Source organism: Scomber scombrus, chromosome 4 (genome assembly GCF_963691925.1).
Source record: "Scomber scombrus chromosome 4, fScoSco1.1, whole genome shotgun sequence".
Taxonomy (NCBI): domain Eukaryota; kingdom Metazoa; phylum Chordata; class Actinopteri; order Scombriformes; family Scombridae; genus Scomber; species Scomber scombrus.
This window is the reverse complement of record NC_084973.1, coordinates 17,831,021-17,975,199: the sequence shown is the minus strand read 5'-3', so window position 1 is coordinate 17,975,199 and position 144,179 is coordinate 17,831,021. Positions and strand designations below refer to the sequence as shown.

Sequence of the window (144,179 nt, the reverse complement as noted above, 5' to 3'; positions counted from 1 at the left end):
GTTTTTTCTCATTCTAATCAATTAAATGGTAAGAAAGTGTTTTATTGCAGATATTGCAACTTTGTCAAATTGTTGCACATGAGATAGAAGGTAAATAGGATCATGTATTAATACAGATGAGATCAGAGAAGATTTGAAAGGAAATTCACATCTACTCTTGTTACAGGGAGTGGACATCAAATTGAGGAGGAGAATCTGCACAGTCATAACACTAATACAATCTTTATTTTTACTGCTATGCTCGTGAAAAAGGCTAAATGTGCTGAAACATAAGAAAAACAAGTTTTCCCCTGAATTAATCTCCAAGCATACTATTAAGTTGTTAATTTTAAATTTCAAAGAACACATGAGGACAATGTTCAACCATTTCACTTTCATCAGTATTAAAATAGTGCAGTACCAATGTCATCCATGAAGCAAAGACACAGGTGACACTCATTTAAGGTAAATAACATCACACCTCACAGGCCACTCAGTTGGCAGCCAATCTAGTTTTATAATTTCAAGAAAAAGTGTAGAGACTGGCACACTTAAAAATGTGTGCACAGTCTACCAAATGTTCAAATGTCCATGAAAACACATTATGTATTTCAACTATTTCTTTGTGTCTCTTTTGCTCTTTTCTCACACATCAGAAGGGATTCAATGTCAGTGAGCTGGGGAAGTTTGTTTTCCTGTGTGGTAAACTGCTTCAGAGCCCAGTCTGCTACAGTTACAAAGTGTCTAGACTTCCTCTGTCTCTTCCGTTACTCGCTCTCTTTCTCTGCCCACTCACTCTCTCTCTCTCTGGTTCTCCTTAGAGTTCAGCTCTCATCCTCTTACCCATGTTTTTAGCATCTGCTCTGCTACGCCCCCGCCATCCCCACACCTGCTGGCACCATCGCTCCCCTCCCTCTCCACGTCCAGACAACGAGCCACCGGGACCCCGTCCAGGGTGGCCTCATTCAGATCAGTGAGAAATGGTGTTTGAAAAGCCATCGTCTCCCATCGTACTCATTGAACAACAGTTACGAGTGCGCTGAGATCCCTGGGTTTGAAGTCTGTATCATTTGATCCATGGGAAACCCATGTGCACAATGATGCCGGCAAACAATGTGGCCACAGTTCTGTTTGTCCCCAGAGGGCCACTGTAGACTACAGATCTTATAACCTGTCCTGGATACATCACCCCCCTGAGACTGGACCACTCCCATCTACAACGACTGGCCTGGTAGAACAACATGGGCCAGCTAGAGTTACACACAGTCAGTGGTGCTGAGATCGAGGGCATGGCTTGTGTGTGTTTGTGTTTACCATATGTGTGTGTTTGTGTGTGTGTATGAGAGTTTGCCCAGGCCTTTTAAAGTAAACCTGTAGGTTGCTGATGACATCATGTACTGTAGTTACACAGTAGCAGCTAAAATGAAGTGATCAAATTGACTCATTTCCTTCACTGTCTAAACAGAAAACTGCCTAAACCCCATCTCGCTAAATGTTTATGTAATTTGATGAGGGATGGCAACAGCAAGCAACCACTGCATCCCCTTTTTGGGAGGCTAAAATAAATCATGAAGCCCAGTTTCTATACTTTAATGTCTTTCTGTCTTTAATATCTTTTCTGACTCTCTTCTTTGATCCTTTTACATTAAATCCCAGTAGAACGTGTGATACCATTAAAGACACATGGCTCCAATGGTCAACAATTAATTAACACATTCTTACATCAGAAAGGAAAAACATAAAGCCATTTTGTTCCACATTCCTCCTGTAATCTGTTTAACAGAGCTGAGACCAGATTACTCTGCCAAGTATTCAAGAGAACCACAGCAGTGACCTAAACCCACCGATCCTCATGCAAGGAGTTTTTTGATGGCAGGAACAGTGAGAAAAGATAATGTAGTAAAACGTGTGAGAAACTTTAAGTAAAACTGATTTTGTAAAATAAAAAAAATAAAAAATTGTGTCATTTCATTTCTGTGACTTATCCATTTTGTGATGGTTAATGGGATCAATGGATAAATAAATTGGGAGGATATTGCAATGGTTTACCCATAACCACAACATGCTTAACTCCAATCCAACCCCTAATCTTAACCAAAAACAAAGTTATAACCTCCTTGTGGGGACCAGACTTTTTTCCCCAAATGTGAAATAAGTCCCAATAACGTGTTATTGATATTGATATTAGTCCCCTCAATGTGTTTAATACAAGTACACACAAACACACAACTAAGGCAACACATTTTCCACCCAGCATCCATGGCAATGTGTCACATTCACCTGTTTCTCTGTTGTTTCTGTAAGATTTACGGCAGGATCCCTGATTTACCTTTTTTTCCTTTCTTCAGTTTTACAAATTCTGCTCCTCAGCCAACCCCATCAGCCAATCCCTTTACTTTGTCTGCCGAAGACAAAGGAGTCTGTTGTCTGTTGTTGCTTGTTGGGATAGCTGTGTGACGGATGCCATATGGGTCGCTGCGGTGAGGGTGAAGAATGGGTCCTGATTTAAAGCTTTCCAGATGAGCTGAGGTTTAATGATGGAAAAGGCTGGGTATTGGCCTGTGAGATTGGGGGCAGATACACAATGTTCAATCCTTGCAATATTTTTCCTGGAAATGGTCTGTGTTTATTAGAAATAGGAAAATCTGTTTTATTATAGGAATTGTAAAAGAATGATCAGAGACTCGTGGTAAAACACTGACATTTTCACATTAGATATTTCAGACACACTCACAAAGACCAGTGTCCTCTCCTGACTAAACAGGTTAAAGATAGAAAAAATTAGTGAAGGTAATTAACTACTTTCATGTGATTTAGATTGCTTTGAGGGAAAAGAAATGCCTCCTTGGTTTAAATGTTTGTGCAAGAAACATCTTCCTGTTACTTACTGAAGAAATCATAAATGAAAATAGATTCGCAAATAATTTTTCAGTTTTAATCGTAGCAACAAGACTTTTGTTTGAAATACTGAGGCTAGAATATTCACTTGAACATAGGCAGCATCAAGTGTCAATTCAATGAGCAGCAGCAGAGGAAATCTGCATGGAATTCCAGCTAAATAAAAGACATTTAGGAAGTAAAAAGTTTATTTATTTTCATAAATGGACTACACTTAAGCACTTTCCACTCATTTGTAGGATGAAGTGCCTAACAGTACCTCTCACTTACTTAGCTTCAGTGTCTTGCTCAAGGATACTTGAGGAGGGGGGATCTAAGCACCAGTCTTGACAGTAATGGATGATCGGACCTATAATCAAATTATAGACAAATTCGATGATGATACGTTTTTTTGAAGCAGCATGTTTAAATATGTGTTCTTCAACTTCAGCACTATGTTTGCTAATAAAGCATTTTAAACATATAATAATGACTGGAGTCCAATGTAATGGAAAGAGTCTTAGGGAAGGACTGTGGATTTCCAGCCTCATTTAATCAGTGTCTCTTTGTCTAAATAAAAATGTCATAGCAGTAGTGAGGATTAGTAGTCCGATTTGCAGCCCTGACAAGACAGCCACCGGTAATGATAGCCGATGTGCGCACTAATGAGCCAGTGACTCAGACAAAGCCAGTCACAACCTCAGGCTGAAGTGTTGAGAGGAGCTGTTCAGTGTTTCTGAGGCCCGGGGGATGACAAAGGAAGATCATAACACAGTACAGATTCTTTTCCCTGCAATTCAGCCTCTTAATTGCCCGTTTGTTCAACCCTAATGATGGTTATCTAAAGCCTCTCAGAGGAACAATGATTTCACCAACAACTCAGTGCTTCTTATTGCTCTTCCATGAAATTATAAATAATTATTACATCACAAAAGTTGCAGGCTTATAGGCTGCTTGCAAACATCTTGATCTTCTGAGTGTTTATACATGTTTGTTCAGACTCACAGTGCTTGTGTAAATTTAGCATATGATCCAGTACCCCATTTTTTAGACCAAATATCACTTTGGAAAAATCCCTTTTATCTTCACTTTATTTAGGGTATTTCTTTGATCAAATGTCCTTTCGCTGGTCAGTTGTCTTATCTTCCATTTACCATTTATATCTGTACTAGACAGCTACAACAGTATAATTTAATAAAGCTATGACACTGACAAGTCAAGTGGAATTATAAATACCATTAAGATTGAATTTGTAAGACACAAGAAAGTTATGAGGCCAGTAGTTTTGGCCATGTAGTTTCATGATTTAAAGGGACAAAAATAATAATTAAACTTATTTTTCCTCTAAACTTGCTCCATCTGAATATTTGCCTTGGACAAATTGGTTGCAGTTATTTGGTTTGTAGCAATCAAAGTGGCCAAAGATTAATTTGAAACATTATGTCACAGTCCCGCCTCCATGATGATTGTCTCTCTCTCTCTCTCTCTCTCTCTCTCTCTCTCTCTCTCTCTCTCTCTCTCTCTCTCTCTCTCTCTCTCTCTCTCTCTCTCTCTCTCTCTCTCTCTCTCTCTCTCTCTCTCTCTCTCTCTCTCCCTCTCTGATGGCTATCTCCTCTATCCAATCCCCAATCATCAGATCCTGCACAGCTCTGGCTCATTCTGCAATTACCTCCAGCCCATATATACTCCACTCTGTCAGCCAGTTGCTGCTGGATTGTGTGCCATTCTGGGTTTGTTGCGCTACGCTGTCTTCCCTGAAATGGTGTCATGCTTGTGCCAGAAACTGTCTGTTGCCTGCCAGCCTTTAAGACTGTTTTCTCTCTGTTGCCAGTTTGCCTACCGTCTGTTAACCTGCATGTCAACGCCTGTTAGCCAGCTCGACCTTCTTGGATTTCCTCAGTAACATCTAAGCCTCTAGCCAGCCATACCCCATCCTCTGCAAGACTGAAGCCACCAAGCCACTCACCTTTTCCCCCACAATAATTCTGTGGTTTGCAACTAACTTTTTGCCTCTCGTGGTCTGCATTTGGGTCCTAAAGCCAAACCTGACATTCATTTTTCAAACTGGACTGACACACTTACTTTATAAATGTTTTTGTTTAGATATACCATTTAGCATTGCTACCAACAGTTTATCACTTCAAAAAGGGAAGAAACTGTTTATAGCTGTCCCAATGTCATGAAATAAGCTGCAGCACCAACCTCCTAAGCTCAGTAAATTCAAACTATCTGGACGTATACTTAAAATACTCGGTATAGGGGAAAATATTCAACTGTACAGTGGCCAGGAAGTGCATAACAACATTACAAAGTGTGAAATACTTTTACAAAGCTTGAGACAAATTTACGTTTTGGATGGCTTAATTTGCATTGCAATTGGTTCATTCATGAGTGTTGTATAAATTACGCCACCAGGTAATGCTGTAGAGTCAGTAAGAAACGAGTTGTGAAAGCCTCGAGAGAAGATGTTTCGGGACTCGTAAAAGTGTTTCACCACTTGTAAACTTGTTTTCTAAAATGTAAATGTTTTTGTTCTTGGTAAAAGTGTTTTGCTCTTGTAATTTTGTTGTATGATATGTAAAAATGACCTTGACTGAACTGTCCCTTTAAACTGTATGCCAATATGTTCAAAACCCTCAATAAAATCTCTATTATTTAAAAAAAAACATTCTTCTGCTTTTTAGAGGGAACATGCCAGAGTCTGGTGTTATATGATTACACCAAGGTCATATAAAGTAGGTATTATTGACATTGGACATAAATCTGTTTACAAAGTGATGTTGTGGGGACAAAAAGTCACTTTTATGTAAATCATTAATTTTAGGGGCGAAGACCTGGTTTAAGGTGGTGAAGGTAAGTTGCCAAGTTTAGGGTTATGTTAAGGTTAGAGTAAGGGTTAAATTCAGGCATGTGGTGGTAAGAAGATAAGATAAGATAAGAAGTACTTTATTAATCCCTTGGAGGGGAAATTGAATGTCACCTTCTCACAAAAACAGTCAACATACAGCAAGGAAACATACAGACTCAGGCAGTACAAGTTAAGTAAATCAACATCACTCAAACAATCCAACAATCCACAACACATGGTTATGGTTATATAAATCTCAATGCAAAGTTAATGTAATGTCCTCTCCTCTGAGGTGTCTCTCTCACTTTCTCTGTGTGTGTGTGTGTGTGTGTGTGTGTGTGTGTGTGTGTGTGTGTGTGTGTGTGTGTGTGTGTGTGTGTGTGTGTGTGTGTGTGTGTGTGTGTGTATGTGTGGACCGACTGCTGAAACATTTCACAGCAAACAACTCTGCCAAACATGGATTCCCCTGGAATGAGTCAGAAAGGATGCCTTCAACCCTGCCGCTCTCACTTAACTCTCTAACCCACTTATTTTCCAGACGCATTCACCCACATTAACACACACCTCCACGCTCACCCTCAGCGTTAATCACACCGCACATGCCAAACTGTGAATTCCTGCATTTTGCTGCCAGAATACCTCCTGGTCATCAGCCTGCTTGTGTTTGTATAATCCTCCCTGGAAATGTTTTGACTTTAAACCACTGACTAGGTAGTCGTTATGTCTTTATCGTGTAACTAACTGTTAAAGTAGCAACAGAAGTCAGCTCATTAAATGCCAAACCCCTTCAAACTTGAAACATGTGTCAGTGTTTGCACAGTTTTTTTTTCTTTATAGCCAAAAGTGTGTAGAGCACCAGTTGCACAACTGGCAATGGGTAAATATTTACTCACTCTGTTTAGCTTAACAACCTGAAGACTCCACAGTGTTTCATGAAAAAAAGATGACCAAGTGGACTTTGTGTAGCTTAAATGTGTAATCATCTACTAAAATTCAGCAAAAGAAGCCTAACAGAGACTGATTGATGGATACAGCTCTGAATCTCATCCACTGCCATATTTCTTTGATGGATGGATGACTTTTATTTCTCTGTTGACTCACACTCCACAGGAATCTCCAATCAGGCTGAACTTATCAAGCGTGAAAAACCATTTGAAAGGAAGGCTGAGAGGGACAGAAGAAAACAAGAAGGTCCTTTCTCTTTTTCCTGCTTGGAAAGTTCATTATTCCTCAAGCTCCCCTCTGTCTGAAAAGCAGCCCCCTACTCCTCTACCTTACTTTTTCCTTTTTTTAGTCCACGCCTCGCCTCCTCACAAGCCAACACTGTGAGTGCCTAACACTAGTTTTTCTTTTACTATAGCGCCGCCTCCATTCTCTCACTGGGTCTTTTATTCCCTCATCCCCGCCTTTGCTCCCTCCTTTCCTTTCCTCTCTCCTCCCCCTCTCCTCTTTCTCCTGTCGCTCTCTTCATTTCTGGTTGCTCAAACCAACCAGCTCAAAGCCAAAGAGCTACTCTGTCCCTCTCACACTGACCGAGCTTTAAACAAGAATTATTCCCCTGAACAACTGAGAAATTACAGAGGAAGTTGCTCAAGCCTAAGGTACAGGAACTTCTTTTTTAAATTATTATTTTTTTTTTTTAGCATTTTACCATTGAATATGTCTACAAATGCATTTTACAATTTGATCAGTAACTGTATTTTTGTGTGTCTGTATGTGAACAACTCAACCTATAAATCAGTATCAGCATAGACCCAAACTCTACACGTGTGTTGTAGTTTCTCATGTTTACGTATGAGGAAATCATTCATGCTTTCATAGATATGGGTGCAACGTATGTGTTCTTCACTCAGAAATGAATTTTGAGTATTTTCTTGGTTTTATATTGCATTTTTGGGAGTTTGCAATGTTCCACTGACATTACATTTTCTACATATGAAAGAGCACATGTCTTTTGATGATTTTGTATCCCTTTTAATACCAGTTTGTGTGCACAGGATATGTGGTGGGAGGTTATGAGTGACTATACAGTGTAGAACAGTAGTGCACTACGTACTCTACAAAATTGCTAAAATAACAAATTTGATATCTGACCCATTTCTGGACTGAAGTGTGACAGACTGTTTAGCAACACATTTTACTAATGCTTTCAATATGACCTTTCCTCAAATCAGGTAACTGTTAAACCTCAAACCAAAGGAGAACAGGTGTAACAGACAGAGGGGAGAGCGACAGGTAACAAGTGAATCACCTTTCCGGTGTTCAGATCAGTGCAGTTCAAGTTTCTAGGTGTTTATAACAGATCTGAAGATTTCTGCGGCAGCCATGACTCAGAGCAATGGGGAGAACCCTCAGAGGACCCGGAGTGGTCTCCACCAGATCCGGGCTGGCATCCAGTCCCGGTCGCTACTGGCCAAGAAAAGAGTGGAAAACATCACAAAGAGTGATGTGAAAGCATTCTTCATAAGAAATGCCTTTGTGATATTTACCGTTGCTGCTGTCATTATTGGTGAGTGGAAATGTGTTTTTTTTATGTTTAATTGACTCAGTTTCAGATTGTGGAATCTTTTCATCTTTCAGGATTTAGTTGATTTAAAATGTGACATTATATGACCTCCTCGCCTTTCCTCTCCATCTATCACCCCTTTACCCCTCCTCTGTTCAAATTTGTAAAGAAGAAGGTTCCAGATTCACATTGACGAAACAATCCATCAATCTGGTGTGACCAACTCTCCTCTGGCAGAGCGGAAGAAGGAAAAGAATAGAAACAAACTCACCGGATGAGAGAATAGAGGAAGGTCAGATGGACTTACCAGACTGGCCTTTATTTGACCCTGCAGCTGACCCTTGCCATTAACCTGTGAATCTTACGCAGTAGGAAGTGAACCAGGCCCACCCACTGCCAGCACATCTGCAGCCCTGGTAGAATTACACAGTGCCATGACAGACTCAGTTGATTGATTGTTAAACTCAGGATATACTTTACTTCAGGTTGTCGGGTCAGCCACCTGGGCCTCTTGTTGAATGAGTGCTGCAGTGGAGAAAATCAGGTTTCAAAAATGGATAAATGAATGCAGGATAGTGGCAGTTGCACAATCTTTGCAACTGGTGTTTCAAAGGAAATGGTTAATATGTATCCTCCCCTCCTGCCAAAATGCCAGCAGGTTTTATTCTCAGAAATGATCCCATATTCAAATACTTTCACCTTTAACAGTATTGTCCCATTGCCAATGAGTTCACTGTGTTTTAAATAACTGAAAACAAGTAATTAAAACGTGTTTCAACTTTCAGGTGTTATTTTTGGACCCTGAAACAAATCAGTATTACTATGGTTTTGATACTCATTTTATTCAACTATACACATCAAATCTGGGACTCTTTTAACGCCTGTTCTTGTTGACATCAAAAAATGTATTTTTTTAAATCAAATTTTGAATTTTCTTCCATGTCTGATCTTTGCATCAGGTATAATCCTGGGATTTGCCTTGCGACCTTACAAAATGTCTTATCGCGAAGTGAAGTTCTTCTCTTTTCCCGGAGAGCTGCTGATGAGAATGCTTCAGATGCTGGTGCTGCCCCTGCTGATTTCCAGTCTCATCACAGGTATGAGCATCAACACATTTTTGTATCATGGCAGCAAAATGTACAGCCTAGCATTCATTAATTTAGTTCATTCACCTCCTATTATTTTATTATTTTTCATATGATACATTTGAACAGTCAGACTGCAAGATATTGGTATTTTACAAATGAGGCATATACAGGTTTTTACTGTGTCTTAACTTTTTCTGTCACTAACACCAGATATATGAATTAAATTAAATAATTTACTATTTGACAATTTTGTACACACCTGAGGTTTATGCATAATCCTCCCACATGATTGTGACAATATTACAGTGACTAAAGCGTTCATCAGCTATTTTTAGTTTAAACGTGCCTCAGATTCCTAAAATAAGCCTGCACAGCTTAGACATTTGCAATTCTAGTCTGTGTGATGTTTTCATCTAAATTTGCATCAAACAACTTAGTCATTACACAACACGACTGTACCTATCCCCTGATATCACAACCCTCCCCAAACTTTAGGATTTGGTTGAAATAACTGCTGCTGTATCTTCAAATACTGTGTTTAGTCTGAAGTGAAAGTACAGCACAGAATTAGTTTGCACACATCAAAAAGGTTTGATCACCGTCTGTCTCTGTGTATATATATATATATACAGTATGTACATGTTTTTCTCACGTTTTTCAGTTAATACATGTTTTCTGTCTACAATGCTCATAGCAGTAACAGTGTTGTATGTTGTTTTGTGGCTCCACTGACCACCATGTGCCCTCTGAGTGGCAGTGTTTTTTCAGCCGATGCTGTTTGTTGGTTTTGGGTCCTGTGGTGGACGGAGCTAGGATGACCTCACGAAAGAGCGAGAACGACAGAAAGAGAGAGAGAGAGAGAGAGAGAGAGAGAGAGAGAGAGAGAGAGAGAGAGAGAGAGAGAGAGAGAGAGAGAGAGAGAGAGAGAGAGAGAGAGAGAGAGAGAGAGAGAGAGAGAGAGAGAGAGAGAGAGAGAGAGATATTTTCTGGACGGACCAGTCTCAGCAGTCACATGCTTGACCCATGTTGTAATGGCCTTGATCTCGATACAACATAACCAACGATGTCTTTATTGAATAAGCAATTCAGAGTTAGTGGACTAGATTACGTTGTGGTATTTAGGCCTGTGTGCCAGAAAAACATACACACATGACACTGATGTTTTCACTCCTAATCCAGGGATGTAGTGAGTCCATTCGTCACTGGCGATATGGTTATTAAATCCATTCAGATATACAGTGATGCTTTCTTCCAGAGGCAATGGCCAGTGGCTTTTTATTGAGCAGAACCAATACTTGTTTTGGAAGTATAAGTATACGTAAGTATAGGTAGACTTATGACACATGAGAGTTTCCAAAAACACTGATCCGCAGTAGTGAGTGACTAATGTAGGATGGACATAATGTGGCCAAATGTCCAGTCACAGAGCAGTGATTGACAGAGCGAGGGGCCAGTCTCCTGGAGGGATGGCACGGACCGATAATGTACGATAATAACCTGCTTTGTGTTGCAGCAGGGCGTAACATTGTCACATGACGCAGCTACAACATGTGGAAACCAACAAAGAGTGCTGTTCTGTAGTCATCAGGCACACAGCTTGTGTATCGTGTGTGTTTTTCCGTATTCAAATTTGGTCTCTAATGTTTTCAGCTATCATTATACAAAAAAAGATTACTACATTTCTGAAAATAACATACTTTACAACGGTAGCTTATTTTGTTTTTTTTCACCCTCCATTGAACTTTAAACTTGCTTGAGTTTAGGTCATTTGTCACAGTGACTGTCACATTTCTATGTGTTTATGTTTCATTGCATACTGATAAGGTTGTAAGTCAAAATTCATTTAGAAAGTCTACACTTGATCACTGCTCAACAATAACATACCTTATATTTATGTGACTTTGTGTACGATGGCACAGTTTTGAAAAGATTTTATTGGCATCAGCCAGAAAGGTAGCAGGCTGCTAACTAGATCAATGAATAACAGCAAATAGACAGAACGTTCAACCATAGTGAATGCCGAACAAGCCGTTAAATCCAAAAAACTCGACCCCCTGGATTCTAAAATGTTATTTCAGAATGCAGATAAGATCAAATTGGATGTTTTGTATTCTCTGCATACCCACTTGTTCACACAGTATAATATTTAAGGATACTGCCACGGTCCTCACCATGATCACTTCAAACACAACTTATGTTTGCCACAAAATCCATATTTATTTCAGGTTTTTTCGTTGTGATAGCTGAGAGTCCACCATAAAGTATTTATAGAGCTCAGAAGAGGCTGGACACAGGGCGAGGGGATATGGGCAATAAAAAGAGGAAAAGAAGATTATTACAGAGGAGTATGCTGGAGGGGAAGTTTGAAGGGCAAGGAGCCAAGGGGAAGACTAGGAGTAAAGAAAGGAGAAAAATGGAGAGGAGGATGAAGGAGGGTATTACATTAAATAGCTGAACAGATGTTTGGTTTGCTAAGTGTAATAGTAACAGCAATAGTATTAAAATAATGAAGAAATTATCCAATAAAGTTCACTCATGGATTCCATATTTTACATATAATATGTCAAATGTATGTGCATCTCTTTCTTTTTTTAAGTGTAACTAAATAGTTTTTTATTGGAGGTCCAGGGAGCACTCATTATTTAATTTAGTTGTAATCATTGATGTATCTTGTTGTATATTAAATATAAAACTTCACTAAAACATGTCAATGTCTCTTATCAAGTATAATAGGTAAATCTGGCAGTGTAAAAACACCATCTCATTAAATCGAGTAGAGTACAAAAGTTTCACACAAATGGAAACATTCAAGTGAAGTATATGTATAATAAAACTCTACTGTACAGTAGCCTACCTCTGTGTATGTTAATAGTTTGACCAGTTTTAACTATATCTTAAAATTAAGCAAATGAAAAGGTTAGCAGCTGTCCACTTGGATTTGGTTTTTAATGACATGTTTTTTCTGGGATCATATAGCTAACAAAATGAAACATTGCTAAAATTTCAGTGCTAAAATTTCTTTCATCTCATGAGCATATATGTTGTTTTATATGAGCAAAGTTAGCTCATCATTTCCAACACTGTTGATTCATAATAGACTACACTAATGATGAAGACAAACACTAACATTACATAGTGATTTTCCATATTGTAATTTTGCTATTTTGGTCTATTCTGTACACACAACATCTACTGCATGTCTGTCCCTACTGGAGATATGACTTCACTTAACATCTGGCACATTAAAAGGAAATGGATTTGGAGAATATTTAAGGATCAGAAATTCAGTGGTTTCTGTATCAAGAAAGAATTTGTTGCTGTGTTTTATTGCTAATGTCTTATTGCAGGTTGCATCCATGTTTCATTTGTAGCATTATACAAACGTACATGCTGCACATTCAAGTTCATTTAGTTATAATAAAATTGATTTTACCAAGATGACCATAGGTTGAATCTATGTGTCGCTGTTATATTGTAACTATTGAAGAGCTGAGGAGTTTTGGCTTGAAAAGTGAATAAAGTGACTAAAGTAATAAATTGATTGTAAAAATAGCTGGCAGTTAACTGTTTAATCAATTATCGATCAACTATTAAACTCATGTTGTAATGATATTTTTCGAGCAAGACTTCAGATAAAGTCTTGCTAGAACTGCAAATCTCATTTCTGCCCAGCAATAGTGGATGTTAATTGCCCTCCGGACAGACCTCTTGCAGTTCATGTCCTGAGCTTCAACTCTCCCCCCCTGAAGTAGGCCTACTTTTGTATTTGATGAACATTCCCCATATGTGAAAGAAAGTCATTCTCCTTGCTCTCTTTTCAGCGGATGGAATTGGTGGGGCTGTGTCCTTTGTTGCCTGGACAACAGGTCGGGGATCATTGTGTGCGTGTGGGGCTGACAAAGTCAACAAGTTTTCCCAGGGCCGTCAGAAAAGGAATAGGAGGACAGCAGAAAAAAGGGGGATGGTGAGGGGGAAAAGGGTGGCAATGAAAGAGGATTGCAGCAATAAGATCAGCGTGCAAGAAAAAAGAGACGGAGTAGGGAAGATGTGGGGGTTGGAGTGGAGGAAGAGCAAGGAAGGTGGGGGGCTGGGGGTGCCCTGAAACGAGAGGTGGTGATGGAGGGGTGGTGGGGAGAGGAGGTGAAGAATTTCGGAGAAGAGAATGAAGGGAGGGAAGGATGAAGAGGGGACAAAGAGGATAAAAAAGATTTGGATGAAAGCCCAAATCCTAGGCATGTTGAAACAAGAGGAACAGAGAGGGCCAAAGCAGGGGCAGTAGGTACACCCACGGACACAATCTAGCACACATACATGCACACACACACTTTAGTATACACAGTGACACATATAAAAGGAACATAAACATTCACACGAATCTTGCTTCGCCTTGTACTGCTCTGAATGAAGATAATAATAGGTCCTGACACTTTGAAAATACAACACCACTGCCATGCCTATTCATACAGCTAGTCTGCTTCCAAAATACAGTCCACAGAATAGCCATATTTCTTTTACCACCATTATTCGCACAAAGTCTGTTTAATGCTATTAGGGCTGTGGATGATGGTTTAGCCCAGTGGCTCCGTGACTCCATCAAAGTTTTTTCTGGCACGCATAAAACTGCATAAAGCAGAGTTTTTTCTCCACAGTAGTTTGTCAATTCCCTGCCATCATTGTTAAAACTACTTCTTAAGCAACCTTAAATCAAGTCGTGGTTTTCAATAGGCCTATAAAATTGATGGTAGGATATAATTTGATAGTATCCAACCTTTCTTTTAGGAATGCAAATGTTGCCAGACATAGACGGGAAGCAGAGTATTTATCTGAAATTTGATCACCAGCTGTTCAATATTATGCTGCTTCTGTATAAAACATTGCTCAATGTTGTATCTCAGCTACAGTCCATTCTATGCTTTGGCCATGGCTTGATGCCTCGTAGTACATGTGATTTTTTTACTCTGAATTCAAACATCTTTGCTAAATCTTTTTCTCCCAGACACAAATAGTCAGTTGAGGTCAGGCTTTTTATCTGCAACTGACATCTATGTCTGTGTTCACAATAAACTTGCATTACAAGTAGACAAGTAGAGACATACAGCACTGTTTTATTATCAAATAAAGAATTTGAAACCAAATGATCACAGTTTTCTCTGTAATTTAGTTCATGTGAATATACAATATGTAAACAGATGTTCTGTATTTGATCATCCCCTGGGTGCTTTACAGTAGGTGTGTTCTCTACCAGTAAAGGTCATAGTCAGTTTGTGTTTCTTACCACTCTTTGTTCCCATAGATAGTTAGTCAGATAATCTGGATGGATGTATTCCACCTATAATTACAGCACCTTTTCCCAGGCTAACTGTAGACTCACAGGGACAGACATTATTAATACATGTATGCAGCTCTGAGGTCATGGGACAGCATGACCACAGATGATAGGGATGTTTTTCTTCCAAATGCAGAAACAACAACAAAGATAGGAATATTCAGGGTTTTTTATTTACTTAATTCTAAGATTTATACACTCTATTTGAACATGCACAGACTCTCTTGATACTATTACATGTGCATTTAATAGTTGTTTTCTTATTTTGTGTTTGGGTAATTTAAGTTTCTAGTTACTTAAACCAAATGTGTAATTGTGAAGGAGATGTATGTAATTAATATAAAATAATGAAATGCTTGAATCTACACTATTGATGAATTCATTCATTAATCAACTAATCAATCCATATACAAGGAGCTGCTACATGCACTACTGTTGCACTGTGCTCCACCTAAAGGTAGTGATTGAAACTCCAATAGCACATCTCATTCTGTGCAGCATTCTTCTCTCCTCATTCACTGTTATTCATGCTTCTGATAATATGAGCTAGAGATCAAGTACCAGTGGATAATTGACACTAAAGACACTTATTTTAAACACATTATGGAGGATAAACTGTGCAACACTGGCATACAATAAAATATATATTTCCCTTTCAGGTATGGCTGCTCTAGACAGCCGTGCATCTGGTAAAATGGGTATGAGGGCGGTAGTCTACTACACCACCACAACTGTGATTGCTGTGTTCATTGGGATCGTCATGGTGCTCATTATTCACCCTGGAAAAGGATCAAAGGATGAGTTTACCAAGCAGCAGAAGATAGAGCAGATAAGCCCGGCTGATGCATTTCTCGACCTCATCAGGTACCTACACACACTACTTCAACAACCAAACATAAACTTTCAAGATTTCCTATGATCTCCCCATTTAAATCTATAATAGTCACACAGATGGAGGTGTTGATAAAAAGACACATTTATTGAATGAAGGATTTTTTTGTATTTCGTTTTGGATGAGGTGCATTCATTTGTAAGTAATTTGTTCATCCTAATAACACTATACTGTTTTGCAGAAACATGTTCCCTCCTAACCTTGTGGAGGCTTGCACTAAACAGGTAACTCTCCCTCTACATTCTTACCCTCTCCTTCCTTATCCTGCCCAGTTATCTGTATGTTTAATTTTTTCCCATTAATTCTCTCCCTTTAGAATGTCCTCATCAGAACCTGAGTGTTCATTTATTGTGCGTACTTTTGGAGCTTCTTCAGCACTGGGTTGCTTTATTTTTTCCATATAATAAAATACTATTTCAGCAGAGATCCCCATTACAATGGAAGCTAATTGTATAGTACTATTAGCAATGACAATTCTTGTGCAACTGTTTAGGAAAAGCGGAAAGAAACATTCTAGAAATATTCTTTTTTTCAGATGGTTTTGTTTTGGATACCTAAAAGGGATTAAATCATTCTAAGCTGCCTATGCTTACACCTACAGCCTTACTTGTGAGCTGAAGCCCTAAACCATTTTCTCTTCTTCATTCCAACACAATCTATACTTTGAGGAAAGATGCTGGCAGGGTTGTAAGATTTGCACTAGATGAACAGCTGCAGTTTTTAAACAGCTAGTTTATTGAGCGTATGTAAATTGTTTACCTTTTCCTTTTTCAGACATGCAAATGTCAGCCTAACATGATATATTCACCATCATAGTTTAGCATGCCAGCATAGTATTAATTAATAATGATTTCAAATAAAAATCCTGATAGGGACACCATATTTCCTGGCAATCCTTCTAAAATTTCTCGAGCGATTTCACTCAAAACCACAAATGTGAAATATGAAACAGAGGAAAAGTCATAGGATCACCAACGTCATTAGAGTTAATCCTCTGGATAATGTGAAAAACAAATTCACAGCAAGCCATCAAAAGATTGATATTGAGATATTACTGTGGCCCAGACTGACATTGCCACCCAGAAACCAGATTTTAATTGCTGTTTAACCCATTCTTTTTACCTTTTAAAAAACAGTTCAAGACACAGTATGCCAAGAGAGTAGTCCAAGTGACGATGACAGTGAATGATACAATATTCACAGTCAATGGCAGCCAGGCGATATCCCGGGAGGAGATGATCCCAGTGCCGGGGAAAGTGGATGGAGTCAACGCTCTCGGTCTGGTGGTGTTTTCCATGTGCTTTGGTCTGATCATCGGTAGCATGAGGGAACAGGGGCAGCCCCTCAAGGACTTTTTCGACTGTCTCAATGAAGCCATCATGAGGCTGGTTGCCATAATCATGTGGTAAGTTCAAACATTGGATGATAGATGAATTATTGGATTTTGCAAAACATAAATAAAGTAACACCTACTAATCCTCAGGTATGCCCCTATCGGTATCTTGTTCCTAATTGCTGGTAAGATTGTGGAGATGGACGACATCACAACCATGGGTGGCCAGCTGGGCATGTACACAGTGACAGTCATCTGTGGCCTGCTCATCCATGCCCTCTTCGTCCTTCCAACACTCTACTTTGCCGTCACCAGGAAAAACCCCTTTGTCTTCATTGCAGGGATTTTACAGGCACTCATCACTGCCCTGGGAACATCCTCTAGGTATGTGATTGTACTTAGTGTAACGCAGCACCGTTCAAGCACACTTGAAATCTGAAGGACCTTCTTGTTCTAAAAGTACTTAAGGTTTTGCCCAATAATGATTTATGTTATGGTATAATGGTCATTTCTTGCATTTTAAAGTCATTGTTGGCTTGCAGTGAATTGTTTTAGGCTTTGGTATTCAGTTAGCCTCCCAGAATGCTACAGATAATCAGGGTCAGTAGTTTCATAACATTTATCACCCTAATTGACTGGTCACTATTAAAATAGTCAGAGCCACTTACTTCTCCTTTCTCTGTCTTTCTGCCACCCTCCCTCTTCCTTTATCCACTCTCAGTTCTGCCACTTTGCCCATCACTTTTAAATGCCTTGAGGAAAACAACAAGGTGGACAAGCGTGTGACCCGTTTTGTACTCCCTGTAGGTGCCACCATAAACATGGATGGCACAGCCCTGTACGAAGCCCTGGCAGCCATCTTTATTGCTCAGGTTAATGACTATGACCTTAACTTCGGACAGATTCTCACCATCAGGTATGTAATTTACAGAATGCTTGAAAATCTACTTTTGCTCTTTAAGTATTCATTAACTGTTTTTAATGACTTAAATGCACCTAAAATGATCTGATTCAGTAAACCTGGTCTGCTCTTTGAGTTGGATCATTTTTGTATATACAGGACATTACATTTGCTTTCATTAAATCACAGGTTCCAGCTTCATGGCGATCAACCAACCAACAGTTCAGCTGTTTTAAATAGTTGTGAAATAGTATTTCAGCCAAGGGAATGATTTGTTGAGCCTATCCAATACTATTACTGAGGAATGGTTGAAAGTTCAATTCTAGGACAAATCTGTCTTTTTTTTACTGTAAGAAATCATTTTTTGGACTATTCATATGTCTCTCTCTGTCTGTTTTTCACTTATATCCACTAGTATCACAGCCACAGCAGCCAGCATTGGAGCAGCTGGAATCCCTCAGGCAGGACTGGTTACCATGGTGATAGTGCTAACCTCTGTAGGCCTGCCCACTGATGACATCACACTTATCATTGCAGTTGATTGGTTCCTGTAAGTATTGGCTATATGTATGGTGTCAAGCTCATTTTGAATTCCCCCCCCCCCCCTAGTAGAACCAGTTAACTTATGAGCAGCACTCAAATGGGAAAATGTTAAGAGGAACAAAGAGGTTTTTGTCCTTAGGAAAAAGAAAAGTGTGTGTGTGTGTGTGTGTGTGTGGGTGTGTTTTCAATCAATTTCCATCCCGGAGGATTTTAAGGAGTTAAGGGATCACATTGATCTGCTGTATACTCCCGAGTGGATTACAGGACAGCTTCCAAAGACACTCCCCTGCACATTCCATGTCCCTCAATCCATCTGGTTTTCATTCAGTCGGCATCCAATCGAAGTGAAGCCCAGCTTCCTTCTATCTACTGGCTGTGTTTCACGTAGTTTGAAGTTTGCCTGGAGCAATTACAACTGTGCCTCCAGTTTTGGCATGATATTTTTTATGTACACAAAGATTTAATTTGCAATCTCCTCAGTGGCAATGTTGAATATTTAGTAATCATGTCTTTCTTTCTCTGCTTCCCCTCAGGGACCGATTGCGCACCACAACTAATGTCCTAGGAGACTCCATCGGTGCAGGTATAGTGGAGCACCTGTCTCGCCACGAGTTGAAGAATAAAGACCCAGAGGTGGGCAACTCGGTGGTGGAGGAGGCAGACAAGAAGCCTTATCAGCTCATCTGCCAGGAGAATGAGTATGAGAACGAGAGGCCTGCTGACAGCGAGACCAAGATGTAGTTTCATGAATTCTTATGAAAAACTTTACATTGAACCATTTTTCTGTTCTAAACTCTACTTTATTTCTCCATGTCAAAACCTTCTCACAAAATTGGAGGTCTCACCTGATCACATACAGCTAGAATAAATTTCACTATGAGCCAAGATGAGTTCCAGCAAAGTGTATGGTCTGATGTGGGTTTTCATGACACCAAGTAGAGAAAAACGATTCACTCTTGCATTGTTTTTCTAAGGGTTTGTGCTATGAAGTTTCCTACATGTGTCCACCACAGGGTGGCAGCTGTTTACTATATAGAATGAACTACTCTAGAGCCTGGTGGTTTGTGGCCTGCAAGCCATATCCAACTCCTCTCAGAACTATCGTGACTAATCTCAGCCACTAGAGGCCAGTATCAGTGCAAGTCTTAACACTGCAGCAGATTTACAGCCCAAAACTTGCACAGACTTTTTTCTGGCTTTAAAGTTGTTTTTATTTTTGTTTCTGTGGTGTTGTATGTGAAAAGAGGTCATTGAAGTGTGAGTGAAAATCTGTGGACTGATGTGAAAAGTGTTGGATATCATGCATATACACTGTGACCAGGCCAATTTAATTGGGGGAAAAGGGCTGTCTATTTACACATTACTGTACAGACATTAATGGCTTTAATTTCTATGATTTTGGTATTTTTGTACAGGTATAAATTTAATTAATCATGCCATTTATTAACTACATTGAGGTAAACATGTTTTCCTCATCCTAATTGTCCAAATCATTCTGCTATTGTTAGGCAAAAGAAGCTTTTAGAATACCATGGCAACTGTAATTGCGCCTGCCTTACCAGTCTTAATGGGTGAGGCAATCTTTTTTTCCCCTTTTTTTGTCCAGTCATTACAATCACTAGGACTGACGAACCAAAATCACTCAACCATGTTCTTACCTGTAAGTTTGCTTAGCAGAGATTTTGAACAGTAATCAATTAAGAATATTAAGCAATTATATTTTGACCAAAAAAAGAAGCACCAAAAATATGATCTTATTATTTGTAAGATTGAATGACATACAATTGGATCATACCCACCCATTACCGAACAAACTGATAACACACCAAGTGATGCAGTGATGATTAACAGAAAAATAGTAAGATAGTGTATTTCTAATAAATGGTCATTGTGTCACTCAGTGCCTCGAAAAAAACAAGCTCCTACCACAGAGTAGACCCTGTAACCTGGCTGTGGAATTCCAAATTATCTAGTTAGTGTGGAATATCTACTTTATATTAAATTAGTGAAATTGTAGTAGTAATTGTAATCAGTAGATTGGATATATTATTTTCTAAATGAGCTAGGCTACACTCAAGTCCTGAATATTTCCATGCGTAATGAGATCCAGTGCTTATTTCACGTGGTTTAATGTGGATGATTGCTGTAAAGTCATGGATTAAATTTCCACTCCCCAGCTTTTGCTTTGTTAGTTTGGATTTGTAAGTGCTGCTTTGTAGTTAAACTACTTCATTATATATAACAAATGCAACATTTACATAGAAATTGTATAGAAGATTATTATGAATATAATGTACTTGTATAGAGAAATGTAGATAAAAGTGTACATTAATTGTAGATTTCAAATGATAAAAGGTTACTTGAGAACTGTGTATGTAAAGATGCTGTAGCCCAGCTCCTGTCAAACCTCATGACCAAACTAACAATCCCTTATTTTCCTTTTATGAATGCAAAACTGGATGATTTAAAGGATCAAATGATTTCTTTTACAGACTTGAGGAAATGTAATAGTTTGTTTACAAATGCTGGTGTCTCTCCTCTCATGTGAGTGCAGACACACACACACACACACACACACACACACACACACACACACACACACACACACACTCACACACACACACACACACACGCACACACGCACGCACACACACACACACACACACACACACACACACACACACACACACACACAAACACACACCGAATAGTTTGTCTTGCATGGATTTAAAAAAATAAAAACAATAAAATCAGTGGTGTGTGGTGTTGTATCATTTTATAAAGAACATCTGAAAGACAAAATATGTAATCTGTGATTTTTAAACTGAGCCTTGATATTTGAATGAGATGACTACAAGTTTTTTAAATCCTTGCTTATCTGGCACATACCTGTTTTTGTAATGCAAAGATACAGAACAGATTAGTATGTGTAAGTGCAGGCTGTATCTTGCTTGAAGTCATGTTAGTGGTCATTTGAGCTGCAAAAGTCCAGCTTCATTCAGAGTATTGCCACCTCACTCTAACAACCTTTTCTAAAAGTTACTTGAGACGATTTGAAATGATGTATAATCCTCACATTTATCAAACGCTATTGCTGGCATCATGCGATCAAACAGTGATTTGATCTCCTATCAAAGTGAAACAGGTTGCAAACAAAACATTTCTTTGCAAAGAAGTCTGTAAATTTGGCCGCCAATGTCTAATCAAACAACTATGTCCTATTTTACACATAAGCATAATTACTGTATCTTGGTGTTGGCACATCTGAAGATATTTCATTAACTTACATGTAAATGCATATCCTTTACTTCTATTTTAAATACAAATGATTGCTTTGCCATCTGAGATATAAAAATAGCTTTGATGTAAAAGTATAAACCATAAGAAGTAGGCTACTTGATTTGATATGAACCCAGCCAGACAAGACCCAGATGCAAACACATAGTGCTTGAAACTTATAAGTGCATTTATTCAAGTGCTGACCTTCAGTATAGTATTGAGCTACTTGTAGGATACTTAACATATTTCCATTAAGGCTATTTTCATACTTTTACACCACTGCATTTTAGAAGGAAATATTGTACTTTTATGTAATTATGTTTTTTTCTTCTCTTACACACTGGAGGAAATAGAATAGTTAATTTGTTTACAGAAGCTGGTGTCTCCCTTGACAAGATAATTTCTCTCATGACTTTGCATGCAAGTGTGCATGCACACACATGCACATACACTTGTATCTCGTATGGATTTTTAAAAATAAAAACAATCAAATCAGTGATGTGTATTTATTATTTATAAAGAACATCTGAAAGACAGAATATGTAATCTGTGTAATCTTAAACTGAGCCTTGATATTTGAATAAGATGACTAAAGGCATTTTAAATCCTTGCTTATCTGGCACCTGTTTTTGTAATGCAAAATATATAAATTTTTAAATATCCTATATGGGGTCATAAGTGCATATTTGAAGTGTATACAAAAACAATATGTGTTGATTTAAAGGGATAGATATGTGTAGTAGCTCCTTGGCCTGTTCATCATCAGTAATTTTAATAATGATTCATTTATACGCGGGGTTGGGAAGGTTACTTTGGAAATAGGTTACAGATTACTAGTTATACCATTTGAAATGTAATAAAAAAATTAACTATTTCAATTACTTAGTCAAAGTAATGTAACTTATTACATTTGATTACATTTGAAATGTTCTAATGAACGTTTTAAACTGTTATGGTAAGTGTACCCATTGGGGCTGATTTCAGGTATTTTTCATGGATACTGACATGATTTATAAGGGAGATCATTTCTTATAAACCAAGATTTACTTTTCATTTTAAAATGTACTCATTAGTTCATGTAGATTTTGAAATATAAAATAAAGATGTTATATCATAATTTTAAAGGTCTGACTTTAGATGTAACCCCTTTTGTAATAATCATTTTCATAAGTAACTGTAAATTAATAACATGCAACTAGTTACTACCCAACACTGTTTATACGTGTAAAATATGTAAGACTTCACAGTTGACTGTACAGTAAATGGGCCAGAGACGTTATCGTTGTGTTACAGCGTCCTCTAGCGGCTTGCATGTGAAATGTTGCATGGCATTTTGTTTGGCGCCGATGGAGGGAGTCACTCCTGAGATCTTTGGTCAGTCAGACGGCAGAACTTCCGGTCGGCATTTTGTTCTACGAGAGGAGAGTCTCTTGATCATCGCAACAATCGTCATATTTCTCATTTACGGTCGAAATTGGCTGCATTGATTGTTTATGTCAGCGCAGACCGACTGAGACTCCGAAGAACGACTGTTTCCCCGTAAATGTGCGCTGAAACATTCACCCTTGAGTGACGGAAGAAGAACGAATCAGTCCGACCCGGATTATTGTTGATAGCTAGCAGCTAGCTCAGCAGCTAGCTGGCAAACCAGTCGAGTTCCTTCTGGAGGAGCAGCGAGAGAAGAAAGGGGGAGCTAGAGATACGGACACGGACACAACCGAGCTAAAACATTCCCCTCCCTTTGGGCGCAACATCCCGAAGGTAAATATATCTACCTATCTATCTTTATTAAGCAAACTTTTAAAAGTGCGATTATTAACAAAAACAGTAATGAATACTCTGCTGCGGGACCACCTACGGCGTTGTTAATCGGTGACCGGGAGGTAACGGAAAGCTAGTGGACTAGCCAGCCGAGCTAGCTAGGTGTGTTTTCGCTCCGCCGAGGCGCTCGGCCTCAACTGGATGTCATTTGTCGAGCCCGAGGATTGGGCCGTTGTACTCCACATCTACTCACTCAAACTCACCACCCTTTTCCTGAGCTCAGGGGGGGGGGGGGCAATTGGCTAACATTCATTAACCCCGGCTAGTGCTTCCTCGTATGATGTGCATTGCCTTCCCTTTTATTTGAGCTGGTAGCAGCGTTAGAAGCTAACTGACAACACTTAGAGCTAGTTAGCATAACTAGCTAGCTATTAAAACACGACTATTGTTGATAGCGACCGAGCTGTGTAGTGATCTTAGCTGCTATCGTAAATGGTAACACTTAACTTCGCTGTTAGCTTGGAGGACCCAGGCAGGCAACTTCTCGGCAGTAGTGTTTTTTTATCGCAAGTATTTAGCGGGCTGGAGCTGGCGTTTTAGCTAACTACTATAAACAGATAAATTGATGCTAACGTCAACTGTGCGTTAGCTAGCTGGTAGTTTATGATTATTTTGTGTTGTTTGTCTCCTTAGTGTTGTGTTTTGGTTTGCTGGAGCAGCGCTAATGTGGGCTTTTTGACTCTTATGCTGCTTTGAAATGTTTGGACTTGGAGTGCGGACTGTGCAGAAAGCTACGTTATCTCTGCAATAGTTACTTTAGCTGTTACTATTACAGATTAGTGGACTTGTTGATGTTGCAAAGGGGGAATCGTTTGATATTTATTGCTTCCCAGCCGCGACTATAGCAGTTTGGTTGCTTTCTGCAGTTAGCCAGCTTGCAGAAAGCGCACTGTGGCTGTTTGCTACTGGAGGATGCAGCCCCCCACTACTGCCGCCACCATCACAGTGCATCTGTTCCTTTGTGCTGCCTCCTGCCTGTCAGTCTTACAGCTGTCAGCCTAGCCCCTGCGCTCTGAAGGGAGAGCCTCGTAAACTGAGCATGCTAAGCTTTATAGCAGCGAGCTAATGTGTAATGTTTACAAAAAAGTTCATCTGTTGATTGTGAGTAACAGTGATGTCGTGCACACTGTTTTCCTCAATGATTGGCTTGCACTCAGGCGTGGAGGGAACTTTGTGTTAACAGATTTACATGCCATCAGTGCTGTGCTGAAGTTGCTGAAAATGTTGCATTTCCTCAATAGAGGGTTTCATATTTGGTTAACAGAGCTGCGTGCTAATGCATTTAACAATGACGGGTCATTATAAACATTAAGTGCATGTTTGACAGTGGATGTTGTGATGCTCTGTGCATGTCCTACCAACGTTACTTATTCCTGTATTTGTCCCTAAGAAGTGTAATAAGCAAATTGCACCTTACAAAGTCTGATGCAGCGCCATGTTCTCTTTCAACAGATTGTAGGAGTAGGACTTTTTATCTGAAATGTCAGTGAGTCCACCCGAGACTGCACAAAATTCTTCAAAAAGGTATGTGTGACAGAAAACAGTGGCCATGCAAATGGTTTGAATCATTGAACATTTCACAACATTGACTTGTTATGATTAACAGTAAATAATGCCTGTTTACTTATTAATTGTGAAAGTACATCAATTATAATTTTGTGTTGAGGTGAACATTGCGGACAACAAAAGGTCACTGTAGTGGCCACCTCTCCACTTGATGTAGCAACCAGGTTTATTTGTGAAGCGTGGGCCGTGTCTAGATATTCTGAAACTTGCAGCTGGCTTTTCGCTGTGTTTTTCTTTGACCCACTGTACAGTCTTGCATGAGAGGTCAAGGACATCTAACCAAAAGAGGGATTTAAGACAAATTAAGAGCAACACAGAGTCATCATTTGTGCATCACTATCATAATAAGCTGTGAGACCTGTGGTTTGTAATGATGATGAGGGGTTGACTTCTGTGGTAGTAATACAAGATGTACATTAGTTCATGGATATTCAGCCACTGGAGAATTAGAGAGAAAATAGTGGTTAAATATATTGTTAAATGTTGGTATGTACCCTCACATGGTGTAGTATTAATTACGAGAGCCAATCAGAACATCACAGCCTTATTTACTGGAGTACATTATCTCCAGGACTGTAGTATTCAAAACATTTTGTTCATGTTAATATCGTGCTGTTGTGTTTACAACTGTGTGATAATATATCCTCCATGCAGCGGTTTGCATTTTTGGGCAGCCACCAAGATGTATATTTTGTATTTGGTATCAGTGTAAATTTAGGTGTATCAAAAATCATAAGCATTCAAAGCTTTTACTATCAATATGCTGGACTCTGATAATTCATTGTTAGTTTGCCATGGCTCGCAGTGTGTAGTAACACTGTAATAGCAGCAGGATGGTCATATAGTGTGTGACCTTGTTCTCTAACCAGAAGGCCTCGTTCAGTCCTCTGTTCATTTATATCTGTGAACAGCACAAGTAAGACACCCAGCATCGACCCATGTCAATGCCAAAGTATTGGATGAAGTTATGGATCAGTAACATATAACACTACAATACAAATATTCTAGAAGTACGAATAGAAAGGCTGATTTCCCGCTTTAATACACAGCAAAGAACACAGCAACTTATCTTGATTGACAAGATCTGAGAAGATGCATGATTTGCTGCTTACACATGATGCAGCAGGCACCATGACACCAAGCCAGGCACCATATTCAGCAATGTTGTTTAATTCATTGTGCATTTAATTCTGTTGTTTTTGATAAATTCAAATAAGATGGATGATTTTATCATTTGGACTTGTGTTAATTTCTTCATCTCCCCTCTTTTCTATTTCTCTTTCTATTTAACTCCCTTGTTAATCTCTGCTTTGTCGCCCCCACTAACTGGCCGGTCTTTTTTCACCCTTCTTCTGTCCATCACTCATGTTATTTTTCTTGTTTCTCTCCCCCATCATCATCTCCTTCTCTCCAAGGTGTCAGGAGATGTGAGGACGGGTGTCGTCCATCGACCCCCGATCTACCTGTGTATCAACACACTCCCCCACCCTCACCTTCAGCATGAATGGGGATATGCCTCATGTTCCCATCACCACTCTCGCTGGGATCGCTAGCCTCACAGACTGTGAGTGACAGGCAGCCACGTTCCACACACACACACACACACACACTGTCACAGTTTTTGTTCTGCCTCTTCAAGTGTAAAATGCCAAGCTTAAATATTCTGTCTGAACAGATGTAAATTTGCAATTGTGTCTCTTGCCTTGTCTACCTTCCTCTCCTTATTTTTCTACCACTGCATACTCTTTATTCCTCACGTTTGTCTTCTACCTTTTTGTCTCTTTTTCATCCTTATTTCTTTACCTCACCACCTCTGTCCTCTCCATCATCTCTCTTTCTTCTTGTCTCAGTGTTGAACCAGCTGCCCCTCCCTTCCCCTCTCCCGGCCACCACCACTAAGAGCCTCCTGTATAATGGGAGGATAGCAGAGGAAGTTACCTGCCTACTTGGCTGTCGGGATGAGAATTTGGCCTCCCAGCTAGCCCATGGTCTCAACCAGGTCTCCACAGAGCACATGTGAGTGTATACATGAGATTGTTTACAAAATTGTGTCTAGGTCCTTGACAGATAAAAAGGTCCTCTCTGAGGATTTGAGGCCTTTTAGTGATAGATCATAGGGTCGTGCATTACTTTGCTTTAAAAATGATTGGTAATAATTGAATGGACGCCACTGTTGACTTGTGGAAATTGAGTGATGTTTAATTTTAGTTTAGCTTTTTGGATGTTTAATTCAAAGAGATGTATATTTTATGAGACAGGGACATGACGTAACACTGATAGCAGAATAAACGTTAGTGCTTAACGTATTGGCAAAATTGCTTGCCAAGAACTGTTTGTTAAATCATAATAAAACAATGTCTTAAAAGCCATTAAGGGCACAAAATAAAATCAACTCCAGTTTAGTGTATTTGTAGAAGTGGTGAGTAATGAGGCAGTTTTATCCTCATGTCATTTTATATTGTGGTATTGAAATGTTGACATAAATCCACTGAAATAAATGACCAACAAATCAATGCAAGTCATTACATTGATGCAAACATCCTGTAAATCCAATTTTCGCATGAAGCAGTTCTGCTTATTGATTTGAAAAATTGCCCATAAAGGCCTCATACAGCAAAACATTTTGAGGGTATAGCTTCTCTGTACATTGACAAAACATCTACAGGTTGATCAATGTCTTTCTTCTCATGTTATACCATATATGATTTAAAATCTCCCAACCTTACATTGTAAGCTACAAACCTGTGAAGTCAATCATGGTTTAATATATAAATACAATTTTATAATGTGACTGAAAAAATTGTTTGTGTGTGTTTCCAGAGAGTTGAAGGACAACCTGGGTAGCGATGAGCCAGAGGGAGATGCACCACTGCTGCTGCAGACCATGCTGGCCAGGAACCCTGGCATCTTCAGGGAGAAAAGTATGGAAATATCTACCTGTGCACATTATAATATGAAGACATATGACCATAAAGACGAGCTTCATTTTATTGTTGTTGTTATGTTTATTAGTAAAACATAATATATTTTCTTACTTGTTGACCTGCTGTGTTGGTGTGCATAAAGATTTCAATTTTTGTTTTCCCACCCAATTTTTTAAGCAGATGTCATGCAGCAGCCAATGGTACAACAGTACAAGATCACCCAAAATTCCATGCATAGCCCGGCCCAGTCTGCAAACTTCCAGCCGACGGCAATTTCTCCCAATCCATCAAGGTGAGTCAGGCTGGATAATTGAGCTGACTAATGTATCATGGTGTTAAAAACAGCAACTGACCACTTAATTGTTGTTAACATGTTTTTTGCATTCGTATTTTCCAGTTGCATCATAATATTTTGTAATACAACCACAATTACTCCACAGTATAATGTATAATTAAGTTATTGATGGATAATACAAATATATTGTCTGTGTGCTGAATAATGGTACTTATTCTACTGTTAACCATCCTACATCATTCTACTTGCTTGCTTACTTTGTCCTTCCCTGTTCACCGCCCCCAGCCGCTTTGTGGCTCCGCAGACTGGTTCCAGTAGTCGTTATATGGGCCAGCAGAATAGTCCAGTGCCTAGCCCTTACACTCCACAAAGCCCTGCCACTGGTTACATACAGCAGTATCCCCACCAACAACCACCCAGCTACAACCAACACCAACAGATACAACAAGGTTAGTGTGTGTGTGTGTGTGTTGCATATTCATGTGCATGCATGTAGGGACACCAAGGTTTTGTTGAATATAGATAAGTGCTTCCATGTCTCTGTGTGTGCGCACATCCATCTGAATGATTCATTGCAAGACATCAGCGCAGTTTCGGTCTTGTGTATGTGGTTCACATGCTAGCAGTGTAGTATTAGACAATTGGAAATATATAAAATTTGAATTTGTTTTTATTTCACATTTTTAAGTCACAAATAAAATCAAACATTCCAGGGAATGTTTTAGCAGATTTGTTTTGAATATGATATGTCGGGTTCTTAACTTAAGCTGGTGATAGTTTGCTGGTACAGTTTTGCTGTCTGACATGACAGTAATCTATAGCAGATGTTATCAGCTTTAAGTTAACTGTGATGATTTGGAGATTCGTTGGCAATAACTAAATAGCTTTGTCTTGTAAATGCAGTCTGATGCAAGTTTTATACTTAGGATTTGCTGTTGTGGTTTTGTTATATAACTCAGTTCCTTCATTGTTAAGCCAAAGTTTCCCTTTTCACATTTCTTTTTCAGTATATTTTACTATTTAGAATATATAGTAAAAATAATCTTTGCCATGGATCCTTGCAAAAATTTGTGTTATTTATGTTATGTGTTTATGTAAATATCAGCCTGGGTTTTGGCTTGGAAATGAATACACCCTGAACATGAATAAAATTTGCATTTGATAGCTGCACAATTAATTTTATAACAGGTTTTACAATAACTGTTCCCATAATGAAAGGTAATTGTTTGCAATAGTGTTGCCTTTAAAGTGCTTACACTGATGCATTAAATTACTTCCACTTCACAAGAAAACTATTTGACCAATAACAGGAGGAACAGGTTTATTTCAAGCAGTGATATAACAAATGTCTGCTTCCCAGCAATCTTGCAAACACGTTTTCTTCACATATGCAACCTGCAAGTTTAGTGTATATTTGTGTGTATGGTGACAGAATTTTGTGAATGAGTTACCATTTTCCTGGGTCACTTGAAACCACTCTGATTCCTGCAAACACTGTAACTCCACTTAAGCAATTAAACCAAAACAGTAAAGAAATACTTGTTCATTTTATGAGCATTTATTGGGTTTTTCTTTGTTATTTTTTTGTGTAATAATCAACAACTCACTATTAGATGATGAAATGAAATGACTCCTTCTCTTTCTTCTATCTCAAAGTGTCTGTAGCCAGTCCCATGGTTCCAGGCAGCATAAGAAATATCCATGAGGGCAAAGTATCGGGGCAGATGGCCAATGCTGCCAACCATCACTCAGACAGACATGGCACAGAGGACTACCTGAACATTGTGCACCGACTGGGCAATGAGGTAGAAATGAATGAATAAATTCATTGTAAAGTACTACCCAACCAAGGCAAAAATGTATGAATGAACAGCAAAGCCAAGGTGTTTAATAATGATATTTTTAAAAAGGGGACCTTCAATTTGCCAGAAGTTTAGAAGATTTATATATTATATATACTAAATATGCATATGTCATGCAATTGACTGAATTGACTTTACTGCAACAGATAAAAAATTCAGGCTCAAGATTTTATAAAAATGTCTCTTTAGTCATATCTTATGACTAAAGAGTAATTTCATATGATACTTTTCTAAGCAGTAGTTTTGTTAACCAACCAGGCACTGGTCGCTGAATGACACCTGTCGATCCACATATTTAGCCAATGGTGAATGTGTGTTTGCATTTGCGTCGGTCATTTCTTATTTTTTTCATAGCTTTATATTAAATGGGTTCGGTTTCTGAATTGACTCTGGTTTTGATGTGGAATCTTGATAGTTAATGTCTGTTTTGTCCTGACCGACAGTCCAAAACCCACATTTATCGTGTTTAATGCCATTGAATACTGTATAGAAACCAGAAAATATTCACAGAGAATTTTGACTTTTTTTTTCTTTAAAAAAAAAAAGATCCAAAAAATGAACTGATTAATTTAATAGATGGCAACTACCAATTAATCGACTAACTGTTGCAGCTCTGAAGTGCTAAGCAATGTGATCATCTCAGTAAGATAGGTGACATCTGGACATAGATCAGTTTGCTATTTTTGCAGCAAAAATGTGGCTAAAAGTTTAATGTGAAGCTAATTCCATGTTGGCTTATATCGATCTTGTCTGTGTATTATCCAGGAGGGTGACTCCACCATGAGGAATCCTCCTTTTCCTTTGAGGTCTCCACAGTCAGGCTGCTCTCCAGCAGGGAGTGAAGGAACGCCTAAAAGTAAGGAAACTGGAAGAGGACAGGAGGCATAGCAGTGCATACACCCCACCTGTGTTTTTTAATTTAGGGAGAATACACTTTTGGCTCTGAAAACACTCTTAATAAAACGCAAAGTGATGAAATTAGCTGAATACATCTTTCTTTTTACATACCTTTTTAACAAGAGACTTTTTTTTGTTTGTTTGCTTTCTGCTTCATCACAGCGGGTTCTCGTCCTCCACTGATTCTGCAGTCACCACCTCCCTATGCACCCTCACCAAGGGAGGGGGGACCTGACCAGAAACAGCAGCTCCAGCAAAGGAAGAAAACCCCAGCAGTGAAAGAGGAGAAAGATATGTACGACATTGTTAGCTCTCCAAACAAGGACTCCAGCAAACTTACCCTCAAACTGTCCAGGGTCAAGTCAAATGAGTCTGACACCCCAGGTATGTGTAGATTTTGGAACAGCACCATCTTAGTTGGATCTGCATTAAAAAAAAAAAAAAAAAGTTTAGTTAGTTTTCAATTGTTTTCCGAGGTCTCCCACATACAGTACAATGGGAAAGTGTGTCCAAACTTTTGACTGGTACTGTACATCCAGTTTGAAACTTATAACTTTCACAACTATCTAATCAATTAGTAGAACTAAAAAGGGGTATTCTGCGCTTCAATCTTCTAAGAACAAAAAATCTAGTGTTAGAAAACATTAACATTCAAATAAAACCCTATATAAGTGTTTTTGTTGATATCTCAGGTGAGGTTGTGCCAGGCATGGACCAGAACTCTGACAACATAGAGGCAGAATTGGGCTTTCAGCAGGTGCCTGTCCTCCAGCAAAACCTAGCCCGGCTGCAACAGGGCTCCCTGGCAGGTGGTGCTAGCGGTCTCCAGCCACCCAGTTCCCCTTACGACGAGGCAGAGTTAGACGCACTTGCTGAAATTGAAAGGATAGAACGAGAGGCGGCTAGTGAGAAGTGTTCCAAGGAGGTGCAAGATAAAGGTGTGTAGGATATCTCTAAAAATGTATGAACAAAAACTTTAAAAACTTGGAAGTGTTTTGACTTTGTTGTTTTATATTATTGTCTCTCTGTTTACAGACAAGCCACTGAAGAAGAGGAAACAAGATTCTTTTCCCTTGGAGCCAGGCGCGGGGGGACCAGGTGGCCCCACAGGTGCTCCAGGCAGTGGATCGACAGGAGGGGGCAATGCAGGCAAACTGACCCCGCAAGAGGCCACAGCAGCTGGGAACGGTGCCAGCCGACCTCCCCTCATGGTGAGCATCGATCTCCAGCAGGCTGGCCGAGCTGATGGCCAGCTCGACCCCTGTCTGGCTGCCCCTATTCCAGCCCTTGAGGCCCAACGCTGGCCCGAGGAACCAGCTAGTGGGCCTGCTGCAGTGGAGGGTTCTGACACGGCTTTGCGGTTGAAACCAGATGGAAGGCCGGAAGTCATCAAGAACAGGGTAGATAAACATGACAGCAGGAGAGATGGTCGGGAGTCATCTAAGCACCGGCATGATGAGAAGTCCTCAGACAGACGGGGAGATATGCCCAAGTCATCAAACCGAGGCGAACCTGGCCGAGACAGGGACCGAGATTCTGACAGGGACAGAAGGCATCGGAGCGAGACTGGTGGTCGAGACCGACGCTCCCCCGATGCTCGCTGCCGAAGTGACCGAGATCGGTCTGGCTTCCGGGCTTCTTCCACTGGAGAGCCCGGTCGGAGCAGCCATAGGCAAGACGGTTCCAAACCGGCCTCATCTGCCTCCGGTGCTAAACTTCCAGATTCTTTCCCTGCTCAGCTCCTGGGAGGGCATAGTGGCGCTCTGAAGAACTTCCAGATCCCTAAGGTGATCTGGGCTGACCCAAACCAAATACATACCCACCTACCAATCATTCAGCTGTCACTGCCTGCAATCTCACAAAACCAAATCACATCACTGCTCACTCGTTTTCGTTTGTGTTTTCCCATGTTTGAGCCTTTGGTTGATCCCAGAGATTGTTTCTAATTAACATATTAATCCTCACTTAACCATCGATTTAAAGTCAAAGAAACAGTTTTGATTGATTGATTGATTAAATTGTCAGTCCTGTGTGTATAATCAAGAGAAAGAATCTTAAAGAAATGCTCCACCACTGTTTCTCAGATGTTGCATGTGGGTAAATGTCTCCTGAAACCACTTAGTCATTCACACTATGGAAACTGATTTTTATCAGTACTGCCCATCCCGAACACCTGGACTCCAAAAAGCCATTTTTATGTTGACAGTCAAGCTTCCATTTTTTTTCAGCCTGTTATTTTGTTGTTTTGTTTTTAACAATACTCTATTGTCAATGCAGTGTTCAGAGGTGCAACCCACAGCCATATGCCATAACTCAGATGCATGCCCCCACCACTATTAAGTGTTAGAAATAATATTTTAACACAGCAGCTTTTGTGTGTTTACTTACAAAAAAAGCAAATACAATTTTACGTGAATTGTTTTGATGCATTACGTCCAAAACAACGGCTGCTGTTGCACTATTATAATAGAACGTAACCATAGGTTCGCTCACAGCTTCACTATGTTAAACATATTGAGCACTCAAGCAAATGACATTGCACTGTTGGTAGATGGCCATCATAGTTGGTAGCAAATCGTGTGGTGTTGGTTGTATCTGTATTTCTCTTTGCAAAATATCCCTGCAAACAGGCGGATGTATCACACAAAATATACAAACTTTGGTGTGTTAATATGTTGGCAACAATTTAAATGTTACTTCCTTGTTGATGAAACACTAGCAACCACCATCCTCAGCTTTGGCAGGGGGAAGTTGCTACCTCGACACTGCATTGTTGATGATGTACATTGTTTTGACCCTTACTCTATGGAGTAATACCGTGGAGTCTTTGTTACCAGAACAATTTTGGAAACTAACATCAGAATCACAAATCCCATGCCAGTCAGTTTGATCCATTGTTTACATTTAATACCTTGTTTTTTTGTCTGTCCTGAATTTGAAAGTGTTAATTTTATTTAATTTTGAACTTCATTGAAAGACAACTCAGAGGGCTTTCTTGACTCTTTGACTCTTCTCTTTCAGATCAAACGCGACAAGGATGGTAGCGGTTCAAACGAAAGTCAAATGTGGTGCCAGCCAAAGGTTAAACTGGAGAGGCTGGGTTTGGTGCAGGACTTTGAGAAGAGGCCCAAGCCTGTGGTGGTTCTGAAGAAGCTCTCCGTCGACCAGATCCAGAGGATCATTCGGCACAGCAAGTCAGGAAAGAACAGGCTCTCCTCAGGAAAGTCTAGCAAGAGTAAGAACAACATGCCATGGAAATGCAGGCACTTTTGTCCATTTTTATGCTTTGTAATTAACTTGAACATAATGATAACACCTCTATAATCTCTATTATGCTAGCATTGGGTGCATCCTTGAAAGCCTAATGGATTGTCATATATTTAGGTGGTATGGACCCGGCAGTTCTGAAAGAGCTTCCTCCAGAGCTGCTGGCAGAGATCGAGTCCACCATGCCCCTGTGTGAAAGAGTTAAGATGAACAAGCGGAAACGAAGTACTGTAAATGAGAAGCCAAAATACGCTGAAGTCAGCTCGGATGAAGACGCAAATGGAGAATGTGAGTCAAAATATTTGATTCTTGTCAATTCTCGCTGCTTTTCTTTGCACAAAATGCAGTTGATTAGTTTGCAAAAATATTCTCAAATGTAATGAACCTAAAAACACAAGCTTACAGTTGAAGCCTGTTGAAGACTATTGCGTGTGAACATTTAGCAGCATGAATCAGTGTCAGTCTGTTGGTCCATCATTTTGGTCCAGACAGAAATATATCAACACCTATTTGATGGATTAAAATGAAATTCTGTACAGACATGCATGGTCCAGAGAAAAATGGATCCGTGGCATTTGATGTTGTGACTTTTCTTGTGGCACTAGCAGGTCAAATTTTTCACTTCTCCTGTGAAATATCTCAACATCGACTAGATGATTGACACTTCATTTTTTTGACACACATTTATGGTGCCCAGATGACATATTCTACTGACTTGGATGATTTTTCCTGTACAATGAGGTTCTCATTTGTGGTTTTTAGTGAAATGTCTCAGCAATTATTGGATTGTTAGATGGATTGCCATTAAATTTGGTACATACATTTATGTCCCCCTCAGGTTGAATTGTAATCGCTTTTATCCCCTGACTTTTCATCTAGTGATTGCATCAGACTCTGCCATCATCCTCAGCTGTAGTTCATGTTATTGCTAATTGGCGAAAATGAGTATGCTGTGTTATAGGGCTGTGCTACATGACAATACGACAGACAATCGTGTCATATTATGCTCTATTGTTTATGTCACTGCGTTGTAAATTACACTCTGCAATATTGTTCGTTATTTGGAGTTTGTCCACCTGCCTGATTTACATTTATAAATTACTCTTCTTGGCTTTTTACTTGTGAAGCATTTATTGCACTTGGAGTACAGGCCAACTATTTATACTTTGAATTAAAATGTGCTGTATCGTGATATGAGATTTTGGTCATGTTGCCGAGCTCTAATTTGTTGGCATACATTTAAAAGCACTGATGTGCCTATGTTTATCCTCACAGAGCTGCTAGCATTGACTGGAGACTCTCAGTCTTTTTAAAGTTACTGAGTTAGTGCTACTTTTATATACTGATTTATTTTTATATATATTTAGGTCCTATTTCTTTTAAAGGATCCGTCTGAATTCTGAATGTTTTATCTCTTCAGCTGCAAGGAAGCGTCAGCGTCGAGACAAAGACAGGTCCTGGGACATGGAGGAGAGGGAGCGCCGGGGTTCAGGGGAACATCGGAAAAGCGGGCAGCGGGATGGCCGGAGAGGTTCCGGGAGCCGCTACCGAGACTCCTCCGAAGAAGATTCACCACCACCCAGCATGAGTGAAGGTCTGAATTCAAATCATGTACCACAGCGTTGCACATTATGTTTATTTTTCTTTTGAACTGTGTGTGACAGTGATGGAACTGTATACGTCTTCAGAAGTAAATGAAATGCTACAAAACATTTCCTTACATATATGACATGGTATCAGACCAGAAAGCATAGAAGTTAAGATGAAGTTTCTCTCATTCAGTTGCCAGAAAAATGAAGATGAAGGAAAAGCAGAAGAAACGGAAAGCATATGAACCTAAGCTTACCCATGAAGAGCTGATGGACTCGTCCACATTCAAGAGGTTCTTGGCAAGCATTGACAACATATTGGAGAATCTGGAGGATGTAGATTTTACTGCCATGGGTAAATATCAGAGATGATTGGCTTTCAAATAATCACTGTAGGCTAAAATTAAATGTGGATTTACAAATCCAAATACACCAGCTTCATCATGTTCTATTGTGATTTTGTTGTTGTTGTTGTTGTTGTTGTTGTTGTTGTTGTTTTTACATAATGTGTTCACTATATGTTTTCCAGCGGCAGATGATGATGAGATACCTGAGGAATTTCTACTGGGTAAACACCAGTTAAATGAGCTGGGCAGTGAGTCCGCCAAGATAAAGGCCATGGGCATCTCCAGCAGGGTAATGTGAAATATATTACAAATAAACACAGACTTTAGTTGCACTATGATGCGTAGTGACTTGTTGCTGTATCCTATGCAGGTTTAAATAATGGTCTCTGTTCTTCTAGATCCCAGCAGACAAGCTGGTGAAGCTGCTGAACATACTGGAAAAGAATATCCAGGATGGGTCCAAGCTTTCCACCCTGATGAACCATGTGAGCCCCCTTTTTCTTTTTGTGCTCATATTCTGTGCAGTTGGACTTCATTGACATGTGATTGTTAGGTGATGTACTGCAGAAATCCATAAAGAATACATGTAAAAAAGGAAAGAAATGATCACAAGTGACACAATGGAGAAACATTGATTTAGAGTTTTGTCATTTCATAAATAGGTCTTTGCTGCATTTATATAGCATATAAATAAAATGCTACACAAGGTTGCTTTGCTTGAATTAATTTAAACCTTTGGGCTCTGGATAGTGGGCTGTTGCTCTAAAATTTATTTTTTTCCTTTCCACCCTCAGGACCATGATGCAGAGGATGAGGAAAAGCTGTGGAGAGACCTCATAATGGAGAGAGTCACAAAGTCAGCAGACGCCTGCCTAACGGCCCTTAATATTATGACCTCATTGCACATGCCGAAGGCTGTCTACATAGAAGACGTCATAGAGCGGGTGCTACAATACACCAAGTTCCATCTCCAGAACACATTGTATCCACAGTATGACCCCGTCTACAGGGTTGGTCCGCATGGAGGTGAGGATAAAGAAAAAAAACAATATGTCATACTGTTGTGATCTGAGTGAAACTGACACCATTGAGTTTTTGCTATGTGGCTAATGTGTAGGTATGTGAAAAAGCAGCGTTTTGTAGAAATGAATGGTTGTACATAAAGTTATTGAAGAATCTAAGCCGAGACAATCCAGACAAACTTGTCAGGAAATTATCCCTTATGTTTGTAAATCATAGGCTGTCACTTATGATATAGCACAGAGTCCTGTAATTCAGGGAGGGTTAAATTCAACAAAGTGCCAAATTTTTGATTTACTGTAATGAAAAACCACAAATTCTTCGTGTGGAAAAAGTTGTGTAACAAAAGCTCTTTGAGAAATTAATATAACAGGATTACTCTCTTCCATGTAGGTGGCTTGTTGAGCTCCAAGGCAAAACGTGCGAAATGCTCCACACACAAGCAACGTGTAATAGTCATGTTGTACAACAAAGTGTGCGACATCGTCAGCAACATATCTGAGCTACTAGAGATCCAGCTACTTACAGACACCACCATCCTCCAGGTAAAAACTGAAAATACCAAAAAACTGCTTGGTTTCATTTATCTGAATATCCAGGGGAAAAACTGTTTGACAAAGTAAATAAACTACAATGGAAACCAGTTGATGTAAGATGATTGCTTCTTTCCTGCCAGTATCTCTTTATTCACTACAATAATCTTTTTTTCTCGTAATTTCCACCCTTTTCTCTTTTTGCTTCACTTCTCTCTCCTTCCTATGCTCTTTTCATTCTGTCCTCTCTTTTTCCCAGGTGTCTTCAATGGGAATCACTCCATTCTTTGTGGAAAATGTCAGTGAGCTACAGCTGTGTGCCATTAAACTAGTGACAGCAGTAAGTTTTGTTTTTTTTCTGTCCAAAAACTAGACGTTCAATATTTATCTGAAGATGCTTTCTGTTTTACCGACTACAATTTATCATCTTGCAGTTTACAGTTAAACATGTTCTCCTCGTGACTTGTGTGTGTGTCACCACGGATGTGTTTTTACAAAACTACTAAACTGTGAAGGTTAAGAAAACATGCCTTATTACTTCCTGCCACCAGGTGTTCTCACGTTATGAGAAGCATCGGCAGCTGATATTGGAGGAGATCTTCACGTCTTTGGCCAGACTGCCCACCAGCAAACGCTCCCTCAGGAACTTCAGGTATGTTTTATATGAATACACGTTATTTATGGCTATTAGGTGTTGAAGGGAAGATGCAAGGTGCAAACTAGAGGCTTGACTATTGTTCAGCCACTGATGTAGCAGAGGTGAACATTTCCCAGTGCTAGAGTGTCTTCCTTCTACCTAGTCCATTACTTTCCTGAATTATACCCATGATGGTGATATATCTCGTATCCCTATCTCTAAAGGCTGAATAGCTCAGACCAGGATGGAGAACCAATGTACATCCAAATGGTGACAGCCCTGGTGCTGCAGCTCATCCAGTGTGTGGTCCACTTACCCAACGACAAAGACGTCTTTGATGAGTACGACAGCAAGGTAAGAGAGCATGTTCATTCGCAAGTGTATCACACGTCTATACTAATGTACATTCACAGATATATATCTTCTTTTTTTTTAGCACATTCACACATGCTGTTCAGGCTAATCTCACTGGTTAATTTTTCTTTTTTTAGGTGGATCAAGATGTGTTGATAACCAATTCGTATGAGACAGCAATGAGAACAGCACAGAACTTCCTCTCAGTCTTCCTCAAGAAGTAATTACTTTCATTTCCATACTGCCCTGTGTGCTGTTTATTCGTTGACTATAAAGTTGTATTGTACTGTACATGCAGTACTTGAAGTATTAATCCTTAAGGTTATCTCAATATATCTCCACAAAGAACGCATTAGAAAAAAGCTGAAGAAATACTATTTGTGCTCATTTGGAATATTCCTACCGTCCCAAATTTCAGCTGTGTTACTGCCTTCCGCAATCAGCAGAAATGGGCATTAAAGCACCCTGTGCATGCTGGTACTGCAGGAGATACAAACAATACAGAAATGCTATGTCAAAATATTGCTTTAGAGCACATAAAATAGCCAAACACTTAACTGGTTTTGAGATCTATTCTACTGGCTAGTTGACCCTAATTTCTCTGTTATTCTGTCCTTGCCTTATGTTTTTCCTCCTCTTCCACTTTCCTTCTCGTCTCCCCTCAGATGTGGCAGTAAGCAAGGAGAAGAAGATTACCGGCCATTGTTTGAGAATTTTGTCCAGGACCTGCTCTCTACAGTTAATAAACCAGAGTGGCCGGCTGCAGAACTGTTGCTCAGTCTGCTTGGGAGACTACTGGTTAGTGTGACAGAGCTCTTTCTTTGAACTGTATTTAAAGTTTTTCCAAGAATAGATAATTGAGAAGCCTTTTTAACACTTAAGTGGTTACAACTCATCATTTGTTAAAGGCATCCTCCGATCGTGTGCATTCTTTGCATTGTAAGCAAAGAACACACATGTTCAGTCATGATTTTGTGACATAACAACAACAACTGTGCATTTCTTGCTGATGCCTGTTCTTGTGTTTATCCCCCTCCTCTGTCTTTGCTTTCATCAGGTGCACCAGTTCAGTAATAAGCAGACAGAGATGGCTCTGAGAGTAGCATCTTTAGACTACCTAGGCACAGTGGCTGCCCGCCTTAGGAAGGATGCAGTAACCAGCAAGATGGACCAGAGATCTATTGATCGAATTCTTCAAGAGGTAGAGAAACCATTTCCCTGTTAATGACTGCACTTTGAATGTACATGTGTATAGTTTATCTTTGGATATTGATTGTCCTCTGAATATGTGAATTGTACTTTTTTATAATCTTCATCTCTGGTTGTATAGTCTCCAGGTAGTGATGAGACCCAGCAGCTGCAGAAGGCTCTGCTGGACTACTTGGAAGAGAATGCTGAGACCGATGCTTCACTGGTGGTGGGTTTACATTAGACTGTGCAAGTGGTGACTTTAAACACTGTTTAATGGGGTACAGTCATGTACAAAGTGTCCTGCGTATGTCAGATAAGCATAAAAGTGAAAAACATAAAACTGTAAGCCGTAAACTCACAGCACAATCTGTTCAAATTACTCAACAGTGCACCTCATCTTTCTCTTTATTCCCCCTGTTTTTTACTGATACTAAGCCGTCCTTTCTTTTAATCTTTTTCTGTAGTTTGCTAGAAAGTTCTACATTGCCCAGTGGTTTCGGGATGCTACCACAGAAGCCGAAAAGTCCATGCGGAACCAAAATCCGAAGGATGAGGACTCATCAGATGGACCACAACATGCCAAGGAGATGGAGACCACTGGTGAAATTATGCAGCGTGCTGAGAAGCGCAAGAAGTTCCTGCGCAACATCATCAAGACCATGCCAGCTCATTTTGCCACACTGAAGTAAGCACACGTGAATGTCTCAGCAATGGACTCAATATCAGTCATATAACATTGACCTATTTGATAATTCCAACCTTTCACGCTTGCACTGTCCTGTCATTGTGTTTTTTTGATATCACAGTTGCCTGTCAGTTACAGACTCATTGCCAGTGGTATGACTTTATAATCTTATAATATTCTCCTTTTCTCTCCAGAATGAACTCTGACACTGTGGACTATGATGACTCCTGTCTGATCGTGCGTTATTTGGCCTCCATGAGGCCGTTCGCCCAGAGCTTTGATATTTATTTAACACAGGTAAGATTTGAATATTCTTACCATATGTATTTAATTTTTTTAATGACCCACAGCAACTGCAGAAAATATCTATATATCATACACACAATATATATAGTCCAAGTGTTACTAAGGCTGTTTCTGTAATGTAAACTTCTGAACTGAAAAAATAAAAAGTCAGTCTGTGGAATCATAAATGAGTGTAATTGTTTTTTTAAAATTAGATCTTGCGAGTCCTTGGGGAAAGTGCCATTGCTGTACGAACTAAAGCCATGAAATGTCTGTCTGAGGTTGTGGCTGTGGACCCCAGCATATTGGCGAGGGTATGTGTGGATCTGTGGTTTAAAAACAATGTACTGTGCCTGATTTTTCTGTTACTTTCACATACTGTACGAGTACGTATGATGCAGACTGTCTTCACCTGTATTCCTGACATATTCTTGCTCTGTTAAAACTGTAAAAAATGCCAGCGTTATTTTGTAGTATTTTTTCACTATGTTGACACTCTTCTCTCTTTTTCAGTCGGACATGCAGCGTGGTGTCCACGGTCGTTTGATGGACAACTCCACAAGTGTGCGAGAGGCAGCTGTAGAGCTGCTGGGCAGATTTGTGCTCAGCAGACCCCAACTCACTGAGCAGTACTACGACATGCTTATAGAGAGGATACTGGTAAGTTGCCCGCTTGTTGCCCACTCATGCATGATAATACTAAAGTTATTGTTTTGTAAGTTCCTGGATCTCCATTTGGAATATTTCAGTAAATATGAAAATGTAAGTATGTGCTCAGTGACCAAAAAAAATAGACCACTGTTGATACTGGCCTTCTCTCAACACTGTCTGAATGCATCCTGTGTAGACACAGTGCTAATTGCATATTTTGATATTAACCACTGTATTGTGGACTAGCAGTTGATTTTTGTGGCCCTCACTGCCTGATTTCCTATGTTAGTTCATAAAGAGCCCCTTTTACATTGTAAACTTTCTGATGATGTGTCTTTGAGTTGCGGTCAATTGTGTGTACACTTCTTGAGATGAGAAGTTTTACAATTAAAAACCCTTTTCAAACTTATTCATGGTAAACCGTTAATATTCAAAACTAGTGTGAAAATGTTACTTCTATTGCCTGTGCCTGTTTAACACATGCAAAGAGTAGTGGCAGGAAAGGTGTTTTTTCTCGTCACTGAGTGTACATGGGTAAGCAACTCAGGAGTTTTCAAGTTGGTTAAAGTTGTCTCTTACTTTGGTTGTTTCAGGTTTTATTTTACACTATTGAAATAATTAATCGTATAAGGAACAAGTTTAATAGCAGGATGAACGCATGTCATTAAAGCAGCTTTGTCATATGTGCTATTAATTTTGAATTGCAATCCAACACAAAAGCTTTGCACTTATCTTTGTACTCAGCATCTGAGAAGTGAACACATTGCTGTGCCTGTTGTCATGGAAATGTTCATGAGGGTTCATGTGAAGTTCATTCTTCATTTTAGTCTTATACTGCCACTTATTGGAGGAAAAATGCTATTGCACCCCATGCAGGCATTTGTAAATGAAAACAAAAGCCTTGTTTTTGTCACATGTTTACAGGATGTTGCAAAACCTTTATGGATTGAGTTGTTGTTTGTGCACAGGACACTGGTATCAGCGTGAGGAAACGGGTGATCAAGATTCTCAGAGACATCTGTCTGGAGCAGCCAACCTTCACTAAGATTACTGAGATGTGTGTGAGGATGATCCGCAGGGTCAATGATGAGGAAGGTATCAAGGTATGGATGCATTTGATCAATCTGCTCCTTTCTCTTCATTTAAATAGTTATGAGACATTACTTCGATTATTTTCTCATTTGTATGCCTATTTTGTTTGCATTCATTTTTATTGTCATTAATAGAAACTGGTGAATGAGACATTCCAGAAGCTGTGGTTTACTCCAACTCCAGCCCATGACAAAGAGACCATGACCAGAAAGATCCTCAACATCACTGATGTTGTGAGTTCAGCTGACGTAACAGTTTGTTGTATCCAATAATAACAATAATAAACATCAACAAAAAGCTTATATCTTTCATCAGTCTGATCTTGTATCATTTATGTTTAATTTGATTACTGTGTTCTTCATTGTCACATCTGATTTCTTCCTTAGGTGGCAGCGTGCCGAGACACCGGCTATGACTGGTTTGAGCAGCTTCTTCAGAATGTAAGTGTTTTGTTTTGGTCTCACCTGTTGGACAATATGACAGTTTCTAAAACCCGCTATAATCAACATTTTCCCTCTTGCTCTAGCTTCTCAAGTCTGAGGAAGATGCATCATATAAGCCGGCCAAAAAGGCCTGTGTTCAGCTAGTCGACAATCTGGTAGAACACATCCTCAAATATGAGGAGTCTCTTGCAGGTATGTTAAACCATATGGAAGTGTACTTGCAATGAAACACAACTTTTTTTCTGCAAAAAGCAATCTGTAAATTTCATGAGTAAAAGTCATTTTGTTTTTTTATTTCCTCTGTAGAGAACAAGGGTGTAAACTCAACACGGCTAGTTGCGTGTATCACCACCTTGTACTTGTTCAGCAAGATCAGGGCCCAGCTCATGGTCAAACATGCAATGACCATGCAGCCTTACCTGACCACAAAGTGTAACGTAAGTGGCATTCATTTAATGAACTTAATCAGAATCTGCCATAATTCAGGTGTGTTTATGTGTTTTTGAGTGTTTGTTCATTTGTTTCACCTTTGTTGTAATAACTTTTCTGATTGGTCATCTTTTAGAGCTTACCCAGTAATGAGTGTTATATTATCCTCCTTGCAGACTGCCAATGACTTCATGGTCATCTGTAACGTGGCAAAGATATTGGAGCTTGTGGTACCTCTGATGGAGCACCCCAGTGAAACTTTCCTTGCCACCATCGAGGAAGACCTCATGAAGCTCATCATCAAATACGGCATGACTGTGAGTGGCAGTGGCTTTTTAGACATTTATATTGCACACACCACTGCAGGTTTACTCTGAAATGTAATCAGTGTTTAAGCATAGAGATGACATGATGGTCATCCTCTCTCCAGGTGGTCCAGCACTGTGTGAGCTGTCTTGGAGCTGTTGTTAACAAAGTCACGCACAACTACAAGTTTGTCTGGGCTTGCTTCAACAGATTCTATGGTGAGTTATATCAGTAGACACTTTCATGTCATATGTGCTGTTTTTGCAGTCTGCCAAAGTGAAAAAAGTCAAATGAATAAGAGAATACCCATATAATACTAACTGCGATATTTGTTTCTACAGGTGCACTTAACAAGCTGAAGATTCAGCATCAAGAGGATCCAAACAGCACAACGTTAGTAGCGAACAAGCCTTTCCTACTGCGGTCGCTCTTCACTGTGGGTGCGCTAGCCCGACACTTTGACTTTGACCTGGAGGAGTTCAAGGGCACCAACAAGGTAGACAACAGTTTGTTTTATAATGTTTACAGTTTCAAATTAAAGCTTGGAAAAGTAGTGCCAAACAGCCACTGATGAAAAATCTTACTACAACTGCTGCAATGACCAAAATTTGTTTAGATTTGGAACCAAAGCCATTGATTTATCACCCTTACTGCTGCTGTCTCACATTGTGTCTTATGTATTTTATGTACAGGTTGTTATCAAGGAGAAAGTTCTTGAGCTGCTGCTATACTTCACCAAACACGAGGATGAGGAAGTCAAGACCAAAGCCATCATCGGCTTAGGTAAAAACATCACTTTTTAAATGATGAGGATTAAAAAATGTAAAAGTCACCATATTTTTGCCTTTCATTTTTTAACGATTGAGCCTTAAGAATGATTGCCAGCATGATATTTACTAGAAATTATCAAGATTTTCTCATCCCAGCAGTTGGAGATGGAAACTGTATCAGGGTTCTCAAGATGTCTTTGCTGTTTTACTTCCTTAGGGTTCCTCGTAATCATGCATCCCAGCCAGATGTTTATGCCAGAGGTGAAGACCTTGTACAATGGCATTCTGGCCGATGCCTCCTCTTCCATCAACCTCAAAATCCAGATCCTCAAAAACCTCCAGACGTACCTTCAGGAGGAGGACACACGGATGCAGGAAGCTGATAGAGAATGTATGGAACACTGTGGTTGTTGCTGTTATTTAATAGAGTTGTGATTGTGAAACTGTTTAATACACAATGATTAATGAAGTGTTGATTTTATTATATGTACATTGCAAAAATGCATTGTGTTACATAAATACAAATATATATTGGCTAATGAACAAATCGTATTTTGTGTCCTTGCAGGGAAGAAACTCTCAAAACAGGAGGATCTGAAGGAGATGGGAGACATATCTTCAGGGATGAGCAGCTCCATTATGCAGCTTTATCTGAAACAGGTGTTGGAGGCGTTCTTTCATACCCAGTCCAGTGTACGGCACTTTGCTCTCAACGTCATTGCTCTCACACTCAACCAGGGTCTCATCCATCCTGTTCAGGTAAGCAGTGACAGCTGGAGAGACAGATTTTGTAATTAAAGCATAAAGCCTCTTGTGAATTCCAGACATTCCAACTTTCCCGGAAGTTCCCGCATATTGATAGCGGCTCTCTGACGTCCGCAAATGAGCTACAATCTCCTGGAATCTGGAGTGAGCGAGCAAGAGTGCACTGTAGAGAGTGACTGCGCGCATGCGTGTATGTTTGTGTGACTATAAATGCAGCGCGTGTGAGAGCAAAGCGTCCTTATAGCTCTCTGTTGCCGCTGATCAGACCGATCGCACCCCCCCCCCCCCCTCAGACCGACACCAAGTGTAACCCCCCTCTGAACGGACCTCCCTGAAATGAGTTTTTGCAGGTTGGGATGTCTGGAATTCTTTGGAAACAGTGGACTTTTATGTACTTTTATTTTAAGTATAGTCAGATGTCTTTTCCCAAACAATTCTAATTCTCACAGAATAAGTAGAAAATGTGTCAATATAATATCAATATTGCAATATGAGACTAAATGATATGTAGAATAAATGCCACTGATTTTCTTCTGAAAATACACTTAACTAACTTGTAAGTATGTTAAACATCAATCACACACCAAAACCATTATCATCACTGCCTTATGTCAAATAGATCTTAACCTGGCTATGGTGCATTTCTTTTGGAAGTCAGTGAAAGAAAGACGCAGCTTATTTTTATTGCTAGCCTCTCAGTTTAATACAAACTACTGTCGATTGTCTGGACACATTAACATCACAAAAATAATTAAAGTCATCTTTTTAAGGCCAAACTATGTAAAAACAGGCATGTTTGTGTTGCTGGCTTGTCATTAAAAATGTAAAGTATTTTATCAAACAAACTTCACATTTCACTCAGTTCTTCTGATAACTTCGGCATCATGTTTCACAAAGCAGAACTCTGATTTAATAAAATCACATTACGAAATTTGTTGCATGCTGACTGGCTGTGTTACAAATGTCAAACAGTACCATTACACGTTTGTTCTTTGGTCAGTTCTCTTCTTTTAGTTTTTGCTGATCTGCACCACTAGCAGCCATAACCATAAAATGAAATTCTCTAAAAAAAATTTAAAAAAAATCTGATTTCTTTTAACTGGCTAACATACTGCACACTATACAACTTTGCCTAGAAAAATGTAAACATTGGGTCTTCTGGTCTGCTATACATGGTTTCATCTGATTTGGCAGGGAATTGGAGATGGGGACAGGCAATTAGAACAACTATAAAAGAAACAGCCAGTTTTCTCACTCATGGTCTTGTGTGCTTATGTATGTGATATAGAGGCATCAGTATTAAATTGAGACTGTTTCTTAACCAGTTAAAAACTCCCTGTGGTCATTTAACACATCTCTTTTATCCTATCTGCACAGTGTGTGCCCTACCTCATTGCCATGGGAACAGACCCTGAGCCCAGCATGAGGAACAAAGCTGACCAGCAGCTGGTGGAGATTGACAAGAAGTACACAGGATTCATCCATGTGAGTTTCTTTTCTGTTGAGCTCAATAATTATTGCACCAGCCAAACTTTTTTTTACCTGAATGAGGAAATAAGGAATACCAACTTAGCCTATCACTTATCCACGAATAACATTAGTACAGCTTCCTTTGTTGCCACAAAAGGCGTTGTACAACCATCCAGACTTGGATGTGGAAAATCAGCACAGTTCCCCTTAAAATCCATCACTACAAACGTTGCTGCTTTGTTGCATTTAGTTGTTGTTGTTTATATGGACCTTTTAGTTGTGCTGGAGAAATTCTCTAACATGTATTTCAAACTCATTATTTTCTTGGCATTTTCCCATTGTAGCAGCGGTCTCAACATCTCTCTCAACTGCTGAGTTTGTAACACTTCCTCCTCACTGTATCTCTTCCCAGATGAAGGCAGTTGCTGGAATGAAGATGTCATACAATTTGCAACAGGCCATTGAAATGTCTCGTAAGACCATCATAAGAGGTTTTAGACAGGACGAGACCCACTCAGCACTCTGCTCCCACCTCTTCAGCATGATCCGGGGGAACAGGCAGCACCGGAGGGCTTTCCTCATCTCACTGCTAAACCTCTTTGATGACAGTTCGGTGAGTAAGCCTCCTCTAATTGTATAGTGGTGTTGACTCATTGAACACATGCCAGTTTAAATGTACTTCGGGCTTTCCAACAGTATTTGTTTGTCAGTTGTCTTGGAAAGAAATGTGATAAAAGGTGCAAATATTGTATATGACAAAACTTGTAAGGCTGTGTGTGTGTATACATATACAACAAACACTGTAGAGTTATGTCGTCGAGTAGGTTAATTTAATAGTATGTATAACAGTTCTTATAAGCAAATTGTGTAATGTGTGTTTATACCAAGGATTTACCCTCAACCTTGCTCTTCTGTCTTTTTTTTCTTTCTGCAGAAGACAGAAGTAAACATGCTGCTGTTCATTGCGGACAACCTGGCCTGTTTCCCATACCAGAGCCAGGAGGAGCCTCTCTTCATCATGCACCACATAGACATCTGTCTGTCTGTGTCTGGCAGCAATCTGTTGCAAACCTTCAAAGAGGTAGGATATTATTTTTCAAAGTACCTCACATCAAACCTGTAGTTGGGTGCATGTGTCTCTTCAAGAAATATGGTTGAAAAAAATCCTGAAAAGCACATTACAGAAAAAAGAACTAACTAAGTATTAACATTATGGTTATGTTTTCTTTTGTCTCTCTTCAGCTTCTGTTGAAGGAGCCCAGGCGTAAGGAGAAGAAGCCGAAGTGGAAGCATACGTCGGATGGGGAGGATGAAGAGGAAAAAATGAATTGCGACTCTCCCAGGAGCAATGAAGACGAAAACGGCAACAGTGACGACGATGTGGTACGGCGGCCCAAAAAGGCCAGAAAACCAGTAGAAGACTCAGAGAGTTCAGAGTCTGATCTGGAGGATTTGAAGGTGGACGATGCGGAAAAAGTAATGAGGCTCCTCCCAGACAATCCCTCAGGGCTCTTGGACTTCGCTAATGCAGTTCAGGGCATCCTGTTGCTACTGGTGCTCAAACAGCATCTGAAGAACCAGTACGGATTCTCTGATGGGTAAGAGCTACAACACATGTGTCTGCCTTTATGTAAAACAATATATCTGAACTTTTTAGTATTTATTAGTTTTACTACTTCTGACATTTTTCTCTTTTAACAGTAAAATTCAGAAGTACTCCCCAACGGAGTCTGCCAAGGTGTACGATAAGGCAGTGAACAGAAAAAGCAATGTTAGCTTCCACCCACGACAATCCATCGACTTCATCTCCAACAACTTGGCTCACGCCACATTGACAGGCGATGTCAAAAGGCGGATTGTCAAACAGTACCTAGATGTAAGTAATGAAGATACATCAGGTTTTGGAGTCATTGACAATATTTTCTATACATCAGTAATAGCTGCTTTTTATACATTTGTTGTGTTATTTTCTATCTTCTCATATACATCAACATTTAAAGACTCAGTGATTTCCAATCATCTGAAGAAGACATTTTAAATTAAAAAGTTTGTTTCTTTTTCAACTTGGATATGAAATGAATAAAATAGGAGGAGTGGATTGGCTGTTGGCGCACAGTATTACATGAGATTCTGCTAAGTTTAGCCTGAGGAAGCATAGCAATGTGCAGATGCCACTTGTTAATTATACTGTACATGACCTTTACTTGTCTGGCATCTGAGTGATATGTGTGCCTGTGTCTGCTCAGAAAAAGTTAAGCCCATCAAATAATTTTCAAGTCTGTCAGCTTGCACCCCAACTCCACTCTGTCAAACTTATTTCTTAGAGGTTGATGTGGAGTGTGAAACTGAAAGTTATTTTTTGGTCTTTTCACTCAACACAGTTCAAGGTTCTGATGGAGCATCTGGACCCAGACGAGGAGGATGAAGAGGGAGAAGCGTCTGCCAGTGCTAACATCAGAAACAAAGCCATAAACGCCCTACTGGGAGGCATGGGCCCCATATCAGGACCCAGTCCACGCAATCAGGCAGGACCAGAGACAGATGATGACTATAGTGATGGCGATGAAAGGACCCCAGGGGTGAGATATATAGAAATACATGTTTATAAAATACATTTTTAAGATGTGAAGGAAAATATTGCAACTGTTTTTTTTTAACTTCTGTCCTCTTTGCAGTCCTCTCGAAGGTCAAGGCGAGCAGGTGACCCCTCAGACCCCGGCCGGATGAGCGAGACAGTGGATGCTATGGATGTGATCGCCCTTTTCTGCCCCAAGTACAAGGACCGGCCGCAAATTGCTCGAGTCATCCAGAGGATGTCCAATGGATACAGCATCCACTGGATGGCCGGCTCCTATTCGGGGCCCTGGGCAGATGCCAAGAAACGCGATGGCCGCAAACAGGTGCCTTGGGTGGACACTATTAAGGAGTCGGACATCATTTACAAGAAGATTGCCTTGACCAGCAACCACAAACTGAGCAACAAAGTAGTACAGACTTTACGCTCACTGTATGCAGCGCGGGAAGGAGGGGCTAGCTAATGGCTCCCGTGTGGGTTTTTTTTTTTTTTTTTTGTTTTGTTTATTTTTGGTCCCCCTGCTCCATTTCTACTTTATCGAAATCCCCTTCCTCCCTGCTCCTGCTCCTCCTCCTCAACCTGCCACCTCCAACAACACAGCCAAACTTCACTGGATTCCTACCCTCCTCCTCTCCTTCCTCATTTTTGTAAGAAAACACAAGAGGGCAAGAATATTTGACACTACATACTTTTACATGAGTTATTCTTGCAAAAATGAAATGACACAAAACATAAGACTTATTATATTAGAGGGACTGCTATGTTTTGTTTGTGTACAAGTGCAGAGGATAGAATCCAGAAGGCATTAAAGGAATAATTCACCCAAATTATCCCTTAAAATGGTTATCAGAAAAAGAGACCTGGAGGGAAATGTTTTGTCAACATTGTTGTGGGAGCTCCTTCGCTGTTGTGCAGCAGATTCTAGTCGCTCATTTCTACTCCCACTGTATCATAGTTTAACACGACAAAAAACTAAAATGTTTATATCTCTGAAGACAAAAAAGCTGTAAAAAAAGAATAAAACCTTAAGTGAATGTTGGAAATTAGTCTTTTTGATGTTCTTATTAAAGTGTTTTTGGAGTTTATTATACTACTAGCACCCTGATGGTTTTCCTTTTAGCTTTTAGATATTTGAAAGAAAAAGAAAGAATTTTTTTTTTTTTTTTAATTTTTGTTCACTTTTATTTGTCCATGCTGTACAATGGCAGAGTGCTCTGAATATAATTTATTCTATTTCGAACTACGCATGCAGTATATGTGGCCTATTGCAGGAGGATATTTTGTAAATGTAGATTTTGTTGTATTAGGTCACCCTAGTAATAAGAGGAAAGGGGCTTCATACCCTTTTGGTGGAACAAATACTGCAATAAATTTTCTACTTCTCTTTGTCACTTGTGTCCCCCAAGTGTTAATCTGATCTTTTCATTTTGCAAATGAACAAAAGTGTAGACCTGGATACTGCTAAAACACGGGCAGAACTAGGATTAGTTCTGTCATAACTAGATTATTTACCTGAAACAAGCTGTGAAAACAAAAATCATTCAAACTAGAAGTGCGGCCATAATCTGGACTGCATTGTTTCTGTGGCACTTAAATATACTCCAATTTATTAGTTTGACGTAAAACTGATTTCTTGTGACAAAGCTTGCTCTTAGGATAGTTGGGTCTCTATGAAAGATACCCAGCATTAGAGGTGTTGGTTTTTTGGATATTTGTATGCCAAGTGTAAATACAAGTACATACAAATTGAATGTTTTTTCAAAATTATAGTCTGCCATAATCAGAGCTACATTGGACAATGCATTGATACATTGCAAACTTTTTAAATAGTTCCATTCATCCCTGCAGTGATGCCTTTTTAGATCATATTCAAATTTACAAATAGGACTTGAGTACCTTTACATGCCAAACAAAAGACGGTCTCATGCAAGACATCCATATGAACCAACTCTAAATGCAGGAGTGATTTAAGCAAAATCTGTGGCATTCATGTATTTTAATAGATCATCTGCCTTTCTGCACTGGGAAGAAACACTTGTTTCAATGTATTGCCCTAATCTGAACTAATCTTGAGTTTAAGTCTAATACAGAAATGAGCTAAATTTATTGTACAAGTAAGGCAAACCTAATGCAAAATGTATATTCTTTTTACTAGATTTTCACAATTATGGCTTCCAGTTCATTCAAAAGTTGTTCTTTTTTAAAGATTATATGATTTGTGTGGCCATATTTTGGTGGAGCAGCTTCTACATTGAATTACGAGACTGCTCTCACTCAGCTGCTTCTGTATGCCTCTGTCCATTATCATGCTATGTTGCAGCTGAAAGTGTAACATCACCTGTAGTCTATAATATTCTTTAATATCTGTGTGACTGTCACATGACTGCCTCCCATCACGGAGCGCTTTGATTTAGAAAGATTCTTTTAGCATCTAATTTCACGTCAAAGCATCACCTCTTTATTTCTGTCACAGTCCACATCTGCTCTGATGGCATATTAGCTGGAGTCAAATTTTGTAATTGTTTCAGGTCTCCTGCTGTCACTCCTGCATTTGTTCTGTTCTGTCTTCTGATTTCTGAACGCAGGACTTGAAGCTGAACTGTGTGTTTACTCTTTGGGCACTTTTTTTCTGGATGAAACCTTTCGGGGTTTGGATTATACTTATGATCACATCTCACAAACACGCACCTCCTTGTGAACAGGTGGCATCATGCTGAAAGAAGCAATTCATGACAACTTCAAGCAGTTAAGAGAATTTCACGAGTCCTGAAATTTATTTTCCTCTTATTGCCTTGTCGTGATCACTCAAAAGAGCCAGATCATTTGGCTCAGTTCAGCAAGAACAGCTGGCTCTTTCGGCTCCCAAATTGCTCTTCATTAATTACTACTTCTGGCTTTTATAATTCAGCCAAATTTAACATTATTTCACCTACGATTGGTGTGTATGCACATATAAATATCACATACATTATTCAGTGTAATTATGCTAGATAGTTCCATATTGCCATTATTTTACATTATGTTTAGTATAAAAATATTAATGTAAAACACCAAACACTATAATGAGAGCATTTAACAATGTATTTATATTAAATGTTGTAAATTAGATTTTTTTTTAAACTATCCAAAACAAATACCATTCCAAACAAATCACTTATTAATTATAAATTTTAACTCAAATTATAGTGACGCAAAAAGAGAGACTTTCTCTGTCTTTATTGCTTTCAGTCATTTAGTCAGGCCCAGCTGAGTCTACTGGCAGCAGATATCAGATCCGCCCCATAACCTACTTTAAGTTTTGCATGTGTGCCTTTCTCATTACATTTTAAGCGAGGTGAATTGTTACAATTAGAGCCCACTCGGTCTCGACCGACACATGACTATTGACACGTTGTGCAAGAACAAATATAGAGAATGAGGAAACATACATGCAAGAGGCCCATTGCTCGCACAATTTTAGTGTCTGACGCTGTTGATCAGTGATAAGTAGTTTATTGAGGGTGCAAACGACACCTTCTTGGCCCGAGCTGCTCTCCGTAGTCTTGTGACGTCACGGCCCGTTGGTTTGTATTGTTTTGGCGGGTTTCAGTTCAAACGTTTGGTTCATTTTGTAAACATTAACTTTCAGGCTACACAACATGGATCGGTACGTGTTCAGCTATTTAAATTATCTTGTTTCACTGAGAATATTAAGCGAGCAGCATGTGGTAAAAATGTATATAATATTTGGTAACTTAGTTGAAATATTCCCAGCTAGACGCTTTACATTAACCATTGTTAACGTTAGCTACCGTCGAAGTTACGTTTCTTCATCATCGTTCATAATATTTAATTTTTTAATTTATTTCAAGCTACAACCCGGAAACGACTAGTGTTCATATTAATGTTAGATAGGCCACGTTTTATTCGACGGGTTGAGTTTAGTCTAGTTACATCGACACATGTATTAAGAGTAGTTAACGTTATGCTGGTTGGCTAACTAAGCTAACCCATAACATACACTGACAGATATCAACGTGATCTGTGGTCATATCCACTGACATTATAATAGATATGTAGCCAACAGTATCGTAATAATGTGAAGTTTTATGTATTATTTATGAACATTGAAATGACGTTAATAGAGGACGTGTTTGTTCTTGTGTAATAACTTGTGTGCAGTGGGAGGATGAGTCGGGCATCAGGCAGGCCGTCGGAGCTGTGCGCTATGAGGGTGCAAGACAGCAACAGGATGAGCATGGTGTACACAACGCCTCAGAGGTTTGGTTAAAGTTACTCTAATAACAGTCAATCATTTCTTCATACATTCAAACAATATGGTTTGATAGCTACTACTTCCCTATATCATATACTGGGAACCACGCCTGTAGTATGTGTAGTAGTCATACATTTTACTCATTAACTATTTCTAATGTTAAGTTATATCCAAGATATTACACAGTGATTGCTTAACAATGGACAATATTGTTGGTAGAATAAGAGACAAACAGGATGTTGGTATAGTTTCACTCTGTTTTCTGTTGGTGTGATGTCAAACTGGGACAACGGTTGGGAAAATGTTGTAAGAGGCTTCACAGTTAAGACCTCTGTGAAATGTGAAGATTAGATTATTGGTATTTTTTCAACTCTGTGGAAGTCAACAAGTGTAACATGCTTTTTTTCTCATTCTTTACAGTAAACCATCTTTTGGAAAGCTCAACATACCCAAACCACAGTCTGGGACCTCTGAAAGGCGGACCAGCTTCTTTGGTCCTCGGTATGTGAATGTTTTCTTAAAAATAACTATAAAATAGTGAGAACATATAGTGTCTACGCACAAATAAAATGAGTTTAACACGGATTGTACCAGTACAGTTACAGTAGTTGTAAGATGAAGTAAAGTAAGAAATGAAAATGTATATTCTTTATCTTACACACCTCTGTATATAAATATCTTGTGGATAGGATCCCAAAGAGAACAATGCCTGAGTCTTTAATTACTTTATTTAAACCAATGTCATGTAGTAACAATTATTATTAACAGTAAAAAAGGGTTAAAAAGAAGGTACTAAGTTGAGTAAATTGTAAAAAAAATTATAATAATTTCTTAAAAAGTGGTAAAATACTTAAAGTTTAATTGTAAATAACTACCCTAATGAGAATGTTTTTGGCTTTTCCATTTAAACACTTACACAATGCAGTTTTTTGGATGCAAATGAAATGATAAATCAGTTTCATTGTCAAGTAACAAAACTGATAAGTTGTTGTATTTTAATATTGTGTTAATATTTTGACTGCAGGACTAGTGGAGCTGGCATGCGTCGCAACAGCACAATGTCAGGGTTTGGAGGAACTGAGAAGATCAAAGATGCTCGACCACTGCATGATAAATCTTTTGTCCAGCAGTGTATCAGACAACTGCATGAGGTAAAAACACTTCTCAGACTAAATAGTGTACAAACAAAAAGGTTTGTCTGTTTTGACATTGCAACGCCTTTTAATGTTGAGTAAACCTCTGCAAAAACTAGGTAATAGGTAATCAATCTGTCCAGGAAATAGGGATTTTTTTATTTTTATTTTTTATTGCAATAATTAACACAAATTTAAGAAATCTCTGCAATATTTGCAAGATACTGCAATTTTGCTAAATTACTGCAACCCTTTTACATGAAATGGCCAAATCAACAGACGGCTTATGATTTGGACTGATTTTGGTATTTTGTGTTGTGGTAACTTATGTCATCGCAGTGCATTCAGCAACGATTAAGGTGTGTATTCAGGTGGAATGTGGACAAATCTCACCAGCCAAAAAAAATGACTGCCATACACCAGCAAAACTATTTTAAAATGTTCCAAAATGAGGTTTGCATTCAGTTAGTCAGAAGAAAACAAGTTGATATGCTATTCAAACAGCAAAGATGGATATAATCTACCTCAAACATAAAAATGGGCCCTGTACCATTGAAATGTAACTATATTTTTATGTTAAAGGATTTATTTTGACTGATTTTAACTCATGTTAAAAAAGTAGCACTGAAATGTAGTTGTTTCTGTGATATGCAGTATGCTTTTCAAAAGGCAGTGAACACATACGACTCTTCATTGTTAGTAGTTTTTAAAAGAAAAGAATCACATTATTTTCCGCTGCTTGCAATTTTACTGCAACAAGAGCACATGAAACATTGCAGATCATATAGCAATTTTTTCTAGAAAAGTTTTTGTTATTTTTTTCTAGAAAAATAACAAAAACGTTGCAAAATCTTGGAGGGACTGAGCAATGTGCACATTAGCAAGTGGGTTATAAGTAATATGGTTTTAAATTGTAGCTTTATCTTTTTTGTACTATATTATACTGTAATTGTAATTGCGTTGAACTCCCAAATATGATATTCTCTTTTACATCTTTATAGTTCTTGACAGAGCAGGGTTACCCTGGCACTTTGTCCGTCAAGACCCTGCAGACTCCCTCTACCAAGGAGTTTGTGAAGATGTTTGAGTTCATCTACTGCCAGCTTGACCCAACATTTGAGATGCCAAAATCAAAAGTAGAAGAGGAGGTCCCAGCTATCCTGAAAACCCTGAGGTAAAATGCTTTGGCTTTATTCATATTTAGTTGATTTAGCATTCATGTAGCCTTTGAGTTCATGTTTTATACATACACTTGGCACTCATACTGGCTGTCTTGTTGAATTCAGTGCTGAATATCTGTGTTATCTCTGAAAAAAATGCTGTATGCATTCAGCATTGGGCTGTGTGTAATTGCAAATTGCAGTTTAGCACCAGTCAAATTACAGGAGGGTATCAATTAAACAATGCAATTTACATTCATAGAAAGCAAATGTTTATAAATACAAGAATAATAGAGACAATATCCTTTTAAAGGGCTACAGCCTAATACAAAATCATAGTGTAAGAATGTGTATACTTTAAGGAACATTGTTGACTGTCTCTGTCCTTATTTCTCTCTTCTTTCTGATTTTCAGGTATCCATTTGTTCTCTCCAAGAGTTCAATGTATTCTGTCGGAGCTCCTCATACCTTTCCTCAAGCGCTGGGTGCCCTTATGTGGCTGATTGATAATGTCAAGGTGAGCAAACCGCACTTTCCAGTAGAAAATAGTGGATTGGTTTTATATACAACCAGGTTAATTTGTACAGAATGCAAAATGCAACAAAAAGAACAAAACAAATTGCATACATCACAAAATTCCCTAAAAACTGTGATTTTATACTCTGTGTGTTTATGTCAGATCTACTGGGGTTCGAGTAAGCAGGAGCTACTGTTCAGTGACTTCTGTGAAGACAGTGACAACATTGAGGAAGGGGCTGAATATAACAAGGTACACACTGCTTTTAACAGCACTTAGAGACATAAATACTCCTCTATTCTTTTAATATTGTACTGTAAAACAAAGCATAATGAATGAGAAGATACGGTTATTATTTATGAGACTTGTCAAAATGACATACTGTATGTCTGTTGTTGAAACATTAAAAACATGATATTTTTCTTTTCATCTTCTCTTGGATTTGATTTCTTTGCAGCTCTTCTTGGACTACACAACCGAGACGTACTGCAAGTTCATGCAGGGTGATGACACATATGACCATGAGGATGAAGTATTCCTCACTAAACTAAGTAAGCACAGCTTCTCTCTGAAAAAGTTGTTAATATTGAATGGGTTTCTATTCATATTTGAGCATCATGTTTATTTTAATAAATCATTTTGTTGTTGCTGTTTTTACCTCCTTTAAAACTAAGACTTCAATTTTATATATACATTTGTAAGGAAAAAATGTTAATTGTGTATTTCAGAGTTTACAAATAAACTAGAAATGAATATTCGTATGTTACAGCTAAGTGTGTGTTTGTGTGTGTTCACAGAGAAGCTTTACAATGTAGACGAAGCCCTGTTGGCCTCGATGGCGGAGAAACACAGGATACTAAGTGAAGAGGTGGAACGACTGGAGAAGGAGAGCCAAACGGTCAGAAGACTTTTATATTCACTCCTCAGACTATTCCTCACTCATACAGAAAATACAGATGAGATTTAACATCTGTATTTGAATTTGAGTGTGTGATATTTCAAATACCAGTAATGTCAAACATCTTCAATAAAATAAGTGAACATTTTTTAAATTGCCTTCTGCTGAACAGGATCGTTTAATGACCAAGAGGATGGAAAAGGTGAAGCTACAGTCAGACCTCAAGAAGCTGCAGAGTTATCATAGCAGTCTGGATGTCTTCAAAGCAAACCTGGAGAGCAAAACCTCCGAACTGAAAGATGAGCTGGACAACACAGGTAATGATGGGAAATAAAAGGTTCCAGCTACCAATTTCAGTCAGTCAGGTCTTTGGAACGGTTGAGCAATCAGAACTATGAATTGGATGTGATTTCATGTTACATTTTGTTTGAGGATCTGAAACAAGTTAGTATGAGATACAGCAGTAGAGGAAATAGAAGATGAGGGCAAGTACCTCTTTACAGCACTATACATCATGTTTTTTTTCCCTCTCATTTTGCAGTCAGTCATCTTGAGTCTCTGAAACATGAACGGGATGAACTGCAGCACCTTCTGCAGAACCAGAAGTTTACTCCAGCTGATGTAGAGAGGATCAACAGAGAGAAGAGGGAGCTCCAGCAGACCATCTCCACTCTCAGCAAGTCTCTTGAAGATACTGAACAACACAAGTGGAACGAAGAGATTGCTCTGGCCAAAGGGAAAGAGAAGGTATCATACATGTCTAATATGTATGCAAAGATGACCAGTAAACTGTCTCCTACTAAATTTGTGGGATGAAATGGATGTGTTTAAATAGAAAATGCATAATTTTATAATTTCAGGAAATTATGATATTCAGCGGCTCACATTTTGACCTTTTATGTGACTCTTTGCTTCTCCTGAGTCTGACCCTCTTGTTATTTCCTTCAATTTCAGGCAGAGTTGAAGCTAACAGAGTACCACAAACTGGCACGTAAACTGAAGCTGATACCGCTCTCTGCAGAGAACGCCTGTGGTCACGATTTTGAGATCAGGCCTTTTCAGTGTGGACCCAGCAGCATGGTTCAGCATAAAACACAGATACAGGTACATAATGCTTCTGATTAACCAAAGACGTGATTTTGTTTACACAAAAATAAGCAAAAGAACAGGCTTTTTAATAACTTCTTAATATTGTTATAGTTTTATTTACTCTAGCTTTAGTTACTATTTTTTATTTACTCAATTGTAAGTCATTAAAAATGTGTCATTTTATCACGAGATAAAGAACTTAGACTTTGGTGTTCTGTGTAATTGTTCTAATCTCTGCTGTGTTTTGTAGATGCTCCTGAGGAAACTGAACAGTGATGTTGAGGAGGAGAAAAGTAGACTGACCAACGTGAAACTCAGTCTGGAGGAGTCTTGTGAACAGGTAACAAAAATTCTGAAAACCAAAAACAGCCACATCTTAGTCTGGTTGTCCTATGTAATTTGTAACGGTTGCATATGTTTGTTTGTGTCTTCAAGGTGAATACTAATGTCTTGGACAAGTCCAATGACTTGAAGCAGCTAAGAGAGCAGATTCGCAAGCTGGATGACTGGCTGGGTTCTGACATGGAGGTATGGTTTTTTGTCATGACACGAGAATTGTCATGTTAGTGAGGTGCACCACATGGCACATAAGGAACAGACCTTTTGATTAAGATGTGAAAACAGCAGACATTTAGGAAAAAGCGACTACTAAAGAAATAAAAGAAAACATTAAACTTGTATTTGCAGTGGTAATTCTGCACTGAACTATTTGTTTGTACTTCCAAGCTGAAAAAAAAGGAATTTGTTTTTAACATGTTGGACATACAGAAAGTGTGTCATAAATGTACTAACGATAATTTTCCTGTGTGTTCATATAGGAGCTAGCCCGAGAGGAACAGGACTGGGCAGAAGAGGTGGAGTCAGTGGAGAACCATTGTAAACTTCTTGAGAAGAATGTTAGTTATGGTTACGATGAGTCAATACAACAGCTGAAGGCAACAGAACAACAGTAAGTGACTATTTTATATTTATCAACACAGATACTTTTTCATACTGCTGGAGCCTACAGCCACTAAAAATCAAAGCATTGACAAAAGGTTAAATCAAACAGCCCGAGAAATGCTGTTTCAATTGGATTACCTCTGCCTTGTTCATTCACGTATTAATAAAATGGGGCTTGGTTTGTGAGCATGAACATCTTCTAAATCTCTGTTTCTGTCTGCCTAACTGGTTTTTAGTTTTAGAATAAGAAAATCTGTTCTTCTGTCCTTCAGGTACCACCTGGTGCTGCAGGAGACAAAGGAGAAGAGACGAATAGTGGCTAACAACCTTACATCTGTATGTTCCACAGCCACTAACCACCTGGCGGTTACAGAGGTAAATTGCTTAAAAGTCTGCATCTTTCCCTAGTACCACCAAGAAAGCATCTATATATCAGGTGTATTTATATTATTCCAATATGTTGTAAATATGGTGAGGTGAGGGGAGATTCAAGCTGCTTTTTGCTCACTAGTTGCTCTTGTTGTGCCTGTAAAACAGAAGTGCCTAGAGGATCTTCACAGCAGGGTGCAGTCTCTTTGCTCCAAGGCTGTGGAAGAGGATGAGGCGGCTGTACAGAAGCTGCGGGAAACTTTGAAGAGCTTCACGTGTGAGGAAAACCGTTTATAAGGAGCGACAAGAGGATGGAAACCTTCGAGTCTGTAGGCAAAGTATAATTTGTGGGGCAATGGAAGTTGGCAGGATTTCTCCTGTCAATTGTGTTTTTAATTTGTTTCCATCTATTAAAAAAAAAAAGTACTACATTTTCATTCATTTGATCTTCCTAACAAGTTTTGCGAATGTATTGTATGACTTATAACCACAGATCAACAAAAAAAAAAAAAGCATTATGATCACTGTCATTTGTCAGAGTTGCACGCTTACAGTTTTCTGTGTATAAGTTATTTTGTTTTTGTGACAGCAGTCTTTTTTTTTCTCCATCACAGTCGGAAACACGCAAATACAAATGGTTGAATCAAGATGGAGGGTTTAAAGTTTTAATGCAGGTGGTGATGACAGACTGAATTCTTGTAGTTATTCGTATTTACAAACTCAATTTTCATGTGCTTATGTTCTGTCATTCTGTCAACATTTTTATGGTTTTAATAAATAAACTTTCATAGGCACAATAAAATGGCTTTAAACCTCCCAGTCTTTGTTTATGTAATATAAATATTTGTCCATATAAATGGACAAATATTGTGTTATACTGTAAATATGTGCCAACAAGACACCAGAGGACTAGAAAAAAGTTGCAAGTGGCATGTTTTGTGCTGTCCATCACTATCAAAAGGTAGTTTTTAAAGGAGCTTTCAGTATAGTATGTTGTGTTGTATTCTTGCTCTGCAGGTGTATCGTCAGCCCGTCATCATGTTAGACGATTGTGTTCAACTGAAGCCACTAGAGGACAGCACACACCACTGTCTTCTCTAACTCTGTGTTCAGGTTGATTAGAAAAACAGATGAATATGACTTGTTATGTTCTGTTGTAAATGGCGCCATTAGATTTTTATTTGTTTAGTCAGATGAAGCAATATTTGGCATAATATGTGTGTCAGAGGAGCAGACACAGGCAGGAATCACTGCTGTCTTGGCAGCTGTTGATCACATCTGACCTGAGCTGAATCCTTTTGGTTACTCACTTTTTTCCCTCTACTTTGGAAACTGGAGTCAGAGCTGTTGGTTAAAATCTGCTACTAAATTTCTTCAAAAGCTTAAAACAATTCAAAGTAGCCTGTCAGTTTGTCTAATCCTTTCTTGACCAGAGTAAGCACCAACTGCCGTGGCACTCGGTTGTGTTTGTATGCTCAATTTCAGCCAATTAAATAACTTGGTGTTTTGTAAGGGACATTTTTTCTGCTCAAAAATGGTTGATCCAGTCTTTATTATATATGAAAAATAAAATGTTGTGACACCTTTATTATGGCTATTTAGAAGTATTTCCATAGTACCCATTAAGCTGTGAATGGATTAACTTGACTGCAGCTAGACACCAGTTAAGTCAAACACTGGTTAACAAAGAAACAACAGACATAGTTTCCATTTGGTTGGGTCTCATTTATACTGTTTTTACCGAGGACATTACAGCATCAAAGTTTCACATTTTAGCCAAAACCTATAAAACAGACGTGCTCATTAGTAAATTAGGTATTTGTTTTAGGAGCAGACAGTTTTCTGTGCTTCTGGCCGGAGCATTTATAGCAAATCATTTGGTTGCGGTAACGTTGGCAGTGAAGACACAAACAGGAAGTGGACCATATATCCACAATGCTGTCTCCAGTCGTGGTCAACATTGCTTATTGTACGTGTTTCTAATGTACTTTGCATGCTTGGCCTTCAGAATTAGGTTTTTTTTTTCCTCTTACATCTACAGCACATCCACTCCAGAGATTCATTGCAAAGATCTCAGAGCAATCTGTAAGCAATTTAAGCTACAATTTTGGTTTACTTTTTGGTTGTTCTGTATGCTGTACTAAATGATAAATGGGCTGCATTTACATGGCTCTTTATCCAGTTTTTGTTCAACAGTCTTATGAAACTTCACAGGGTTCATAGACCCAAAGGATCTTTTTCAGATAAAGATGTCTTTTTTTCTGATTCAGCTGCTCTTTTTGGACACGGTGGTGTTGATTTATGATTTCACAGGAATTCATCTTTTTCCAATTTTCTCATGTTGTTTGACTTTCAAGGGGGAGTCAACCTGAAATTTGCGCAGTGGAGAGACAATTTGTTACAGCAATAGGAAGAAAAATGTCTCAGAAAAAAGTCACGTGCATTTAACTGCTTTGATTATTAATTTAACCTGCTCTATTATTCCTACAGCCACTGAGCAAAGTAGGTGTATTCATTAACCCACTCTCTCTCTGGCCAGTAATTTGTTTGTTTTTTTTAACCTGTTGAAAAACATTCTAAGAACAAAATTTATAAGTAAAGTTGCATAGAACAATGGCTGAGTTTATACAAAATGACCAAGTAAACATTTTAGAGCTGAAATTGAAAAATGATGATGGTTGATCAATCATTTGAGTCATTTTCAAGCAAAAACAATTGTAGCCTCTCAAATGTGGGAATTTGTAGTTTTCTCTGTTTTATATCACTGTAAACTGAATATGTTTGGCTTTTGGACTGTTGGATGGACAACACATGGTATTTGAAGATGTCATCTTCGACTCAGAAATTGCAGTGCATTTTTTCATGATTTTTTGGACATTTCATAGGTGAAATAAAACAAAAAACATGAATCGACAAAATAACTCCTGACACTGAACATCACTGACATATAATATCTACTAGTGAAGCATTTCTTCTTCAAAAGTGTCTCAATCAAGGCAGGAGGGGCATTGTTGGATTTAGGGTGTTGACCAAACCCAAAACCAGTCTACAGACGTCTTTACAAAGGGAGGGGGAACATTTGAAAACCGTCAGTGCTGCAAGCGTGAGAGAAATGTTTTGGCAGATGTGATGAGGAGAGATGAGGTGATGGTGAGGGGCTCCACGGAGAAAAATGTGATGGATAACTTCCACCACTAGCAGAGGGAACCCGGGACTGCGTGAGTGTGTGTTGGGGTTGGGTGGAGGAGAGGAGGAGGTGTGCAGGAAGTGAAAGACAGGAGAAAGGCCGGTGCCATGTGTTAACAGCTACAGACTTAATTCAACTAAACACGACAGACCTTGCTTTGTTTATCAGATCCCATACAGACAGGTGGAATCCATAAAGGCTGTTTTGCAGGTGTGTGCATGTGTGTCCCTTTGCACATGTGAGAAAATGAATGTCATGATTTGTCTACCTTTGTGCCCCCACAGGCATGGACACGGTTGGCTTAATGAGTATGTGTGCAATAATTTGCGTGCTTATTTCTACACAAATCTGTGTTTGCTTGTTTCCATGTCTCTGTTTGTGCGCTTGTTCCTATTTTTTCTCAAGAGTGTGTATGGTTGTGTTCTCTCCTTGCCTCAAAGACATACACCATGAATTGTTAATACACTGTATGTTCCTGCTCTCACACGAGGGATGTCAATATGACCTCGCCGAGGGCAAAGTCTTAACTCTTCCAGGGATTGTGTATGTGTGTAACTCTCACGGGGCCTCTAAATGTAAGGAGGAGGTTATGTGATGGTGTACACATGAGACAGAGACTCGGGTGCCAAGAAAAAGCATGAGATGTTAAGCCAAAATGCAAAGGTTATATTCCTCCCTGCTCTGTGACCTGGAGAAGGTGAGGGTTGTTGCTTTGCTGTGTACGACAAGGCTTTCAGCAGCTAATCCGTCATACTATAGACAGTAGAGCAGCGAGGTGTTAATGTGGAGTCTTATTAGGGGTTAATCTCACCTATCCGCCACTTGAATAATCTGTTCTACAGATGTGGGAAATGAGGGCAGAGAAAAACAAGCTTTGTCTTATAACGCAGCCATGCTCTCTCCTATTTTCTTTCTCCCAGCCTCCCTGTCAAAACATCATTGTGTGGCTGAAATCTGTCTTCCTTAGACCTACATTATGACTAGCTCTGGCATTTTGATTTCTGTTCCAGCAACTAATTGTCTCCAGATTTAGAAGACAGATCCACTTCTGCTATAGCTGTGTGGCAAACTCACACAGAGCTGACGCAACGGTTGTAATAAGATTCACATTTGAGAAGCGTTGCCCGTCTATCTCATCGCAGACAGACAACTGCTGACATTTCAACCTTGGCACAGTCATTAATAACAATAACACAAACCATTACACCAAATCACACTGCATCATGTTATGGCTTGATCTTTGTAAACTGTTGGAGCTGATGTGTAATGTATTGCTGGTGCTGAAGATTTCTGTGCAGTAAATCACATCAGCAGCGTCGGTAAAGGTTAGTTTAGTCTTAATGGACTGGAGGACAACGTCTGCTTGTCTACATGGATTTGAAATGAATGAATTAAGACAAGTATAGATAGATACAGACAGAAATACTGCAGATTAAACAGTTTTGTGAGCAAGATGTGCATATTTACAGAAATGTTTTCTTACTGACAGTCGTGTTGCGCAGTCACCTGCAGATGTCTGGTTGGCTGGACAGGTGTCTTTCCAATTTGTGGTCATTGTTGTTGCCGACTCCGCTCTTGATTTCCAGTCTGGTATTAATTTTAAAGCCTTGCTTGTACTTCAAGACAGTTATGTAAGTTTTTATTGCCAAGACATGGTTTCCATGTGTTGTATATATTAATTAATTAATAAATGAATGAATAGATGATCTTAACCTTTCAAGATGTATCTCAATGTACTTTACTATTCAACAGCAAAATCACAAGTATAAAACCATGCACGTATACACAAAGAGGAAAGGAGAAAATGAGTGTTACTATTTATAAACTGGTATTTACACTGTTACACAGTCATTAAATAGAAATTAGAGACAATCATAAACGATTAAAACAGATTGTTGCTAGTTATAGCTTGTTTTGAACTGTTGTTTAAAACTGTCCACCGAGTCAGCAAGTCTAATATTTAAAGGCAGAGTGTCCCATATTTTTTGGGCTGTATATTGACTGAAACAGCATCCCCAAAGGTTTTTGTGGTGACCTTGTGAACATATAAAAAAGTCTATGATATAAAAGGAGTCAAGGCTGTTTAGTGCCTTAAAAAAAAGGCATTAAAATCAATTCTAAAAGATACAGGGAGCCAGTGTAGGTCATGTAAAACAGCCGTTTTATGATCTCTTTGAATAGTCTGTAGTTTTGGCATGACTGCTTTCGGTAGGCATACATAGAGCATTGGAGAAATCAAGACAACTAGAAACAAAAGTGTTCACAAGCGTTTCATCATTTTACTGGCTCAGTAGAGGTCTCACCTTCGCCATATTGTTTAAATGCTAAAAGGACATTATCAAATAATTGAACATTATACTGTATGTGGCACATTTTTAGTGTTCATTCTCTGTAAAGAATAAACTGCAGAATAACAAGAGTCTGAATAGGCAGTGCACTGTTTGTTTGTTTTTTTACAGAGACCCTGCTTTAAGCTTTGGAACAAAATTAAGACTCATCATCACTTGCACATTTTCAGTCCTGTTTGCACGCTCTTCCTTTTGGACTGTGGCTCAGCTTTTAACAGAATCAGGCCTACAAAAGCTAATTATAAAACTAGCTGACCCTGGTCTGCCCATACCCACTTTGCAAACATGATTCTGGACTTTATCGCCAACAAGATCCCAAGAAAAAGTTAATCTTGTTAGAGTTTCATAAACTTCACCCTTCTCTGTGTCTCTGTGGTCTTTATCTGGAAAGGAGATGCAGCGCTGTGAATGTGTGCTTGCCTCACAAGACAGTAAATCTGAAGAGTTGTTTTTGTGCCCAAAGCTAGACAAAACCTTAACCATAATTTATTTTTCCAACAGTGATTTGTAACTGTTTAAGAATGCCCAGACAAAAGATGTCCTGTCGATAGTGGCGTCAGATCATAACATGCTTGTAAGTGTTGTACTAGAAGGCATGGACACGCCAACGAGGGATTTTGTTTAATTTGGAGGAGTTGAAATACAACAAAGTCTCTGCATAGCAATTCAGTTGCCTGCCCAGGCTGCTGTCACATGGAGATAACTTTACCCCACTGGGATGAAGGAGGTTTGTAAAATCTAAGAAAATAACCCTGATGACAGTGAGGCCCCCACTTTATTGAGCAGCAACACTACATGTCTGCAGTGCCCCTTTAACAAACTGTAATATTTAAATTAGCTGACGACTCTAAAATTCACAGCCTGGTCCACAACAGTGGTGAAGCGTCATACCGGCAGGAGGTTGGTGATGTAAGAGGAGAATGATCTTGTCCTGAACACTGACAAAACACTGTCAGAATAACACTAAGAAAACATCTGGACACAGCAGTCACTCCCCAATCTAAGCCTACTGTGAACTGAAGTAGCTACTCCTGTCATCATAAGTGTGTATGTGTGTGTGTGACAGGTTTTTCCGCGGGCTCTCTCACTGCTCCATATGCACATGTGATGCCAGTGCTTCCTTCTTGTTATGGTTCCTTTGATGCCAGTGTGTCGTGTTGACATTATGGCAGCTTCCTGTGTGACTTTGGCTCATGTTGACAGTTTCCTGTGTATTCAGCCTCACTGTGAAGCGGTGTAATCATGGTATCTTTTGTTGAATAATAGATCCAATGAGTGACTGGTTCACACACAGCGGGTTTTTCCATTTCAGCATGTTCATAATTCACCTACGGCATGAAACAAAACAGTTTCTCAAATGTTATTCTTTTGTGTCAGGACAATTTATCAGTAAGGGAGATCCACCACAGATTTAGCCAGACAACAAGACAGAAAGTGTGTCCCAGTGTCATGTAAAGTTCCCTGTAAAAAAAAATGAAGAAAAAACAGCTGGAAAACCTTTAAACACTTAACACATTGTGTTTTTCTGGAGATTACAACACTTTCTGTGGAATATCTGCAGCAATTAGGTCTTAGGTTTTTCATACAAAGACAAATTACTTGAGGTCAAAGTATCTTAATCTTCAACTTTAACTTTGTTGTCCCCAAAGAGAAATTTGCCTCACAGCCAAGCGAAACAACATAGAATGCACAGTTAATAAAATGCATGAAAAAAGTATATATGGGTGAATAATCTTTTTTTCCCACAATTTGCAAGAATTTGACTTTTTTTAAATGTGTTCTACATATAAGAAAGCTTCTAAAAAGCATTTGGAAAAAGTCAAAGCAAACAGGCTAGAACAGCAAATAAAACATTTATCATCTTAGAGCTTCACATTGTCTTCTATTAAATTGGTCACATTTAAAATATGTTTTATCTTGGTTTGCAGATTCATTTTTATCTGCTGCAGAAATGGACAGCTATTAAGTTATTGTGTTAAGGGGAGTGCTGGAAAATGATAGAAAGAGAAAGAAGTTATGTCTATATTTGTGGTAAAGATTTTGTGTGAGAAGAGATGTTTTCTTCGACCGTTACTGTTGTTCTATGTGCCTCAAAGGTTAGAGCATGGTGAAAACACTGCAGAGGTCAATGATTTATTTCCTGTATTGGTAATCTTTGTTTTAAAAAAAGTATTCACAGTGGTATGGGGCACTTTCCACCATATGGAATAAATTAAATGAATCAAAGGCCATATAAACATGCCATGTTAATATCCACCTTCTTTTCTCCGTAGATCCGTGTGAAATGTGGCCTTTCTCTCAAACCTGAAACAGTGTGTGTGTGTGTGTGTGTGTGTGTGTGTGTGTGTGTGTGTGTGTGTGTGTGTGTGTCTGTGTTTGTGGTTGTGATTGTGTGTTCATGAGTGTGTGTGTTTGTGTGTCCATGAGTGTATGTCCCCGTTCAGCGGCTGCATGCTTCCAAGCAGATTGTACTTGCATGTGGATTTTTGTCAGAGCTAGATGATGTGTGTGAGTGAATTACAGGGCAACAAAGCATCAGATATCACATTTCCATCAGCTCTGTGTCTGCTCACTCAGGCCTGGATGGGGGTCATTAAGGTACCACGAGGGGTCATAAGAAGGTTGTTCTAGACTATGAAAGGTTATAGAGGGGTTATAAAGGGGCTGTGAGTCAGAGGTTTGAACTGTTTGCTCCCCGCTTTTGCTATGTGAGTCATTTTCTGGCTTAGTAGGATCCATTTCAGGGTCCATTCACCTCAGGGGGGAAACAGATGTCTGTTAGAGGATCAGAAGCTTGTAAATACTTGTGTAGGTATTTTTGGGACCTTACACACTAATATTTGGATCCGGTCAGGAGTTAATAGGTGCGCTTTTTGATGGTTATGTTGTTTTTTTTCAGTGTCTTGAAGGTGTGACTTGTTGCTTCACATGACTCTTTGATGTGTTTTTGTGTTTAATGTGTGCATTTCTTAAGTTTCCTTTTCTGTTTCTGCCGCCTTTGTGGATCAGTGGGCTGATCTGGATGTGTTGTTGTGAGTCTGAATGTGGCTCATGCTCTTTGTGCACATGTCACTTTGAATACATCCTCCTCCGCAATATCCCTCCTGTTCCTCTCTGCATAATTTCCACTACTGCAAACATGACACAGAGACCATCACAACTTAGCTTAAATATTTATATTTAGTTGAGGTGTAAATCTGTTTTTTTTGTTTTTTTTTATTTTAAATGATCCCCAACCTTTTGTTTTCATGCCCTGAATTTTCCTTAGAGGGCAAAGATGAGAAAACCCTTGTGCAATGCTGCTTTTTTCTCATGATCAGTGCACGGCTATCACAGAGGAATGCTTGCTTCCATGGATGAGGAGCCCATATTGTTTTACCCTCCTGATGAGCAGTAGATTTATGTATACACACATGGTTTGGTGGTATGTCAGTTTTTGGCATGCTGCAATGTTGTTCTTTCCATTTGGCTCGAGTTCAGAGTATGGATGTGGTTTGTGTTAGAAGATAAGGATACAGTGCTTATGTATTTGTGTTTGTGTGTGTCATATTGTAAGTTAGATACTAAATATGGCAACCTCCCCCCTCCTGATACCAGAGTTATGTTTGGTAGATTTATTGTGTTGTGAGGCAAGCACACACGCACAATGCTGCATCTCCTTCCCAGATATAGACCACAGAGACACACAGAAGAGTAAAGATTATTAAACTTTAAGATACTTTAATTTAGTTGTTGATAAATCAGTCATTAAAAACAGGAAACAAAACATAAACGCAGTCACAATTATAACTGTGTGACTTACGGTAAATCTCACCTTAGGAAACAAATCATAAAACAACATTTGAATGTCCAATAAATACATTGCTTAAATGGATTGCAGTAACAAAAAAACCCTACAAGATTAAACTATGTAAGCCCATTTCTGCTACTTGACAAAAAACCCACTGCCGTTTATTTTTTATTTTTTTGTAATTCAGTATTTTATTCCAAAATCATAAGCAACCTCATAAGCAAATTTGAGATTATGATTTAGTATCTCATGCTGTAGTTATTAATTAGTATATTGTAATTACAATAAAGTATATCTTGATTATGTTTGAGGTTCCCAAAATTATGAAATTAATTAATTATGAAATAATTTTGAGGAAAATGTTAGTTTTTTTTAAAAACAAACAAACTGTTTCAAACAGACTGGATTTAAAATGTTTTTCATGAAGTCAGGTTTAATTTCTATGAAAAGAGAAAGAGGGGGTGAGTTTTAAATTTTCCAACCTATATCATACTTTGTTTTTTCCCCATAAAGAGCGAAAAAATGATCAGAAATATATGGGGAAATATCAGAAATGCGCCTTTTCATCACGTGTCGGTGTCTGTGTTTGATTGACAGCAGCTGGCAGGCTCAGCTCTGGCAGGGAAACAAGAGGAAAACTAAACATGTGTGCTGTAGCTCTGAAGTCATGGGCAGACAGAGAATAAGGACCACACCAGAATCTGAACAGACAGAAGGGACATTTGAAGATAGGTTTACATGCTGTTTAATTTGCTGCAGCTGAGCAGGACGAGACATGCAACCATGCTTGTATGTTGGATAAGAAGGAGACTTCAGCATTAAGGTCAATGTGGGTTGTTCAAAGTCTGTAGACCTCATGCTGTGTAACAATTGTTCATTTCAGTTGGACTTCAAGACATTTCAACAACTTTTGATGTGTACAATTTATGAGGCGTAACCGCAGTTTCAGAGGGCAAAGGAGTAGACCCCGCTCCAGATCCTTTGCATACCACTGAGGTGTTCATGGAGGAAGTGAGAGGTTCCTCCCTTCAACACCAGGGAATATACAGACACACAAGTGCATGTGGATTTACACACACGAACACAGGAGGCTGCAGACAGCAAGCCAACTCCTGTGTTTATTCACAAGGGGTAAAAGAGAACAAGAAAAAACAGGGGCGCTGGAGGCATTAATGGATTAAGCTGAGGGGACATGAAAACGCAGTGGAACACGAGAGATAAGGGATTGGTAGGAGGATCTGTGGAGGTGGTGAAAGGAAGAAGGAGAGATAGTGAGGAGTAAGAAAGTGATAAAGGGAGGTCTGCATTTTCCTCATGAGGGGAGGATGAATGGTGAGTTAGTGGTCTGGTTTGCCTCCTGGGGTCTTAGACACATACACACATAGACACAAACACACCACCACAGTGTTTACAAAGGAGATTAGAGCAGTTCCACTCTGTACCTCAGTGTAGTTTCAGAGCCACATGTGTAAACGGTAAGAGGAATGAACACTGATGTATTGACAATATATGCTATGTACATAACATTTATAACCTTTATAACCCCAGAGGGAACAGCTGTGGTATGTCCCAAATTCATGTTTTCTGTGTTAAGTGGCACAGATGCAAAGAACATAACCTTAAAGGGGACACATCATGCTGCTTGCTCTTTTCTGTTATTGTTATACAGTACTGATGACCAAGTTATAAAATGCTTCGTTTGCAAAGTGACCTCTACTTCCTCCTCATGATGACATCAGATTGATTGTGCATGCCCACAAAACGGCGGTCCGTTCCATAGCCTTTGCTGCTACGGTTGTTTCATGACTTGTCTGCGTTCAGTTGCCCTTCTCAAATATCTACAAATGTATTTGAGAAGTTTCCATTTAGAGTAAAAAACAAGAAAAGAAGCGAAGTATAACTATTTCTACTGTTTGATTATGTAGCCTCCAGAGCTGGAGGAAGTCAGCTGTGACACAGCTTCCAGTTAATAAGATTGATAAATTGATATGATTATTTTTTGTCTTATTAGAAAGAGGCGGGTTAGATGGATGGCTAGATAGAAGGTTAGATTCTTCTGCAGGAGACCACTGTCGCTTCCAGTTGGGACATTTATAACTCTCAGGAAATATAAGCCATGTTTCAAGTGATTATTTTAATCTAAACCATAATCTTTCCTTAACCCTAACCAAGTGGTTTTTGTGCCTTAACCCAACCAGATGTGAACTGCAGTGTTGTCACACAAAAAATATAGCAGTATATAGCATTAAAAAAAATCTCAACCACCAACCATATGATTGATGGCTGACCTGTTCAACCACCTGAACTACAGCCTTTTTTCTTCACATTCTGATAGACAGTTATGTTTTTCTCATAAACTATTGACAGCCAAATAGTTTTAAGTTAACAAGACTCATTATGCTGGACTTTGTTTATCCAAGAAAAGTGTCCAAATTCTCAAACAAAACTTAGCTATTAAACTTGAAGGGTTGAAATGTCACAGGGCAGTACACGCAATCTGTCAGTAACAAGCAAGTATACTTACGTCATCATTTAATTTAGTTGATTTTCAATACTTTTTTCTCTGATGAAAATCTTGGCAGGTCAAAAATGGGCCAAATATGTGTTTGTGTGTGTGTGTGTGTGTGTGTGTGTGTGTGTGTGTGTGTGTGTGTGTGTGTGTGTGTGTGTGTGTGTGTGTGTGTCTTTGGCCCTGTCATTCAAGATCATCACACCCTTTTTAAACATGCAGTCACATCATCTCAGCAGTACCCTCTTTGCTTGATGTAGTGTGTCACATTGGAGAGGACAGTTTCCAGCCCAGCAGCACTGCTGTCCGATGTGTCTGTGAGCTGTTTCTTATCATTACACACTGACAGCACAGACAGAAGCGAGTGGAAAATCACAGTCTGCACAATGCCTGCTGCCTACATGAGTGCAAGGGGTATACATTCAGAAACGGGTTCACACATATGAACTCCCAAGAGTACTTCTGGCAGAGTAGAACAAGAAAGTAAAAATGTTAAAAGACTGGAAACTTTTGCTATTTTTACATTACAATTAAGCTGGAGGGCAGGTTTCTCGACACAAGTCCTGGTCTTGTTGTGTGAGAGTAAAAGTTACTAAAACTGGAATAAAATGTCTCTCTCATTTTCTACAATACCCATACAGAGAGATGTGCATGTACTTGTTGTACGAATGCATGCACACACACACACACACACACACACACACACACACACACACACACACACACACACACACACACACACACACACACACACACACACACACACACACACACACACACACACACACATACACACACACACATATCAGATCATGGTCACTTTTGGGGACATTACATAGACTTATATTGATTTCTTAGAGACTCACCCATTCCCTAACCATCACCACTTCTTTCCCAACACTGACATCAATCACTGACTTTTTGTCCCCAATTGGAGAAGCCATTCCCAATTAAATCGTCTGAAACAGACCACACTGATGTACCACAGGTGTGAGGCAGAGACAGTAAGTTGTAACGCTCAATCTCAGGTTTCACCTGAATATTTAATCATCTGAGCTAACATCTCATAGACACCAACACGCAGGTGATAGTGTTACATTTGTACTCCTCACCACTTCCTACTGAAGCACTAAAAGTCCGGAGAGCAGGTGATCTAATAATGTTTTACAGTTTAGAGCAAGTGCTACTGTCCGATGACAACCCAGATATACTTTACTAAAGGAATATTTGTCTCAGCCTGAACTTGAACAGCCTGAACTTCAAATCATTTAATTTATTTTTATTAGAAATATCAAGTGATTACATCATGCATATTGTGAGCTGCAGACTTATCTCTTAGATGCTCTTGTTCCTTTGATCCTTTTATTGTGTTTCAACACTATCACAGTCTCCTCCAAGCTCACAAAAAGTTTAATCCGGACAAAATTCATCACATTTCTCCAAGGAAGTTTACTTTTTTTTTTTTTTTTTTTTTAAATATTGGGTTCTTTGTAAACATCACACCGCTGTGTTGATTGTTTCCTCTCGCTGGCCATTAGCTGAATCAGTGTATATTTCATCTGCAGTTCACCACAGTGATGACTGATAACACGTGTCTATGTGTGTGGTAATAGTGATGAGTGGGGAGCCTGCGGCTGGTGGTCCAGACTGGGGGTTTGGAGATAGGCCAGTTGAAGATGATCAGTGCAGTGCGGTTACAGCTCCATGTTAATTCCTTCTGCCTCTGCTTTGTGTTGCAGCCAGTCCCATGACAGCAGACGCAGTGTTTCCTGAACTAAAACACAGAGCGCTGAATGGGAATTTTCTTCAGACTTTTTATTTCATATAGCAGAACTCTCTCTCTTCTCCTTTTGTATTTTAGTTTATAACCTTCAGGCTCTCACACTTTTGAGAGAATTTCTGATTAAAAGATCCAGACTCATGGAAACAAACTACTTTTTATCAAGAGTGAATATAAAAAAATAACAGATCTCAGAGCTTCTTTAGATCTTAAAACCGGGTTACACAGCCTCAGTAATGTATTGTGGTAAAACTCATTGAATGGATTGCTGCATTGTTTTCATCTGTGATGCTTCTCCTTTTTTTCTTTTGTGGGTGTCTTTTCAGTTGATTGGTCATGTTGCCTGAGTCATACGGACAGATTCCAGAGCAGGGGCACAAAAGAGCTCCTTGTGGTTTGGATACATCTCTCATGAAGACCTGATGACATGTTTGATATAACCTTGATTACATTTAGGTTATCATGTGTATGTTTTCTCATGCCAGCTGGCACAATGATGGCCTACAATGCTCTGCCCACAATTGCTTCCTCTGGTAAACAAATTGGCCACTGATTTGAACTGAATGTTGACAATTTGAGCTGCTATGCATAACTTCTTAGAACATAAATCTTGAAACCATCATGAACCCAGAGGGCGACACACAAAGAAAGTTGGCTTTTCTCCTAGAAGTGAGAGAGCGACTTGTAAGCTGGAATGAAAATGATGGGAAAGTGATTAGTAAAGAAAAAGCCTTCAACTGCTAGAACCAACAGCCAAGGTTAATTTTTAATAGTATCAAAATCTCTAATATTATAAATTAGACATTTTCAATACTTTAACTTCTTGTTTTATGCCATTTCCTGTGTTATTAACTCCAAAAGTATTCTTTTCCTTCATGTATAACCACATATGCAAATATATGTGGGATTTTTCAAGTTTTGTGCTTTATGTTTTAAAGCATTGGTTCACCCAAATTACAAAAAAGAAGGAAAAAAAATCTCACTTACCTCTAGAGGTCTCTACCCATACCACTAATTTCGTTTTTATTTCTCCATGTTTCAAGATTTTTTAGATTGGATTAGATTTTAGATTTAGATTTTAGGTGAATGTAGGTGAATGTATTTTATTTGTGGTGCTCACATTGCCAAAACAAATTATGTTTGGAAAATTTAATTTGTCTCTCCAGATATACTGTATGTTCTGATAACTCAGGATAACACACAGAACTCGAGCTCAACAGTCATTTAAATGTCTTTTTATAGAAGACAAAGTCGAGTTGTCATAATAGTTCACAGTGATATTATTCAGTGTAACAAAGACATTGCTGGAACATTGTATTTATCTTATAGATTACAACAAATAACTTTATAGACTCTAATGATTTTTCTGTAATTCAGGTCAACCTTTTAAATCGTTAATGTACTGTCAATATATCAACATGTACAGTTCTGCCAGTATTTAGCACCTGTTTGGAACACCATCCCCTTTACCGCCAACACTTGTGTTGTATTACACTCCAGTTTCCTCTGAAAGACTATCCCTCATTACAAGCTCCTTTGACACCATGAACAAAAGAGCAGAAGACTCATCTGACTAATGACACTATCCTCTGACTCAGTTGACCCTAATGGTTTCCTCTGTTGTCCACAGTTGGGCAAGTGACAGTTTGGCATTGTCAAAAATGTGTGTAAAGAAGCCAGACTACAGTTAATCATAAGCAGATTTACTGATACATTAGTCCATGTAAGTCACACTGTGGGCGTTAAAAATAGTTATTTAGGCTATTACTTTTGATTATGTTTTTTTTAGTACAAGTGGTGCATCTGTGGTTCTGGAAACTAAAATAATGAGCAGAAGAAGTACAAAAAAATTGTAGTGGAAAGTGTTGACTCACTATTTGCGCTTCATTCATGACTTGACACAGAGTGAGGAAACTATAAAAAATAAAACTGAACTTAGCACTCACTTTAAATTTACAGACAAATTGACTCTGTAAACAACCAGTTTATTACCAAGTTGTTGCCAATCATCTTCTATAAAATTTTTAGTGGTGCATCATCTCTGGTTGCAAAATCACACAGTGTTGTTTATAGAGATAATGAATCACATAGAAAATGGCTTGGCTAGCCCAGCTTTGCCCTATAGTTGTTGAACCAAGCTGCACTGACTCATGGTTCAGGACACAGGCAGAGGAAAGGCTGTGAATTGTTGGAGAACAGGGGATGGATCAAATATCGACCACGCACATTAGTTTAGCAAGACACATCTTCTCCTCTCATGTTCTCTAAATCCCACATCATTGTCTTCCCTGCATATTTGCCTATTTTAATCATCCTGTCTTTTCATTGTCTTCCCACCCTCCTCCAACACATAGCTTCTTAAGCTCATAACTTCATAGCTCAATCTTCCATGTTGATTTCTTTATGTTGCAAGCACCTTCTAACACTCCATCCATCTATCTTCCATGTGCGTCTCACCTTCCTTTTATCCTTTTAAAATACAGTAGGTAACGATACTCCATTCCCTCTGTTTACTGGCTGTTCCTGTCATTTGATAACATCCGATTCTGTTCATCTTTTTTATCTTTTCTCTCATGCATTACAAAGAGCTCAATGGGGAGGTGAATCTCTTCAGACAGAAAGTGACAGATTAATTGCTACTACCATGCTGTTTCTTCCCCTTAACTCATCAGTTTCTGATCAATGTCAGGTCTGTGTATAGTGTTAGAAACCAGAGACCTCTCTCAGTGCAGACTGGTTGTTACAAGGTAGACAGATTTATAACAGCATGGCTTGTTGTCATCTAAATGAATCTACATCATGCTGAAACACTGTTTCCTGTGTTGTTAAATACAGAATAATCTACTCTGTGTAGAATGCATTTATTAACAATTAAATGTGACAATTTAAAATGAATACTGTATAAAAATAAGGGAGTTTAAAGGGAGGAAATCTTATTTCACTGTCACAGCAATTAATGTGAGCCGACATGTAATTGACAGTGAATAATCTTCTACTGTTCTTGAACTTGAACATTTTGAGACAAGCTTTTCTCATCTCATTCAGTTTAAACACAAATTGACATAACGCAGTCAAATGACACTAAAACTTGGAGGAATTTTAAATGCCTGTGAAGAAAAGGTTTAACAGATTTTCATTAAATCAAATCCTGTTTTTGATACTATTTCCTTCAAGCAATAGTCATTCATTAGTATATACATTTAGTCATGACCCCTCCATCTAATAGTTTTCATTGTTAGTGGCTGAGTCTGCCACTCTCATGATGTATTAAAATTGCCTTCATATGCACAGGTGATTCACAGGAAGTGATTGATGCATGTAATCTAGCATTACTGGAAATTAATTTTATCTCATTGGTATCAGGCTCACTGTTTACTCTGCATTTTCCTACATCCATATTAGAGATGTATTACATTACTGCTAATGCATACTGAACGTTTCTTATTCCTGCTGCTTTAAAAGTGCTCCAGTGGTGAAACACATGGTGGTTTTAGCTTATGAAGCCGTCACTGATACACAATGTATTTGTCACCGTTATTACTAACAATGCTAAGTATGCTAATTTTCAGCATTTTCAGACATCGGATCATTTTCGGATCAAATATTCCAGGGAGTAAAAGAACAAGACGGAGAAGCCATAGTGGGCTGTTAGATGAAGATGCTGCACACCACCAAACCCCTCAACAAGGTAACCAAAACCTTTTATTGTTAAAGCTACTTGTAAAGCTACTTGCACTATGTGCAGCATGAAATCACTTTGCAGTTTCTGTTTACTAAATGGAAAAAGGTCAATTATTGTTGAGTTCTTTATTAAAACAAAGTAAGTTTGTTTGTCTGCACTGTAAACACATACAACAATTGCTAAAGGTGTGTTTGATGCCCTTAGAATTCAGATAACCTGCTGTATTAAACCATACTTGCTGTTACCATCACTAACCACAGGTTGATGGTTAATGACCAAATCAACCAGGACTGAAATCTTTAGGATTAAGATAAATTGCAATGTAAACTCCGTCCTTGACAGCTTTTGTATGGAAACCACACATAAACTTTTTGATTTGAACCTTTGGCATGATGTGAGATATGACATTACAGTAATAAATAACATTTATTCTTTTTATAAAACAAAATAAATATCAATAAGTTAATAAATTCAAGATTTCATAAATACAATTAATGTATATACCTTTTTCATGTAACGTGCTATACATAGGACACAGTGAATCTGCTGAATCATCCACTGTGTTTGAGTCTGACTGAGGTTAGTCCTTTAGGATGAGTATCCATAGACATTATTTAAATCACACTGAATATATGAGAGATATAAGGTGTAGACTGTAAAGGAAATCACTTATATTGTGATGAACCCAAGGAGGGGAGGAAGAGGACCCTTTACTGATGGACTCAAGTATGCCGGGAAGTTTGCAGAAGAAAAAACACTCAATATCATACTTCAAAGTGGGAGTGAATGTAAAGCTACACAAAGCCTGACACTGGCTTTCACTCCCTAAACACAACCACATTTCCTGGCGGAGTGCTTCCTTACGGTGTGGTAGACGAGGTTGTCATCCAAAAATGAGAGATCATCGTCAAATGCTATTGGCCGACAGCAAGCCTGAGGGGGCGTGTCTTTGGAAGGAAACCTCCTGTTGTGGGCGAGGTTGTAAAGGATTTTGTCATAGTTGGTCTCGGACTTCCTGCAGGGTCCAGAGCAGTATCTGAATAACATTTCCTCACCAGAGCGGTAGCCCAAGCCGAGGTCTGACACATTGAGGTGGATCTGTTTGAGCACACAGCCCTGTCCTCGTCCACTGCCTCCTACTCTAACTTTCCTTCCTGTCTCTCCTCCTCTAGCTCCTCCTCTTCCTCTTTCACGCCTCTGTTGGCTCACCTCCTTCTTCCTTTCCCTTCTGAGACGAGTCCTACTGTTCAAGTTATATTTGGTGGGGGAGGTAGTGGGGGAGGAGGAGGTAGATGAGGACATGGTGGATGAGGAGGAGCGACGTATCCTGCTTATGGTCACTTTGATGAAGTCCACCACATCTTCAAACTCATTGGGGAAGGGCTCCTCCATGATGTCTGAAACACAATAAGAGAGATGGGACTCTTACAAGGATGTATAATTTTGAACGATGCATATTGTTTCACTTTTCAGCATCACACCTGATGGTGTACTGTGTGGGAAAATATACATGCAAATGCAGAAATGACATAATTTATTTTTTCCTACAGAGCAATGTGAGCATGTGAACTATTCATTCAAGTTAAAAACAGATCCCATTCGTATTTATGCATCAGACAGTCTTATATATTAGCGGACAAGTTGCCTCCAAGATATAGCAGCCAAATGTGTTGTAAGGCACAACAAATAATTGATAAGTGGAAAATTAAAAGTTTTTGACTTAATTGTTTAATTGTATTTTTTTAAGCAAAAAGGCAAAACATTAATTGATTCGAACTTCTTAATTGTAAGAATTGTTGGAATAATTTGGATTTAGGCTGTTACAAAAAAAGCAATTTGAACATGCCACCTTGGGTTAAAGGACATTCATCTGCATGTTTAGTTGAAGCCCCACACGAATCTGTTTAATAATGTCAAAAACTAAAAGCATGACTCTATGTGGTTATGAATAAAGTAAAAGCATCAAAGGCAGGCCGAATCAGGAGGAAAAGTAGAGGCCAGAATGAAACATGGCTGCAAAATGTTTCAATAACTGGAGCATCCACTGTAGAAAATGTCCAATTAAGCTGTTGCAAATTCATTCTTAACGTTATATTTTTCTTAAGTGAAACATTATGCCAACATTGTGATCACTTTCACGTGGTTTTCATTTTTTCAGTTGGTTCAGTAAACATCTTGAACAGTTTTTTATTCCATTGAACTAATGTGTAATAATCTAATTATTTGTATGAGAAGTATTCAAGACTCCGCAAGTCTGCTGCGAGCAAATGACTTCTTGTGGGAGTTGTTGGCACTTTCGGCACTCCATAGAACCAAAAGGCTTACATTTTTCTCCTCCAGCCATCGTCTCCTCCCAATCCTCCGTATCCGCCTCACCACTGATGCCCAGGGAAGTGAGAGATAATCGGATCTGAACCGGCGGCAGCTCCAAGGGACTCTCCTCTATGCGCCCTCTCCTCATGGTGGACGTGGACTGCTGTCGGCTCCGGAGGAGCGGGCTGGCGTGCACGGCGCTCAACAGTATTAAACAAGTGGTCAGGCTATCCCATAACTTCATGGTCCACTTCAGTCCCACAAAAGGACATGGCGCGATGCAAAATCAACAGGTATCATCTGGCAACAGCGGTCAGCAGCATTGTGAGGACGCTTAGTTGTTTGGGAAAAAAAGATGGGTCGCACTCATCAGCTCAGGTTCCTGGCACTTGATGATGGTGAAGACCTATGTAGCTTATTAATGCCTGCACACTGTGAACAACACGCTACATATGCCAGTTGGCAAATGTTACGCAGCGCGGCACAACATCCAAAGCGCACGAAAGCAAAGAAACAGTCTTTCCTCCCAAGTTGTTCGCAAACCGAAGGGTCCAACGACACGTGCCCAGTTTACAGTTCCTCATTCAGTTTCAAGGTTTTGTATTGCGAAATGTACTGGCGCTGATTCCCGTCCATCCCCACTCACCATCAATCCTGACTGAACCGTGAGGAGAAGCGAGAGGTCTGACCGGAGAGATGGGGAGCGGTGGTGACGTCCGATGGTCCATCCTCTGGCCTCTTCTTGTCTCCACCCATTGAGAAAACTAACCGCAGGGACCGAGTCCAAATTCATGATTGCACTTCAGGTCTACACTTGGCAAGATTAGAGGAGACACGTTGTGAAAGACGCTATGTGTACACAGATGACTGAGAATGAGAGGGAAGTTTCACACTTTCCACTAACAATACACCGGATCCCCCATCCTGCTTTTTATGTGTAGTTGATATTGGATGGGAAGCCTGTTTCTAATCAGCCCGTCAAAACACTGGTCTGGATTGTGTTGCTACTTAGAATCACAGTGTGCTTGAGTTCACGCTGTTTTCTTTCCTCTTTACAATTGATGAGCAGATGAAAGTTAACATCAAGGGCTTTGAGCTGATATCTATTACAGTTCTGCATCTTTAAACACCAATACTTGGCGACATAATATTTTACTTGGTTGAGATTGTGAGTGAGCATATGTAATTGTATTATTCTTTTGGTGCAAAAGTTAAGTGCAATTCTTATGTAAATTTGTTAAGGCCTCATGTGAAGTATGTTAAAGGTCCAAATGAACACATACTGTGAGAGACATCTTGACTGTTGTTGAAATCAGTGGTATTGCCTCATTCGTTATGCAAAGACTAAACACATATTTGGAAAAAATGTGTTTCTGTAATAAATTACATAATATATTGTTGAGGACAGTTCATTAAATCAAGATGAATTCACACAAAAAACAGCATTTACTGTAGATCAGCTTACCACTCATTTTATGAGTGAAGCTAATAAATAAATGAAACAATTGCTAACTGCCTTTGGTTGCCTGGGCTGGAAACTAGCCTTACTGAATGTCGATTAAAAAAAACCCCCCTCACAACTGTGAATGAAGCTGCAGATGAAATCCTTCTGTTGTCACATTGTAGCCTCACCCCAATACTCCCTCTGCTCCACACGTCAATGAAAGAAAGCAAAAGAGACAAATTCCAAAAATGTCAAACAATATTGCAATCCGCCTTTCTCTTCTGTAATATAAAAGTTACAAGACATGAGACTTGAGTGGAGCTAAGTTTAATGACTGAAACCAGAGCAAAGACAGGCTTTAGTGATCTGAGAAGTTAATGTGCCTGCGTGTCAAGAGTTCCAAGAGTAGTTACAAGTTGTTTATTTCACTTTGGTCTACACTGTAGACCAACTCCACACACACAGCTGTAACTCTTTAAGACTTTTTGTTCAAGGTTATATCTCAACAAATATTATATGTATCATAGTATAAAACACATCAACATATTTGATTTGAAGTCCAGTTACGTTAAGGAGACAAGTGCTTTTATTAAGTGCTGTGCAGTACCAGTCAATGTTTGGTCACACACCTTCCCATTCATTTAAATAAGAAGTGTGTCCAAACATCTAAGTGGTACTGTAGGTGAACAGACTGTTCATTATTATGTTAAGGATAGTATCACATGTTTTTTGTTCATTTTCACTGTTCGTTTGCAGTGAAAAAATGAGCAACTTTTGTGGTGCACAAAACTTTTTCCCATTACGTTATCTCCAGGAGGATCGTCACGTTCAATCAACAGCAATCCATATGAACAAGGATGATGTGAATTACAGTATGTACATACATGTATATCCATTCACCCATGAAGTGTACTGTTTCAATATGAATCATGTTCGTGTCACTACAGCACACATGTTAGCCACATTGTATTGCAATCACCTGACTACAGTAAACATGCAAAAACCATCTGAGCATCCGAAACTGTAACTGTAAAGTCATAAAGAGCAACAGTTGTCTTCCTGTTGTGTTTTCAGAAGTTTAATCACTCAGAAGAAACTTCCCTTTGCACTGAGCTGCTCACTTAACTGTATAGAAATACTTCATCCTCAAGCAACTGCACCACTGCCAAGCAGCAAATACACCAAACAGATGTCCATTTCCCTTCTTGCAAGGCATGAGGGCTAATCTGGAGCTGATCTGCAATTGGATCTCTCAGCCATGTTGGGGCTAAGTTTGACTCACATGTAACAGGCTAATTGCATGGGTCATTTCAACAGTCATTACCGGCCAACATGAAACTGTGGCCCCAGAATGGCTTGTAGGAGGGAGGAGTTGACAGCTGGAATGGATGTCTGATTTGGGACATGGCTGCCGGTGTAGTAATTAGCAAAAAAAAAGACCCTGACTCTCCCATTGACATTGAGACAGGGGAAATCTGTGATAATATGTCCTGTAGTCATGTTTTTTACATTTTGATGTGGTTTAAAGGAAAAGTTCACAATTTTTCAAGTCAGTCTTCACACAACAGTCAGGGGTGCAATGAATATTATAATTGTCTTTTCTTGCCATAATCATTCCTCTTGTTCAAACTGGCCATTAGAAGATCCCTTCATTATGCACACACAATGTGAGTGATGAGGGCCAAAATCCACAAGCCTCCTTCTGTGCAATAATATACTTAAATGTTTTTCTGAAGCTAATATGAAGCTTCAGCTGTCCAAATGAGTCAAATGAAGTAGATATCTTTGAACATTACAGTCTTTTTAGTACCAAAGTCGCTCTTTTTGTTACTATACTTCTACCGCAGCTCCACTACACTGTCCAAGGAAACAGAATGAAAAAATTTGACAGTAAATATGGCAGATATCCATAAGTCAGACTGTTGAACCCTCATATAAGCTTCACATGAACTTTTATATACATGTTTGCACAAAATGACTGTGTGGACACACTTGGGATTTTGGACCCCATCACTTACATCAAAAGTGCATTTGAAAGGGATCTCTTAACAGCCAGTATGAACAGGAGGAAATATTATAGAGAGGAAAACCTTGTTTTGTGTTCATATGGACACCTGACTGTTGTTTTAAGACATGAAAACAAGAAAAATATCAACCTATCCTTTAATTTCATACTAAGAGGGGCAGAGAATTGCTTAGGAATGGTAGTGTTAGTTGGTTAGTCCCCTATTATTGTCCAGACTTAAATATAAAATATAATAATAATACAAAAATATATAGTATGTAATATATAATAAATATAGACTGCCATGTTTCCACCGGGATGAATTGTAATAACCTTATTGCAACTTTTAATTAAAAAAGATGTTCCCAAACTAAGCAAACTAAGATTTAGGTATACATTATATTTTCTAAATGGCAGCATGCCAGCATTGCCATTGTGAGAATGTTAGTGTGCTGACATTAACATTTGGCTAAAAAATGTAATTAAATTCAATTTTATTTATAGCGCCAAATCACACCTCAAAGTGCTTTTCACATTGAAAAGAAGAAGAAAAAAAAGCTAGTTTAGCCTCACATAGCCAGTAACATGGCATTAGGCTCTTCTAATCTTTTTTTTGTTATCCCTTGTGGATGTACAATAAGGCCAGCAATCACTAGGATAAAGGCAAGGCAAGGCAGTTTTATTTATATAGCGCATTTCATACACAGTGGCAACTCAATGTGCTTTACATAAAAAAAACATGGAATTTGAGAAATAAAAATAAAACCCAATCATAGTAAACACATACATACCCCCCCCCCCCCCCCCCCCCACACACACACACACTAATAATAAAAAACAAAGTACAGAAACATAGAAAGAGAGAGAAATAAAATACTATAATAGAGCATTAAAAATAAGATTGCAGCATAAAATAATGATTTGCTTTAAAATCATTAAAAGGACATAGAGTGCAAATGAAAGATTAAAATTTAAAGTGCTTTGAAAGAGCTCAATCATAAGCACTGGAGAAGAGAAGTGTTTTTAACCTGGATTTAAAAATATTCACAGTTGGGGCTGATTTCAGTTCTGCTGGTAGTTTGTTCCAGTTGTGTGCAGCATAACAGCTAAAAGCTGCTTCACCATGTTTAGTCTGAACTCTGGGCTCCACTATCTGACCTGAGTCAGCAGATCTCAGAGCCCTACTGGGTTTATATTCTACTAACATGTCATTCATGTATTCTGGACCTAAACCATTCAGTGATTTGTAGACCAGTAGCATAACTTTAAAATCTATTCTATAGCTGACTGGGAGCCAGTGTAAAGACTTTAGAACTGGAGTAATGTGCTCTGATCTCTTTGTTCTGGTCAAAACTCGAGCTGCAGCGTTCTGAATGAGCTGCAGTTGTTTAATGCTTTTTTGTGGGAGTCCAGTCAGAAGACCGTTACAGTAGTCGAGTCTACTGGAGATGAAAGCATGAATCAACTTCTCCTGGTCTGTTTAAGACATAAAACCCTTCACTCTGGATATGTTCTTAAGCTGATAGAAGGCTGTTTTGGTGATTGATTTGATATGACTGCTGAAGGTCAGATCTGAGTCTATCAGCACGCCAAGGTTTCGGACTTGGTCGCTAGTTTTTAGAGAGAGTGACTCGAGATGTTTACTGACAGCAATCCTCTTTTCTTTATTGCCAAAAACAATTACCTCAGTTTTGTCCTGATTTAATTGAAGGAAATGTTGGTTTATCCAATTTGTTACTTGCTCTAAACAGTGACACAATGAATGTATTGGACTGTAGTCATCCGGGGACAGTGCTAGGTATATCTGTGTGTCATCTGCATATCTGGCCAGCAATCACTAGGATAAAGGCGCAGAGAGAAGGGGAGCCGCTCACCTTTAAGCCCTCATGGTCAACTTTAACCTTGATGGACTCAGTTTGCTTTTGATTCACTCAACCGAGGATGTGGATTTGCATCAAATTTAATATTTAGTAGCCTATGAGGAGTCAAAAAATTTGAAAATAACAAAAAATTACTGTCCATATTTTAGCAAATCAACTGGTCCTAGCCCTGGTTTGCTTTTCTCTTCTTTTCTTTTCTTTGTCTGGTCTAGTAGTAGGCAACATTAACTTTTTTAAAGTAAAGAACATGTTCATGTTTGTTGCACAAAATCAATTAAGAGATGTGGTTAAGCCTGTTTTAAGTGCAAAAGTAAGAGGTTCTGTTGGGGATGATTTTATAGCTGCTCCTTGGTGAATCACAGTGGTGCTTATAAAGTAATCCACACCATATGTAGCCTGGTGCTGCTGGAGCCTCGGGGTGGGGGTGATCAGACCACAGGAGCTGCACCGTCTGCTGAGGTAAACCGCTGGGAATTGGCTAAATTTTTTTAAAATGGGGTCAATAACATTTGTGATGTTTAAGTAAGCACCATTTATTCAATGTTTGTCTCCAGTTTTGTAATCGTGGGAAAGTGTGATTTATTTTCCACCATGTGGCTGTGTGAAAGCTAAATGTCTGATTTCCTTTGAGGAATTAGAGGTGGAAAAGACAATATTCAGCAGTGAGACAAATGGGATAAAACTATGCAAATTAAAAATTTGATTGAAAACACTGAACCCCCAGATGTCTTGATTCCTCTCACACATGTGCTGCCCCTAGTGGACACTGTTAGACATCTACAACACTAAACAGAACATTGCTGTATAATATACATCTACGTAACTAATAAAATAATGCATATTTTAAAGGTTGGGGAATACTGCATAGCATACATTTTTGGGAAAGGACAAAACCACTGATGCAGATGAAAACTAAAATCAATTTATCTTGACATTTGTTATGATCACTGTGATGTGGTGAGAAAGAACCAATTAGTTCAACACAAATGATATCAAATCCCATTTACTACAAGCTGCTGTTTTTTCTCATTGAGTGAAACAATTTTCTAAACCACCAGTCTGGTTTATTTGCTTGTTTTTGATTAGGATTAAAAAGTAACATTTTTTTTTAAACTTTAGAGAAAGCTAATACCTTTCCTACCATTGAGTGATCTGCAGAAAATTGCTCTTGGTTTCAGCAAACTGATTGTTTTTATGTTCATGTTAAGGGAAAAAATATGGTTTTGTTTTGTCTGTGCGGCACCTGCCAGGGTGTCTGTGTCTTTCTGTTTTCACATCAGTCTCTCCATATCTTGTTTGTCCAGGAGATGGAACCAGTGAGCTCTTCACATGCAATCAGCTGTCCATCATTGTGACCACTGCCCATCATTTCACTGCCCTTGTATGATAGGTGATCTTAGAAGTTTTACAGCATGAGTAAAAACATGTCCATATCTCAGTTTGGGTGTCAGTCAGTTAGACATTCTTAAACTGAAATCAAAAAGATTTGCACTGTCAGTTAATGATTTGATTTTGATTCTTAGTGGAAACAATGTTTTTCTCTAAGAAATACATACAGAATACAGGTTCTGTGTCTGTCTAAAATTTAGATTTTGTCAGAATAGAAAAGTGCATAAACCTGATTTTAGGTACCATAAAAGTAGAATGGGAGGCAGAGCCTTCAGTTATCAGGCTCCTCTCCTGTGGAACCATCTCCCAGATTCGGTCCCCTCTTTACATTTAAGAGTAGGCTTAAAACTTTCCTTTTTGATAAAGCTTACAGTTAGGGCCGGCCATGCTTGTCCTGGACCAGCTCCTAGTTTATGCTGCTATAGGCTTAGACTGCCGGGGGACTCCTACCTCCATGATGCACTGAGCTCCTCTCTCCTCCTCTCTCTCTCTCTCTATCCATCCATCTATATCCATTAACATTCATGTACTATTAATGCATTCAATAACCTAAACTTCTTCCCCGGAGTTGTCTGTGCTTTCTCGTCTCACAAGTAATCTGGTCCTGTAGACGTCCGGATGACAGACTCCAGTCCTGGACCTACTAGCTTCAATGTTTATTTTCAATGTGCTTCTCCCTCTCTCCTATTCATGCTCTCTCTCCTCTCTACCCCAACCAGTCGAGGCAGATGGCCGCCCACTTTGAGCCTGGTTCTGCCTGAGGTTTCTTTCTGTTAAAAGGGAGTTTTTTCTTGCCATTGTTGCTAAGTGCTTGCTCATGTGGGAATGTTGGGTCTCTTTAAAATTAAAACCTGAAGAGTACGGTTTAGAACCTGCTCTATGTTTAAAGTGCCTTGAGATAACTTTGTTGTGATTTGGCACTATACAAATAAAGATTGATTGATTGATTGATAATAATTTGAACATAACACTGTTGAACAAGTTGGATCCAAAACTGTCAAAATTCTCCCATGCGTCTTATCAAATCAAGCTGCCAACCCTGATTAAAATGTGGAGGCTGATACAACATAGGTCTCAGTCATACATCTTAAATTCAGGCATTGAATCTTGGTGTAGTATTAAATAAGAGAGCAGCACAGTCCTTTTGACTGTTAAGCCGGGTAAGTCTACTGAGTAGAGTAATGCATACTGCATCATGTATATATCATAGAGAAGACAAATATATCTACATCATATCTTATACATTAGGGTTCAAACTTGTGGTCAAAGAAGAAATTTTAATTTTCAAGACTGATTGAGAACAGGTGAGAACAAATTGTTGACTGATTGAGAACAGGTGAGAACAAATTGTTCTGAAAACATTTTAAATATATTATTCTACAGTTAATGTCTACACACTGTTAGAAATATTTAATAACCAAAGACAAAATGCTTTAGAGCCTATCAAAAATGTTGGATAATCAGTGCACAAAATAAAGTTATTCTCTTTCCGCACAGGTGTCTTCCTCGGGTTTCTCTGTGGTATTGGATACATCTGGACCTACTGCAATGTGCTCTACACAGGAATCCCTGGCAGGAGTATCATGGAGCTCCAGTTCATTCAGAACAGCGCTGCCAGGATCCTGATAAGAGTGAAAAAACAGCACAAAGTCCTGCTTCTCAAATACAAATCCATCAACGGACATGCGCTTTCCCACCTACAGGAACCCTCCACCTGAACCCTCTGATCTGCTCCTCGAGGCCCCCAGTACAAAACTCAACACCATGGGGTGCACAGACCCTAGACCCTAGACTCTCTTAAAAAGGTCTAAATGCCTTTCTATTCAGGAAAGCTTTTTCATCTTAAATCATTAATAAATTCATCATGATGTTAATACTGTAGCACTCTAAGTTTCACTATGAATGAAAAGTGTGGTACAGATTAAATACATCATTTTTTATATTGAGGTTGATAATAGCGGGTGAAGAAACTGGAAAAATCTGATCACATTTAGCCTCTATGACTCAGCAAATGATCCAGTAGATGTGATGTGGAGACTAATGGAAGCGAGTAGAATAGAAATGAACTTTGAATACCGTAGTAAGACTAATAAAATGTATTTGTTCTGAAGCTCTTTGATGATGATTGGCACTCTACTTTTTTGCAAATCTCTTGCCAATCAGTGGTTACCTGACAGCTGCTCTTCTGAAAGGAGGGCAACACTGAAAAAAACAGATGAACCTAGAAAACTGATGTAATATAATAGTCATCTAGCGCTGGAGCTTCTGGTGCAAAAATAACAGCCATGTTTAACTATTTTTGTCCCTCTGTTTCAGGATTTTTAGAGTCAAAACAACATTGCAAATCCTAGCACAGCTACTATTACTACACCTGATTTAAGCAGTCGACACTTCAATCAACAATCATCCTCAGGGGACATCAGTAAGAAAACTATGTAGACTCTGGGAACAGGTATATTTGGTTGATTTTCTTCTACTTATCCCTTTACAATCCCTCTTTTGTTTTGCTCTTTGAACTGCCTCTGTCAATAGTCTTAAACTATGAATGCAACATAAACCAAGCATCCCGTAGTTTTCTTTTTTTTAAAGACTTGGAATAGTGTTTAATAGATTGATGGTATTTTCAAATTTAGGTAGCTGTGTCGCCTCATCTGCCTTAATTTGGCTGTTCCTCTTTTAAATTGGCAATAATAAAACACTGCACTGGTTTTGTAATAACAATGTTCAGGGAAGCACCAGTAATATGTTGGTGCTATATTGAAAAGAGAGAGCTGTTACATTATAACCTCACTCATGCAGATGAAATTATGTGAGCACTACATGATAGCTACATCTTTACAATATTCCCCCTTCTCAAGCCAGTTTAATAGCACCACTCTAGTCATTATGAAAACTACAAAGAACTTGTAGAAATACAGGAGGAGACTTAAGAATTGGCAGCTGTGTGTATTGAAGGCTCAAAAAATGTATTTTTAATTTCTACTCAGAAAGACTTAACTGACAGTGAAGGTCAGGCAAATGTTGCATCAGAATGAGGTAAGATTTTATTCATGATTTTTTAATGACTTATTATTCAATACAAATTGATGGCTTGAGAACTTGACAGGATTTTAAATATTCATTCACTAATTTGTTCTGGACATACATGTTTTCACTTAACAAAACTAGATTTAGATTTAATGTTCACCTAATGCTAAACAGTGTTAGTAGCACTGCTAGTGCGTGCCTGGTACTAGTAATATTTGTGCTTAGAATATTGTTCCCTGTCCTCCCATCCTTTAGTACTCCTTGATAAGAAAAATGCCTCTGATACTATGTAGTGATTAAACTGAGCTCTCTTTACACACACACACACACACACACACACACACACACAAACACACACACACACACACACTGCACATAGCTCTCACACAATGGATATTACCACTCCTCTTGTTCAAATGTTCCTTCTTTTTGGTTGACTGACTTTTTGGTCACTCATTAATCAGTGCAGCAGTTGCTTTAGGCACCATTACAGTGTTTTTTTGTATATTTTTTACAATCCCATGCATGGCTCCATACTTAGTCCACATCTTCAAAAGTCTACACACAGTCAACTTTACCAACACACTGCTGGGCGCAGCAGTGCACTTTACACACAAAAGCAAATTCTTCCAGCAGGCACACAAAAATCATGTGTCAATCAGAGCACGCTGAGATAAAAAAAATAAAATAACACGAACAACAAGCAACATATGATGACCTGTTATGAAAGTCTTTGAAGAAGTAAATCACTTTATTATCTCTAGTTTTTAATTGTAGATATTATAAGAAGTGTGTATATTGTGTGTATGTTGAGACTTGTATCTCATTAATGAACTACAGCGTGTTTTTCTATAGGAACCATGGAGCAGGAAAGGTTTCAATAGTATTTTTTTGGACAGTTTGTTCTTCTTTTCTGGTGGGAGGTTGGTTGGGTTTATGTATTTCGATGTGGTTGTAATTATAAGTTTTTGAACACAGACTGAAGAATTTCGAAGTGAATATGTAAGCATAATGGGCTTACGTTTGTGATGACTGCTAGAAGAGTTTTGAAGATACAGTATTTAACCACGCAGGTTACCAATCCTAAAAACTCTAATTAATGGAGACACACACACACACACACACACACACACACACACACACACACACACACACACACACACACACACACACACACACACACACACACACACACACACACACACACACTATACTTGTATGGATTGTCTGAAGCTTGAGCGACTACCCTGCTGCTCTGCGTCAAGACATGCTCTCCATCTGTGTCCAGTGTGCGGATTAGACGTTTATTATCCTCTTAGCTCTAAATGGCCCCACGTTCCTGCACATCGCTGTCCATCTCATCTGCTGTCTAAGAAGCGGACCGGTGCTTGACACGAAAACGAGCTTCATGCGTAAAAATGATCGTGCCCACCAGTCAGTGGTGCTAGTATTTGCGCATTACGCGTGAATTGCCGGGACAGCACTCTCCGTTGTCTGTCATCGTGCCTATTGGGGCACAGCGGCTGTCTGTCCGTCCGCTAATGTGTCCAACCCACTGATCTTTTGCAGACTGTAATCTTATCAGTGTCAACCCGAAGCTGCCCTTTCCTCTCGGGCAGTTCTTGCCTCTCTTTGGATGGCGTTTGCGCCAACATTTGGATAAAATCCTGTTTTGTTTTTTAGAGCAAACTTTCATCGCCTTTACATTTACAGTTACCGACGCGTTTGCATTCGTGATAAAATGAACATTTGAACATTTTAAACTTGCGACCAGAAGAAGACATGGAATCTACATGTAAAGAAAGGAGTCTTTTGTACTTACTTCTCTTTGCAATATGCACGGCCAGCGTTTGCTTTTGTGCAAGAAAATCAAATGTTCGGAGATCTGGTAAGTTAACCAACTAGGTTTGACTTATTTTAATAATAATACTGATATTGCTGATTAGGGCACTTTTTGCTTCGAACTTGAGTATGTGTACATGTCTTTTCATTAATTTGATTACAACAATATTATTACAGCAAGCCTGCTTTAAAACTTTGAAACGTCACATTTAATCAATGATAGCATTCATTCGCATTTAAAAAAAAGTACAACAATGCTTACTACAACAATGCAAAACTTACTTTGTTGAGACAAAGTCTAAACATTATTAATTGGATGCTCATCTTCAGGCAAACACATCATCATCATGTCTTTATCGCCACTACATCCATACCTTATAAAAGTGCTTCTATAACAAAAGCCACTGCACAACACTCTGTTAGGTGCTTTAAATCACAAAACATCTGATCAAAACTGTTTTTTTACACATATTCAGTGTGCTACAAATTGGTGCAGGAACACTGCATGATGACAACCACTAAGCCTGTTCACATAAACTGCAATTTTAGACTTTGCACGCAAAGCTTAATGCATTTTACATAAGACTGCCCTGGCTAAGAAAGAAAGGACACAGTTACGAGTTGATGGTGCTTTATTTCTCCAAACATTGTTTGTGTTTTAATAATTGTGACTGTATTTAATAATCTTGAAATGTGTAAATATGTGTTGAAGAAAGAAAGAAAGACAAACAAAACAAACAAACAAAGGAAAATATTCAGCTTTAGACCAACAGCACACCTGCTATCAAACATGCCAATGGGCTCCTCCGGGCAGAAAATCTCTGGATGTTGATTTCATCATCGCCACAGTTTTCTTCTTTCTCCCCCTGTCTCTATCTTTCTTTGTTATCCTGTCACCCTGAACAATTTTGCCATTCCTGTTTCCTGCCTTTTCCTCCTCTTTCTCTCTTTCCATCACTTCCCTTTTCTCTCAGTGTCAGTCTCTGTCCGTCGTATTTCTCCCTAGCTCACTCTCTATCTCTCTCTGACCCACAGGCCATAGCAGGCTGACTATTACATCTGTCTGTCAGTGCAGACAGCTCACTGCAGTCAGGACTGTAGGTCTGTCTTCATGACTGCCAGTGACATTTGTACTTGTTTTTTGTTTTGAGGTCTTTCAGGCCTTGTTGTGAAGGAGGGGAGAATGTCAACAGGACTGGATGTCTAGATGAATCACATCAGCCCTTAAATAACAAAGCTGGTGCAACTGGAAAAGGGTTAAAACTGAATGACATCTCTCCCCAAAGGTGGTCATACTTTTTCAAACATTTGACAGCATTGATTTGAATTATTTACAGAATCATTCAGTAGCTTTATTTCTTACACTCCATTGTTTCCTACAGCAATACACACCATAATGTGTATCTGAACTTATTAACTTTTTATGAAAACATGCATTTTAAATGATCTCTTCTGTGGTGTCACTCAATACATAAAATATGGTTTGGTACAAGACGATGAAAAATGTAATCAATGTGAGATGGTGTTTGTTTTTCCGGGAAATGACATTTTGCAGTATGTCCTCTCCGACTCCATGTTCATATAGCATCCCCTGAGGCATGTTTAAGTGCTTCATGACAGCATGGGTCTAGCCCTCACTCACTTTAGGATGAGTCAGACCTGGAGAAAGCAGCAGTTCTACATGACTGGCCCTCAACGTACGACCACAGAACCAGGATGATAGAACAGGTGGTTTGTTCTGAAAGAGGAAATCTGAATTCAATTGACTTGAATATTAGTAAAGTTAGGGCAAGCATTATAATAACATTATTAGAACGGGCACACATAACTGTATAAAAGGGCAGTAGAACAAAAAGGTGCTGTTTTTAAGGAGGAAAAAAAAGAAATTTCAAAGGGAAAGTCATAGAGAGGAGGATTATTGCCATCTCACAGATACCTGTGTTTTGATGGCAATTTGTGTCTTACGTATGTGTTTTGTGGATTTGGAAAAGGCCTACGACTATGTTTGCTATGCTCTGTGTCCTATATGAGTTGCTGCTTCAAGCTTTATCGTTCTTATACTTCAAAATATCAAAATAGTGTGAGAAAATGCTGTTTGGTGACATTAGGATATGGCATCCTGTTGTCTTTGTCTTTGTCTTGCAGCACACATTGATCTGCAGTATGTATGTCAGAGCAGTTTATCTACTGTATGTTTTAGAAGATGAGAGTCAGTACCTCCAAGCCTAAGACAAGGACGGTCTTGCCACACCTGTTGCATTTATGTATTGAGCGGGAAATACCCCAAATTTAGTGGAGTTACAGGCGATCATGAGTTTGAGCGTAGGTGAGGAGTAATGGCGGAAAGAGAAACTTTGTTCTCTTCCACTCTTTTGATGACAAACTCAAATTAAGTCTATAATATACAGTAAATATACTGTTCCTCTGCAATGCGCGGGGCACTTCAAGTTGCTCTGGATGCAACCACACTGGCCCCAGACTCAGGACTACTGCTGAATGGCATATTACCAACTGGTTTGAAAGTTTTGTTGTGTTATCACAATATTTTAACCCAGATTTTGTAGTTTTTCTTTCTTTATCCTAATAGTTAAGTGTCAAAGTGTCGAAACATCCACCAAGACTTGAGGGCAATGTTGCTTAAAAGATGCAGTTTGCTCAGGAACTGTCTGTACCTTCTGCAAAGTGGAGACACTTACAGGAACAAAGGGCCACGATCAATACATAATCTTACTGGCCAAAAAATATCCAGATGTTCCATGGATTTGTGTCAAGATTTTTAGGATTTTTCAATTAATCCAAGTATTGAACAATTACACCCTCACACATGATGTACTGCTGTGTTGATGGACATAAAGATGATGATTTAAGACGTTACATCTCTATCTGCTCTAATACTGTATGTGCACTTCACCCGTGCATTCACCGGGCCACACCCCTGGGAAGATATGCATGTTCAAGGAATTCAGCTGACGTATTGCATTACCCGCTCCAATGGAAGGGCAGGGAGAAGAGTATGAGAAAGGAGGAGGGATGCCACCAGGTGAGGATTTAGGAGGACAGGAGAGAGGTCAGCAAAAGGAGGAAGAAGAAGGTCAGACACAGAAAGCAAAGTGCAAAAGAGCAGTGCTGGAGATACATGAGATTTCAATTTACAGAGCAATGATTTGCTATTTTTTGTTGTTTTATGCTTGATCCCTATCTTTGTCTTTACCAGTGAATTCATTCCCTTTGTTGCCCAGACATGGAAAGGTCAGTTATGGCTAATATTTGGCTTTTAAATTAAGAACCTTACCATAGTGCAGATCTTAAAAAGACACAATGAGAGATGTTACATCCATTTTACTCCTTGATCACATTTCTGTATAATGCAATGCTAAGTGTCATGTTCAGCTTCTGTACACTATATTGTTGCATTTTAAGGACCTTATTGGTCTTCTGGATATAAAAGTCATCTAAAATGTGTAAATGTTATGACATAAAATGTATGGCTTGGAGGCAATGAGGGTCCTTGTCCACTTATGTTTCTCTATTAAAACCTGGTAATGCATATACAGTAGGTCATCAGAAACACTGATGATCAACAGCTCTATACTTCTTTCTCTTTCTTGCTGTCATAAGAGCTCTCTGAAGTATTTTCAGGCCACAGCTGGACACTGGAGGTGCAATCACAATCTCTTGAAGTGTCACAGACGCACTCAGGGTTTAATAACTCATATCATGAAAATAATCACACCTGAAGTCAGAGTCGGTTGATATTATAAGCCAGTTCATCAAGCTACAGGTTATGCCATTTCAAGTGGTGCTTTTGTCATCCTTCAAAAAGACTAAGGTGAAATATAGCACAGATTCAAGCTATTTGGTGAGGTTTTTCAACAGACTTGTTCTGAACTCATAAACAATTGACAGAGCAGAGATCATTAATAGGATGGCAAATGAGTACAGCTTCTTTGCATATGCTGAGAAATGGAAAAAATAAATCAGTTGGTCAGATCAAAATTCTCTGTGAGGATGAATTTGAAGGATTTAAATTGTGAAGGTGTGTCCTGAAGCAAGCTGAAACAAGCTATAAACACAACACACACGTGTTAGCAGATAGTTGCTAATTTACACATCCAGCAGACAAATAGCAACATTAGCATTCAATCAAAGTTGTGATTCTGATCACTTGGCATCTTCTTTTAGGTCTTGTTTGGTTTAAACTGTTTAACATATCATTATTTCCTTTTGTATATCATCTCCAGATCGCCTGAGTCCTCCATTAGACATCCAGTTGGAGACATTAAACTGCACTGCCTTCAGAGTACGATGGAAGATGCCCCGTCGACATGTTAGCACCATCACTGGATATAAGGTAGTTCCAAACTGTGACTTTATAGTAAATAATATAAAAAATTGTGTAACATTTCAATATGACTAAGTCACAATTACTGACCTTCAACATCACATGTCACACTTGTCAGTGAAAAAGATTTATGGCAAAAAAATGACTTTAGAAACACATTTAAAGACTCTTCTGCCTTTGACAGAATCACACAGCTAAAAATCAAGAAAATATTTAGCTTTGCAATCAGTGGACTAAAAAATGACACACCCCTATATTCATTGTATGTGTTCTCTCTCAAAATTGATTGAAAAGTTTTCAACCTGGAAAACATAAAAAACACTCATTTGATGTATTATAAATCACAATTTTTGACACTGTATGGATGCCCATTTTCCTCTGCAAGTCATTGACATGTGTGGCCCCCACCTCTTTGTTTCTGTTTTTAAAGTGCCTCTCAAACTCAGTGTCCAGCGACATGGCCTTGAGGGCTAGATTGATATTTTGACATTTCTGGTGTCTTGATGGAACCCTTTTCACTGACAAATTTATGCTTCTTCTGAGGCAATCTCGCTCGGAAAGATGTGGTCACAAATCTTTATTTAGTGCCTTGTCAATAGATTTTTTGCTCCACTCGAGGCAATCTGTGCTTCGAACACTAAAGTGGGACTTGCTTTTCTTGGTAGACATAATTGATGTACATTTAGCAATATGCAATGGCAGGTTTGTGTTGTTGTTATTGTTTGTTGTAGCTGATGGCATTGAAAAAGTAATTTTAAGAGTCTTTCCTTTCATTTTCAACTTTTAAGCCTCTCCTATGTTTAAATTTTAAAATATACTTTTCTAATAAACTTAATACCATACAAAAACCCTGTTTCCTTCCTTCCTTACCTCCCCCTTCCTTCCCTCCTTCTTTCCTTTCTAAGGTTTTTTTTGAGTCAAACATTAACAAAGTGCGGATCAGTATGACAGTGTGTGCTCTGCGTTTAGCCATATGTCTACACTAAGAGGATTAGTCAGCTACCTACTGTAGCTTCCCCACGACTCACAGCTAAACGTGTGTGTTCATTTAGCCAATCACTTTAAAAGTTCATAAATAATCCGGTTTCCTCGTAGTACTTCCTCCTCATGATGTCTTGTTTACACTCAGAGCTTTAATGAAAGACGGCAAACGTCATTTACCTGTTATTTGACTGTCAAACCGTCACTGTCACTTTTTTTTGGATATTTCTGTAAACTACATTTACACTGCGACTCTGACACTTTTTCATATAAATATGTTACGTGTTTGTAGGTTTGTCTTTTTTTGACATATAGTATGTGAATGTTTCAGGTCTTTTACACTGAGATGAAAAATGGCCGTCCATTGGATACAGCCTCTCTGATGGAAGTACCTCTCAGCTTGGACATGCTGACCACTGTGAGTACAAACTGATACTTTTTAACCGTGTTGCTTTTCTTTCTCTCACTTTCAAATCAGTGGCAAAGATGTGTCTATTTCAAAGTCCTCCAAAATAAACAACCGAAGACTTTGTTTTTACCATGCGCTCCAGAACGACACATAGAAGCTTTTTTTGTAACCTCTGGGCCCTATCAACAGGAATCAGCAGAACAGCATCATTTGTCTGATTTTTCCAAAACTGTTACGAATCATTAGGTTTAAAGAAAGACACTGGTATGGGTTAAAATGATCAGTTTGTTAAGGTTAGAGAAACGTGTGTTTAAATTACTAAAGTCAGGCAACCTTCCTCATAACGGCTAAAGTGATAACCATGGGGGTGAGGTTAGGAGATGAGGGTTGTTATGTTTTTTGTTTTTTTTTAACTGTCCCAAATCGTAGTTGGAAATGGGAAACAAACAACGGCCTCCCGTTGCAAAGTCGAGGACTGGGTTTTAGCCTCCATATACCAATCCTTGACATAAGTCATTACAACTGCACCACTGCTCTGGGTCATAATCACTATGGTTGTTAGATGGCACCTGTCACTCAGACATAAATATATATGTCACTTTTGAGCAACTGACATTGCAGCCTATTGTGTTGTTATTCTTGGACAGTTGCCAGTATAACCACCGCCAATCTGCGATCTGCTTTTAGCTTCTTATTTAGACAATATGGGAAATTATAGGTGTGATAGCAAACCAAATCTGCGTGAGACATGTTTTCAAAGCAGCATTGCCCTAAAAAAGAATAAAACAAATAAAAGTTAAATATTTAATGTCAAACAGTATGGAGAGATGGACTAATGCATGGTTTCTGTCTTTTCATTAGATTTGCTGACACTGAGAAAAACAATGAGTAATATTAATATTTGGTTACAATGACCATAAACTCCACCATCATCAAATCTTGCTGATTTTAGAAAATCCTTTCTGCCTGTATACAAAAAGGTGCAGGTGATGTTTTGAACTTGTTATTTAATAGCATTTCTGTTCTTATCTTCTCAAAGGGGCAATTTGACGGACAAGCAAGTTTTGTGAGTATCATTTGGTACCTTTTTTGTGAATTAGACTCTGCTGCTGCTCTTAGTACAGTTGACATTTATGGCTGTATTTGGCACACTTTTCCACTCATCTCCAAACAAAGATTCTGAAAGAATCCCAAATCAGTAATGTTGTCTTCTTTTTCTCTTCCTCCATTTAATTTCCCTCTTTTTTCCTCCCTTTTCTTTCCCTGTAATCATTCCTTCTAATGTGCTCTTGTCTTAATATCTACCTCTTCTTCACTTTATACACTGTATAGGATGTGGAGGTTGGTAACCTAAAGGTGAACACAAAGTACAGGGTCAGCGTTGGTGCTTATGGTTGGGCAGGGGAAGGTAGACCCAGTATGCCCAGAGACATCAGCACCGCCTCACATGGTAAGAATATGTGAGTAGTAGGAATCCATTTAACTGTTGACGCTCTTATTCCTACAGCATTATTGATTTTATCAGTCACTGAACTTAATGTCTCTCTCTGCCATTAGAAATGTGCATGCCTCCGTCGCCCCCTACTCAGCCTGTTGTCATGGCTGTATCTGACACAGAGCTGGCGTTGTCATGGCAGCAAGGGGAGAGCGAGGGAAGTGCACCTGTCCTTCACTTCCTGGTGGCTTACATCAGGTCAGTTGTAATTGATTAGTCAGATAAAAATAAGACATTGATGAAGCTTTGTTTTTATTAAACCAACCATTTGAGACTTCACCAGTACATCTAGTGTCAGAGGTATTCACAGGTATGTATGTCATGTTCTATGAGCAAGGATTGATCACACCCAAATTCTAGTCAAGATTTAATATTTCTAAAGACACCAAGGATGCAATTATACATATACGCATTATAAATGACACAAGATGTAGAATTTTTTACTGGATGCAATGAGGCAGCCTCTGAAATAATGGTATTCAAAAGAAATTGTAAAATCAGCTTTATTGCTAACAGTGTGATGAGATGTTTAATCTCACACTCTTAAAAGTAAGGGAAATAATTAAGCTATAGCTGGCAGGTAATTAGCTTAGATTAACAAAGATTGGAAACAGCTAGTGTGGCTCTGCTTAACAATACGCCTACAAGCTGTGTTCATTTTAGCACCTAATTTTATATTAACTTTAAAGATTTATTGACTTTTTTCCTTTATTTTGATAGTACATGGCAGAGAGGCTGCCAGGAAATGGGGGATGACCTGCAGCATAGGTCTCTCGCCAGAATCGAACCAGGGACGCTGCCATTATGTGGCATGCATTATTATTATTACTCGAATACCAAGGCGCTCCAACTTTTGGCTTTTTTTAATTAGATTTTTCTTAATTCTAGTTCAGTTTTTGTCATATTTACGTCCTCTTAGTATTTTGAGGTCACCATTTTTGTTGTATACAGTAACCGTGATTACAAGTGTTGCTCTCATCTATGGTGAAGTTAGAGAGTCCTTATCACTCTGTTCTGCAGTAATACAACAAACTGACTCTCCCCAGTAAATCCAGTAGTCATTTCCTAACTATGGCTGTTTGAGCAGAACTGCTCACCACTCCCTGCTGTGATAGCATTGGTATGTGTGGTAATGCTATCATAGCATTACCACAGTTACCTGCTCTCGCTGAAATACTATTTATTGTCGGGGTTCAGTTTGAGAGGAGAAGGTGAAAGGTTGGATAATAGTGAACATCTGGAGGAAGTTTTTAGATGATTGACTGCTGATATTAATCTTGAAACACTAAAGATAGCTGACTGAAAATATCGTTAGCATTAGAACCAAGTCCACAGAGCATTACTTAAGCTCACCTGGTTGTTAATGTCATTGTGCTGCCTGTATGTTTTCATAGTTTATCCCAGCTGTTTTCTTGTCAACTTCAGTGGATTGTACATTAAATTAGCTATTACATTAATTTCTGAAATACTTTGTTTTAATACATGAATTAACTTTTAAGTTAATTAAGTTTTTATTTATTGATAAAAAATGTAATACATTCAGCTATAGTTCTCATTAAGATTACTTTTTATTTAATTTTAGTCTTGAGTTTGTCCAAAGTGAACAAGTTAACATGTGAAATCTAATTTGTTGTTGTCAAACAAAATATTAAAAGATAATATCTACTTTCAAAACAAGTTGTGTGCTGGGCCTATTTCTTTTTGTGACCACTGGCTGAATGCAGCAACATACTGTCACCTCAAAGACGTTGCCGGATTGAGGTTCTGGCATGGCAAATAAACAAAATACTAATGAAGCCATGTAAGAGATAAGCAGCTCTAAATTGTGTTTTTCAAAAACTTTCATTACCAGACCAATCACTGACGCTTAACACAGAAAACAAAATTCTCTTCTACAGTTAATTTCGTGAGCCCTTTGCTGGTCTGTTCAGTGTACCGATTAAAGTTTTGACGTTCGGGTCCTTTGGGACATGACAAAAGAAAGAATTTTACTCCCAGAATAGCTTTCTCTGTCTAGATTTTACAGTGGTGGGCAGGCTCACATACAAAGACATGCACACACATAGAAAGGACCTCCTATGTCTAGACAAGTCTTCAGGCTGCGATGTCAAGGAAGTCGAGGTCAGAAATAATTTTTAGAGAGTCGAGAAAGGCAGATGTAGTTGAAAAAGGCTCCACTTCCAAAAAACAGACATATTGAAAGAGAAGGTTTGAAGTTTGTAAAGATATAAAAGGAAAGGTGGTGCAGAGTTAACAACTGAGCAAAGAGAGATGGAGGCAGACAAACTGTCACTTACTGTGAGATAGTAGACATGAATCAGTGTCTGTTTTTGCATGTGGGGGATTTTTGGACACAAAAGAGCCATCTCAAAGGCAAATCTTTCTCCCCTCACATCAAAAGAGGCCCTACTGAAGAGAGACATTGAGCGGAGTGAAGATGACTCTATTCAACACATAGTTGTAGCTCGAAGCGCTCAGAATCAGCACATGACTAGATGGCAGCTCCAGATGGAAGTTGGACATGATAGAAAAACTAAAGTTCAGGAGTTCAACTTTTTATTTCTGTTTTGCTTCACTTTAATTTCTGATTAAAGTGGAAAATAATGTTTAATGACTGAAATAGCCTCAAAAAACCATTAGTCAGTTGCTTGTTTTTTGTGTGTGAAAAGCATGCAGCATTTTTGTAATTTTAAGATATTCAGCACTACAGTGTCTAGTTATTGTACTCTTTGCAATTCCTAATAGGCATTTTCAGATATATCACACTCGCATATACAGCAGGAAAGAAAGATCACATCCGAATTTAAAAAGAAATCTCTCAAAAAAAGAACATTTTTAACCTTTATTATTATTCATATTATTGTCTTTCTATGTTTTGTCATTCACAGGCCAGAAATGGACACGGAGTGGACGTACATTCGTGAGCCCATTGAGACTAACTCCATGGTGCTGAAGGGATTAATACCAGAAACAGAGTACCAGTTTGTTGTCAGGGCAGTCAGTGTGCATGGAGTCAGCCCACCCAGCCACATAAACAACCCTGTGCGCACTCTTGGTAAGGCCGAGTGTTGATCTTCCAGCCCATATGCTCATGTGGAAAACCAAGAAAGTTTACTCCCAGCTCTATTGTTAGTCTAATTTCTACCACATTTCAAAACAAAGAGAGTTTCAGTTTAGTTTAAACTCTACACCAAAGTTTTTCTCATAATAAAACTTTAACTATGTTTAACCACACTGCATAAACCCTAACGTTACTGTTGAATGAGTCATGTTTTCTCCCAACAGAATGAGGGCATGATGAGTTTTAGCAGCTGTATTTAAAAATTCGGTCTAATTTCGTTCAATTTCAGTATGTATAGAGGGCGACAATGTGTGAAGATGACCATCAGCACTTTATTCTGTGCTACACAATATGTTAACTTTACTCCATCTATACACTTATCTATAACCACTTTTTCTACCCACCAAGGTATTTTTAATGAATTCATACATCTATCAGTCAAAATGAAAATATGAGGCTGATCATTTGGTCTGGAGGCACTGGAGCATACATTTTCCATTATTAAAGTATTGTCCAAAGTAACTCTACAATATATTCCTAAAAAATCCTTCAATGTTTTGTCTACTTTTTCCAAATTTGTTTCAATTTAGCAATATTTTTAGTGTTCTTTGGTAGAATCACACATCCTTCTCAACTCATCTCGAAAAGAACACCTCCAAATTAAAGATGAATAGAAAAACCTGAATCAGAAGGTTTTGACACACGCACGCAGTATGCCGTCTGACGGTTTCTGTTTCTCAACATTTGCTTGAATGTAGGACAGCGCCTGGCAGCATGTCAGTGGCTTTTTCTGACCGCAGCCTTTGGATGATGCCGATATAGAGCAACAGAGTCATTTACTTTATTATTTTTTATGTAGTCAGCTGCTGGTGGTGTGTGGGGGAGGGGGGTGAATGGTTGGGACTGATTGATATTAAAACACACAAACACACACACTCACAGGTGTGTGCCAGATACTGTATATACACATAGAAGCAGCAATAGCAATGTCTTAATGGATCAAAGATTATGACATACAAGCAGTTTACCTACAGATTTGTGGACATAATATTGTGTGTGTCTGTGTGTGTGTTAGTGTGTGTGTTAGTGTGTGAATGCAAGGGTATGACCGTGGACTATACATGACTATTAAAATTACACAGCTGTGCAGACACAATCACATTATTCTGAGTTCATTCTGTGACCCACAGATCACTCTGCTGACTTTAGAAAGCCTGCTGCTTCACACGCAATGTTAGCTGTCAAACTGTTGTAAAACTGACTAAATTAAGTCCTGCGGAGAGTGCAAGCGAGACAGACAGTGAAAAAGATAATATAAAAGAGAATTGGTCCAGAATAATGTCAATGAAAGTTGCAAGAAACAAGACAAAATATGCTGGATAGAAAGAGACTGAGAGACAGACGGACAGAAAAAACGTAGAGTTAGAGAAGCGTGGTTTCTCAGCGGGGGATAAAAGCGGGTTATGTCCGAGTCTTATCAGACAGGATTAAGGACGGGATGCCAGACCCCTTCTCTACCCATCCACACCCCTAATGGATGCACACACACAAATACACACACATGCACACACACAATGCAGTGCCGCTTGAGCAAACAGCAGGGGTGGGCTTGACTGACTGACATACTTTTCTTGTTGCTCTTTCGGAGACAGTTCTCGTGTGTGTGAGTGTGTGTGTGTGCATGTGTGTTTATAGTGGTTGGAAACAGGGTGGTATGGATTGAGGGGGATTGTTACACAACAGCAGATTAGTTTGCTGAGGGCTTTTTTGGGCATCCCCCCCCTTCCTTTATGCTAGCGCTCAGTATTCAGGATTTAATGTTATTAGGCTGCGCTAATTAGCACTTTAAATCTTGGCATCCATTCATGCTTAAAAGTCAAGTTTCTGTGTGTAATTTAATTACATTGACAGAATACTATCAATATAAGTTGTCTAATATCACTTCACAATTATCAAATATATTTCAATTCCCCAACTAGCCTAACAGCATGGTGAATTCACCAGCATTTGTTACTGTATAATTAAAACTGATGGGGAGGAGGAAGAGCAAGCAGACAAGAGGGAGGGGAGGTTGTTATGTAAGCTAAGATTAAGCTTTCTCAAGGTAGGGTGGATGGTATGTGGAAGGTTTTACTTTGAACATGCGTATGCATGTTGTTCCAACTTATAGAAAGGGCATCTTGAATATCTCAGACTCATAATAGTTTTCCTCAGTCTAGCAGTATTATGTTTATTTACACACTATATATATAATGTATTTATATATCTGTATAATTTGGATACAAAAGTAAATTCTACATATTATGTTATATAATCCAACACATACTGTACGTGTCAAATTTAACAGCACATTTAGACAGGATTTTAAGAGAAGAAAAATGTCAATGTAATTTTTTTATTTTTTATTTTTGCATGTAATTGCAATGGTAGCTAACCAAGAAGTTTGTCCTATGCTGGACTCACAGTATTCACTGTCTGGCTTTGTATTTGTTTGTTGTGAGCTGCCACTCTGTATCGAGGAGACACTTTTCAGTACGTGGTGCAGCAGCCCGGGTACAGGCTAACAGGTAGACCCACTGTGTCTGTGTCATTAATGCATCATCCATCCAACGTGATAACATTAACCACTCCATGACATTGCTCATCAATGGAGGGCATCATAACCACAGTACAACACCTGCAGCATCTCTCCAGTGAAAGGGGGACATCATTGTTGTTGCTGATACTGCAAATACATAACGGAGGGAAAGTTACAGCCTGTACCAATGGTGGTCCTTTTTTATTCCAACAGTTACAGTAACTAATTTAAAGAAAAGTGTGGAAATTAATCTAGTAGCCAGTTGGCTGGAAATCCAAAAAATGTATTTGAAGTTGTGGGTTTTATTTTTTTGTTTATTTTGTCACAGCAAGCAGGTGGTTACTTGTGTTAGAGGTCATTCTGCCTTACTATTGAACATGAGCAGCCAGTTTTAGAGTGAAGTCCATTTCTTCTGAAACTTTACTCTGGATTCAGATTGTTTTCAGTCCATATAATGTATGATATGAATGACAAACGGTGAACAGCAATCAAAATTGTCACCATTATAATTCATCAAAGCAATGTACATTTCATTATACAAAGAATATATCAACTCAAATTATGTACAGCATCTAAGCAGTGCCACTCTCAGAATTTCTAGTCTTCTTATATTGTCAATCTCTGACCAGCATTAGGTATCTTTAACTCTTGTAGCTGTATTTCATCATTCAACCAACTCAAATCATTTCCTATCTCATCTTTTTTTCTTTCTTTTTTCCAGTCATTAATGAATGTAACTTGTAATAACCATCATCAAACACTCCCCATTAATAATCCCAACAGGTGCCTCAGAAGTTGGCAGTGGTGATTACGGACGTTACATCACAGATTTCGGGGGTAAAGATGAAGATGGCTTTGACGTTGATGACTCTGATTATGATATCTTTATAGAAGAAGTAAGTTATTACGCATATAACTTTGTAAATCAAATCAAACATACAATATATTTCATATTATCTTCTGTCTTAACATATTAAGACACCTGTATTAATTTCATCTTGTTCTCTATTTTATTATATTTTAATTATTTATTGTATTTTTTTAATTATTATTTTTTATTCTTAGTTGAAGCCGTTCCCAGGTATCAATCAAGACAACAGGAAATCCCAGCTTCGTTCACGCTCTGGTCCACCGTCTGGTCAGAATATTGTTTACCGCATAAACACCATTGCTCCTCCCAACATTACTGCACCTCCAGCCTCCTCCACCACCTCGTCCATCTTCCAAGTCTTCACAGATCTGGTCTTCTCAGAGCCGAGTAACACAGGTGACACCACAACTACTGCCTCAATTACCACTACAAGGTAAGATGTGCCATAAAAACCTTGATTTCTCATGATACTGATACATTTCATTAATTTGTTTTAGAATACTAAGATGTCAGTGTTGTTTGTAAGCAACTGTAGGCTGTAATGGCCTCTCTCTTATAGGCAAAGTTGAAAACTTATGGGACAAAAAATAAAACAGGAGCACCACTTTTTTTTGTTGTTGATATTTCAGCAAAATCACTCTTCCTCTTGCACCTTGACAGATTGCTGTCTTTTCAGGCTTTCTGCTTTCCCCTAAAAGCCACATGCAATTAGCCTTTTTTCATGCTCTTTCACTTAATTGTTTGATAAAGATGGTGTTTTGAGCAGTCACATAGATTAAGTGTCTTTCTGGTTGTGATGAACAATATCATTAACTGGATCATTACATTTGGGGTGAACATTTTAGCAATATTTAAACAATATAGGCAGAACTAATAAATGTGACAGATATATGGCAGTATGGCAACCTACAAAGCTTTTTTTCCTTCTGATTCATCTCAGCACCACTTTGCCCACCACCTCTCCCATCCCAACTATGTCCCCCTGGAAGGGCGAAGTTCCTCGTGTGTACGACCTGACCTGTGATGACACAGTGTGCCCCCCTGACAGCTTCTGCCTCAGTGACTATGACGGTGGAGGCTCCCGCTGCCACTGCAACCTCGGACGAAGAGGGGACACCTGCTCTGAGGGTGAGACAAGTTTCCAGTTGTAGGATTTCTGTTTTAATTAATTTTATCTATAATTTCAGATTCAGATTATTTCAGTATAGAGCTGCAGTGATTAGATAATTAATAAGGTGGCAACTATTAATTAAATTAATTGCCAACTGATTTGATAATCCATGTTTGGAGTCTTTTTTTAAGAAAAAATGTCCAAATTCTCTGATTCCTGTTTCTCAAATGTGATTATTTTCTGGTTTAGTTTGCCTTCTGTGATAATAAACTGAACATTCTTGAGTCGTTAACTGTTTGTCTGGAAAAAAAGAAGACATTTGAAGATGTTCTCTTTGGCTTTGGATAAAATGTACTTCTTATTTTAAGTTTTAAGCGTTTAAAACAAACTCTTGCAAACATAACCAACAGCAAATGGCCAATACACATCTTTTGTAGACTTATGACAGCTTGAGTAAAACAACTCAGCAACCACTGGTACATTTATAATGTTTTTATCCTTTTTCTGTTCCTCTTCAGTGGTATCGTTGAACTTTCCCAGGTTCTACGGCTACTCCCACATGACCTTTGAGCCCTTGAAGAACTCCTACCAGACCTTTCACATCACTTTGGAATTCAAGGTGAGGCACTGTGTAGTTTTTACTCAACTGAATATTGTCTTTTGCAACAGTGTGTCTTTCAAACAGTTTGTCTGTGGTGTAGGCAGACTCTGAGGACGGCTTGCTGCTGTACTGCGGTGAGAATGAACACGGCCGTGGAGACTTTACCTCTTTGGCCTTGGTGCGAGGCAAGCTGCACTACAGGTGAGGAAAACAATGACGGAAACTTTAGATGTCCAGTGTGTTTTACTTGGGTTTAGATCCTATAAGGTTTTTTTGACAGGAAATAAAGGCAGCATGTCACCAAATGCCAAATTCAGTATCCTTTTTAATATCCTTTTAAGAAAGTTTAGGAGGTTTCAGGGGTTATAAACATAAAACTAATAGCTGAGGTAACATTTCATTTGTTTCGATGCATTCAGAGCAGAGGAACTACAGAGCGTTAAAGGGAATTTTAACTGACATCAAGGATATTTCCATTTGATTTAAAACAGCCATGAATAAAAAATGGCACTGTGAATATTTTACTAACTGAAGAAGAAGTGTTTCAATAAAAAAAAAGAAATACACTCACCGCCTACTGTATTAGAAACACCTGTGCAATCTAATGCAATCCAATACAACATCTCTGTCATAAATTCTGCTTTTACAAAGCATAAAATAATATTTTGTCCACCCCAATAACATACAGGAACACCGTTCACTATAATGCACTCCAGTACACCATCGCCACCCATGAGAACCTCAATTATGAACATAAAGTAGAATTATCACTTTTCTGACAATGTCAACAAAAACTGAAAATGTATAAGCTTTGTAAACGTAGAATTTATGGCAGAACTATTGTATTGGATTGCATTAGCTTACACAGATGTACCTGATGATATGGCCAGTGAGTATAAATGTGATGCAGGAAGTGAAACGTTTCCTGCTAAATTTAAACAGAGTTTCAAGGGGACAATTTGAATTAAAAAATGTAAGACTGTTTATACAACTTCTGCTTTTTAGAGAATTATTTCCATACATTATTCTGTTTTCCCTCAGGTTTAACTGTGGGACTGGAGCAGCTCAGATCATCAGTGAGAGTCGTATTGTTGTTGGTCAGTGGCACACAGTAACTGTCTTCAGAGATGGCATGAGTGGCTGGCTGCGAATGGACAATGACACCCCCATATCCGGTCGCTCACAGGTAACAATAACACAAGCAAAAAATCTAATTAAAGGTTTTATTATTATTATTTCCCAATATTTTGATGATCAAAATTTAAATATTGTTTTAGAAATTATATTCTCTTTGCTAAGATTTCCCCTCACCTGTTACATGTTACACTGTTTTTATGAGAATATGTTTAATTTAAAAGGCCTCTGTCAACTCAGGGAGCAGACTGGCTTTGACATTATTGAAGAGTTGAAGAGTTACTGAGGATGCGGCACATTTTGTTCTCTTCACTCTTGCTCTTTCAGGGCCAATACACTAAAATCACTTTCCGTTCCCCACTCTATGTGGGTGGATCCCCGAGTGCTTATTGGCTGGTCAGGGCGACAGGGACAAATCGTGGCTTTGTAGGCTGCTTTCAGAGTCTGACCATCAACAACAAGGCTACAGACATCAGACCCTGGCCTCTGGGCAGAGCTCTGAGTGGAGCTGATATAGGTGAGAAGGCATGTGTGTGTACACCTGAGTTTGTGCAATGAGTGTTGCTGTTGCTGCTGGTATAATGCTCTGGTACCTCTCTCAGGTTTTGGGGCTCATTCATATAGTTTATCAGATTCAGAGTTACTGTTTTGTAAGATGATCCACGGGACTCTGTGTGATCCTGAAAAGTCATTTTGGACCTCTGACATAATTACTTGTGATTGAGTCCATTGTTTGTATTCAGATGATATTGTGTTTATTTATTGCACACACTATTGACATTTCACTTTATTTCAAATACAAATGAGAGTTGCAAACACTTAATTTTAATTTTTATCTCATGTTTATTTGTGCAGGGTATAGAGCTCACCATTTTAACATGCCTCTCAAATCTAACATCAGACTGAGATAGTTTAATGACATATGATACAAGATGCCACAATAACAGGAACATTTACTTTAAAAAAAATAATCTTTTGCCAATTTAAAGAAGGAAACAGGCATGTATGTCTTATTATGGTAATCACAAAGGATTCTCAAAGTATGATTTTCTAAATACTATAGGAGCTTAAAACTATCAGTTGTGGGTAAAGAAAAAAAATAGGTTCAGAGGAATATAAATTAACTGTTACTCTTTCATTAAGTACTGTTATTTTGATGCCAACCCTGCAGTCTGGGCACCAAAATCAAATGTTTAGAGATTGTATGTCTGTAAATTTGTCTATTTCTTTGTTTAGTCAGCATATTATCTGCATGTTTTCTCCATTTACTACATGTATGTCGTTATGTGAATGTGTCTGTGGTCCATGTGTATTATTTTTGTATTAGTGTAACCTTACTGTGTCCTTTATCATGTTATGTGGATATAAATACAATTTAAAAAAAGGTGTTCAAGATGTGATACAACTTGATATTTTGTTTTGAATGATTTCTCAGCTCATACTATATTTCTTCCTTGCATACTTTACCTAGTATTAGATCGTGTAAAGTCATTTTTTCCCCATTTACCTGTATGGATAGCTGAGTTTGTCCTAATCAGTGCCATTTACCCTGCTGTGCCAGGTGAGTGCAGCGACAGTGTGTGCAATCTGGTCAGCTGTTCAAATGGCGGTGTCTGCTTTGCAAATCGCGCTGATGGCTACATCTGCCTGTGTCCACTGGGTTTCAGAGGAGCACTCTGTGATGAGAGTGAGTCACATTATTTTCCTTTTTTACACACACATGGACTTGCAAAATCACACACACTTGTATTGTTTACAAGATGGGGTTTGCACCTCTGTGAGGGTAGAAAGTAAAATCATTTTGTGGTTTCTTCTTATTTGATGGCTGTCATAGATTGTCACATAGACCTTTTAAGGCAATTACAGACCAGTTGAGTGCAATATGAGGGAAAAATGGTTGAGATGAGGATTATTATTTCTTATATAGAGCAAACAGGATTGATTGCATGTCAGACAAGCTTTCACACACTCCAATCTCTTTTTCTCCTCCCCATGTACTTTCTCTAAATTTTAGTCTGTTCTCATGAACTTATTTTTTTCACTCTTAATCATTGTAGTTCTAACACCTCTTCGTCCTCATGTCTTCTCTATAATCCCTAAGGTTTCTTACTGTCCTCGCCACTCTTCAATGAGACAGTGTTTTCATATGCCGTCCTTCCGTGGCCTCTGACATCCCAGAGCTATCTTTCCTTCATGGAGTTTGAGCTGACATTTCGGCCGTCGATGCCTGATGGTGTGTTGCTGTACAGTGATGATGCAGGCAGCGGAGACTTCCTGGCGATCAACCTGGTGGATAGATATGTAGAGTTCAGATTTGACTGCGGCTCTGGAGGTGCTGTAATAAGGTACTGGACTTATGTGCTCTCACTCTAGGCTCTGTCACTTTCCCATAGCGGTCATATTTTTTAACTAGCACTATTAATATATGTTGTATGGGGCAATTTGTGCTCTAGGAGTGAGGAGCAGATCAGTCTGGATGCATGGCACGAGCTGAGAGTGTCTCGCACAGCAAAGAGTGGTATCCTACAGGTGGACAGCCAGAGGCCAATGGAGGGAATCGCTGAGGTATTCTGCATCTCTGTGTTGCTGCACTGTGTGATTTTTGGCCGCAAGGGGGCAGAAAGATTTCACAACAAACTTGTGGCAGCTGATCCCTCATACACACCTAATTAAGTTCTTATAGTTAGCAGCTAATGTGTTAATAAACATTTGTCTAATTACACATTCAGCAGAAGCAAAGCAGTACTGGAGTCTCATTGGAGTCACCAGATCAATGTCGATTTATCATTGAATTGTGTTGTAAATTTTGTTCGGTCCCCAAACTCTTGTGTTATAATGTTTTTATTAACATGTTTTACAGAGAAGACCCTTTATATTCTTGGCTGATTTGGGCATTTTAACATTCTCTTGCTTATTAAAAATCTTGTACCATATTGAACACACAAAACAACATTTTTACAGTGGGTTGAAATCAAATACAGAAAAAATGTCAACTTTTGCTTTTCCATTCAGCCAAGGGGATACTTAGTTTAATGGCTATCTGGTTAAACATCTGAATTTTTATGACAAGATGAAGCTCACAGATTTTAGCATGGTTTTTGATATGAAACCCACGTATGAAGACAAAATTGCAGGAATTAACTTCTAACTTCCTTAATGGCAAAACAAATATGATCACATGCATTATTATGGGATGACTAGATTCATGTAGTGAATAGCTGATGTAATTAATCAGTATCTCTCTGTCCTATTCACTCTTCAGGGAGCTTTCACTCAGATTAACTGCAGCTCACCTCTCTATATTGGTGGAGTACCAGAGTATGACAAAACCAAGAGGACAGCAAGTGTGTTAAAGCCCTTCACTGGAACTATTCAGAAGGTATATACACACACACTAACACCTGTATTTTAACATTAATGTATGTTCTGATTAACAAATAACTCACGCTGCATGGCAATAAATACACAGAAAAAACATATTTAAGTGTCAATATGTTATTTATTTATATCAATGTGTCAGTAAACACAGGGTTATATATAATCTCTACAGGCACCAAACTGACAATTATGACAAATGTTTGGTTGACTTTTTACATGCTCTCCTCTTCGTCTTCCCTCTTTTCTCTGTGTGTCTCTTTGCCCTTTCTTCCCCAGTTCATACTCAATGATCGCACTATCCCAATAACATCTGGCTTGGCTGGAGGGGTTAATGTAGCCAACTCTGCACATCCATGTGTGGAAAGCCCATGTGCTAATGGAGGGACCTGCAGGCCAAAGTGGGATGGATATGAGTGTGACTGCCCTCTAGGGTATGATGGCAGGCATTGCCAGAAAGGTCTGTTGCACTATGAACTATCATTTATACATGAACTGGGGTAATTTTTTTGTTGTAAACTGTGTGTAACCAATTATTTTATAAAATAGGGGCATTTTCCTTGGTTGATTTGGTGGTTCATAGGTTGATGCTGATGCATTATGATTAGAGAGCATCAGATACTGTGTGGTTTACATGAAGCTTATCAAAGATTATGTTTTATAGGGTGATGCTATCTATCAGCTAGGAAGAAATACACATTTGTTTTGTAGATTGAAACAATGCACTCAGTGGTCTATGAGTTTAGTAAAGAACAAGAGCAGAATTTAATTTTAGAAAGCAATAGATTAATGATATTAATGCTTAATGCATGAACTATATTGTTGTCTAATAGATGGCTTGAAAGGCTTGATCTTTGGCATATATTTACAGTAGATGGCATATTTCCTCCCCTCAGGGATTAAATGTGTATTTTCTTTCTGTTACAATGTAAGGTGATATAAAATAATGTATTGGACAACTTAATCCCTTAAGCCTATCTATGCCTTCTCTGTTTTTAATGCCTTCACTGGGCAGAGTGTGGAAATTACTGTTTGAACAGTAAGTTTTTTGTATATATTTATATATCATAAAGCATATACTACTTGCATAAGAAACACAGAACCTGTCATTAGTTTTGAAACACACACTTCTTTTCTACATACACTTCCCTTTAATGTGTCATATTTAGTCTTTTAGCTTATGAGCCAGTAAACACCTGTTGATATTGCCACCTTGTGATGACATGAAGTAAGTGCATGTTTTAATCTTCCCAGCTGTGACTGAAGCTATTGAGATCCCACAGTTCATCGGCCGAAGTTACCTGACATACGACAACAGAGACATCCTAAAAAGGTTGGTATTGGAAGGTGTTTGAAATAGGACTCAGACAGTATCTCCTCATTGATATATAGGATATGTAAAGACCTCTTAACTTTATCTTATTTTAACTTGAATCTCGTCTGTGAATACAGGTCTGTATGTTGTCACCTCAAAATGAAGTGAACCTTAATCGTTAACCTTGCTTGCAGTACTTGGTCAACAGGTCAATATGTGCTTTTATTTCAGGGTGTCTGGGTCCAGGAACAACCTTTTCATGCGCTTTAAGAGCACAGCCAACGACGGCTTGTTGCTATGGCGAGGAGACAGTCCAATGAGACCCAACAGTGACTTTCTGTCTATGGGGCTACAGGATGGTGCTCTAATCTTCGGGTACTGATTTTCATGTTTGTGACAAACATGAAGGGCGGTATGATAAAGAAAAAAGTGTAGATGCAGCTCTAAGCCCTTTTCTGTGTTACTCATTTCATTTGATTGCCTGTATATGTGCACATATATTCTATTCTATAGTATAACATGGAAACAAAAAATTAAATATATTTTATAGGAAAAAAAGAAAAAAGCAGTTATCAAAGCTTGTTTACTCCTTTTTATTAAAATATCCAGGTTATGAAGAAAAAGTACAAGTCTTGCTTTGCACAGGTTTGCTGTTCACTGTCCTTTTGCCACAACAGCAACTAAGGAGAAAAAGGGCAGATTTAAGCAAGAGAAGATACTGATTTGCCCCAAAGGGTAGGAAAAGGTTAAGCAGCCAGGCAGAGCTAAAAAAAAGACCCAGAGTCTGAGGCATGACCATGACCTGGAAAAGAAGCAGGATTTATCGAGGCAGAACTATGTAAGCGCAAACTATCTGTAACCACAAACTAAACTCATTATAATGTGTTTCCATCTTGTTGTAGTTACAACCTGGGCAGTGGTGCAGCGACCATTGTTGTCAACGGATCCTTTAGCGATGGAAAGTGGCACAGAGTCAAAGCTGTCAGGTAAGCACTGATTTACTTCCTGCCAAATGTCCACTAAAGTAATTACAACTCATCTACTTTGCTTCCACATGATTTTAAAACTCATACTGTAAAATTAAAGCTGCACCAACTGATATGAAGTTAATATGTTACCAAAGAGTTGTCTATTTGCACAGGGCCACATTAACATTAATTTGGAGTTGCGTTTCTAAAGACTGGACAAATGTAAGTCTTACATTCACTCTGTTTTGGTGTCAATCAACACACCAAATATCTGGCTCTTTTGCTGCTAAACGCTCTACTTTGTTCCCCAGCTAGTCGCTGACTTTGTCTATCTGTGGTTTGATGTTAAATACTGTTATTTCTGGTAAAACTGCTGAGACTGTGAGCTAAAATACATTAAAATGCTCGGCAGAGCTGAGGGTGCATTAGGGTGATAACTGCCTGTGGTTTCATTGGTTTGAAAAAAAATTGGAAAACCAAAGTACAGTCTTTGAAGTATTTTTACAATCATAATACAACCTTTGTACTATTTCGTAAGTTTAACAATAAGTTTATCGTTCATGTCTTCAGGGATGGCCAGTCAGGGAAGCTGACAGTCGATGATTATGGAGCAAAGACAGGCAGGTCACCTGGGAAGATGAGACAACTCAATATCAATGGACCGTTATATGTGGGTAAGTGGAGCTCACAACTTATCACCCCATGAAGTAGATTACTGCATATGTGGATGACAACTGTTGTGTCCTGGAGGAGCTGGATGAAAAAAATAAATTCTAATTTCTATTTTTAAAAAAAAATTATTGTTACACTTACCTCACCCCAAAACAAACATTTGAAAATTATTTTTTTCCCATATTTCCTTTGTCCCTAAGACATTCAATCTGAATTTAATACTGATATAACTGATTAATAATTGAATTGAAATACAAATTAAACATAAATGCATGCACCTGTCCTTTGGTGTCACTGTAATTTCCACCACACTGTAAAAAACGTAAATTCAGTGAGGTTTTTTAAAGATTTATATACTTGGTGACCACAACAACAGTCATGTGAAAGGGGAGCACATGGCTGAACAACAGAGTGAGTTACATGGAGGGAACTGAAAAGAGAAAAAATAAAGGTTAAAGGGGTGTTAAATCAAGAGTATATTATATATATATATATATTTCCTTTTAATGTGAAAATAATCGGAAAGATAACATTCTATACGATGTATTTTGTGTATATTTAATGCTAACCCCAAAATTAACATCAGTGAGCTAACAAAGATAAGATTTCACATAATTTCCACCCCATATTCAGGGTGATGCAAAAAACATTTTGTGATGGAAATGACAATGCCAGTGTCATTTAAAAATGAATTAGTTGGCTTATGTTGAAATTGTATGAAATTAAACAAAACAGTTAATTAGCTAAATCATATATTGTATGGTAGGATGTACGAGCATTGGAGAATTTCAAACTTTGTAAAAGTTTCAATATGATTGCATTGTAAAATTCAACTCACTAATTTTCAACATAGTATATTTTCAGTTTGTTACATTTCAAACAGATTATGTAGTTTCAAAATGTGTAAGACTAGTGGTATTTTGAGGTTATTCTGTCAAATTCTCTGTTTTGCTCTTTGTTTTCTATTGACCCATATGGCAGAAATCTCATGTTACGCTGCTCTGTGTTGAAACCTCATGATGCACCTCTGGTCATGCCCCAATTAGGAAGTCACATTAAGTACTTTCCATTAGCAGTCAAACGTAAAATAGTGAAAAACAACATTGTTCATCAATGTAGTTTGTCACAGTATGTAATTTCCCCCACAACGTGTCTTTTTCGCCACACCATGTTATCTCCATCAAAAAAGAGTCACATTAATAATATTTTGTAGTTTTGAAAATTTTGAAATTATGGTGGCTATTATTATGGTCACAGTGGATTGTCTATGATATTTCTAAAAGACTTTGCTGACACTGTGTACGCTATTTCTCATGTAAACGATGGGGGAAAATATCGTTAAAATCCTGAAAATGCATGAATTAATATATATTTTGTCAGATCAGTTTCTGAATTTTTTTGGAAAACAAGGTATGCCACCAATTTTGTTTAAAAACCCCCCACCTGTTTCGTTGTGTGATGGAAATGATGATTTCCCCTCAATGTTGGAATAAAAGCCAAAAATTATATATTATTTAAAGAATTTCACCACAGTCACTATCAGGAATGGAGTAATAAAGCATATCAATACATTTCTATAACAAATTTGTTATAAAAAAATATCTAAACAAAATTGACCATATTTGAAGAATTACATATATACTGTACTGAAAAAACATTTTGATGTCTACATACTGTATCTGTGTTCTCTCTCTCTCTCTCACACCTGCTTTCTGTGTATTCTCCCTCTGAAGGTGGCATGAAAGAGATCGCTCTGCACACAAACAGGCAGTACATGGGAGGCTTGTTGGGCTGTGTGTCCCACTTCACGCTCTCTACTGACTATCACTTGGCACTGGTGGAGGACGCTGCGGACGGCAAGAACATCAACACCTGCACCAACTAGACTAGTGGTTTCAAGAGATGGGGGTCCGATTTCAGCACAATTTTCAACTGGAGTGAACACCTCGACCGGCTGATTTGTCATCTTGAAACTGACATGCCAGCACAAAATGAGTAACAGCTGAACAATTGCATTTTTGTTAAAAGTTTACCATTTCAGAGCTGACATGTACTGTATAAGCTCAAACTGGAAAAAGACTAACATCATTGTTACTTTGAGTAACAAGAACGTTTTTGTTTAAGTGGCTCCTGTGTGCAAAGTTTTCAAACCAATGTTCCCCTGCCAAGTTGTCATATTTATTTCAACAGTAGCAACTTGATAAATTGCTCTGGAAAACAGTTTTGGCCCATGGCAACAGCAAAAATGACCAGAGTTCACCAGAGGATTGTACAAAGCACAAGTACTCTGTGAAAAGAGAGAAATAAAGCTTAGTGTTATGGGTAATGAAGGTCTTTGAAAAACCTTTTGAAGGACATTTTCTCATGGGATGATTCCAATCTTATCTTTATTTTTTCTACTGTAAATCCTTATTTGATTGCTGAAAGAACCAAGTGATGCAAGGGATCAAGCGTCACCACAAGTTTTCCATGAACCTGACCTAGAGCAGCTAGCAGAGATAAACGTCTTTGTAGAGGATTTTGGTTTTGGGCCCTAGAGGATTTCTATTCTGTTTTTGTTGTTGTGGCATTTGTATTCTTGTTTGTGAAGTGGTTATCAGTCTGTAGACTGATTGATGTCAGTTTTTTTTTTTTTAAAGGTTGCTAGTTTTTGAGTCACTAGTCACATGAAAGTCAGATGCTTACATGGTGAAGCAGTCAAAAGTCCTGGAGATGTATAATTTGACACAGGCCATAATACATTGAACTTTAGCCTTTAAGTTTCTTTGTAGCTTCTAAATAACAATTTCTCATATTTGTCAGTTCATTGCTTTCCATGCCGAAGCTTTACTTTTAAAGGGATATTCTGCGAATGTTACATCCAAAGATAATATTTAATAAATTATCTTTGGTTATCTTTGTTGTTGTTACTCTGACAACAATGTCACAATTAGATGATTAGTCCATGAAGGGATTCAAAGTTTGAATTCAGAACAAATCCAGAAATAAATCATCACTTATTACATGAGTTTACATCTTTAATTTATTTCAAAAGAATGAAAGACTGTCAGTGATCACCTGTGGTGTTTTCAGTAAGTGTGTCAAATTCGAAAATAATTGCAAATGATATGCATCTGTAAACCATGTGACTGTGGGATGTGAATGGACACGAGTGAATGAGATGGGTTAATCATCAACAGTACAAAATGTAGCAAATATTGACTGTATGCATCTGATGAAACACGTTTGTGTAATAGCTGGTGACCATAGACCGTAGAAGAAAAGTTGATGTAGCATCTGTGATGTCAGCATATTGCTTCAGAGTCTGAAGTTTAGGTCTACGCTTGCTTCTCTCTCTCCCTTCAGTTAATATATGGGCAAATGATACAAAATGTTTGCAAAGACTGACTTGGATGTGCCGAGCAAGCAGGAACCAGCATGGCTGAGTGAGGGCACCTTAAAACATACTTCTTAATATCCTCTGTAATAAACCCCTGAAAATGAAAGTGAGCAATTTATGGTCCTACGTAAGTGTATCCATGTGTCATTATTTGGCTTGAAGTCACAATTGCAAAACAAAAAAATACAAAAATCTGCCACCAATTTCTTTTTTCTAAATCGACATAAAAGAAATGCTCACTGCGTTTTCTATTCAATACACTATGGGCCTGATTTACTAAAGGTTTGCGTGTGTAGAAACGTGTGCAAACTTGACATCACCCGCAAAAAATGTGCAAGCTGATCTACTACCGCAGCGCACTGAGGTTTGCGTCTTTCAACTGTGCAAGATAGTACGCGCTGTCCATTTAGTACGTTTGCCATAATGAATATGTAATATGGGGCGTTTCAACCCCAGTGCACACAATACAGGGAGGAGAAAATGCAAATATGTTATTTAGCACGCGCATTGTGGTTTACCAAACCTGAAGGTATTATTTTTGACGCTAACTGCGTCTATAAATAATACCTTTGAAGGGCAGGTATTAACCGGCTGCGCACTGGGCACAGGTGACTTTTGTCACTGTGGAGAGGAGGAGACGGAGGCACAATGACAGAATACTGGAAGGAAAAACAACAAAAACATTTTTTATGATAGAAGCAAGCCATCATAAAAAAATGAGGGAGGAATGATTCTTCTGCAATTAAGCAATGATTATTATTATTATAAGTTTCTTTCAACCGTGAAGACGATCTTCCCCTAAACTCATTAAGTAGTTCTAGCTGCTTTAACTTTGTCATTAGGGCTAGAAAGGCCATTGGGTTGGAAAGGCATTGACAGCAGTACCCATTTTGTCATTTTGATACATGAGCACACTGGAACACAATGTTCTGGAGTCACATTGGATTCCTGTAATTTTACTTTTGTTGTGCTTCTTTGTAAATCCTGTCATTATTGCCCTTTCTGATGAGCTTTTCAATCATGGCCATGGCTACAAGTTGACATTACATTTCAGAACCATCCTTGTGGCTACAGTATTTTTCCATTGTGCTTTGAAAATAGGGCAGTTTGATGTATTTTTGTCAGCTGCAATACAATTCAATACAACCAGCCACCAAGTATTTCACAACAATAATAGTTGGCAGACATAAAATGTATTTAATCTGTATTTCACACACCTTATGTATTAGTAAAAGCAGAAAAACGTGTTGCACTTGGGAAAATCTGTTGACTTATGTTCTTTTTTTAACTCCTCTTGATTACTATCAGCATTCAATACAACTTCTTCTATTTTCAGTTACATCTAAAAATGATTACTGCAATACTTTTTGCCTGTCTAAATGCATATTGGCAATCTAACTTGACTTGGTCGAATTCAGATTTTGTATTTTTAATTTTTTTAAAAGGGCATTTTCTTGGTTATATTCATCACACAGCTCAATCATATTAATGTAATCATGTCACTGATTAAAATTCTTGAAACGCAAGCTCATAATAGCTAGCTAATGTATAACTATATTTAGTTTCCCCTTCATGCAGCTTGAGCAACCTGACCAAGTCTTGGTATCTCATTTGATGTTACTGGAGCTCAGATGTCACCTTAAATTGGTGACACAGTGTCACTCAGTGGAATATTGTATTGAATTTCCTTCTATTGTTCTGTTCCTGCTGTCACGTATCACGTGAACATATACACACAAACAGTTTTGTTCTCATTTCCCTCCTGCTGTGTGCTCAATACTACCAGCATCACATTCGTGCGCAGAATTATTCCTGAAACATCAAACTCTGGAGCTTCAAATGAACTGAGAGCAGTGTCAACTGATCAACTCTTGCTGTTTCATTCATCTTAAACCGTTTAGTCAAATTGAGGTCATCCACATCTTATCACACTTCGAGGTTAAAGGTAACCTGACAAATCTGCCTTCAATCTGCTATTTAAAATTTACTCCAGATAACAACTGAGTATAATAACTTAATTTGATCGACTCATATTGTATGTTCTTTTATTATTATTAATGGAGTCATCAAAACAGTTATTTAACTCTTATCCATTGTCTCATTCAGAACATTAATATTGACTTGAATACGGTAGCAAATCATATTACATACTGTACACTGAGAACACAATAACCTCACCCTGAGGCAGCTCCTGTTTCTACTGAAAAGGGTCTATTAACCTAAATTACTGTGCTGCATGCAGCTTTAAAACAAAAGCATGGCCATATGTGATAATGAATGAAATCCACTGACCTTTCTGTGTTTCTATAATATACCATCAAAGTTTGTGTTTCCTCAGACAAGTATAGTGACAAAAAGAGAGACTTTTGCACTAAAAACACTGAAACGTTGAAAGATACCTACTTGATTTGACTCATTTGGGTGGCTAAAGCTTCTTATTAGTGTCACATAATATTTTAAGTACCCCTTTTAATGCATTTCAATTCAGTTTATTAAATACAGTTATGAAACATAAATGTGTGATACAAGGATAAACACAGAAAGATCTGTACAGAGTTTTTGCAAACATTTTGCAATCAAAGACTTTCTCATGTGTCCCAAGTTTTAAATCAAGGAGAATGAGGGAAAGGTCATGTGACATTTGTGCTAATTTCGGGAAGAGCTTAACTTATTTTTTCAGTCTATGCTCACATCAGCTTTTCGGAACTGTGCTACCAAACAAGGTGATGTTCTGTCGGATTTGTGTTCTCCAGGTTACTGAAATGGAAAAAAAACATACTCTTTTTTGAAGACGACACTATTTAGTTCTGCCAAATAGGGACTTATATTAGTTTGATAGCATCCACTGATTTTGCCTAACTTACTTCGTACAATCAAAGATACAAATGGAACAGGTGAAGGATCTGTGTATAAGTTTATATTTTTTAAATATAATATGGCCTTTAATTTATCCTCTCCTTTTCAGTAGAGATGTCAACTGCAAGATATGGAAAAGAGAACACTCTGCTTCAAAACCAGTGTACTCTAATAGTGCATGAGAGATGAATTAGTTAGTATGTGCCCCATCAATGATTCAGTAATCAAATGGAACAATACATTATCATTCAATATGGTAAGAAGTCAGTCTGCGTAAAAAGGATAAGAATATTAGACTCTACTGTCACAGTCTGATGTAAAGGATGCAATGCCTCTTCAAAGACTTTTTAAAATCTCTTGATAAATGATGAAAGAGTACAATCCATCATCACAGAGGAATGTAAATTGAAAAGGCGAGTGCTACAGAGAACATGTCATAGGATAAGGTATTCTCAGGTAAGTGGATTACCTGCAGGAGCGAGATGCCTGGCTGTGTTTAGGTTAAAAGCACAGTCTGCCTCTGCCTCTTAGCGTCAAGTTCAAACCAGTTGGACTTTTAAATAATGAATAATACATTAAATCACCAGAGAGGCAGTATGAAAATGTTGGATTTTCTCTTTTGTCTGTGAGCATTTTATGTGATATTAATCAAAAGGTAAAAGGCATTTAAAATAGAAGAATAAAAGAAAGATCCACCCCATTTATCTGTAATTAATTTTTCCTTATTTTGTTAGCCAACAAATCCTTTTTCTTTTTTTTTCTTTTTTTTTTTTTTGAAACAAGAGATTACACATGTTTTAAGGACACATGAAAACACAATCAACTGTGACTCCCAAATAAGAGACTAATCCACAAAGCATACAAAGATTTCAGCACAGGGGCCTGAAAACCCTTTCTGAGACTTACTTAATCAGAGACTCAGGACATGTTTAAGACAGTGAAATTATATTTTAACTGCCATTATTCATATTGGTAACATGAATTAACAAGGTCTGGCACCGCACAATGACTCATGTTGTTATGTATCAACTAGCCCATCATGATCTCGTGATTTCTAATTAAACTATGCTATATATATATCTTTTTAGAAACATAACTAAACCCAGGCTATTTTGAAAACGAAATAAACAAAGTAGAAAAAGAAACCTATTTTCAAATCTGGGTCCTGTGGGTCAAACAAGTTCACCTTACTGATGACAGAAATTGCTTAGGGTCTGTTCATGTCACTTGTATTCTCCAAAAGATGATGGCGAAAACAACATGAAGCACCTGTTAAAAAGGTCAGTAATCTTCTTCTCTTCAGAAATGCTAGACACAAAAGTTTCTCCTCATATCACTAATACCACATCTGCGTGAATACACAACATCGCCATCCAGTTTTGTGAATCAACAAAGCAAAGCCCACAGAAATGTGTCATACACCTACGCGGACATATAAAATGTAATTTAGGCTTGAAGGCATTGATGTGAAGGTTTATTTATAGGCCTTATGCTCACATTTACTGCATACTGTAAAGTGTTTTACTCCTGGTGCAACTGTACCACTTGCTGTTGTTGATACACTGGGTGTTCTTTTTTATTCACTCAGATGCTTTTGCTATAGATTTTCAGGTTGAGTCTGACTGAAACTGCTATGGGTACTTGAAAACATTTGACATGGCACAACCATGAATTATGTTTTAATAACAATATCTGCTATAATAACCCAATCACATACTATTCAAAATATTTGCTTGAAGTTAGTTATTTTAATGCATTTTAGTTTGTGCTCATTGTTCTGCACAATATTGTAAAACAAAACAAAAACATTTTTTCGGGAAGAAATTATATTAATTTTAATATTAATATGAATACATTTTATGTATAGAGCACCTTTCATACAAGCGATGTAGCTCAAATTCCATCAAAAAGCAAATAAACAAATAAGGAATAAAATTAGACAATTTGCTAAAATGAGTATAAATAAATTGAAATGACAATGAAGACTGATTAAATTAATACGTTGTCAGCTGTCGTCTAAAAATGCTCTATATTTAAAAACCCAGCAGTAGACGATCTGAGAGCTTGTGAAGGATTGTAAAACAACAGAGTGTCTGCATAGTGTAAGCCGGTCCCAAACCATTTAGAGCTTTAAAAACAAGTAGAAGAACCGTAAAATCTATTCTAAAAGATACTGGGAGCCAATGAGGCGTAGCTAAAACTGGAGTAATATGCTCACTCTTACTTAAAAGTCTAGCAGCAAAATTTTGAATGAGTTGTAATTTTTCAATTTGTAGTCCAGTAGAAATGGCATTGCAGTAGCCCAATTTACTATTTAACACCTGATGTGAACAGGTTAATAGTTCCCCAGCCTGCTTAGGGATGTATATGTTAACATGATCAGGAATCAGTGCAGGCTCAAACTGGAGGTTTGGACATGAGCACATGATGCAAATTTCTCTCTGAGCTCCTGTTGGTTCAGTTTAAGTATGCACCTGTAACTAAGGTGCATACTTAAATCGTTTATTTCAAAAGTTGCTAAATATAGGGAAAACTGGTTTTGAGGATTTTAGGGAGATATTTGATGATCACAAAAGTGCTCACAGGTTTTGAGATTCTGGGAGACCAACTGATGGATGCTCTAGTTATACACATTTTATCATGACAGTGGTATATCCTTCTGTGTTTGGCAAGTACAGAAGGATATGCATATGCCTGTTTCCTTGAGGAAAAATAATTCCTTAATTCCTACACTAAAGATTGAGTAGTGCAAAAAAAAAAAAAAAGTCTTACATATACTATAGCTTCTTACTGTAAGTAGCTGCTGGATTAATTTCACTTTTGTGTGGCTCAGGAAGGTTGAACACATACTAAGTTGATGTAAGGTTTGGTTCTGTCCTTAGGTTTTGAAGGATTAACTGCAGCATGCAGAGTGACTCTGCTCACTGTCTTCACATGCTGGATAAGGTGTATCATGGGGTTCTGAGATTCATTACAAACTGTGGATCTCTTACTCACCATTGTGTGTTATAGATTGGTGACAAATTAAAGGAAAAATCAATACATCTTCTGAATGCTTGACCCCTGTAGTGATGGGTATCGCTGACTCTGTTATGCTGTGAGGGGCTTTTTGCTGGCATGGTTTGGGTTTACTTTTCCTATGATGAAACATTTCTATCCTGATGGGAGCGGTCTCGTCCAGGATGACAATGCCCCCATTCACAAGGCACAACGGGTCACTGAATGGTTTGATGAGCATGCAAATTATGTGAATCATATGCTATGGCCTTCACGGTCACCAGATCTCAACCCAGCTGAACACCTAAGGGAGATTTTGGACCAAAGTGTTAGACAGTGCTGTCCTCCACCAACATCAAAACTGAGGGAATATCTTTTGGAAGAATGGTGTTCATCCCTTTAGTAGAGTTCAGAGACTGTAAAATCAATCAATCACATCAGTTTTTCCTTTAATTTGTCTGCACACTTACAAGTGAATTGGCCTGCTTTATGTGCACACTGCCTCAGTCATTGGTATGTTTTTATTTAAAAGGCCAATCTTGACAACATTTCCACTTATCTTTTTTTTTTTTGTTCTCAGGACATTTTGCAATTTATTTGTTGTTCCCAATGTCCAAACTGAAATAGGAAAGCAAGCTTTTAGATTGTCTGCACCTATTGCATGGATCAATTCACAAACTGATCTTAAACTTCAAAACATAGTATCCCTGATTGATTTTAAAACTATGGTGAGAAGTATGCAGTCAAGCTGTCTGTGTGCAAATGTTTTATCTGATAATTGTAATATTACTCAAACCTATGTGCTTTAATTAAATTTATTGTTGAAACTGTGTTGCTGCTTTTCTTGGCCAGATGTCCCTTGCAAAAGAGTTCTTTGAATTCAGTGGGACAAACCTGGTTAATTAAGGCTTAATAGATCAAATTTAACATGTATTTCCTGATTCCACAGCATCCAGCATCAAGAAGAGAAGTGTTACACTGTACAATCAAGTTTACAATGTTTTCCCATGATATATGGGCAAACTAAAGTCATGAATAATCATTTACAGAAATATCCATTAGTAATATTTTTTGGACTGTCGTGTAAAGAAATACAAAGGAATTTCAGATGTCATAAAAGTATGCTTTACATGTACTGTAGTGCTGTTTAATGGCTTGTGTAAGGACAAAACTAAAGTTGTTATCATGTGATTTTCATGGAGAGTGTTTTCTAACTTCCCACAATTACTTTGACACAACAAAATAACTATTCCAAATATTTTGTTTTGCTGGAGAAAATTGACATTTGTTCTGTGCTGAAATGCGTGAATATCACTTACATATACTTTCGAAGAAATCACAAGATAATTCATGTAAAAAGCACCGTTCATGGTTGACAAAGGGATTGTTGGAGTAAAATTAAAATGTTCTGGTTTTGTGACTCAGCAACACTTTTTAAAAGTCCATCTCTTGATTCAGGTCTGTGTATTGTATACAGGTTAGATAACACTATTTGGATATTTCTGCTGTGCATTAGCTTTGTTTTCATTCATTCCTGATGGAGCCGTTGTTTCTTGCTTTCATTATGCTTCAAATGCTCTGTTTTGTTAGTGGCTATCCCTCTGGAGCTCCCACCGGTGCCTGTGAGGATATGATGCCTCGTCATGCTGGGGTGCTGCCACAGCCTTCACCAGCACCCTACACTCTATTCACCAACATGGGGACATTTCAGCCAGGAGAGCCCATTACAGGTAAGATGAATTATATGACAGTAAATAGCTACTTTTAGATGAAACATAAACAAAACACCAATCTTTACAATTTCTTAATAAACCAGTATACAGAAACATGTCCCTAACACAGTAGTAATGTTAAAGGATGGATTAATAAACAAGGACTTTTTTTTTTACATTTTTGTTCAAAAAATATGTTTTATAATTTTTATGAGGTTATTTTTACAATTGAATTCTCATCTATATGCATCTTTGTGGATAATAACCTTTTTGTCTTTCATCTGAACTGAGTTTCATACTGGTTGGAGGGCTAGTAATACGAGATTTTCACTTTTGTACGAACAAAACTCACTCAAAATTTAAAGCTTTGACTGTCATCTTCAAGTCAATTCTTGAAGATGAAGTTGACAAGCTTGTATGTGTGTGTGTGTGTGTGTGTGTGTGTGTGTGTGTGTGTGTGTGTGTGTGTGTGTGTGTGTGTGTGTGTATGTGCTCGGTTGATAACTGGCGTTTATTTACACTGGTATCAATTTTTTTCACCAGTGATGAAACAATATGAAACAAATGAAATATGATGAAATAATTCCTGTGTAGTGAGTGAAGAGGATAAAAGAAGATTAAATGGGGGAAAAAAGTATTGTATGTAGGCTTAAATTGTTCTTATTTTTGTAAAGCAGGTATCATATTTTAGATAATTACACTTGGGTCCAATTCTTAACAAGTCAAAATTAAAACTCTTTAGTATACAGCTGCTTTTTCCTTGTGTTTTCCTGTATAGTGACTATCATTGGACCAGCATACAGAGGTGTGCTGCTGGAAGCTCGGACAGGCATCAGCGCTAATGCTCTTGGGAGCTGGAAACTCCCTCCTCCAGACACAAGGTTCCTTGAGGTACGTCTCAAAGCCATGATCAACAGTTAAGATGCCAGGAGAGGATGTGATGGGCGTGTTGAAGACCTAAACTCTCAAACAGCTACAAATAGGCAAAATGTTTAACAGATCAAATAACTGTGGTCATTGCTGAGTATGTACTGAGACATTGTTGACTGCTAAAGTCATCAAAGCAAGCAAGAGTGAGCATTAAGTACAAGTCAAATCATAAACATTTTGATATTAAAAGTATATATTTTATGTTCACAGTGTGCAGGGAATCCACAAGGGGCTATTACTCATGCTAACACCAACCTAAAGGACAACACCACTGTATACAGCTGGATACCACCCAATCCTAGCCCAGGCTCTGTCTACTTCATGTATGTAAAGCAAAACAACTTTTTACCATCACAAAAACATACATCCACTTACAACCAATATTATATTATTAATAATATTATTATATTAATTATTAATATATTATATATTATATTAACTATCTATTTTCATGGCAATTACTGTAATATCAAGTTTTTTTTATGAACGCTCAAGTCGACATTCCAATGATTCAACATGTACATTTCCTGTTTTTCTGACTTTTACTTAGTTTATTCAGTGCAACTTTAGACAGGATACAGTATCGTAGAAATAATGTTTTTCCTCTAATTTGACCCTGAAGAGGGGAGAAGTGGAATTCTCTAGATACTAAATATTATGTTATTTCATTGAAGCACAGGTATCTAAACATAAACCATCACTATAGCACTATAACTCTGTGGTTTTCCAGGGCCACGGTAGCCCAGCAACGCACAGTCTTCTGGGTCAATGTGAGATCCAGCACTTTGACCAGAGGTAGGTAAACCTTTCTAAAGGGTGAATATAAAATAAGTTTAGAGAGAGAAATGTTTGTGATTATTTGTCCTAATCTTCTGTTCCTGTAGGGAAAAAAGGTCTCGGTCTGGCTACTGGTGCAAGCGCTGGATTGTCTGTTGAAAAACCTCTGCTTGTTTTTGTGATATGTTTTCTGATGTTGCAAGTGCACGCAATGTGAAAAGAAAATATTTTCTGCAGTCTGTTTGGCTGTGACTGTCTATTAAAAAAGTCTTTCTGAATTATACATTTAGTAAGCAAATGATCTTGTGTCGTATTCATCATGAATTTTAATTATTTGGTCTAAACATAGAGCCCAGAAATGTTTGAGCTCCTGGATACATAGAACACAATGTGATTCTTAGGCTTCACAGATATACATAAATTATTATCATACCAGAGTTGAGAATGTACTATGCTATAAAACCACAGCTTTTATGGTGTCTGTTCTCCTCTGCTGAAGTTAATACGTCACAAAACACGTGGACATCAGCAAAGGGAAAAACTGGGGCACATTTGCCATTTGAAGCATTTCAGCAATGTCTGTGAAATAGATTAAAAGTTTCTCGGAAACAATGGCTTGTCATCTCCATGAGTTGCAGTGGTGTAGTGATATGTAATACTTTACGGCAGCACAATGATACTGTCCTACTCTCACATTTTACATAGTTTACACGCATAATCCGTGGAAGTTGTTGATTGTCAATTAATTATGCTTGCTCTGTTACTGAATTGTTTTTCACCAAACACTGATTCTTCTCATATTGAATCTCTGTCTCTGATGATCATGTTAATCCACCAATTCTCAGGATAAAAACACATCAACTTAATTGTTTTCCTTTTATTTCAGAAATAGAGAGAGAGAGAGAGAGAGAGAGAGAGAGAGAGAGAGAGAGAGAGAGAGAGAGAGAGAGGGGGGTGGGGGGGGGGGGGGGGGGAGGGAGGGATAAAGAGAGAGGGAGAGAGAGGGAGAGAGAGAGAGCGAGAGAGAGCGAGAGAGAGAGAGAGAGAGAGAGAGAGAGAGAGAGAGGTGGAGTGGGGTGGATAAAGTGGGAGGCAATGATAAAAGAGGGAGGCAGAGTGATAATGATGATTGAGATAGAGAGAGAGAGAGAGAGAGAGAGAGAGAGAGAGAGAGAGAGAGAGAGAGAGAGAGAGAGAGAGAGAGAGAGAGAGAGAGAGAGAGAGAGAGTAGAGTCCTACTGTGGTGGTTTGTTATTGATTGAAACTCATTCCACTTATCGAAGTGCACATTATGACCGGCTTTTTCCACATCGTTTGATCTACAACCTAGATTCCCTGTATGTTGGTTAACAGAAGGCCTGCAAGGCAAAATGTTAAAGAGGCTTAAGACATGCATTACATGTGAGATTTAAAGCTCTTTGCCACATCTATCATTTCCTGCTTGCCTCATATTTCTCTGCTCCACATGCTGCTTTACCTTGCAACATCTGAGCCTGAAACCACATTTCTGTCATTACAATGCAGGTTTATATCTTAATATACATTTAGTGTTTTTATATGCAACCAGTTCAGGGTGACAATATGCAAATTATGATAGAAAAAAAAATCCAGTTACTGAAAACACAAGTACACATTCACAACAGCAGATTTTACCATTTCAAACTCTGTATGAAAAAGATTTTTTTTTTAATGTTCAATAGTCAAAGCATTTACATTATAGTAAGTACAGTAACTTACTTTTGATCTGCTTGTTACCAAGGATTATTTTTCAGTCTGGTAGATTCTGTTTTGTCCTGGTGCAGTTATCTTTAAATCAGTATTTCTTAAGATTGCAGGATTAACTTTTTTAACACACTTTTCTCGTATGAATTACCAAACTCCTAGAAAAATCGGGCACATACATCCCAATATTTCAAGCTCTCAGACAATTAAGTATGCATGTTTTAAGCAGGATAAAAAAGAGACAGTAATGAATGCTTAATAAGACTCTTCAGGGCAACAGTCATCTGACAATCATTGTGCTGCTTGTGGTGGGGCTTATTTTTTTATGCTTATGGTGTTCTGCGCAGTACCCATCACTCTATGCCCCTGTTTGGTAAAGTATTGATCTCCAACTGACTCATGGCCCCGAGGACGCAGTCCTGATCACAGAGCAACACCATTCAATAGTAATTAGTCTCTTTCCACTGTGGGCCTAACTCTGTGCTGTATGTTTAAACAGGGGAATCACACCCAGGACTTAAGCACCAATACCAGCTGGTTCAATAGTAATTGAGTCATTGACTTGTGGAATACTGACCTCCATTGTCCAGTTTGTATTCCATGAATCCCACACCATTGATATATTTTTCCATTAAGACAAGGTCATTTAACCACATGGTGTGTGTGAAACAGAGGGAAGCTACAGATAGTTGGCACTCTAAAGATCAGAGACATGCTTATAACCTGACAAACTATTTTGGATAATCTGGCTGAAGGAAACACTTCAGAAAATAATCATCTCCTTTAATAAATACACGACACACTATAAAATAAAGATAAAGCTTTTGATTTGCAAGCAGGTAATTTGATATTTTCAGGGGTGAAAAGATATTTTTTATAGGATACTTTACATTGTATGTATTAAAACAACAATAAAATACAAACAATAGCTCTTTTTCTGTTTTTTTAATAGTTTTCTAGAGAACCTGAAATTCGCCTGAAATATATAATAGGAGGCCTAACAATATTTATCCTCTCTAAATAGTTTCTAAATATGCTCTTTATGTATAGTGTGGCATATTTTTATGATAAAGAATTTACTGATATAATTTGTGTATGTAAAGTAACCCATATTTTCATGTGTATTAATGTTCTTTGCAAGTAATATGTGCTAGAAAGACAATACATTCAACTACTGTATACAGTATATGTCTGCTTTTGATTTAATTAACTGCATAGTATAGCAAGAGCTCAAATTAAGAAGTTGAAACTGATTGCTATTTGGTCCTACAATAACAGATGAATTTATTTTTTAACATTAATTAATTGAAGTTTTTCTATTAGTATTTTCTTTTTTAATTTGAATTTACAGCATTTCTCTACCATTGCCTCACATCTGCGAGAGCTGCCATAGTGCATAAAATGAATGCTTCTTTCGTCTTTAATCCCTCTCTAACTCGAGCTTGTTGCACAGGCTGTATTAACATGACAAGCAACCTTAAAGTCACAGTCAGTGTAAAGTGAATCAACATCTAATTTGACCTGGTTTCCATATTAAAAATGGCTATTAGTGTAGCATTTTAACTAAAGTGGATTTATTTTAAGATTTTTTTCTGTTGACAATCTATATTATATTTTAGGTAATGATTTGCATTACTAGGCTTACCTAGACATGCCCCAACTTTTGGCACATTTCACTATGTGGATCAACAACTGTCATAATCAGCATATTTATTCTCTATTTATCACAAATGTTTGTGATAAGTAATGTGTCCTTCATAACTAGTCTCTGTGTAAATGCTATAAATGCAAATTGCAAAGGTCAGACATGGAAAATCATAAATTACATCAAACTGGCTCTTTGTGTAGCAATACATGTCCTGTTAAATATTGCCCTGCTGCACTGACATGTAAATATAAACACTACAACCATGATTAGGTCATCAAGGCCAACAGAACCCTATAATCCCTGGAAACATCTGCCATGTGTGCACTGTGTGATATTGTGCGCACATACAGTACATATTCACAAGGCACATGCATACATATGTGGACACACATTTATGCAGGCACACACACACATACACACACGTACACACACACGTACACTGACACCGACACACACACACACACACACACACACACACACACACACACACACACACACACACACACACACACACACACACACACACACACACACACACACACACACACACACACATAATGTCACATAAGTTCGTATTCCAGGCAGATCAAACACTGATCCACATGCATGCACAGTGTGCAGATTAAGGCTATCCCTTGCTGTGGGGGCTTAGTTGACATCTCTGTCTAAGCTCTGCATTCTTCACCTCCCTCTATTCCCTTCATCTCCTTTTATCAACATGTCCAGCACCATAAAAAGCAATGACCAGCAGATGCGGCATGCTGGACTCCTCCAACCTACAGTATATCCCGCTGGCAGTCATAAGAATATCATTCAGAACCCTTATCGCCACTTTTAATTACAGTTTTTTCCAATTGCTAACACACTAAAATGACATGCATAGCACAATTATTTAAACTGACACACAGAGAGCAAAACCGCTTCTCAAGTCTCCAGTCTAAACGTCAAGTCTAAACACATTTTCTGCTTTACACACATTTTGTATTTCAAAATGGCACTTTTTAAATGCACTAAACATGGTTTTCTGCATAAGACACAACAATTTGACAAAAAGTCACATGTTTGCCATTTCAAAACACTGCCATTCAAAATGACACTGCATGAGCTAATTGGCCAATATATGAGCTACCTAGCCAAACACCTCAATGCTTAATTGTTACCACTTCAATCAGTAAATAAGCACTATGAAAAGACCACAGGTGAGCACCTTTTTTTTTTACAACAACAATGGAAGACGTTGCAGAGAGAGGAAGAGGGAGGGTGAGAATGAGAGGGGGAGGAAGAGTGATGGACGAGGCATTGTGGCCAGACCTAGCTGTGCGGCAAGATGCTGCCTAATTATTTTTCTTGCCTCTTTTTTTTCTATGTATTTTTTCTGCACATTTTCTCTGCAATTTTCTTTTTCAGTTTACTGTTTTTTTGTGAGCATATTTTTGTTCACTCCAATGTAAATATATCTGATGTGCATATGTTGCACTGACTTGTTTGGTGAAAAATTCAAAAAATAAATGTTTCAACAGCATGTGTGTGTATCTGCAAATATTTCTGTGCAACAATCTGAAGAATTTTCTACAATTTTAACTATTTTAGTATTATGGCAAAGCATACTTAAGATGAGAGTGCTTTTCATTATGCCCAACAGTGTGTAGTTGGTTAGACAAAAATATGGTAATATGAATGAAGTGTGTGCCAGTTGGTGCAAAAGTTTGATTTTGATAATGCTATATGTAGTATTGGTTGCAGTACTTCATTTTGTAGGATATATGAGGTATTTTGCAGTTTGGGTGTGCTGTTCTGTGAATTGTGTTAAGTATTTTGATAAAACCAGACTAGTTTGCAAAATTGTGTTTTAGCAATAGGAAAAAACTGTAAAGCCTCCTTATTGCAGACCATTTGCACACATCCCAGACACACATTGAGCATCCATAAAACAAGCAATTTTACATATTTAATGAAGAAACACGTTAGTTCATGCAGGACAGGGAAGTCCTACACCCCAGCTGTAATCAACTGACAGCCGTTGATTGAATCAGCATACCTTATCAGTCACACACCAATCACAGCCATTCTCACAACAAGGCAGTCAATTTAAATATAACTCCCACCTATACTGTTCTTGCTACACCACCACTGTTGCTCATGTTGCTGCTGGCAAAGCTTGCCTCCACCATCCAAGCCTCCACCTTTCTGGTTCAGGGTCCCATCATGGCTCAAGGGTCAATCTTTCGGCCCACTGCATATGTAACTGTTTTATTTAGTCTTCACAATTGGTCCAAATATTAGATAATTATTGATTATATATTAGATAACACCTGATTGAGAGTGATGCTTTTTCCTTTGGATTTCTTTTTTTTCCTTTGGATTTCAACATCATTCTGAGGCTGGGGTGTGTCATTAAGGTATATAGCACAGAGGATGAACATTTTCTTAAAGCTGTCCCTTCTGCACATGGTCAACCTGTATCAACAGCTGAAGGGTAGGGTATGAAATGTTGTCCTGAGTCAAGTCTCAGAGCTGTGGTGTGGCTGGAGGTGGAAGAGGGAAGACCAATTAATTTCCTAGCTCTATGAGGGATCTTAAATAGTTTGTGCATGCTGTGACCATGAAGATGTCACAGCAGAGCAAAAAAAACAAAAACATGCATGTCTTTGTGCAGCATGCAAGAGGTTTCAAAGACTGGCCAGCTTGTTAATGACTGCTTTAACGAGTTGTTGACTTGGAGGAATCAATACACATGAAAGTGTGAATGTCCTGTATGCAAAGTCTAATGCACCTCTGAGCTAAAATAGCTGTTGATACTGGTAGTGCTAGTGAACATCATGTCTGTTACATAAGAATCTGGTAGTTAAAGGGTTGGAGCTCAGAGCTGGGCCATATTACATGAAGGGTGGGTAGGGGTGGGAGAGGGAGAGGAGAGAGGCAGTGTAGTAGAGCAGAAAAGAGGAAGAGAGAGAGAGAGAGAGACAGAGAGAGACAGAGAGAGAACGAGTATGACAAGGGGGCAGAGTGGAGTGTGCAACCCATAGCAACATGGGACAGTGAGGGAGAGACACATTGAGAGAGAGAGAGAGAGAGAGTGTGTGTGTGTGAGAGAGAGAGAGAGAGAGAGAGAGAGAGAGAGAGAGAGAGAGAGAGAGAGAGAGAGAGAGAGAGAGAGAGAGAGAGAGAGAGAGAGAGAGAGAGAGAGATGAGAGGTTGGGACTTGCTAGTTGGCAAGATAATCAGAGGCAAGCCACTGAATCAGAGCTTGGTGCACAGCTGCTGTGACGGGAGAAGAAGCTGCAGGCTAACACTGAGTAGACAGACAGTGACAATGTGCAATGAATAAACAGCAAAGTGCCTCTATGGTGGCAATTTACATACTGAATAACTCATGTATCAGAGAGGAAACATTTTGAGATTGCGGGTGGAAGACAAGTTCTGAACTGCAGACCAGAAGGGAACAACAGCATGGATGTTGCTTCTAAACTACATTTGGAGATGTGCACAGCTGTGGACTTCATCTAGCATTTTCCAATGGCATTTTTCAGATGTCTTTGCTGGACAAAGAAATAAAAGAGAGAATATAATTTCTTCATATTTTACATCTTATTTTTTGTAAAAAAATGTAACATTAACAACTTGGTAACATTTTGTAAGGATCACCCTTTTCATACGGGTTTGATAGGATTTGACATTTCACATCTCAACTCTACTGCAAATTGGAGATCACCTTGTCATTTCTGATTAAAACAAAGTACTGGATGGATGGATTATGATGGGAAGGACTCTTGAAAACAGTTTGGTAAACCTTGATTTATCTAGACCTTGATTTAGTACAATTCGTGGAAGATTCTGTACAGTTTCACTGCTTTGACTTTATGCAAATGATACTACTATGGAGGCCCGACAAAAGCAAAAAGAAGTGGATTACACACTGGTGAGCCTACTGCATCCTGCCAGGTTGACAGTCTTGATGAGGTGTTTGAACCATGTGGTCCACTGAGAGTATGGAGCCAGAGAAAGCTCACACCCAGAACAGCTTCTTTCACAAGGTGGATGTGCCTGACCATGCTCACTATATTGTTGCGATATTCGTCTTTGTCATCGGGACACTGGGCATCACCGGCAATGCCCTGGTTATGTTTGCCTTCTATAGGTGAGTGTGTGTCTTCCTGTGTTCTTGTTCATTTCAGTGGATTCACCCTGAGCATTTAAAAGCCAAGTTTCATCCAACTGTATTAGCCCTCACCATGTTTTATGTGCATCTCTACTTTAATCAAAGCTCTGAGAAGATGTTGTACTCACGCAGAGATGTTATGATCTATCAGAGAGAGCTAGACAGATGGAAAAAACAGACAGCAAGACTAAAGTTGCGTGTGGGTGATGGGGGACATAATGCCTCTGCCAAAATACAATCTGCATGCAGGTTAAGAGGTTTAAACAATCTTACAATCATTACTAACTGAGGGTTAGTGTTTATCACATCTTTTACTCTCCAGAGGATCAAGTGGTTTCCAAAAAGCTGGTGATTACCACTAAAATAATCTTTGCATCTTAGTGTCCTGGCTGTATTTGCATGTCAGCAAAGTGGAATGTTGTGTTCAAAAGAGTAAAATTTCTGTGTGAACTACATGGAAAAGAGGTTTCACTTTAAATTCCAGCTTTCCGTTCTTTTTATGATGCAAATACAGCAGGTGCAAGGCCATGAAAAATATAAAATCACATATCAGGGCCTCCATAAATGGATTTTGGTCTGTTTTTGTTATCATGTTATTGGTTTAGGCCCTTGAGAACATAATGTACAATAATGGTAACGTTTAGCTCTGTCTTGCAAGGAGCCACAAAACTCTCGTATTGTAGCCTGCTCAGCATTGTACAGTGTTTTTTATCATAAATTGAATGTAATGAAAAATAAATTTTGAACAGTGTAAACATCAACAACTGAAACAGTTAAAATTGCTACATAAAGACATTATACATAACGAAACCCGAAACTCACACAGTTTTCTATAATATGCAACAGGTAATTACTTGCGTAATATCACATATGAGGGACTTTTTCTTATAATGCATGTCAAACTGAAAAATGTGGGTCTTTTTCAATCGAAAGCTTTCTGCGAGAAGTCAAGGAAGGAGTATGTGTGTTATGTGTTGAATAATTTGGACTACTATTGACATTTTATTGTGTTACTGATGTTAACTGACTCACAGAAAAGAAATTGGGACAGTGATGGAAAAGTGTGTGTGTGTTTGGGGTGTGTGTGTGTGTGTGTGTGTGTGTGTGTGTGTGTGTGTGTGTGTGTGTGTGTGTGTGTGTGTGTGTGTGTTCTGGGGATTGTTGGGAGCTTTTACCCTCCATCTGCCCATCACAGTAGATGGATTAGATGGGTTCTCCATTGAATTGCGCTGATATTTTGCGTTTACTGAATCAGAAATGCACATGATGTTATGGGTTCCAGGAAAATCCATTCACTCTCTCTGACAGAGAGAGGGAGACACACACAGAGAAATGGGATGGAGATAATTGTTCTTCAAGTGGGATGTCACTCGATATGATGATTTTCTAGGAATTAAGGGACTGCTGAAGTAATATGCACACGTAAACACAGACACCTACATACACGTAAATACACCTGCAGTCAGGCCTGGATTTATACAGTGTGGTGCCCTAAGGCAGTGGTTCTTTAAACTTTTCATGGTTAGTACCTGAAAACAAGTTGGAGTATGGACCCCCCTTGATAAAATGTTTGCTTTTAGATGTTTTGTTTCAGAAAATGTATGAACCCCACAACCAAAATAGGGAAAAATAAATAAATGCCATTTTTTTAATTACACAAGGTGAAACAAATACATACACATACATGTAAAGGAAAATATTAACAGTACCAGTTATATTAACAATAACAAAATAACAACAACATATTACAAAAGAAAACGGAAAGCAAAAAAAAAAAGGAAAAAAACTGGGAAACATTTTGTAACAGTGTAATATAGGACAAAAGGTAGATTCATGTGCATAAACATACAATAGGGTGGATTAGTAAAATTGTATTTGAACACATTTTTTGTCAGCAGTAAAGTGTACCAGTGTTATTACTGAAATAAACAGCTTCTGCTCCCTCTCTGGTTGGCCACTTTCAGGCCAAATTTGGCAGTGCGCGAAAAACTGCAGCCCTCCCCATTCCATTCTCTGCTATAAATTCTTAAATGCATTAATCTGTAGCATATTTGATTGTCTTAGTGGTACCTCAAACAACTTGCCCCACTGCAAACCCTTGCACCATTTTTATTCATGTTTTTCATGTTCATATCAATAATCATAATAAAAAAAGCGAAATGTTGTATTTACAGTTTCTGACCACTAAAATGAAAAAATGCTGTCTATTTATATTTTGTTTTGTTTTTTTTTCTTTTTCATGTTGGTGCCCCCAAGCACAACAAATTGGCCCCTGGGCACTCGCCCAATGCCATATGTGGATAAACAAGCCCAGCCAGCAGTGATATTATAGCTGACACACATGCACACACACAAATGTTCAGTACACACTTGCTCACAGATATAATATTTTTTTATTCTGTTGTGTTCGGTCAGGCTCATGGAGGAACCATTTTAATTCAGGAGACACAGACATTGAGTTTAATCAATAAACAGCCATGGGGGCAGACAGCAGGTCAATATACTGCTTAATCAAGCTGGTATGAGTACAGGTTCACACAGAGTTGACCAGTTCACCATAGAGCTTATGTCTGATTAATGCTGACAACGAAACAATGTACATAAATGAATGCATTTAAACAACTGGGAGGGACAAGTGTGATTAAACTTGTGTCTCATGACCTTTTACCCTTCTCTCTAAAAAGGATAATGAAAAATGCTTTGCAGGGATTGAATTAGAAAACTTAAAAATAAGATAGCATTTGGTATATTCCTTCTAGTTAGCTGTGCTGACATATTAGTACAGCTTGCATGTGTGATGAGCAATGACCTAACTTCAGTCCTGAGGAAGTCCTGTAAGAACACTTTTTTTTAAATACTTGGAAAACACTTGAAGCACACACAGTTGGCATTTTGAAATGTAAGATGATTAAAAGCACAGTGGCAGAATGTAAGCAACAGAAGAGCAAACAAAGGGCCTTCAGCCTAAATCGCTCTTTAACATCATAATTATAATCTGGGGTCCATTTCCCCAAATTTGCAACATGACATTATGTCATCTCCTGTTAACTGTGATGTATTTAACAAAACAAAATAACACAACTGCCATGACCCATTTATAAGCACACATTTTTAAAATGTATGTACAATTAATGTAAGCATAAATCCAAATCAAAAGTGATAGTTGTTTGTTAAAAAGGATACATGACATAAAACATGCTCATTAACTTGATATTCTCTAGTGTATTTATTTTTTTATTACTTCGTAATACAGAAGCTTAAATTGAAAATCACTGTAATCACAACATCCATCCATCCTTCTGTCCGTCCGTCCGTCCGTCCATCCATCCATTTTCTTTACCACTTATTCTCTAGACAGGGTCGTAGATTTGCTGGAGTCAATATCATCGTACATTAGACAAGAGGCGAGTTACACCTGCGACAGGTCACCAGTCAATCACAGGGCAAACATATACAGAGACAGACAACCATTCACACTCACATTCACACCAAAAGGAAATTTGAAGTCACTGATTAAGCTAATTTGCATGTTTTTGGTCTGTGGGAAGAAGCTGGAGTACCTGGAGAGAACCCACATAGACACAGGGAGAACATGCAAGCTCCACACAGAAGGGCTGCTGGGTTACTGTGCCACCATGCCACCAAAAAATCACAATATGCCACTTCAATATTTTCTAAATTATCAATAATGCTCAGCCACCTTATCTGTACAACTACACTTTATATGTAAAATACTAATCAAACCGATTATAAAACTTCCCTATATGTGATTTTGTGTGTGTGTGTGTGTGTGTGTGTGTGTTTGTGTTTGTGCAGTAACAAGAAGCTTCGTAACCTACCTAACTACTTCATCATGAACCTGGCGGTCAGTGACTTCCTAATGGCCTTCACGCAGTCCCCCATCTTCTTCATCAACTGCATCTACAAGGACTGGGTGTTTGGAGAGACCGGTAACTCTTTTCTTTCTTTTCTATTATAAAACACGCCACTCAATACATTAAATTATTATAAAACACAGGAGAAAAGGTGTAAATCTGGTGTCGATTTATTTGAGCCATTTATATACAGTAACAGTCAAATACAGCATCAGTCAAAAGTTTGGACACACTTTCTCATTGAAGTTTGTGCAAACTTTTGACTGATACTATATTTGGTATTTGTTTGTCTTCCTCCTTTCTAGGCTGTAAGATGTATGCATTCTGTGGCGCCTTGTTTGGCATCGCCTCCATGATAAATCTACTGGCTATCTCTATCGATCGCTACGTGGTTATCACTAAGCCGCTGCAGGCCATACACTGGAGCTCCAAACGAAGAACCACGCTGGCCATCATCATGGTCTGGCTTTACTCTTTGGCATGGAGTCTGGCTCCTCTTGTTGGCTGGAGTGAGTTTCCCTCAATCAGGAAGTTATTTACATTTCAGTCAGACATTTTGCCAGGGAACTCAAGTTATTGACATGTGCACTTCACCGGTTGTGTGAGCATAAGCGTAGAAAAACTGATGCAATGTTTAACACAACTAATCTTCATTCATCCATCTCCAGTAACACAGTTCACAGGTTATCTTAAGCCACTCACACATTACATTAAGAAGTCTTTAAATCAAATAACTATACTGTTATATTAATAATTCACCAGATTCCCTGTAACTTCTAGGCTCTTATATCCCAGAGGGCTTGATGACATCGTGTACGTGGGATTATGTCACATACACACTGGCCAACAGGAGCTACACGATGATGCTGTGCTGTTTTGTTTTCTTTATCCCACTGGGAATCATCTCTTATTGCTATGTCTTCATGTTTCTGGCTATAAGAAATACTACCAGGTGAGACTTATACAAGAATACAAGTACATGGTATTTTTGGCCTGTGTGTGTAAATTAAACGGCAATTAAGATATATATTGTAAATAGTACCTAAACTGTCCAGGTTCACATGAACAACTTTAATCTCTTTTTGGGGTCTAGCTCCTCTTTTAACTAAATGCTCACTCCATTCTGCTCCATGTTTAGGGAGGTAGAAAAGCTGGGAACTCAGGTGAGGAAATCCACCCTGATCCAGCAGAAATCCATCAGGAGTGAGTGGAAGTTGGCAAAGATCGCCTTTGTCGTCATTGTGGTTTATGTCCTCTCCTGGTCACCATACGCCTGTGTCACACTGATTTCCTGGGCTGGGTAAGCCTTAATTTAGTTTATGAATGAACATGTTAATATTGTAATAGTTTCTGCGTGTACATTTCTAGATTTGTTGATAATTATTGATTAAGTAATATTATAGAAAACAAAAACAGACAAAAGAACCACCAGACGAAATAACCATCTCTGTCAGACTGAAAAATCTCAACAATCATCCTAAAAAGTTTATGACTTCACTTGATTTCACCACATGTGAAGTCTGAATGTCACACATTAGCACAGACTCACATGCTGTATTTGCTCCTAGTGCACCCACTGCAAGAGTTTTCAGCACTGCCAGGAATATTCCTCATGCACACTGTAGTGTGCTCCATATCAAATATGTTGAAACTTTATTTTGAAGGCATACAGTTTTTGCAGGTTTAAAGGGATTTCATCCTCAGTTTAAATGGATTTCCAAAGTCCCACTGGTATCCTGATTATTTATTTTATTATAGATTATAGATAAGTATTCTTAACGCAGAATGCATTGTAAATGAGCAACAAACTATTTGACACAGTTGTGCTAGAACTGATTGATCAGGGACTAATATACATTTATATTTCATACTTTACATATTTATGTATTTGTGGATTTAAAGAAAGATTTTATGGAGTTAATGGATTCTATGGACTTATGTTATTTCCTCATACTGTATGTCTGTTATTGGTGAGCCAAAGATAATTTTCCACCATGGTGGACAATAAAGTTCTATTGTATTGTATTCTATTGTATTCTATTGTATTCTATTCTATTCTATTCTATTCTATTCTATTCTATTCTACTACGGATAAAAAATAAAATGATGTTTCTTCTTTCCATTATTCATTTCTGTGATTGCTACATGTAAGCAGTCACAAACTAAACAATAACATATTGCATCATCTTACAATGCAAAGTACTGCAAGGCAAAATCTAATCATATCACTCTGCCTCCTTACTTAAAATATGTACCTATTCATCAAATCATTAATTGTGTATCAAGAATCAAATCCAGTTCAGTTGGAAACACAAAGGATACCCACATGCAGCTGTGTGGCAAGGTAGTAAAACTTCCATGTTATTGCCACTCTAGCTAAGAATACACATGGTGTGCTTTAGGTAAACATTTCCCCAAAACGGTGTGAAATGTGTCACTGTATTATTCTGTGTCAGCTACAGGCCAATTATACCTGGATGAATGACATAAAGCAGACAGTGAAGTTGCTTATATGCACACCCCATCCTCCTCAACATACACACAAGCACATCCAAACCACCTCTCTGTGGCAGCTGGCACATTTTTGTTAATCCCTGACCCAACATAGCCCTTCATGTTAGAAAATATCAAGAGATAAAGGGACTTTCAGTTGTTGTGGGCTTTTTGTGTTATCACGCAGCAAATAGCACTACATGACTGAACATGCTTTTTTCAAACTATGATGGAAAAAGGTTTATCCATTTGACTTTGCTGTTCTTACACACCCAGGCATGCCAACATCCTGTCGCCATACTCCAAGGCTGTCCCTGCAATTATTGCAAAAGCCTCCACCATCTACAATCCTTTCATCTATGCTATCATACACAACAAATACAGGTAAATGATGAGTCTCTGCAATTGTCTTTCTTAATTCTCTTTTGAATCGTGAGCATTTTATTGTAAATAGGCTACATGGTTTGAAAATAATCTGAGCCTGCCAACTTTTTTCTATTGTACTGTACTCATTAGGAAGACTCTGGCAGAGAAGGTTCCCTGCTTGTGGTTTCTGTCTCCCACTCCTCGAAAGGAATGCATCTCCTCCTCCATCAGTGAGTCTTCTTTCAGAGACTCCATCAACAGTCGACAGTCCATTGCATCAAGGACTCACTTTATTACCACTTTGTGCAACTCCACTAACATGGTAATTGAGATTTTTTCCCCTTAACCCCCCCATCATGTTTAAGATGTCTAGTGCTGGCTATACCTACCTATCTATCTACTGTATAGGAATTAAGTGAACTTTGTTGTTTTAAACCTCTCTTGGTCTATGTGATTTTTTGGGGGGCTTCCAATACACACGCTTGCTCTCAGTCCTCTCGATCAATTAGTTACTTTGCTTAGTTTTTTTTTTAAAGAAAAAAAAAAGTCTTCTTAAACTTATATTCACATTTTTCTGTTGGTCAAATAGATTAAGTGGATGTGATTGCATGATATACAAGTTAGCATTTGATCCATGCTCAAAAATCCTCATGTAAAAGCCAGTGCTCGTCCAGAAAAGTTGTTTCGTTTTTTCTAAAATTGCAAAGAGAGAACACATTAACCAAATATGTTTTTAAGAAAAAGATGGTTTACTAAACAAAGAGTGGACATTTTGAAAAAGCAAAGTTTCTTATTACGATTAATATTTAAAGCTAAATCCAAGACAATCCAAATGATATCCAAAAACCTCAAAGACATAGCACACAATCTTCTATTGTTTTTCAGCTATCATCATTGTTATTTTTGCAACATATTTGCAATTTTTTCTTCAGGTATAACAGACAACATTTGAAACATGCAGTAGAAGTGAACCTTTCCAAACTTGACTAACACCCTCTTATACATCTGTGAAAAAGATCAACATTCTGGCTTTAGTTTCCTGAGCATTTTAAATCTTACTCTCTGAGGGGAATTATGGGAAAGTTAAACAGTTGCATCCTCATCTTGGCTGACCTAATCTTTAATAATTCAGATCCTCAGATTAATTGTTCTCTCCTGCAGGTATTGAGGGATGTAGAGATGGAGCCTTTGGGTAGGAAGTCAGGTAATTCCTTCAGAAGGCTGTCGTCATACAATCAGTCTCGTAGAAGCAGGTCCTCTAAGAAAAATTTAGAGAGGAAAACCGCAAAGAGGCATGCAGCAGAGAAGGTGAGAAAACACACCATAAAAAAAGTGTGAAATCAGATCAAATGTGTTTTGGATAATTGCTTTGTTTTTGTACCATGTGCGCTTATGTGTTTGCATGCATTTATGTATCATGAATTCACTTTTTTCCAAATCTTTTGTTTTATGCATGTGTATTTGTGTTTGTATGTCTTTTTAAAAAAATGCTAGCATCCATCTACCATGAGAGATTCATCCAGCAACTGTGAGCATGAACTGGTTTCCAGCTCTCTCACCATCGCCACTGTCCCCCTATTAGTTCTTACCAGGCAGCGGAGCCAGAGTCTGACCAATGAGATCTCAGATGCTGGACAGGAGAAAGGCAGCATCAGAGATAGGCTGCGCAGCCACAAGAGCAATTCTATCAATTCCATTAATTTTGGAAGAATCCCAACCACTGAAATGATGTCACCTCAGGGTGTCCCACGCATAATCGTCATCAGTCCGACATCTGAAAGCAGCCTCATCAAACATGATAGTGTCTGCCTGGAGGACAGTGCTGAGGCAATGGAGGACAAAGTTTTTGTGAGCCTCAACTTCTCATCAGAGGTCTTTGAGGCAGTGGAGTTACTCTCTTGACCACTTATTGGTTTGATACCCTTGCACTCTTCTCCACTGAAACTCTATTATTTATTGTTATTGCAGACCACAACAAACTGTTCACTACAGGTTCTGGCTTGTGTTGGCTTTGTATTCCAATCATTGAGCTTATTAATTTATCATGTTTTTGACCTTGTTGTCTCATCATGAAAATCAAAGTTTTTTCCATTGGTACTCCATATTGACAACACAGAAATATTTAAACGTTTTTTGTCTCTCAAGAACAAAGTAATGGCCTGATACCGATCCTCAACTTTCACTTTGTTGCTGGGAGAACTTGTGTATAGAGGAAATGTTGGTATGACTAATGAAACACTTTGACCGGGTTCTGGTATGCAGTATGCATTGTCTGTCAGACATTGGCAGGGACAGGGGTACCCTAAGGGGCAGCATGAGTTACAGAATATTTGTGTTAGATCCCTGTATAATGACAAGCATAGCAACATATTTTCATGAGCTTGGGGCCTAAATTTGACAGACCGGATTATTAGTTTAGGTATTCAAATTTAGGTACAATAAACTGTGTTTCCTGCAGGCTGAAAACTCTGGAGGATATAAGACCAGTGTTTGGTCAGTTTAGGGTATGCTCTTCTGCTTTTTGTTTATAACTGAACAAAAACTGTAAAAACCTTATACCGTTGGTTGCACAACAAATCAAGAACAATATGTCCATCTTGAGAAATGAAATTTTTTTTACCAAAAGACATCAAGTTTTTGCTCGTCTTTAGTGTAGCTTATATTCAAAGATTCCACCTTCCCCCTCAAAAAGAACTTGATTTAACAACAAGTAGGTAAAGCAATGCTTTTAGGTTGTGTAGTTGTACCGTGTAGTTGTACCTTTATGCAATATGGACCTCTCCAACTTTTCATTAACAGGGAGACTGCGGCATAATGAAAAAGTGAGCCTGTTGATACCAGTCAAATGACTGAAGAAGCATCAAATGTGTGTCATAAAAACAATGAACTTTCTTCATTTTTTAATGGTGACTTCTAATGTCTTGCTCATAGTATGGACAACATGTAACAACTTCACCACTATTCCTTTTTTTTTTTTTTTTTTTTTACTATTTTTGTTGCTTGTGAATTCAGAGTCAGAGCCAGTAATCTGAGTCAGTGTGTGTTTCAAAGTCCTATGATAGGGAGGATGCACCAGCAAAATAGACTTATATACACACGGCCAAAGATATTTACTGTAGATGTTTTCAAGTTGGTTTTTACATTTTTTAAAAATGTATTATTTATCAATTTATTGCACTTTCAGTGATCCATTCTTTCAATTCAGGTAGCCTCACACCAGATATTTAATGACAATGGATCTTGTTCCTGAAAAGCTGCATTCATAAATGTTAGTTCATATATTATATCTAACAGTCTGAATCCAACTTTTGGCACAATTTCATCAATCCGTGAAGAGCGTGATTATCCTGATGTTATAAATCCATTTGTGAACTTCATTATTACCTTTGACCTCATGTCTAAGTGCTGTCTTAGTTGAGTAAACTATATCACTAGTCAGAACACGTA

The 144,179-nt window shown here is 38.4% G+C and overlaps 7 protein-coding genes across 12 annotated transcripts; 6 read left to right on the top strand and 1 right to left on the bottom strand.

The window, feature by feature from the left end:
* The first annotated feature begins 7,149 nt into the window (after positions 1-7,149).
* Positions 7,150-21,046, top strand: slc1a3a (solute carrier family 1 member 3a). 2 transcript variants are annotated; one of them, XM_062417443.1, is made up of 10 exons: positions 7,150-7,305; positions 7,879-8,213; positions 9,170-9,307; positions 15,284-15,488; positions 15,698-15,740; positions 16,653-16,921; positions 17,000-17,233; positions 17,571-17,765; positions 18,166-18,300; positions 18,827-21,046. In XM_062417443.1, exons 2-10 carry the CDS (start codon positions 8,030-8,032, stop codon positions 19,032-19,034), a joined length of 1,611 nt encoding a protein of 536 aa, XP_062273427.1. In that variant the 5' UTR covers positions 7,150-7,305; positions 7,879-8,029; the 3' UTR covers positions 19,035-21,046. The 2 variants fall into 2 exon arrangements, with proteins under 2 accessions (XP_062273427.1, XP_062273428.1); XM_062417444.1 differs by lacking the exon at positions 18,827-21,046 and having other exon boundaries at positions 17,657-17,765.
* Positions 21,047-23,007: 1,961 nt separating this feature from the next.
* On the top strand, positions 23,008-50,496 carry nipbla (NIPBL cohesin loading factor a). Of its 4 annotated transcripts, none has more exons than XM_062417439.1 (49): positions 23,008-23,333; positions 24,846-24,917; positions 26,375-26,523; positions 26,810-26,975; positions 27,780-27,880; positions 28,064-28,175; positions 28,464-28,627; positions 29,835-29,983; positions 30,806-30,896; positions 31,100-31,321; positions 31,630-31,875; positions 31,973-32,724; positions 33,959-34,172; positions 34,322-34,492; positions 35,625-35,798; positions 35,987-36,148; positions 36,323-36,429; positions 36,539-36,625; positions 36,935-37,166; positions 37,554-37,705; positions 37,953-38,033; positions 38,245-38,345; positions 38,555-38,684; positions 38,822-38,904; positions 39,350-39,482; positions 39,742-39,885; positions 40,015-40,101; positions 40,340-40,560; positions 40,755-40,857; positions 41,061-41,159; positions 41,359-41,505; positions 42,465-42,599; positions 42,723-42,821; positions 42,975-43,028; positions 43,115-43,223; positions 43,338-43,468; positions 43,637-43,777; positions 43,891-43,984; positions 44,108-44,262; positions 44,459-44,549; positions 44,754-44,927; positions 45,105-45,295; positions 46,679-46,786; positions 47,184-47,384; positions 47,706-47,852; positions 48,014-48,369; positions 48,473-48,647; positions 49,153-49,350; positions 49,447-50,496. In XM_062417439.1, the coding sequence occupies exons 3-49, from the start codon at positions 26,460-26,462 to the stop codon at positions 49,807-49,809; spliced, it is 7,617 nt and encodes a 2,538-aa protein (XP_062273423.1). In that variant the 5' UTR covers positions 23,008-23,333; positions 24,846-24,917; positions 26,375-26,459; the 3' UTR covers positions 49,810-50,496. The 4 variants fall into 4 exon arrangements, with proteins under 4 accessions (XP_062273423.1, XP_062273420.1, XP_062273421.1 ...); XM_062417436.1 differs by having other exon boundaries at positions 28,061-28,175; XM_062417438.1 differs by lacking the exon at positions 23,008-23,333 and adding an exon at positions 23,796-23,828 and having other exon boundaries at positions 28,061-28,175.
* A 3,016-nt stretch (positions 50,497-53,512) lies between these two features.
* ndc80 (NDC80 kinetochore complex component) lies at positions 53,513-60,505 on the top strand. The gene is made up of 16 exons (XM_062417981.1): positions 53,513-53,606; positions 54,022-54,102; positions 54,626-54,752; positions 55,736-55,908; positions 56,309-56,411; positions 56,574-56,663; positions 56,869-56,962; positions 57,209-57,309; positions 57,482-57,626; positions 57,851-58,056; positions 58,264-58,413; positions 58,649-58,738; positions 58,834-58,926; positions 59,217-59,347; positions 59,613-59,715; positions 59,878-60,505. Exons 1-16 carry the CDS (start codon positions 53,515-53,517, stop codon positions 60,004-60,006), a joined length of 1,908 nt encoding a protein of 635 aa, XP_062273965.1. The 5' UTR covers positions 53,513-53,514; the 3' UTR covers positions 60,007-60,505.
* Positions 60,506-77,830: 17,325 nt separating this feature from the next.
* gdnfb (glial cell derived neurotrophic factor b) lies at positions 77,831-78,397 on the bottom strand. Its single transcript, XM_062418160.1, has 2 exons — positions 78,306-78,397; positions 77,831-78,248 (listed from the first exon to the last, which is right to left on the bottom strand). Exons 1-2 carry the CDS (start codon positions 78,395-78,397, stop codon positions 77,831-77,833), a joined length of 510 nt encoding a protein of 169 aa, XP_062274144.1.
* A 12,448-nt stretch (positions 78,398-90,845) lies between these two features.
* Positions 90,846-115,703, top strand: LOC133979315 (pikachurin). 2 transcript variants are annotated; one of them, XM_062417828.1, is made up of 28 exons: positions 90,846-90,955; positions 93,655-93,656; positions 95,147-95,256; positions 96,560-96,646; positions 97,677-97,703; positions 97,970-98,087; positions 98,195-98,330; positions 101,021-101,187; positions 101,295-101,303; positions 103,695-103,760; positions 104,555-104,667; positions 104,837-105,075; positions 105,583-105,770; positions 106,272-106,372; positions 106,455-106,555; positions 107,396-107,540; positions 107,816-108,005; positions 109,050-109,175; positions 109,590-109,833; positions 109,942-110,053; positions 110,751-110,867; positions 111,143-111,323; positions 111,879-111,902; positions 112,118-112,196; positions 112,410-112,553; positions 113,081-113,164; positions 113,717-113,820; positions 115,552-115,703. In XM_062417828.1, exons 1-28 carry the CDS (start codon positions 90,846-90,848, stop codon positions 115,701-115,703), a joined length of 3,276 nt encoding a protein of 1,091 aa, XP_062273812.1. The 2 variants fall into 2 exon arrangements, with proteins under 2 accessions (XP_062273812.1, XP_062273813.1); XM_062417829.1 differs by lacking the exons at positions 93,655-93,656; positions 101,295-101,303; positions 103,695-103,760 and having other exon boundaries at positions 90,846-90,951.
* An 8,884-nt stretch (positions 115,704-124,587) lies between these two features.
* On the top strand, positions 124,588-126,686 carry si:dkey-251i10.2 (uncharacterized protein LOC562682 homolog). Its single transcript, XM_062417861.1, has 5 exons — positions 124,588-124,780; positions 125,541-125,653; positions 125,903-126,015; positions 126,423-126,487; positions 126,577-126,686. The coding sequence occupies exons 1-5, from the start codon at positions 124,588-124,590 to the stop codon at positions 126,684-126,686; spliced, it is 594 nt and encodes a 197-aa protein (XP_062273845.1).
* Positions 126,687-133,810: 7,124 nt separating this feature from the next.
* Positions 133,811-142,634, top strand: opn4xb (opsin 4xb). The gene is made up of 9 exons (XM_062417315.1): positions 133,811-133,977; positions 137,815-137,948; positions 138,179-138,382; positions 138,654-138,825; positions 139,012-139,173; positions 140,643-140,750; positions 140,883-141,054; positions 141,894-142,040; positions 142,227-142,634. Exons 1-9 carry the CDS (start codon positions 133,811-133,813, stop codon positions 142,632-142,634), a joined length of 1,674 nt encoding a protein of 557 aa, XP_062273299.1.
* Positions 142,635-144,179: the final 1,545 nt, after the last annotated feature.

Bases quoted from the DNA above. Each gene is read 5' to 3' on its own strand.
- slc1a3a (XM_062417443.1), top strand. From the start codon at position 8,030: ATGACTCAGAGCAATGGGGAGAACCCTCAGAGGACCCGGAGTGGTCTC. The intron at 16,922-16,999 runs GTAAGTTCAAAC...ACTAATCCTCAG, and splicing joins CTGGTTGCCATAATCATGTG to GTATGCCCCTATCGGTATCT. The intron at 17,234-17,570 runs GTATGTGATTGT...ATCCACTCTCAG, and splicing joins GCCCTGGGAACATCCTCTAG to TTCTGCCACTTTGCCCATCA.
- nipbla (XM_062417436.1), top strand. From the start codon at position 26,460: ATGAATGGGGATATGCCTCATGTTCCCATCACCACTCTCGCTGGGATC. The intron at 39,483-39,741 runs GTTAGTGTGACA...TGCTTTCATCAG, and splicing joins GTCTGCTTGGGAGACTACTG to GTGCACCAGTTCAGTAATAA. The intron at 40,102-40,339 runs GTGGGTTTACAT...CTTTTTCTGTAG, and splicing joins AGACCGATGCTTCACTGGTG to TTTGCTAGAAAGTTCTACAT.
- ndc80 (XM_062417981.1), top strand. From the start codon at position 53,515: ATGAGTCGGGCATCAGGCAGGCCGTCGGAGCTGTGCGCTATGAGGGTG. The intron at 55,909-56,308 runs GTAAAATGCTTT...TCTGATTTTCAG, and splicing joins GCTATCCTGAAAACCCTGAG to GTATCCATTTGTTCTCTCCA. The intron at 58,057-58,263 runs GTATCATACATG...CTTCAATTTCAG, and splicing joins TGGCCAAAGGGAAAGAGAAG to GCAGAGTTGAAGCTAACAGA.
- gdnfb (XM_062418160.1), bottom strand. From the start codon at position 78,397: ATGGAGGAGCCCTTCCCCAATGAGTTTGAAGATGTGGTGGACTTCATC. The intron at 78,249-78,305 runs GTCCTCATCTAC...TAACTTGAACAG, and splicing joins CGCTCCTCCTCATCCACCAT to TAGGACTCGTCTCAGAAGGG.
- LOC133979315 (XM_062417828.1), top strand. From the start codon at position 90,846: ATGGAATCTACATGTAAAGAAAGGAGTCTTTTGTACTTACTTCTCTTT. The intron at 109,176-109,589 runs GTGAGTCACATT...ATAATCCCTAAG, and splicing joins AGGAGCACTCTGTGATGAGA to GTTTCTTACTGTCCTCGCCA. The intron at 110,054-110,750 runs GTATTCTGCATC...TTCACTCTTCAG, and splicing joins CAATGGAGGGAATCGCTGAG to GGAGCTTTCACTCAGATTAA.
- si:dkey-251i10.2 (XM_062417861.1), top strand. From the start codon at position 124,588: ATGGAGCCGTTGTTTCTTGCTTTCATTATGCTTCAAATGCTCTGTTTT. The intron at 124,781-125,540 runs GTAAGATGAATT...TTTCCTGTATAG, and splicing joins GCCAGGAGAGCCCATTACAG to TGACTATCATTGGACCAGCA. The intron at 125,654-125,902 runs GTACGTCTCAAA...TTATGTTCACAG, and splicing joins CAGACACAAGGTTCCTTGAG to TGTGCAGGGAATCCACAAGG.
- opn4xb (XM_062417315.1), top strand. From the start codon at position 133,811: ATGTGGTCCACTGAGAGTATGGAGCCAGAGAAAGCTCACACCCAGAAC. The intron at 138,383-138,653 runs GTGAGTTTCCCT...TGTAACTTCTAG, and splicing joins GGCTCCTCTTGTTGGCTGGA to GCTCTTATATCCCAGAGGGC. The intron at 141,055-141,893 runs GTAATTGAGATT...TCTCTCCTGCAG, and splicing joins TGTGCAACTCCACTAACATG to GTATTGAGGGATGTAGAGAT.